This window comes from Maniola hyperantus, chromosome 28 (assembly GCF_902806685.2).
Source record: "Maniola hyperantus chromosome 28, iAphHyp1.2, whole genome shotgun sequence".
NCBI classification, from domain to species: Eukaryota; Metazoa; Arthropoda; class Insecta; order Lepidoptera; family Nymphalidae; genus Maniola; species Maniola hyperantus.
This window is the reverse complement of record NC_048563.1, coordinates 1,929,082-2,057,605: the sequence shown is the minus strand read 5'-3', so window position 1 is coordinate 2,057,605 and position 128,524 is coordinate 1,929,082. Positions and strand designations below refer to the sequence as shown.

Here is a 128,524-nt window from a genome sequence, read left to right as displayed (position 1 = left end):
GATTATTTACACAAATACTTAATAAACTCTCAAAAGTAAGCAAAGGTACGTACTATAGGAGCTAGATACTAGGTGCGTAGGTATATAATATGCTAGCGCCATCTAGTGGAGAGGTCTTGTAGTTAAAAAAGGCAGATTTGTCAGTGGCGCATCTATACCAGTATATTATGTATTATCTATGACAAATATTCAAACAAGAACAAAGGGGACACTTGACGGCAACGTTAGTTCCGATTTTCGCCATGCGCCAAGATAGCCTTATCGCACTGTCTGAACTGCTTTTCGCGGATAGGGTATTAGTTATAGTTTTGTGTACAACATAATTAGTTTAAAAAGTCGTTTCGAATGTATCAAAACTGAACTAAGTAAATTCAAGTTTAGTTCATTTATTTAATATCTAAATTACAATAGTGTCCAACAAAACAATGCGTTCGTTTGTCTGTATATTCGCTTATAATTTTTAAACTTCTTAGTCATCGTCATCATCATCAACCGATAGACATCCACTGCTGGACATAGGTCTCTTGTAGGGACTTCCACACGCCACGGTCTTGCGCAGCCTGGATCCAGCGGCTCCCTGCAACGCGTCTGATGTCGTCCGTCCACCTAGTGGGGGGTCTTCCAACGCTGCGTCTTCCGGTGCGAGGTCGCCATTCCAGCACCTTGGGACCCCAACTTCTTAGTAAATCTTCGTAATTCAAACACGTATTTCTTTATTTGTGACCGAAAACACAAACACCAATTTTCATGCAAATAACTTCAAAAATGATGGACATTCATACAAACTTCCATCCCCCATTTATCCCACTTAGGGGTGGGATTTCGAAAAACCCTTTCTTAGTGGATACCTACTTTTTACAAAAGAATATACTCTCAAAATTTCATGTCTCTAGGACCAGCGCTTTAGGCTGTGCATCTAAATATATAAAAAGAAAAGGTGACTGACTGATCTATCAACGCACAGCTGACACTACTGGACGGATCGGGCTGAAATTTGGCATGCAGATAGCTGTTATGACGTAGGCATCCGCTAAGAAAGGATTTTGGAAAATGCAACCTCTAAGGAGGTGAAATAGGGGTTTGAAATTTGTGTAGCCCGCGCGGACGAAATCACGAGCATAAGCTAGTCTATTAGAAAATAACAGTGTAAGTATATTTTAATTGTTTGTACTAAGCAAACTAAACTCAAATTTAAAAAAATGATTAGTTTTAGTAGGTACGTCCGAAACGACATAATATAGCAATACAGTTTCAAGTCTTATCAAACAATGGGGCCGATTCTCTTGTACACAATCTCTAAACTAAACTAAATTAACAGATCTAAATATAGTGCTATCCTTTTCCGCAAACAACATTATGAAAGGGATAGCAATAGATTTAGACGTGCTATTTTAGTTTAGTTTAGAGATTGTATACAACGGAATTAGCCACAATACAATACTTTAGTGCGTATAGTATTACAGCTGATTTTAGTTCAACAACTGTGGGACTTGTAGAAATAAGGGTGTGTACACATTGTGGCTAATTCCGTTGTACACAATCTCTAAACTTAACTAAAATGGCACGTCTAAATCTATTGCTATCCCTTTCATAATGTTGCTTGCAGGAAAGGATAGCACTAAATTTAGAACTTTTAATTTAGTTTAGTTTAGAGATTGTGTACAAAAGAATCGGCACCATTATTATACTTTAGTGCGTATAGTAGTACAGCTGATTTTAGTTCAACAACAACTGTAGGACTTGTAGAAATAAGGGTGTGTACACAATGATAACTTTTTTTTTTGCGATTTATTATTTTTAGGTCGCTTATAAAAAAATTACTTAAAATTCGATGTAATATTATTAGGTATTATTTTACGTGACATAAGTCCCGCAAATTGCAAATTCGTGACGTCATCACTATACTGAAGTTTCGAGCTGATGGTATATTTTTATTACGGCTGACGTCAAAATGACGTCATTTCGACGTTAATGAGACATGGTTCCAGCGCAATAGCAATTTGCGGGACTTATAATACAATAATAATAGTGGAGTGCCGCAAACGGGCTATTAAAAGTTGCTGAAAACAATTGCTTTTTCTATATGTCAACTATATAAGCAAAGTCTAAAACGATCAGTCAAGTGCGAGTCGGACTCGCACAGTAAGGGTTCCGTACCATCCATACAAGAAACAACTCTTTTTAATTTTATTAAAATTTTCATGGCGGCAATTTTGAAATTTTTAGCATTTGTTTTCATAGCAGCAATAGAAATATACATTCTGTGAAACAAGGTTTCAGGTTTCTACCACAAGAAACAGCTCGCACAGCGAAGTCATAGTAATAGGGTCCCGTTGGCACCCTACGGGTATGGAACCCTAACATTAAAAAGTAAAATCTTGTACGATGGTACGGAACACTCCGTGTGCGAGTCCGACTCGTATTGGACCAGTTTTTTCAGCACTTTGCTACATACAGTGCGACAAGGCTCTTTTGGCACTTGACAGGGGGGCGCTGTTGGAGAACAAAGGCTTAGAATATTCAAACAAGAACAAAGGGGACACTTGACGGCAACGTTAGTTCCGATTTTCGCCACACGCCAAGATAGCCTTGTCGCACTGTACCTACATTTCACTACATAGATAAAAATTTAAACAAATATAAACCGTTTACATTATGGTGACACGTTTAGCCCGTTTACATTACAAACAAACAAATAGTGGAGTTTAAAATAATTTCTCACTCAATGTGCTCAATTTAAGTATAATATCAACCATCAAAAACCCCTAGTATCAGATATAAGTTTCGAAAACGAAATTCGACATCGAGTTCGTTTAAACATATAACACGATCGAATTAACGGTGCACCCCAATTAAATGCATTCCTCCCGCTCTCTCGCTACGTCTCTCGTATCCATCTCTCTCGCTCGCCTACTTCAGATGCACAGTTAATTCGGCCGCGTTATAACTGTCATACCCCTTACAGTTAGCCCGCTTCTGTCCTAGGCTAAGATCTTCGACAGTGCTCAATTGAAACGAGACAAATGTATGTCAATGGTATGGCGCCGTCCCGTTTTAACAGTGTCTTAAGTCATAGCAAATCAAAGTGCGCTCTACAGATCTCAACCTTATGACTGCATCATCACTTACCATCGCCAGGTGAGATCGCAGGGCTAACTTGTAATGGAATAAAAAAAATCAGGACACTCGTGGCCCCTTTCCATTAATATGCGGTGGGATCCTAAATCCTTTCACATAAAACCTCGAGACAGCCATTAAAATCGATTGTACAGAATGTACAACTTTAAAACATGCGTCTTTGGGTTTATTTTACTTTGGCCCTTCTTATCATCCTACTAAAAGGCAGGTAAGTGTAAAATATATTTTTTGAATTACCCATCGCTAAATAACGTAGGAATTTATCAAAAAGAATATTATTTAGGGCCAAGGTTTTTAGTTACATAGCATTCCTTTATTCCATTAGCTTTTGAAAATTTCCACGTTTTTCACGATCACTCAAAAAATATTTCTATTAAGGCCGGCCGCTTACGACAGCCGCTCGAAAACTACGACAGTTTGCGATATGAGATAACTTGTACTAGGGGTAAAAGATCGAATAAATAAGATTAAAAATCACTCGTAATACAATTTTTTATATATTTTTGTGCATTTTAATTATAAATTTGCACGCACACATAATATTTTAGAGCGGTTGTGCACTGTTCCATTCCTAATTTGAAAAAATAAAATCATCATCATCATCCCATCGCAGGCTCACTACAGAGCACGGGTCTCCTCTCGGAATGAGAAGTGGTTTGGCTGTAGTCTACCACGCTGGCCAAGTGAGGATTGGCAGACTTCGCACACTCGACTCAGGCATGCAGGTTTCTTCTTTTGCTTGTTCTCAGGTGGAAGAAGCGCCGGAATAACCAGCTCTTAGCTTTAAGTTGTAATGTGTGGCACAATTGCATAAATAAACGTCTTTTCTTTCTTTCTTTCTTTCTTTCACGATGTTTTCTTTCACCATTAAACCAAGGGATATTTAATTACTTAAAACGCACATAACTCCGAAAAGTTAGAGGTGCGTGCCCGGGATCGAACCCCCGACCTCCGAACAGGAGACGGAAGTCTTAACCACTAAGCTATCACAGCTTCTTTTTAGTTTGAGCGAAGAAAATATTCTTGATCGGTATTTTTTGATTCGACCGGAGCAGTGCACAACCACTCTTATTTTTAAGTGTAAAAAAATATTTACATTGCTTTTTTTTAAATAAAATGGTAGTGATTCGAGTAAGTACGTTTTAAAATGGAATGAATTTTGGACGTTTTACTATATTATATATTTAAAAAAAAACAAAAACTGTCCAAAAAATAAAGATGATTCAAAATACTGTGTTATCTTATCAGGTATAGTTGATAATTCTTTTGTACACATCGGGGCCGATTCTCTTGTACACAATCTCTAAACTTAACTAAATTAACAGGTCTAAATCTAGTGTTATCCTTTTCCGCAAGCAACATTATGAAAAGGATAGCAATATATTTAGACGTGTCATTTTAGTTTAGTTTAGAGATTGTGTGCAAGAGAATCGGCCCCAATCTCTAAATTAAAATAAAATTACAGATCTATATCACTGCAATGGACATATACAAGTACGCTGGAAAAGGTGTGCCATACAAAATAAGTTATTTTTGTGCTAAATCGAAGCGCCCCACCGAGCGTACCGGGAATTAAAATTGACACTTTGTGTCAAATGGTCTTGCTTAGTGGCCTTTGGTAGTGCCACCACGGCACTATTTACTTCGCCAATGGCCCCGATTCTCTAGTCTCTCTCTAAACTAAATTTAGAGTATCTGCATCCTTTTCTTTTTACTAATGCTAAAAAAGGAACGGAACATGACTTTCACATTTAAAGACTCTAAATTTTAGTGCACAATACAAATTTAAACAGTAGGTTCGCGACTGTGCGCTAAAATCACGGGTTTTACCATCTAAAAATCAAATTTAGAAATGTCAAACTGCTTCTGTCCTTTTCATATTACAATAGTAAGAAGAGGGTGCGAATACTCTAAAATTAGGTTGTGCTTAGAATCGGTGCCATTGTCGCGTAGATTGAAGAAAACACAAAGGTTGCTCGGATTCAGAATTCTACTATTGAATTTTCCAAATACGCGGTACAATAGTCAGATGTCACTAACATTTAGTTTCGAGTACGCTCACATGGCGCTCACTGCTGCTATCAGCGCCAAAATGGCGAAAACTAAGTTGCTTCAAAAACAGGTCGGCAATCGCGAGTCCAGCGTACTTGTATTGAGGTCAGTGGACCTAAATATATTGCTATCCTTTTTACAATGCTCCCTGTGGAAAAGGACAGCTTTATACATGTCAATTTAATTTAAGAAATTGTGTACAACAGAATTATCCCTTTTCTTTCTGACTGACTGCACAATGCATACCTTATTACCTATAGAGTTAAGTGGAGGCGAGACGAAGTGTTTTTTTTTATTAAAAATTTAACTAAGCTTTTTTGTATTGAAGTGAAAACTTTTTTAGCCACACTAAGTGACTTTGGGATGGGTAAAAACTTCAAGGTCGCGTCACCGAAATGCTTATGTTAATAGTGCTTGAAGCTTGCCAACAGATCTAAAAAAACTTAGCTTAGTTTTAATTTAAAAAAAAAAATTAAAATGTTTATTTTTAATACATACTTTTTTTTAAATGACGAGCAAACGAGCAGGCGGGTCAGCTGATGTTAAGTGATTACCGCCGCCCATGAACATTTGCAGCACCAGAGGAACCACCAATGCGTTGCCGGCCTTTCAGGAATTTGTTGGTCCGCCCCTTGAATAACCCCAAGTTGTAATGTAGTGGGAATACTGTCGAAGGGAGTCGATTCCACAGTTTGCATGTGCGTGGAAAAAAGGATTTGGCACAACGGGTGGTCGAAGTGAACCAGACACCCAGGTGGTGAGGGTGAAATTGTCTGCGGCGGCATGCGGTGCGGTTGTAGAAAATGGACGGTGGAATGAGATCAAACAACTCTTCAGAGCGCTCCCCATTATAGTGGCGATAGAACACGCAACGAGAGCTTCCGTCTCTGCGGTGTTCCAAGCTTTCCAACGACTTTGCTACAGTTAATTTCCAAAAAAATATAAATAAAACGACTTTTGACAAAGTTTTGAGTTTTCCATATCAGCCGTCTCCACTTTTTTTTTTTTATTTAAATAATTACTTTGGTATAGCGGCAGCTTTCATTATACCAATTTCAACTGTATGTCAAAGTGAATAAAGTCGAATTTCAATTGTTATCGAAAATGACCATGCGTCTCTTTGTAGGTATGCATTGCGCCTTACGATTATTTTACTGTAGAATTTGTTAAAATTCATAGTAATCAGTACAAATTGAAATAATACTTATATTATTATATTTTTATTGCACAGAGTAAAAACAACATTAAAAATTATGTTTTAAAGATGCCGTACAGTACAGATGGCGACAGGTTAAAATAACTCTGAATAGTGGTGGGGGGATGTGTATGGGTACTGAGTCGCGAGAAGCGAAATGTTGACTGACGAACCAATAGCGCGGCGGGATATATACCCCGCTGTCGAGCTTTCGTACCAGCTAATAGATCGATAAATCACTGTGCAAGTTTAAGTTGAGAGTTCTACGTATAATAAGTCACCCACTGCGCAGGTTTAATTTTAGTGTTATATTTACCTGACGGCATCTGTAGTCGTGACGTCATCGATCTAGACTTCCAATAAATAAATGAGTTCTAAAATATGACACATTTATATACTATGCTAAAAGGCAAAGGGCGATAAAAGCCTCAATAGCTCAACGGGTAAAGGAGTGGACTGAAAACCGAAAGGTCGACGGTTCAAACCCCGCCCGTTGCACTATTATCGTACCTACTCCTTGCACAAGCTTGACGCTTAGTTGGAGAGGAAAGGGGAATATTAGTCATTTAACATGGCTAATATTATTTTTTTAAAAAAAACCTTAACTTTCCAAACAGGGAACCGAACCCGGCATCTTCCACCTCGCTTACCACTGCACCGGAGTGTAGTAGTAAAATGAACCTTAACTGCCTTGTTTTAAAGTTCAAGTTCATCCATACATCGCAATTTCAGAATTATAGGCAATCAAGGTTCATTTCACTCTGACGTTATGTATAAGTAACGCAAATTGCTAATGCGCGTGGCCGCCATTTTAGTGACGTCAGCACTAGACTGAAGTTTCGAGCTGATGGTATATTTTTACTTAAATATACGATGTTAATGAGACATGGTTCCAGCGCAATAGCAATTTGCGGGACTTATATCGACGTTCGAATTATATCGATATTGGCATGTAACATATTAATCCTACACCTCATTATTTTAAGTCCTTTACCACTTCTGCTACCTATTCTCCATTCTATGGTAGCGATGGGCGATTGTTGCAAAAACAATCGAAAGAATCGAACAATTAAACAATCGATTTATTCGTCTTCACAATCGAATCGAATAAGAATCGTCAATCGAATGTTCAATACGTTCGATTGATTTTTAAATTTCTTTTCGTTACGAATGCGGAGCACACGATCTGGAACGATTAAATCGAAATCTAAATGAATTACGCATTCGGTTTTCGATTCATTCGTCCCGGACCCCGCGCGCTATGTAACAATTGAACAATCGAAAAGAATCGATTTGTTCTAATTGTTATTCGATTGTTATCGAATACCGTGTATGTAAAAATAATAAAATATTATGCTTACAGATAAATATAACACTTTCTGCTTATGATAAAACGGCTTTGAGTAAAATTATTTGAATTATAACTTAGATCTGCAACTATTATACGTATAGATAGACATAGTATAGTCCGATTCAAAATCGCATGGAGTAAAATAGGTTAAAAATTGAAAAAATCAGCAGCATTGGGCGAGTTTCTGAAAACGATAGGTTTTTGTCTATAGCTTATTTAACAAGTCGATATAGCATATTATGCCATTGACTTATAAAATACTTCGTATGGACAGGGTTATTGAACAAACAAAATGGCACCGACTCATTGGTGGGTAAACGTTAATTATGCACCAATGCAACCTCAGTGACGTCTGGATTTCAAACGGGTAGTTCATTAGTATCTAAGAGGTGGCGCTGATTTATTTGGGTTCTAAACCGTGAAAAATTTTGTTCGCTTGACCATATCTTGTCATTTATATCGATGCATATGGCGCTCTCTCTTGCACAATTATATAGAAGTGAAAAGGACGCAATATCTTTTGTAAGGGTCCGTTTATATTGGGTGACCGATCAATTGACAAAAAACAAATGACAAAGTTTCATTTCCCAAACAAATTTTGGCAAAATTATGAATCGTTTTATGATCGTTATAAAACTTATGTTTCTACAAATAATTCACCTGATAAAACAAATTACCAGACAAATTGTCATTTCATAAAATATCATTTGACAAACAATTGATTTCTTTAAATATATATTCCCGTCGACGGGCCCCGGTCGACGAGAAGAGACCACCACTATGATGGGGGGTCTCTCTCATCCCCCCCGCTCGCACCATCAAGAGCGAGCGAAGCGAGCTCGGGACTTTGGGCACTCTGACTCGGAACGGTTAGGTTAGAAGGGGATGGCGGGGTCTGTAAGTGTTTTTAAATGATATTTTAACATTCAGCAAATTTGCAAAGTAAAACATTTGTGAATAGAATATTTGTCAAATGATCTTTTGAAAAATGATATGTTTGCGGTATACGTCGTTTGTGATTTGATTAGTTTTTCAAAAGTTTTTGGTGAACTGATAATTTGTCATACGTTTTTTGGCATTCATTAGTGAACCTTTATATTGCTTACTACCAAACAACTTAAATATTTCTAAATCCGCCCCTTGAATAACCCCATGTTTTAATCTAGTGGGAACACCGTCGAAGGGAGTTGATTCCACAGTTTGCAAATGCGTGGAAAAAAGTGAAACTTTCGAAGTGCACCAGACACCCAGGTCATCATCATCATCAACCCATCCCCGGCTCACTACAGAGCGCGGGTCTTCTCTCAGAGTGAGAAGGGGTTTGGCCATAGTCTACCCCGCTGGCCAAGTGGCCATGACTTCACACACCTTTGAGAACATTATGGAGAACTCTCAGGCATGCAGGTTTCCTCACGATGTTTTTCCTTCACCGTTAAAGCAAATGATAATTTAATTAATTAAAACGCACATAACTCCGAAAAGTTAGAGGTGCGTGCCCGGGATCGAACCCCCGACCTCCGATTAGAAGGCGGACGTCCTAACCACTAGGCTATCACAGCTTATACCCAGGTGATGAAGGTGAAATTGTTTGCGGTGGCGTGCGGTGCGGTAGTAGAAAAAGGAGGGTGGAATGAAATCAAACAACTCTTCAGAGCACTCCCCATTATAGAGGCGATAGAACACGCAAAGAGAGCTTACGTCTTTGCGGTGCTCCAGGCTTTTCAAGAACTTAACTACAGTTAATTTCCAAGAGGAACCACCAATGCGTTGCTGACTTTTCAGGGTTTTTTTTTTTTTTAAATTCAGATACAAGTTAGCCATTGACTGCAATCTCACCTGATGGTAAGTGATGATGCAGTCTAAGATGATAGCGGGCTAACCTGGAAGGGATATGGCAGTTTTTATTAAACCCGTACCCCTTTGGTTTCTACACGGCATCGTACCGGAACGCTAAATCGCTTGGCGGCACGGCTTTGCCGGTAGGGTGGTAACTAGCCACGGCCGAAGCCTCCCACCAGACAAGAATTGGTCCGCCCCTTGAATAACCCCATGTTGTAATTTAATGGAAACACCGCCGATGGGAGTTGATTCCACAGTTTGCACGTGTGCGTGGAAAACAAAAAGTGGAAAGTTTTTGACGACCTCCCTGGCGCAGTGGTGAGCGCTGTGGTCTTATTAGTGGGAGGTTCCGGGTTCGATTCCTGGCAGGGGTTTGGAATTTTATAATTTCTAAATTTCTGGTCTGGTCTGTTGGGAGGCTTCGGCCGTGGCTAGTTACCACCCTACCGGCAAAGCCGTGCCGCCAAGCGATTTAGCGTTCCCGTACGATGCCGTGTAGAAACCGTGTGTTTTTTCTACAACCGCACCGCGCGCCACCGTAAGGAATTTCACCCTCACCATCTGGGTGTCTGGTGCACTTCGACCGTCCGCTGCGCCAGATCCTTCTTTCCACGCACGTGCAAACTGTGGAACCAACTCCCATCGGCGGTGTTCCCACTAGATTATAACATGGGGTTATTCAAGGGGCGGACCAACAAATTCCTAAAAGGAAGGCAACGCATCGGCGGCTCCTCTGGTGCTGCAAATGTTCATGGGCGGCGGTAATCACTTAACATCAGGTGACCCGCCTGCTCGCTTGCTCGCTATATCTATTAAAAAAAAAAAAAAAAAAAAAAAAAAACCAAAGGGGTATGGGCTTAATACAAACTGCCATACCCCTTCCAGGTTAGCCCGCTATCATCTTAGACTGCATCATCACTTACCATCAGGTGAGATTGCAGTCAAGGGCTAACTTGTATCTGAATAAAAAATAAATAAAAAGAGTGGATGGTAAAAAACTCGGCCCAAGCCACCAGAAAGAAAAAGTCTCATGGTATAAGTCACGCAAATTGCTAAAGCGCGTGGCCATTTTACTGACGTCACCACTAGACTGAAGTTTCGAGCTGATGGTATATTTTTACTTAAATATACGTCACGTTACGTCAAAATGACGTAATATCGATGTTAACGAGACATAGTTCCAGCGCAATAGCAATTTGCGGGACTTAGATATGGTATTTTTTTACTCCATACAATTTTGAAAATCAGTTTAGTTTTATTATATTTTATAGGATGTATGAAGCACCTTCTCGTATGAAAAGAAATAACAATTTATTATTAATAGTTATATCATAGAGTAGAATATTTTGACAGCTTTGAACACTCACGCTGGCCATGTGCGGATTGGTGGACTTCACACACCTTTGAGAACATTATGGAGAACTTTCAGGCATGCAGGTTTCCCCACGATGTTTTCCTTCACCGTTAAAGCAAGTGATATTTAATTGAAAGTGATAATAACTTAAAACACACTCCTAAAGTTAGAAGTGCTAGCCCGGGATCGAACCCCAGACCTCCTGAATAGGAGGCGAACGTCCTAACCATGTGTTAATCAAGATTTTACAATTATTTATTTTTCTTTAATTAATTATTATAAATTTTCCTATCATGACTCGTTTCGAGGCTGTCAAAGATATAAAACTTTTAATCTATTCAACATATTATATTTTAGGTAGTTATTTGGTATAGGAAACAGTACGATTCAAAGCTTTGTGCTTTAACTTGTGTTACGTGTAACATGTAACGTGTAATTTATGTTACGCGTAACATGTAACTTATGTTACGCGTAAAATATAATTTATGTTACGCGTAACATGTAAATTATGTTACGCGTAACATGTAAATTATGTTACGTCTAACATGTAATTTATGTTACGCGTAACATGTAAATTATGTTACGCGTAACATGTAACTTATGTTACGCGTAAAATATAATTTATGTTACGCGTAACATGTAACTTATGTTACATTTAACATGGAGAAACATGTAACTTGTGGTAACATTTAACTCGAGTTACGTGTATAATAGAGAAGCTGTGTTAAGTGTAACCTGTAACTTGTGTTACGTGTAACATGCAACTTTTGTTACGCATAATATTTAAGCATGTTACCTGTAACATCAAACTGTGTAACATTTAGCTCGAGTTACGTGTATAATAAAGAAGCTGTGTTAAGTGTAACCTGTAACTTGTGTTATGCATAATATATATATTTTCTTATCTGTCTGCCCACTTGCGTCATATTCGTGCACAGCTCCTGATCTCTGTGAACAAAAAAATAAATTAAAAACTGATCAAGTGCGTGTTAGAACACGGTTCATGTACCGTTTTGTAGTTGACTACAGAACTCTACATGAACTCTCAGGCCTCATTTACGGAGACGCGGGCGTTGCACGTCGCGTGTGGCGTGGCGTCTCGCGGCGCGTTGTACGTTTTTTTTGTTTACGGTGAGGCGGCACTTAGGAATGCACGCGTAATCACAAACATATGGCAATATACGATGGTGTTCATAGAGATGCGATTGTCATTCTAAAAGCCGATTTACGTTACTTTCTGCCGAGTACTGTACTTACGACAAAACGTCAATTTCATATGTAAGGACCTAATAAAAGGGCTAATTTTTGCTAGCGTTCTAATTATACCTAGTACACGGCAGAAATCTACATCGACCTTTAGAAAGAGATAGCGGTTTTGTAGAGTACTATCTGTGTCGTTGAGACCGGCAAAACGTCCCATAGGGTCTACAAAGCTGAAATCTCATTCTAAAGGTCCGATGTACTTTATTTTCTGCCGCGTAACACTCCCTGTATACGTTTTCTGACTCCTGACCCATTCAATATTCCTTTACCCAGATCACCCCTCCTTAGGCCTCATTTACGGAGACGCGGGGCGTTGCGCGTCGCGTGTGGCGTGGCGTCTCGCGGCGCGTCGTGAAGCGACACTTGGCATCGCACGCGTAATCACAAACATATGGCAATATACGATGTTGTTCATAGAGATGCGAGGCGGAAAGAGTGGCGGTGCCCGCCGCTGTGTCCGCGGCGTTGCACGCGTCGGGCGCGTCTGCGTTGTACGATTTCCAAATAAAGACTGACAGAAGGTTCCGCTGCGGGCATCGCTTCATCTAGAATTGCCGCCGCGATGAACGCCGCGTGGGACGCGTCGATGCCATCCGCGGGCTCGGCCGCAAAAAACCCTTCATTTCAAACAAACGCGTATAAAACTGCTTCTCCGTAAACGCACTCATACAACGCTATATGTTTAAATTCAGTGCGGGCCGCGCCGCCCATCGCAACGCGCGACGCCCCGCGTCTCCGTAAACGAGGCCTCACTCGCCCCTCCCCTCTCTGTGCCTTCAACTTTACAGGTTTGACAATTGAAAATAAATACACGACTTGAGAACCCTCGATGGTTAATTATCTATATATATAAAAGGAGAAGGTGACTGACTGACTGATCTATCAACGCACAGCTCAAACTACTGGACGGATCGGGCTGAAATTTGGCATGCAGATAGCTATTATGACGTAGACATCCGCTAAGAAAGGATTTTTGAAAATTCAACTCCTAAGGGGGTTAAATAGGGGTTTGAAATTTTGTAGTCCACGCGGACGAAGTCGCGAGCATAAGCTAGTTAAGATATATGTGACTTACCTTAAATCCCCCCACCCCCCATTTCCTTTAGTCAGCTTCTTGTTATGCTTGGCACCGCCCGCAGTGATAGTGGCCGTCACTCGCGAAGGGTAGAAGTTGGACTTCGCGTCTTGAAGTAGTTTCTGTACTTTACTTATTACTGTAGACGCATTGCAGTTTGACTTCTTATGATGGAATCCACTGGAAAAATTTAACAAAAAACTATACCTACATAAAATGTAGGAGAACTAGAGTAACCGACATAGCTCAACGGGTTGCGAAGCTGAAGTGGCAATGGGCAGGGCACATAGTTCGTACAACCGATACACGCACATTATTTACTCATATACTGGACTGAAATTTTTTAGGCAACCCATATGCAATATATTTATTGACATATTAAATAGTCTTACGTATTTTATTTATTTTTATCAAAGAAGTAATTAAACTATTAATAAACTTAAATCTAAAAAAAAAAAACAACATTAAATTAAAACTAAAATAAATTAAATTAAATCTAAAACCTCGTCGAGACCACCGCAGCGAGGCATTGTACCCAAGATGCTGGGAGCATTACCCCTTTGGATGGCCAAACTAATTCTTTGACCAAGGTAGCTGCCAGCTCTCGGGTCCCCGGTTGACTCGATAACTCTTTTCGCAATTTCTTCAAAAAGAGCTCGAGCCCCCGGGCCCCACGGCCCCAAGGTCTCCACACCAAAAGGCACGAATACGAAGCTCCCATCGAGGTTTTCATATTTGCGCCTCTTGGCCTGTTCGGCGCTGATGGCCGCTGCACCCGCCATAGAGGAGGTCGCCTGAATGTGGGATGCAGCTAAAGTGTCTACACAAGTTGCATCCCAAACAAGCGACTTGCCCATCATGCAAGCATATTAAATTGAATATAAAATACGTTTCATCCATTAACCAGCTTGGTGAAGGTCGTTCTATAGCGGGATCTTAGACCAATAAGGCAGATATGCACGAGCACCTTACTCAAGTGGTTTGTATACGTACCATTCGCCAATATGGAAGACTCGTGGTCCTTTACACAATATAACCTTAAATTTCTCTCTTCCCGGTCGGTTTTGAGATAAATGCAGCAATGAATAGTCCCAGTTATAATCGTCGTACGCGCAGAACTGATCCTGGAGCTCCAGAATGTTCTCCCATACAGTTCTGTTGAAGACCATACCCATATTGTGCATGCTTGAATGCCAGGGTGTTATTTCTACCTATAAGTTAAAAAATATATATATATATATCTCTATGATAAGTAATCTTCTTCTAAATATATAGAATGAAAAGGTGACTGACTGACTGACTGACTGATCTATCAACACACAGCTCAAACTACTGTACAGATCGGGCTAAAATTTGGCATGCAAATAATGACGTAGGCATCCGCTAAGAAAGAATTTCTGAAAATTCAACCCCTAAGGGGGTGAAATAGGGGTTTGAAATTTGTGTAGTCCACGCGGACGAAGTCGTGAGCATAAGCTAGTTTATTATATAAGTCCCGCAAATTGCTAATGCGCGTGGCCGCCATTTTAGTAACGTCAGCACTAAACTGAAGTTTCGCGCTGATGGTATATTTTTATTTCGGCTGACGTCAAAATGACGTCATTTCTATGGTAATGAAACATGGTTCCAGCGCAATAGCAATTTGCGGGACTTATATTTGGTTGTAACCCGTGCCTGTAAAGAAACGAATCGTAACGAAGCGCTGCTAATAATTCCATCTCACTCTCACACAATACAAGTGTAAAATGTGTAAGCGAGAAGGTGATTAACGCCGTCATTTTCGATTCTTTCTTTATGGGCATATTATATGCATGCTGGAATGCTGTTTTTGTATTTTCAACAAAAAAAAAATTATAGTTGATAATATTAATTAATTTTATTTATGAATGAATTCAATCGTATTTAAGTATTTTATTCTGATATAAGTCTAGCGTGCAAAGTGCATGTTAAAGATGTATGATAAATTTTAAAATAACTAAAAAAAAGATGCAGACGAATTGAGAACTTCCTCCTTATTTTGAAGTCGGTTAAAAAAAGACTAATATTCACAAACTAAAAACGAATTCATTTTGATTTTTTAAACTATAGCATTCTAGATTAAATTATGTACAAAAGTAACTTTAAATAAGAAAAATAGTGCCAAAGACATACTTTACTAAACGACGCAGCGTGTTAAAAATATGTTTCCATCTATACATGCTTCATCTACTAAGCTACTGATGGAACATATTTTAAGATCATTTCATTTATTTATTAAAACAAAATTTAATAAAAAAAAATGATAAATTAGTGCTAATATTCTAGGTAAGCTGTATACAGGGCACATATAGCTGAGAATAATGCAAAAAAAAATGTAAGAATTTAAGTGAAAATATTTTTATCTACTTATACATGCTTTAGCTCTACGAAGTTACTGATGGAACATATTATAAATCATTTCATATTTTTATAAAATCAAAATTGATAATGCAAATTGTAAATTAGTGCTAATATTCTAGGTAAGCTGTATAAAGGGCACATGCAATATTATATAGCTGAGAATAATGCAAAAAAAAATCTAAGAATTTTAGTCAAAAGTAATTAAGATTAGTTTCGTCGATTTTGTTATTTATTTTTACTAAAGTTTAGAAAGAGGACTTTACTTTTTATCCTACAATTATTAAAAAAATCATGTCCACTAATATTAATAATAAATTCTCAATTTTTTACTCAAAACATTCCCGTAGCTGACTGACTGAATGACTGACAAAACACTGCCTAAATGGTGTAATTAGTAAGTTATTCGTACATATTATTTAAAAATATGTAACATATTTTTTAAATTCTACCTAATATATGTAATGAGAATATTCGATTAATTTCATACTTACGTATATTATTGCTATAATCGAATATTGGTACTGATTCTGAGCACAACTAAATTTTAGAGTATTCGCATCCTCTTCTTACAAATATAATATGAAAAGGACAGATATAGTTGAACAGTTTTAAATTTAATTTAGAGCTGTCAAACTTTGTGACTTTAGCTGCCAGTCGCGAGCCTATTGCACTAAAATTTAGTATTTAAATGTAAAATTCATATGCCGTCCTTTTTTAGCATTATTAAAAAGAAGAGGATGCAGACACTCAAAATTTAGTTTAGAGAAAGACAACAGAATCGGCGTCATTATTTCTGTATATTCGATCTATAATGGATATGAAACACAAAAAACAAAAAAATATTAGATTGATATTAGTACATTGAACATTTTATTTTACCAACCTTGAAACTCCTTTTTTTTCAAATTTCAAAAAAAAATATTGTTTCTTACCTAGTTTATTTGTGTACCTAATTTTAATTAAATGTAAGAAAACATTTCATACACATCCACCATGAAAACATTAAAAATAGCAAAAAGGGAGGGAGGTAATAGCATTCAGGAAAAAAGTTCGATACAAAATTTTGAAAAAAAAAAAACATCTTAGAACCTTTTGGGTGCTAGAATAGAAATTCGGGTACACTTGATAGTTCCATGTTTGGCCGTCGTGCTGTCTCTTTCTTCTCTCTTCACTGACCGCTCGCACTTGTTGTATGTAGCTCAGGGTAAGGTGTTTCTTTCTCTGTTGCGTAGGTGGTAAGGTTCAATTTTGCGTGTCTTTACACTCATTTCATTAAGTTGGTTTGATTTGAAGTTTCCGCAAAATCGGTTCAGTATTTTTTGATACTTACAAAGTTTGTATTGTTTGGGTTAATCCAAAAAATAAAACAAAAAAGCATGTGCTACAACTGCAGTACGACAAGGCTCTTTTGGCACTTGAATGACATTGACAGGGGGGCGTCTTTGAAGAACAAAGGCTACCAGCAAATAAAATATCCTCAATTCTAAGGAATATATTGAAAATGTCAGTGTCGAAAATTGAAAATACTAATTATTAGTTCCTGACCACAATTTAATTTTTTTGTGTGATGTATGGCGCTTCTTTTGCTTGTTCTCAGGTGGAAGAAGCGCCGGAACAACCAGCTCTTAGCTTTAAGTTGTGATGTGTGGCATAATTTGTATTAATAAACGTCTTTTCTTTCTTTCTTTCTTTTCTTTCTATGTAAGCCTAAATTCACGGTTTTCAGTTTTTTCCCAAATGTCAGCTATAAGATGTACCTAACTGCCAAGTTTCATGATTCTAGGTCAACGGGAAGTACCCTGTAGGTTTCTTGACAGACAGACGGACAGACAGACAGACAGACAAAAAAGTGATCCTATAAGGGTTCCGTTTTTCCATTTGAGGTACGGAACCCTAAAAACGATGAATTTCAGATTTTTTACTTCAACCGCATATAAGGGGACAGACACTTCAAAAAATGGCGGCGTTAGTTCCGATTTTCACCACGCGCCTAAAGAGCCTTGTCGCACTGTATGTATATTAAATATATTATTTTATAGAAAAATATATTCTTTTACTTGGTTATTTATATTTAGGTTCAGGGTGGAAATGTCAGGTGTGTACAGTCTATTATTTTCCAAACTGTATGATACTAGCTTATGCCCGTTGGTGACTCAAAATGGTAAGCGCCCACTGGTTTTTTTTGTCTCTATCATTTGTATGGGATTACATAACAGAGAGAGCGCTATATGAACTTCTCTTATATTGAGTTTATTACGTTGTCTGTAGCACACTGAACTTTTCTACCCTGTATTATAAAACAACTTCTATGTATATTTTATTCAGTGTATAATGAAAGGCACTGCGCAGTGTATAATATATATTATAAGAATAAAGAAGTATATAAAAAACTCAAAAATAAAAAGTGGATTGTGGTAAAAAATAGAAATAAAAATCCCATATTAGTTACGTAAACACACAAACAAAATATGAGTTAACCCCAAAAAAATTTCTTTAAATTCAGATACAAGTTAGCCCTTGAATACAATATCACCTCGTGGTAAGTGATGATGCAGTCAAAGATGGAAGCGGGCTAACCTGGAAGGGGTATGGCAGTTTTTATTAAACTCATGCCACATTCCCTCTCACTCACACCCCGTACTTGTGTAGTGTGTGAGTGGGACGGAATGATTACCACTCTTTTTTATTGGCACGAAATATATATTGAAAGGATCTGGAAGCCCATCGTATTAATGGAAAGGAACATGACCCTGAGCAATGAGGAATATGAGACCCATACCTTATCACTATTGCTATGGTACTGGTACGTCTTGAGGTAAGTGCCCAAGCACAGGATCTCACATTGCGGACAGGTTCTGTCCGCTGTGGTCCGCAGGAGGTTTAGCATGTGAAGGAAATCCTCCGCTACGTAGTGGTCCTCTTCTAGGAAGACTACCATGCCTGGAAAAAAAGGTATTATAGAAAACGGTTCAGATATTTTTTTTACAATTCTGAATTTTTTGGGATCTTTTAATCACTATGTTAAAAGAAGTAATGAAATCAAAAGACATGCCGATGAAAAACAAACAACAAGTATTTGATAGCTGCGTACTGCCTATACTAACCTATGGTAGCCAAACCTGGGCCCTGACACAAAAATTAGCAACCTGCCAGCGTGCAATGGAACGTAGTATGCTACATATAAGAAGAAAAGATAGAATAGCAAACGAAACATTAAGAAATAGAACTAACATAGTAGATATACAAGTACAAATTAGAAAACTAAAATGGAAATGGGCCGGACATGTTTGCAGACAAAACCAGGACAGATAGGCAAAAACAGTAACAGAATGGTATCCTAGAGTTAGGTGGAATGATGATTTTGTGAAAATTATGGGAGCAACATGATAGAGAAATGTGGAAACGACTGGAGGAGGCCTTCGTCCAAATGGGGCGTACTGAAAAATAAAAGTGGAAGAAGAATGTATATACCTAATAAAATATGAAAATTAGTAGTGATATACAGAATAGTATTGTGTACATATTAAAAAATGAAAATATATACAGAAAGAAAATTAATAATTAAAAAATAGCGATGACATAAATAATAGTAATGATATATAAATATAAATGTACATGTTAATAAGTATTATGTATAAGTTTTGTTTTTTTTGATTCTATTAAAATATGTATATACTGAATATTATGATAAAATGTAATTGCATGTAATGTTTCAGTAAATAAAGTCTATATTATTATTATTATTATTATAATCACTATGTCAGATCCATAATAACCTAATTACACTTCTCTCTATCCTAACTTAGTACATAATACTCTTTACGTTTCTATTATCCTTAAAGTAAATTCAAAAAGAGTTCTCGCGGCTGTGGAAAAAGGGCACCTTAATACCCACATCTGATAAATTAAGGCAAAACCGAGTCATCATTGCGGCTCGCATTTATGACGAGTGATATAATACAACGTTAGTTTTAGTATACGCAAAACCTGAAAGTAGTTTGTTCAGAATCAGTAACAGAATCGATTGCAATTATTTTTACTACAGGTTATATTTTAATCAAACAATACTTCAAAATCCTGCAAGTTTGGACACCGAGTTGAATGACCATGCACCAGCTGATTCGAGCCGCGCGAGCGAGAGCGCGCACGATCGACGCTAGCCGTCCCGTTCACTCACAGCCACTCGCTTGGGGTGACCATGTTTTTGCGAGGACAACGACTCAACACAACAAGCTTATAACTTCGTAAATTTTCATTAAATATTTTTGAAATCTAACGCGCTTCGCGTACCAGGAGGCGATCGATTGTAATATTTCTTACAGAAGACCAAAGTGATGTTTACCCCTTCATTAGGCGAACGAACCGTTTGTTTGTTTACATCTTGTCCGCGCATATATTGGCCGCACTTTAGATAGTGTCCCCGTGGAAGTTTGAATGCACGAGTCAGCCGCATCGGGGACTCATATCATTGTATAATCTAAATATATAAAAGAGAAATACCATTCACTCACTGACTAATCACGAAATCTCAGGAACTATAAAGCCTACAAACTTGGAATTTTGAAGGTAAGTTCCTTCTAGAACGTAGATGTCAGCTAAGAAACGGTTTTGAGAACATCCCCCCCTAAGGGGGTGAAAAGGGAGGATGGAAGGTTATATGAAAGTCCTATGTTTTTGAAGTTAGAGACATGAAAATCGACATTTAGGTTAATAGGTTTAAATAATAAAAACCTGTATAAGTCAAATTGGGAAATTCCCCCCTTAAGGGTGGTAAAATAGGGGGACAAGTTTTTATAGAAAAGTTTTAAATATTGTTATTTTGACTTGGAATTTGAAACGTAGATTCTTTCTAGGGGATAGGTATCAGATAAGAAAGGATTCAACTAAATTCCCCCCCTAAGGGGGTAAAAGGGGGGGTCGAAGTTTGTAAGGTGAGACTGAGTGAGTAGGTAAGTGAGGCCTTTTGCAGCGGGAAAATTTCTGATCTCATGAGAAACCAGAAATTTAACGCGGTATATGTTTTTGAATATTTACCAGATATTTTTGGTAATACCTGTATGGGCGGCGGTACACTGCAGCTGGTTGAATATCCTGTTGGCCTTCCACCACCAGTGGTGTTTGGTCTGTGTGTACTTCGCCTCGCGGTAGTGCCCGTGCAGATCCGGGTGTAGAGCGTTGTTGCATTTCAGCTTTATGGCTCTGGAACAAGAACGATTTATAGTTGGCCATTACGAACGTGCGAACTGGGTCGTAAATCTTTTTAGGGTTCCGTACCTCAAAAGAGCTTCAATAGCTCAACCGGTAAAAGAGTGGACTGAAAACCGAAAGGTCGACGGTTCAAACCGCGCCCGTTGCACTATTGTCGTACATACTCCTAGCACAAGCTTGACGCTTAGTTGGAGAGGAAAGGGGAATATTAGTCATTTAACATGGCTAATATTCTTATTAAAAATAAAAATAAAAGGAAAAACGGAACCCTTATAGGATCACTTTGTTGTCTGTCTGTCTGTCGGTCTGTCAAGAAACCTACAGGGTACCTCCTGTTGACCTCGAATCATGAAATTTGGCAGGTAGGTAAGTCTTGTAGCAGACATTCGGGGAAAAATCTGAAAACCGTGAATTTGTGGTTAGATCACACAAAAAAAATTAAATTGTAGTCATGAACTAATAATAAGTATTTTCAATTTTGAAGTAAGATAACTATATCAAGTGGGGTATCATATAAAAGGGCTTCACCTGTGCATTCTAAAACAGATTTTTATTTATTTTTATGCATCATTGCTCCTAATAAAAGCATATTATACAGTGGAAGACTATGTAAATGATAAAAAAGCTTGGATTTGACTCGCTCCAGCAATGCACGGGGCTGCAATGGCTTGCATAGTATGGTATCATAACATTTTAAATTGTAAAATTCAAATTAAAAAGAGCAACCGCTGAGTTTCTTGCTGGTTCTTCTCGGGAGGAACGGCATTCCCAACCAGTGGTAAATTAAAACTACCCGCCTATTCGAAAACGCTTGTAAAAAGTCTACTTGAATAAAAACATATCCTATTTTATTCTTTTGAGGTACGGAACCCTAAAAAATACTCACTGTTCCAACTTGACATCCCGGGGACAATCGTTGGGATCCATCCCGGGGAACTCCGTGGGGTGTGTTTGTACTGAGTATGGGAAGAAGATTTGCATCACCTGCGAAATATACCAATTTGAACTCTAAAGTGAAGGTAGTAAGGTTGCTTATCGATTGTATTGGGCTAAGAAAATCATAATCATCATGATCAACCCATCGCTGACTCACTACAGAGCACGGGTCTCCTCTCAGAGTGAGAAGGGTTTTGGCCATAGTCTACCACGCTGGCCATGTGCGGATTGGTAGACTTCACACACCTTTGAGAACATTATGGAGAACTCTCAGGCATGCAGGATTCCTCACGATGTTTCCCTTCTCCGTTAAAGCAAGTGATATTTTATTACTTAACGCAGCTAAGCGAATTTATAATAAAGCGAAAATAAACCATTTGACTTTGACTTTGACTTTAAACTGTAATAAACTATAAGGTTGCTTATCAGCTGTCTTGAAGACTGTGGTATGAGGAAGTCCCTTTAAGAGAGCTATGCCTGAATGATGGGGTTGGAAACAAAAGTTTAGTAAAGTCTATGGTCCTCAGACAGTGATAGGCCACCGAAGGAGACGGACTTGCTTACCTTAGTAAAGTCTATGCTCCTTACTAAACTGTTGATCTCTTCATCGTAATAGTCGTGAGAGAAGATAAGTAGCGTCTTGTCTATGTCTTTAGCTTGTGCGAGAGACACTATTAAATGTGTCGGTGATGCGGGTAGATAGAGAAATTAAACCTAAACCGTTGTCGTGCGGACAACTCAGTCGGTGATAGACCACCGAAGAAGACGGACGTGCTTACCTTAGTAAAGTCTATGCTCCTCACTAAACTGTTGATCTCTTCATCGTAATAGTCGTGAGAGAAGATAAGTAGCGTCTTGTCTATGTCTTTAGCTTGTGCGAGAGACACTATTAAATGTGTCGGTGATGCGGGTAGATAGAGAAATTAAACCTAAACCGTTGTCGTGCGGATAACTCAGTCGGTGATAGACCACCGAAGGAGACGGACGTGCTTACCTTAGTAAAGTCTATGCTCCGTACTAAACTGTTGATCTCTTCGTCGTAATAGTCGTGAGAGAAGATAAGTAGCGTCTTGTCTATGTCTTTAGCTTGTGCGAGAGACACTATTAAATGTGTCGGTGATGCGGGTAGATAGAGAAATTAAACCTAAACCGTTGTCGTGCGGATAACTCAGTCGGTGATAGACCACCGAAGGAGACGGACGTGCTTACCTTAGTAAAGTCTATGCTCCGTACTAAACTGTTGATCTCTTCGTCGTAATAGTCGTGAGAGAAGATAAGTAGCGTCTTGTCTATGTCTTTAGCTTGTGCGAGAGACACTATTAGATGTGTCGGTGATGCGGGTAGATAGAGAAATTAAACCTAACCCGTTGTCGTGCGAACAACTCAGTTATTGATAGACCACCGAAGGAGACGGACGTGCTTACCTTAGTGAAGTCTATGCTCCTCACTAAACTGTTGATCTCTTCGTCGTAATAGTCGTGAGAGAAGATAAGTAGCGTCTTGTCTATGTCTTTAGCTTGTGCGAGAGACACTATTAAATGTGTCGGTGATGCGGGTAGATAGAGAAATTAAACCTAAACCGTTGTCGTGCGGATAACTCAGTCGGTGATAGACCACCGAAGGAGACGGACGTGCTTACCTTAGTAAAGTCTATGCTCCGTACTAAACTGTTGATCTCTTCGTCGTAATAGTCGTGAGAGAAGATAAGTAGCGTCTTGTCTATGTCTTTAGCTTGTGCGAGAGACACTATTAGATGTGTCGGTGATGCGGGTAGATAGAGAAATTAAACCTAACCCGTTGTCGTGCGAACAACTCAGTTATTGATAGACCACCGAAGGAGACGGACGTGCTTACCTTAGTGAAGTCTATGCTCCTCACTAAACTGTTGATCTCTTCGTCGTAATAGTCGTGAGAGAAGATAAGTAGCGTCTTGTCTATGTCTTTAGCTTGTGCGAGAGACACTATCAGATGTCTGAGGTAGGTGAGGCGGGTATGGACCTGTGGAGAATATACAAAATTTAAAAAAGCACATGCCCGCGACTGCAACCACGTGGATTTAGGTTAATTCCGTGAGGACTATGATTGACGTAAAGGTAGTCAGCCCCTTCTTAGTCGAAATTCCACGGACTTCTACGAAGCGATTCGCTTCCCCGTTTTTTAAGGGTAATAGGGACTGCTATAGAATATGGAATGTCCTCTCGGCTTCTACCTTAGGCTGCATCATCACAGTGCATGATTGCATGCAAGCCCATTGTCCATAGTACGCGACAGGTCAAGATGGCAATTGGGGAGGGAACGCCCCGCACACCCGCACAGCCTCCGCGCTAACCCGGTGTGGGCGAGCGCGCGTGACGTGCAGGTGAGCGGGGCGCCCCCACGCCCCATACCCCGACTGCCATCTCGACCTGTCGCGGACTATAGTTGAAAAACCATTTTAAGAAAATGTGTCATTAAATGTCAGTTTTATCGTCTGTTATCTTTATCTCTATGTCTGTTATATTTTACAGTGTCAAAACAGGAGTTGTCATTTTACAAAATATTTTTGTGGAGTTTTTAGATTCGATTTAAGTTTTAGATAAAACGTATATTTTAGAATGTCCGAGGATGATTTTGAAATGGTGAGCAATAATTTTTAAATAGTTTAATAATTTGCCCACGGATTTGTAATAATTAATTTGGGCGGACGACATCAGACGAGTCGCAGGGAGCCGCTGGATGGCGGCGGCGCAAGACCGTGGCGTGTGGAAGTCCCTACAAGAGACCTATGTCCAGCAGTGGACGTCTATCGATTGATAATGATGATGAATAATTTGTCTTTTCTTTCTGAGTAGAATCGTGCTCAGTACCACTACTGAGCACGGGTCTACTCAGAATGAAAAGGTGATGGTGATGATGATGATGTCTATGGGTATAATTCCATTGGTTGGCCCCTCAGAACAAGGACTATTAGAAGTAGCCCTATTGTGACACTTACTGATAGAGCGAGATAGCTAAATGCATTTAAGCTCTTATTAGAACGTGACAAAATGATTATGTTTTGTCCTTATCACCGTGGCCTCTTTTTTTTTGTTTGCCAAAATGTATTTGTACGTGAGTATTTGGCAAACAACGTGAAGTGTAGAAGGAATGACATTTCACAAGTAAGAAAATCTGCTTGAGCGAGAGGGACTGAGGGGGCCACGCTAGATGAAAATCTGGACATATCTGTGGTTGGCCCTTTTCATTATTTTTTTCTAGGCAAAGAAAAAACCCGAAGAGCCGCCGCCACGTCGCCGCCCGAAGCGGATAGTAATACCGAAACGAGCCCCATCTATCGTCATACCGCCAAAACTGCCGGTTTTTATAACCCCAGACAAAACCACCTGCGTGGGGTGTCCCTGCTTTCCCAAGGCGGACCCTTATGATAAGAACAAGTAGGTATGATGAATATCTTTTTTTTTTTTTTAATTCAGATACAAGTTATCCCCAGCAATCTCACCTGGTGGTAAGTGATGATGCGGTCTAAGATGATAGCGGGCTAACCTGGAAGGGGTATGGCAGTTTTTTTTAAACCCATATCCCTTTGGTTTCTACACGGCATCGTACCGGAGCGCTAAATCGCTTGGCGGTACGGCTTTGCCGGTAGGGTGGTAACTAGCCACGGCCGAAGCCTCCCACCAGACCAGACCAGAAATTTAGAAATTATAAAATTCCAAACCCCTGCCAGGAATCGAACCCGGGACCTCCCACTATTAAGACCACAGCGCTCACCACTGCGCCAGGGAGGTCGTCAAAATCTGTTTTGGGCTTCCTCCCAGATCGAGGTGCGTTTGGAAAACTGCTTTGAAAATAGGACGCCATCTATGCATTGACTTATAATACTAGGTATAGATGAGGGCTCACAAACGAATTGAGATTGTTCAAGTGGCTTGGTTTTTGTAGTGGCTTTGCACAACACATACACATCTATGTCTCTTATTTCGAAATGTAGAAAAGAAAATATCAACAACAATTTCAGTTTATTATAAACCTTAACACTTGAGCATAAAGTTTAATAACGATTGCTAAATATTTCTATTTAAAACCTCTTGTCTCGACAGTAAATTTAAAATTTTCGCATTTTTGGAATGAGTACAAAAATATTTAAGTATTCTAAAATAAAACTTAACACCTAAGCAATAAGTCTAAAAATTTGAGTAACAAGTTCATACCGCGAGGTAGATCAGTACAGCGCCATCTATCGAATGATTAGTAAACTGCATTTGTATGACCAATTTTATCAAATATCCTTGTGTTACAGAAAGCTGAATCCATGTCAAATATCACCTGTAACCCTGTACGAACTGGCAGCAGTGGTGGTGGACAACCGGCCGTATCCAGATGCCTTCAACTGGTCTGAGGGTGATGTTGTTAGATGGATGGAAGCAGAAGTGGGGTTGCCACAATATAAGGCAAATCATTTATTCTAACACTAGATGATGCCCTTCTTCGCCCGGTTGTATTCAGTGGCCCTACCGCGGTTGTTTGACAGCTACAATGTCACGATCGCAATTATCTCTGATTGGTTAATGCTCGCTAACTATTGGCTACAATGCAGTGTTGCAAAAAGAATCGCACAAATTCAGCCAATCAGAACAATTGAGATTGTAATAATGATTGATGCAGGTTTTAGACAATCGCCCTACAGATTTAGTGCGCGCGTAGTGTGACAAGGACAAACAGATTAACACCTCGTCAGCATGTGCATGCTGCACAGGCCCGCTTTCCAATTAACTGGCATGCAAATTACTTTTTAAGTCTACTTCCACATGATATAATATATTTACACGCTTTATAAATAAACTAGATGATGCCCGCGACTTCGCCCGCTTGTATTCAGATTTTTTAAATTTCCCGTGGGAACTCTTTAATTTTCCGGGATAAAACGTAGCATATGTCCTTCCCCGGGATGCAAGCTATCTCTGTTCTAAATTTCGTCAAAATTTGTTGAACAGATGGTCCGGGAAAAGCTAGCATACAGACAGACAAACTTTCGCATTTAAAATATTAGTATGGACTAGCTTATGCTCGCGACTTCGTCCGCATGGAATCAGGTTTTTTAAAAATAAACTCTTTGATTCTCCGGGATAAAAATGTCACTCTCCAGGTCTTAATCTATACCCATGCAAAAAATCACGTCAATCCGTTGCACCGTTGCGACGTGATTGAAGGACAAACCAACACACTTTCGCATATAAATGCGAAAGTGTGTTGGTTTTACTTCTTATCATAAAATAAGGGTACTGATAAGAAGTAAAATCGTTTTTCCGTTTTCAGGAATGCATTTCAGATAATCACATAAACGGAAGGCGTTTGTTAATGCTGGAAGATCCATCGAAATTAGCTGAGTTGAATGTTAGACATTTTGAACACATACAGGTATGTAATGAGCTGATCACTTTACAGCTTATGTGTCAGTCTGTCTGTCTGTCAAGATACCTACAGGGTACTTCCCGTTGACCTAGAATCATGAAATTTGGCAAGTAGGTGGGTCTTATAGCTGACACTTGGGGAGAAATCTAAAAACCGTGAATTTGTGGTTAAATCACACAAAAAAAATTGTGGTCATGAACTAATAATTAAATAAATAAATAAAAATCTTTTTTATTCGTATAAACTTTTACAAGCACTTACGAAAGTCGGATGCATCTACCACTGGTTCGGAATGCCTTTCCTACCGAGAAGAACCAGCAAGAAACTCGGCGGTTGCCTTTTCAAATATTTGATATAGGTACAAGATTATGCCATGTATAAAATAGTATTTGCAGTCTTGTGCGTTGCTGGAACGAGCTGCAGGTCAAATCCACGCTCTTTTATCATTTAGATAATCTTCAATTGTGTAATATGCTTTTTTCAGGAGCATATTTTTAATAGATTTTTTAAACTTGTGCAAAGGTAAGTCCAAAATAGTTTGCGGGATTTTATTATAAAAGGTATTTTGTATATTTAGTATTTTCAACTTTCGGAGTAAGATAACTATATCAAGTAGGGTATCATATGAAAGAGCTTCACCTGGTCATAAAACAGATTTATATTTATTTGTATGCATAATAGTTTTTGATTTATCATGTAAAATGTCGACAAAAATACGACTGTAGTACGGAACCCTCATTGCGCGAGCCTGACTCGCACTTAGCCGGTTTTTTTATTTAAAAATAATACGTGGATAGTTACAAAAAATCCTATTGCGCGAGCCTGACTTGGCCGGGTATTTTTGTTATATTTCAGGCATACAATGAACCAAAAGCTTAATTTGCTGTAATCCGCTGAAATAGGTCGAATCTGTATGGTGCAGCATGCGAAATGCACCGCCCGCCCTCCCACTGCTAAACATGCAGGAAGAAGCAGCCACCAGGCAAGCAATACGCACCACCAGCACGCAGCACCACACAAATCCCAAACACACTCGACGCACGTTTCGCCCCGACACCGGAGCATCCTCAGGAGATGTATACCTTACAATGCACAATTGCAAAGAGAGAAAGAGTAAGAGAGACTTGCTTTGCAATTGTGAAAAAGAGAGAAAGAGAAAGAAAGACTTGCTTTGCAATTGTGCATTGTAAGGTCTACATCTCCTGAGGATACTCCTTTCTTGCTTCTTTCTGCATGTTTAGCAGTGGGAGGGCGGGCGGTGCATTTCGCATGCTGCATGTTGCACCATACAGATTCGACCTGTTTCAGCGGATTACAGCAAATTAAGCTTTTGGTTCATTGTATATCATGGACTTCTGCAAATAAATAAAAAAATAAATAATTCTTTATTTAATAAGGCAACAAAGACCCATATTTTGTTAGTACAAATAAGGCTTAAAAACTATGTTAGTATATTTTGTTAGTATAATGCTTAAAAACTATGTTAGTATAATCATCCTATTATTATTTTTGTTTTTACATCAGCTATCATAATAGGGCCAAAGTAACGCCTGCTTCTATACAATATTTCAGGCAATAACGTCGGCAGTACGTTGCGTATTTCACGTAGAGTACGTGCGTTTCGCACGCAGTATAGGCCTTCCGCCGCGGAAACCGCTCACGCACTGTACGTGGTTCAAATCTAGGACCGGACCCAGTTGGGGCATCAGGGAGAATTGGACCAGGTACAGTCATAATCATCATCATAACCTATAGACGTCCACTGATCCAACTGTAGCCTCAATAGCTCGAACAGGCGAAGGAGTGGACTGAAAACCGAAAATAGTTGACGGTTCAAACCCCGCCCGTTGCACTATTGTCGTACCTACTCCTAGCACAAGCCTGACGCTTAGTTGGAGAGGAAAGGGGAATATTAGTCGTTTAACATGGCTAATATTCTTTTTTTTTTTTAAACTCCCCAACTCCTAAGGGGGTTAAATAGGGATTTGGTACTTGTGAAGTCCATGCGAACGAAATCGCGGGAATAAGTTAGTTAAAACTAAATGTCAAATGAGCTCAGTGGCTATCATTCAGTGTAAATTGCCCCGTAAATAATCAAACATTATCAAGGGTTCCGTACCTCAAAAGGAAAAACGGAACCCTTATAGGATCTGTCTGTCTGTCGGTCTGTCAAGAAACCTACAGGGTACTTCCCGTTGACCTAGAATCATGAAATTTGGCAGGTAGGTAGATCTTATAGCTGACATTTGGGGAAAAATCTGAAAACCGTAAATTTGTGGTTACATCACACAAAAAAAATTAAATTGTGGTCATGAACTAATAATTAGTATTTTCAATTTTCCAAGTAAGATAACTATAATATCAAGTGGGGTATCATATGAAAGGTCTTCACCTGTGCATTCTAAAACAGATTTTTATTTATTTTTATGTATCCATGTGTTTTTGAATTATCCTGCAAAATGTCGAAAAAATAGCCTGTAGTACGGAACCCTCATTGCGCGAGCCTGACTCGCACTTGGCCGGTTTTGTTTGTCAAACATGCTTGAAGGTGTACACGGCTGCGTTTGTCAAAAAAAAAAAACGTTTGGCAAAGATAGCGTGTTTGACAAACACGTTAGACAGTTTACAGAGAACTTTAGATTCTGAGTGAACGACTCGGTAGGCTGATGGTTAATATGGTGATGATATCTCTATAAGGCGCAAGTCCGCCCTCACATGGAGTACTGCTCCCACCTTTGGGCTGGAGCACCCCAGTACCAACTCCTTCCATTTGATCGGATCCAAAGGCGGGCTGTTCGACTTGTGGACGATCCCAAACTAACCGAATCGTTGGAAAGCCTTGAGCACCGCAGAGACGTTAGCTCTCTATGTGTGTTCTATCGCCTGTATAATGGGGAGTGCTCTGAAGAGCTTTTTGACCTCATTCCACCCTCTTTTTTCTACAACCGCACCGCGCGCCACCGTAAGGAATTTCACCCTCACCATTTGGGTGTCTGGTGCACTTCGACCGTCCGCTGCGCCAGATCCTTCTTTCCACGCACGTGCAAACTGTGGAACCAACTCCCATCGGCGGTGTTCCCACTAGATTATAACATGGGGTTATTCAAGGGGCGGACCAACTAATTCCTAAAAGGCCGGCAACGCATCGGCGGCTCCTCTGGTGCTGCAAATGTTCATGGGCGGCGGTAATCACTTAACATCAGGTCGCCTGCTCGTTATATCTATTAAAAAAAAAAACGATCGGGAAGACATTTTCTATTTACTTTTCAGATGTGACATACTACGATGGATGAAGATAATAATGCCAGAACCTATTAAGTTGGACCATTGGGATCTAGTTTGGTGAGGGCTTCCTTTTTAGGGTTCCGTACCTCAAAAATGAATAAAGGAACCCTTATAGGATCACTTGGTTGTCTGTCTGTCGTGTCCGGTTGTTCCCATTGAGTCACACAGCACACTCCCGTGAGTAACACTGTGACTCAACGGGGACAAATTCCCAGTGTGACACAATAGGAATTTTATTTTCCCGTTGAGTCACAACCACATATTTTTCACGGTCAGTGAACGTGAGAAATATTATCTTTGAGCCACACTGTGCAACTTAATTTTTAAGCCACATAACGCCACTTAATTTTTAACCGACTTCCAAAAAGTACGTGGTTCTTAATTCAGCCCGTAATTTTTTTAAGTGGAGTTAGACCGATTTCTGCAAGGCTTCCCGATTTGCAAAATTTTTCCTTCAATCAACAGAAAATCCCGCGGAAAAAACAGTTCCCACGGGATTTTTAGAAACCTAAATCCAAGCGAGCAAGATCGCGGGCAGCAGCTAGTATTAGATAAGATTGTATGAATTAAATTTTTTACAGGTATCAAAAGCCAGATTTTCCAAAAGTGAAGTTTGCGCGTATTCCTAAACGTCTTATTTACGAGAGGGAACGCATACCGCACTACAGACCGCCTGCGGAGTCCGAAACATGTCGAGAATACTTGGTAACACAGAATTATCTATTCCCTCACTCTCACAAAATATATAAAAGAAAAACTTCGTCCGCGTAGACTTCACAAATTTCAAACCCCTAGTTCACCCCCTTAGGGGTTGAATTTTCAAAAATCCATTCTTAGCGGATGCCGACGCCATAATAGCTATCTGCATGCCAAATTTCAGCCCGATCCGTCCAGTAGTTTGAGCTGTGCGTTGATAGTCAGTCAGTCAGTCACCTATTCCTTTTATATATTTGGACTAGCTTATGCTCGCGACTTCGTCCGCGTGGACTACTCAAATTTAAAACCACTATTTTCCACCCCTTTGGGGGTTGAATTTTCAAAAATCCTTTCTTAGCGGATGCCTACATCATAATAGCTATCTGCATGCCAAATTTCAGCCCAAACCATCCAGTAGTTTGAGCTTTGCGTTGATAGATCAGTCAGTCAGTCACCTTTTCCTTTTATATATTTAGATTCAATCTTAACAACTTTACTTTTAGGCGCCGAGAAAATTCAAACTCCAAACTGACATACCAGACACTCAACAATACATTTGGATGTGCGCTCCTATTAAATCGAAGAGAGAAGAACAGAAGAAAGAAAAAGAAGAGAAAAAGAAGAAGAGAAGACTAACAGTGCCGAAAGATACCAGACTGATGCCAAAGAAGATTAGCTTGACAGGTCTCACTGGCAAGGACTTTATACTGGCAAGAAGGAAGGTAGCCACACCAAAATTTCTACCAACACCAAAACATCGTAAAATTTAATTTATAATAAATAAAAAATATATTTCGTATATATACGAGTATAATTATATTGAGAAAAAGCTTCATCATGATCAACTTATAGCCGGCTCACTACAGAGCACGAGTCTTCTCATAGTATGAGAACGGATTGGCCATAGTCCACTCTCTCGTACGTAGGTCTTATAGCATAATAGGAATAAATCCGAAAATAGTCAATTTGTGGTTACATCACAAAGAAAAAAATTAAAATGTGTTCATAAATAAATAATTTGCATTTTTAATTTTCAAAGTAAGATAACTATACCAAGTGGGGTATCATATGAAAGGGCTTTACCTGTATATTCTGAAACAGATTTCTATTTATTTTTATGCATCATAGTTTTTGATTTATCGTGCAAAATGTCGTTCCGCATCTCCAGAGAAAAAAGGAACCTTTATAGGATCACTTGGTTGTCTATCCGTCGTGTCGGGTTGTTCCCGTCACACAGCACACCACCGTAACACTGTGACTCAATGGGGGAAAAATCCCAGTGTGACTCAAGAGGTATTTTATTTTCCCGTTGAGTCACAACTGAACGTGAAAAAACTTGAGTCACACTGTGACATAACGGCAATTTTTTGTTTTAATATCCCGCATTTGGCTGGTTTTTTTAGACGTTTTTTTAACTCACTTGTATAGCAATAATGACGGTATCGTTTTGCACGGGCCCGAAGATGTCTTCGTTGTAAATAGTTTGCGCTTCGTTCACCCTCTGGATCGCTCGCAGGATGTCCGACACATTCTTGGGCCCATATCTCTCGGTTGAATTCGCTGAAAGTATAGAAAAATGCATCGATATAAATGACAAGATATGGTCAAGCTAACAAAATTTTTCACGGTTCTGAACCAAATAAATCAGGCCACCTCTTAGATACTAAAGAACGACCCGTTTGAAATCCAGACGTCACTGAGGTTGCATTGGTGTCGGTGCCATTTTGCTTGTTCAATGTAGCCTTAATGTGTTTATTACGAAGTCATATAACCCTGGTAACAGTGTTACTCAACGCGACAACTATTTTTAAAAAATCCCGTTGAGTCACAGTGTTACACACACAGGGAATGTGACTCAACGGGAATAACCCTATAATCAATGGAAAAATGATTTTTTTTTATCATAAGTCCCGCAAATTGCTAACACGCGTGGTTGCCATTTTAGTGATGTCAGCACTAGACTGAAGTTTCGAGCTGATGGTATATTTTTATTTCGGCTGACGTCAATATGACGTCATTTCGATGTTAATGAGACATGGTTCCAGGGCAATAGCAATTTGCAGGACTTATATACAAGCAATGGTAACGCGAGCATCAGCTAGTAACCCCATATTGTAATCTATTGAGAACACCGCCAAAGGGAGTTGGTTCCAGTTTTTAGAGCGTGGCAAAAAGGATCTGGCACAACGGGCTCAACCGGCTCAACGGGTCAAACTAACCTGTAGCATTCCTAGGGTGTACTGTCAAGTACTTGTGCAGTTCTGGTGGTACCAACGCCAGCACCTGTTCCGATGTGTCGTTGGTATTCATCAGCTCTTCTGAAATCAAGAGTTTCATCATTTTAGATATAGTCTCTTAGTCTCGGTCTTACCACACCCCCAACACTCCAAACAAGCGAACCGTTTTTTTTTGTGGTATCATATCAGTAATCATCAGTACTATCACCAGTGGCGTAGCTAGGTAACCAAGGGCCCTGGGGCAAATCAAAAAATGGGGCCCCACTGCTATCTAATCTGGTTAAGTAAAAATATTAAATATACAAATACATTCACAGAAAGAATTTAGGGGAATTCCTTAGTAACTTTCGAATTTCTCTCAATTGAGTTGCCATGATTAAAGTCAGGTTGCAACCTGTCATATTTATTTTGAAAATGGGAGAAATTTTCAAAAGTTTAGTTCGATCGAGATTTTCTGGTAAGGATTCGAGGGCCCCCTGAGCTTTAGGGCCCCGGGGCACTATCCCGCCTTGCCCCTAGGTAGCTACGCCACTGAATATCACCTGTCTTCGTTTTTGCCAGCGTTCTGGTTACACCCTGTATAGACTGTTAAACACAATTACCCTTCCTTTGCCGTCGTAGCCGGGTAAAACAATTGCAAATAAAAAAAACGTGTCAAAATACTCGAACGTGTGATTAAGAAAAACATAATAAATAAAAATAGGTATTTTACATTTTATTTACACAAAAACACATCGTATATAAATAGTTTTATTAATTAAAACGTCTCAAGTAATTAATTTTATCAATTAGTCTAATTAGCCTGCGTTCGTTCTTAAACTATTGATAAAATAAATTAAAAAATATATAAAAGGAAAAGGTGACTGACTGACTGATCTATCGACGCACAGCTCAAACTGCTGGACGTATCGGCATGTAGGCTATTATAAGACCCGCAAATTGCTATTACGCTGGAACCATGTCTCATTAACATCGGCGTGACGTCGGCCGAAATAAAAATATACCGTCGGCAAAAAAAAATTTAGAATAATTATAATAATGTATAAACCTTACAGTAATAGTAAAATTTATTATTAAGTACAATTTATTACTTATTTTTGATATGTGTATTAGTTTTATCAATACATATTTTTCTTTTAAAATACTTTATATTAAGTAGTAAATATTTGTGTATCTTTGTATTCAATGAGTACACGCTCTATGACCTTGGTTTTATTTTGAAGTACATAGTTGTAACATTTCTTTTAAAAGTTGCTTCGAAATAACCACGTCTCGACTGGTGTCAGAGCCCACAGGCATTTTTAAGCGATTGAGTGATATTCTGAAGTAAGTAATATTTTTGAATCCTCCTTCTCTTTTGCAAAATAATCGTCTGCTTTAATAATAATCTCACGGGCACGACTATAAATTGTTTTCCTACTCATATTTAACAAAAAAAAGGAAAAAAACAAATTAACAAAAAACTTAACAAACAAAAACGAAACAAAATGTGTGAATTTGCAATTATTCAAAACACGATACGCGTACTCTAGCGACAGTTTTGTCAACGGTACTGGTTGTGTCTAGTGCTGACGTCACTAAAATGGCAGCCACGCGCATTAGCAATTTTGTTTTTAATAAAGAATATTAGCCATGTTAAATGACTAATATTCCCCTTTCAGTTCACTCCTTTACCGGGTGAGCTATTGAGGCTCTAATTTGCGGGACTTATATGACACAGAGAATATAACTGCCACCACCAAAAAAATAAAAACAGACCGTACGGAATACAAATATATTTGCCAAAAACATATTAATTAAATATATTATTAAAAAGTTCCAAATCGTAACACGCACTTTGTTTTATACACAGGATGAAAATGATACAATAGGCTACTTGACTCATATCTAATTTCGTCCAATAAATGATTATTTATTATAGTATTTTGCTTAAGACAACGAAATATATCAATAACAATTATTAAAAACGCAGGATGGATATATAAATCGAATTTAAAAAAATACAATTTTTATTTTTATTTGAAACGCAGAAAACGCTGTCAGCCATGATGTGACGTCATTAAATATGTAAACAAAGAAATGTCATCCCTATGTCACGCGTGGACTAACGTAGTATCCATATATATAAAATTTAAAGTCCGTAAAAGTTTGTCAGGACTTTAAATTATCTACTTTTTTTACATTCTCGGATGATACAATAACGATAATTACTATATTTTTCATGTAAACTAAACTAGCGGCACGCTATGATGGCCGGTTTGACGTTTGTCCGCTCATGAAGTTCCGTATTAATTGATAACGACTTTGAAGGAAATAATTGTATTACTTTATTGACGATAGTGATGTGCAGAGATTCATAAATTTTATCGAATGTAGTTTTAGGTTTAGGACTCAAAATTTATTTATTAAATTGATTTCTTAAATGTATACAAGTGTAGAAAAATCAGTTTGCACCATTTAAGGGGTGAATGTACTTGTGAATATGAACAATTTTCACTATGTGGACAAACCTCTGAAATCGCAAAAAAATATCAATAAATTTTTAAAAATGGAATCTAATACGATCGTCACATAGGATCGCTGGCTAGCACAACTACTACCTCCGGCAAACTCGCGTCAATGCTCAATGCAAAACAAAGCAGTTTCGAATTGACGTTGCTTCGAAAAGTATAAACTGTCAGTGCAATGCGATTGTGATATAGTTTTGACCTGGCTTTGGATTTCAAATATTGATACTGCATTACTGTTGACCCTTGCTCGTTAATTTGGACTCTGTTCAAGCCCTTTGTTGTGGATTTCGTCGATATGACCGAACGTACGCAGAGAACTGTTCTAAATAGTCAGACACGTGAGTTCCTAATACGCCTTCGTAACTATTTCGATCGTGAAGCTCAAAATGGAGGGCCAATTTTACCTATAACGTCAGTGGTTGAACGCGTAGCTGATGCGCTTAATATTGGACAACGAACTGTTAGACGGATAACTAAAAAAAAATATGGCGAGACTGGCACAGAAGAAAATAAACTTCACACACCAAAAAAGAGAAAACGAGCAAAACCAGTCGTAGGCATCGATAGCTTTGATGCCGATGCTATCCGAAGACATGTTTACGGCTACTATTTACAGAAGGAGTATCCAACAAGAAAAAAGTTGGTGCATTCACTGAAGGAAGCTGGATTATTCTTCGGTGGGGAAAGTTCTTTAACGAAGATTTTGAAGACCATTGGATTTCGATACAAAAAATGTAACAAACGCAAAATATTGATGGAAAGATTTGATATAGCGATGGCAAGGTATACTTTTTTACGGCAAGTGAAAGAAATCAAAAATTGGCAAAATGTTGTGTTCTTGGATGAAACATGGCTTAATGCTAACCATACTGTAGGCCGTTCTTGGAACGATGACACAGCAGCATCTACTTCCAAAGTTCCTGTAGGAAAAGGATCGCGACTTATAATTTGTCACGCCGGAACCATCAACGGGTTTGTCGAAGGTTCTCTCATGGCTTTTGCGTCAAAAACCACTGGAGACTATCATGAAGACATGAATGGAGAAAAGTTTACTGAATGGTTTACCTCAATGTTGTGTAGCCTCCCTGAACCATCTATTATAATTATGGACAACGCCCCATACCACTCGATGCAAATTGACAAGCCACCTGCCCAATCCCAAAAGAAAGCTGATATCGTCGCATGGCTTCGTAAAAATGGCGTAGATGCAAACATGAATATGTTAAAAGCGGAATTAGTACGTCTTTTAAAAGAAAACAAACCAACCAAGATCCGATACGTCATTGACGAAATAGCATTAGAACATGGGCACAGAGTTATACGGTTACCGCCTTACCATTGTGAGTATAATGCGATTGAGTTGGTGTGGGCTCAAATTAAGGGATATGCTGCAAGACACAATACAGAACCCCCATTTACCACAAAAAAAATGCTAAAATTATTAGAAGAAGCTTGTGAACATGTGACTAAAGGAGACTGGGAAAAGGTTGTGAATAGAACTGTTAAATTAATAAGGGAAGATTATGAAAGAGATGTGAAAATAGATAATATTATAGAAAACGAACATATAATTATTAATGTATGTGATGATAGCAGTGACGACAGTGAAAATAGTAGTATGGACGAATCTGATTAATTATGGCCTTTTGTGGCACCTTTTTCGGTATCTTTTGTATTCATATGTTTCTTGTGTGCATATAAAGTATGTATATTCATTTTCGTTCAAATATTCAGTTCGTTCAAATAAATTAAATAAACATATACATTTTTGTTTTATTAAACCTATTTAATCAGGTACAAAAACAAAACTTAATTGTTTTTTGTTCGAGAATAAATTGACATTCCACATCACTATTGTAATGTGTCAAACCGGCCATCATAGCGTGCCGCTAGTGTAGTATAGAAGTCATATTTATTAAACTTTGGGAGGTTGTGCTGTTGTTTACAAATGCATGACGTCAGAGCACAGATAATCTATCGGCCAAACATGGCCGACAGTGTTTTCACCTGTCTAAGAAAAATATATTTTTAAATTAAAGTTTTACGGTTTTTAGGCCGCAAAAAAATATAGTGTTAATTTTTTTGATCTAATAGGACAAATATTAACCATTTAAGACCTACTTAATAAAAGGGTCAACTAGCCTATTCAGTATAATGCGTACATTTAGAGATCTCACTCGCCATTTTGACTCTATTGTGTCAACGTTCATGTCAAAAGTAGGATTTTAGTTCTTAATTTAGAGGTAAACCGTACTTTTGACTTGTCAGTTGACACATATATTTAAAATGGCGAGTGAGTTCTCTCATTTTGTACGCATTATACTGCCGGGTATAACGCGCAAAAAACTCCTCACGCGCCATTTTTTGTTTTAAATTTGATGTCAAAAGTACGATTTCAGTCCTTATTTTAAAGATTAACTTAACTTAAGTTAAGTAATTTTGACATGACAGTTGACCCATTAAGTTCATATGGCGCGTGAAGAAGTCATTTTTTACGGACTATACTGTAAGTGTGCGCATATATTTTTCTCGATATAAGAGATAAAAAACATGTATTTTAAAATTGTTAGCGTCCAAAAAGTAACAAATAATTATATGATGTAGAAAAAGACAAAAAAAAATCGACACAGATAAAGAAAAAACTTTTGGAAAAATTAAAAAAAACCTGTTATCGCCAATTCATTAATGCTTATCATATCACTGGTGTTAGGGTTATATTGTTGAATTGGTATGGCTGTTTTTGAATTAGTACCTGGAAAAATTTTGAAATTTTGAATTTTAAAAATTTTGAAACTTTTTCAATTTTGTGTCAGAACTCAGAACTCAAAATACCTGTAACACGAACTTCGAAAAACAACCCAAAATAAAATTGAGCATAAAGTTGGGTTCCTCAAAACAAAGTTATATTTTCAGTTGAATTGCTTCTCCGCCGTATCAACTAACTGCACATTTATCTTGGTCGACTGTAACTCGTTAGCTATTTGTCACGATAGTCGTGATAGTATTATCTTTCTATAATATAAAAATGAATCGCTGAATGTGTTGCTGATCGCAAATCTCGAGAACAACTGAACCGATTTCGCTAATTCTTTTTTTATAATATTCCTTGAAGTACGAGGATGGTTCTTACGGAGAGAAAAGTTTAAAAAATTGCCTGAAAAAGTCTAAAAACAACACTTTTCTATTAGGCTAAATGTTGACTGTTAGGCGGTACGAAGATCGCCGGGTCAGCTAGTTTAGCATAGTTTTTATGTGCCCATATTGTAAAAAAAACTAATTTTTCAATAACGTAGTTTAGATGTTGAAAGACGCATATTTTACTCTCTACGAGCGAGAGAGACAGAGATATAGTCCGTCTCGCCCGCACCCACAGATACTACCCACCCACCCACTATACCCACGATACCCACTATCCTTCGCCATGGCGCCGTTAGTCGCCGACAGCATGATTTGCACCCATAGACAGAACAGTCGCAATATAACCAGTATACGCAGAATAGACGCATACTTTACTCTCTACGAGTGAAAGACAGAGAGATAGTATGTCTCGCTCGCACCCACAGTAACTCACCACTATCCTTCTCCATGGCACCGTTGGTCGCCGACAGCATGATTTGCACCCATAGACAGAACAGCCCCAATATAACCAGTACACGCAGAATAGACGCATACTTTACTCTCTACGAGTGAAAGACAGAGAGATAGTGTGTCTCGCTCGCACCCACAGTAACTCACCACTATCCTTCTCCATGGCACCGTTGGTCGCCGACAGCATGATTTGCACCCATAGACAGAACAGTCGCAATATAACCCGTACACGCAGAATAGATGCATACTTTACTCTCTACGAGTGAAAGACAGAGAGATAGTGTGTCTCGCTCGCACCCACAGTAACTCACCACTATCCTTCTCCATGGCACCGTTGGTCGCCGACAGCATGATTTGCACCCATAGACAAGAACAGTCGCAATATAACCAGTACATGCAGAATAGACGCATACTTTACTCTCTACGAGTGAAAGACAGAGAGATAGTGTGTCTCGCTCGCACCCACAGTAACTCACCACTATCCTTCTCCATGGCACCGTTGGTCGCCGACAGCATGATTTGCACCCATAGACAGAACAGCCCCAATATAACCAGTACACGCAGAATAGACGCATACTTTACTCTCTACGAGTGAAAGACAGAGAGATAGTGTGTCTCGCTCGCACCCACAGTAACTCACCACTATCCTTCTCCATGGCACCGTTGGTCGCCGACAGCATGATTTGCACCCATAGACAGAACAGTCGCAATATAACCCGTACACGCAGAATAGACGCATACTTTACTCTCTACGAGTGAAAGACAGAGAGATAGTGTGTCTCGCTCGCACCCACAGTAACTCACCACTATCCTTCTCCATGGCACCGTTGGTCGCCGACAGCATGATTTGCACCCATAGACAAGAACAGTCGCAATATAACCAGTACATGCAGAATAGACGCATACTTTACTCTCTACGAGTGAAAGACAGAGAGATAGTGTGTCTCGCTCGCACCCACAGTAACTCACCACTATCCTTCTCCATGGCACCGTTGGTCGCCGACAGCATGATTTGCACCCATAGACAGAACAGCCCCAATATAACCAGTACACGCAGAATAGACGCATACTTTACTCTCTACGAGTGAAAGACAGAGAGATAGTGTGTCTCGCTCGCACCCACAGTAACTCACCACTATCCTTCTCCATGGCACCGTTGGTCGCCGACAGCATGATTTGCACCCATAGACAGAACAGTCGCAATATAACCCGTACACGCAGAATAGACGCATACTTTACTCTCTACGAGTGAAAGACAGAGAGATAGTGTGTCTCGCTCGCACCCACAGTAACTCACCACTATCCTTCTCCATGGCACCGTTGGTCGCCGACAGCATGATTTGCACCCATAGACAAGAACAGTCGCAATATAACCAGTACATGCAGAATAGACGCATACTTTACTCTCTACGAGTGAAAGACAGAGAGATAGTGTGTCTCGCTCGCACCCACAGTAACTCACCACTATCCTTCTCCATGGCACCGTTGGTCGCCGACAGCATGATTTGCACCCATAGACAGAACAGCCCCAATATAACCAGTACACGCAGAATAGACGCATACTTTACTCTCTACGAGTGAAAGACAGAGAGATAGTGTGTCTCGCTCGCACCCACAGTAACTCACCACTATCCTTCTCCATGGCACCGTTGGTCGCCGACAGCATGATTTGCACCCATAGACAAGAACAGTCGCAATATAACCCGTACACGCAGAATAGACGCATACTTTACTCTCTACGAGTGAAAGACAGAGAGATAGTGTGTCTCGCTCGCAACCCACAGTAACTCACCACTATCCTTCTCCATGGCACCGTTGGTCGCCGACAGCATGATTTGCACCCATAGACAGAACAGTCGCAATATAACCCGTACACGCAGAATAGACGCATACTTTACTCTCTACGAGTGAAAGACAGAGAGATAGTGTGTCTCGCTCGCACCCACAGTAACTCACCACTATCCTTCTCCATGGCACCGTTGGTCGCCGACAGCATGATTTGCACCCATAGACAGAACAGCCCCAATATAACCAGTACACGCAGAATAGACGCATATTTTAATCGGGGCATTGCGTCTATAGGGGGTTTCCCGGAAGCATTTTAACCACCTCCTCCGATAGACGGCGTTACGTGTTGCTTACTCTTGACGGTAGATGGCGTTGTTTCATTTTTTCCTCACGTTTTCTTTTTCTTTTCTTTATTGTGAGTACTGAAACAAAAGAAAACATATTGTTTTCAGTGCTTATCAAATAAATCTAAAAAGTCGATTGTGACTTGAATTTTTATTCTATCTCAAATATAAAATGAAAAGTTGACTGACTGACTGGCTGATCTATCAACGCATACGGATCGGGCTGAAATTCGGCATGCAGATACTACATAGATAGCTGTTATGACGTAGGCATTCGCAAAGAAAGGATTTTTGAAAATTCAACCCCTAAGGGGGTGAAATAGGGGTTTGAAATTTTTGTAGTCCACGCGGACGAAGTCGCGAGCATAACCTAGTCTGTTTTATATTTAGATAACATTGATTATATTATTATGTACTTAAATGATATAAATGCCCAAGTAAATGTATGGTATTAGCACACGAGTAGATATATAGACCAGAGGGGAAGCTTCATACTAGCGGCTGGCTGTAGGTTCACTCACTCTAGCGCAGCTCACGCACACCACGAGTCACGACGTGTCACGGACGCTCCGTTTGCCGCCAAACTGGGCGCACGGAGCGTCCTTGGCACGTCGTGGTGTGTGTGAGCTAGTGTGAAGCTTCCCCTCTGGTCTACAATATCTACTCGTGTGGTATTAGTAAGAACAAATAAAAATGATAATTTCGAACGAACCACTTAAGTCTCTTTAATACCCCCATTTGCGTTGTTATCTATGTCAGATAACGTAGTTTAATTGCTATATCAATTTATAAACAATATCTGTCCCGGCTGTACTCACGTGCTTAGTCGACGTTAGCCCGACTAGTTTCGAACCCATCCAGGGTCCTTTTTCAAGGGAGTCAGTTCGCGCACGCGCCGCAGTTTTGACTGCGGGCCGAGCGTGCCGATGCCCGTAGAGCCCGTTGTGAGGGTGGCGGCGGGGGGGGGGGGGGGGGGGGACGACCACGTGTGTACAGCTGGGACAGATATTATTTATAATGGAAATCACTCACGGTAGTTTAAACGCTAAAATATATCAATTTAATTTAATTTAAACACCTTTATTGCTTAACTAGCTGATGTCCGCGACTTCGTCCGCGTGGAATTAGGTTTTTTAAAAATCCCGGGAGCACTTTGATTTTCCGGGATAAAAAGTAGCCTATGTCACTCTCCAAGTCTTTAACTATACCCATGCAATAACTCACGTCAATCCGTTGCACCGTTACGACGTGATTGAAGGACAAACAACAAACCAATTAACCAGCAAACAAATACACTTTCGCATTTATAATAAGGGTACTGATTTCAGAAATTGATTTCATATCCGCATGACACAGTTCACGACAGTTAAGACATTTCTAGGGGCTTTTCTATGTCCAACAGTGGACGTCCACAGGTGATGACGAAGACACTGCTAACAAAACTTCGAGGCTTCGACGTCACTGGCAGGCGTCCTAATGCAGCCTTATTTTTCTATGATTTTGTACGGGAGCGGTGTGCAGGCTCGACCGTACCAAAGGGAGATCTCCCACCGAGCGGTTGGTTGTGCTCGGTAGCGCCAGCTGGGCCGAACGGTTGTATCTGGAAACTTCTATATATAGTCCAGATTGCAGAACACTCTGTTAGTGCGAGTACTGTCGGCGGTACATTTGTTCGGGACTATGTCATCTATTGAACAGCGCCATCTAGTCTCTACTGTGGCAACCGCCACAATTTAATATCACCACTAGCTGAACCGCCCCGGCTTCGCTCGGGTGGAGTTTAGAAAATTGAGGGGGAGGTTGAATTAATTTTTTCTCTCCGTAAGAACCATCCTCGCACTTCAAGGAATATTATAAAAAAAGAATTAGCGAAATCGGTTCAGCTGTTCTCGAGATTTGTGATGACCAACACATTTAGTGATTCATTTTTATATTATAGAAAGAGAAGATAGCCTAATATTTGGCATATCGTCGATTCAGGATTAAATCGAGAGTTCCCACACTCTAGTTCACTCTGATATGCGTGTAATTACTAAATTCCATTGTATAGTTTGCCGCGGGGTGCTTACTGCTTACGTATCTCGCGACAGGCTTGCGACAGGCGTAAATCTCGCGATCATTACTGTCAAACGTCACACGTAACAGCGGCTACAGAAAGACAGCAATAGACACAAAGCAAAATAAGAAAAAGAAAAGAGACAGCAAATGAACTGTCGCATTGCTACTGCTGTCGCGTTGCTGTCGCTACTGCAACGTTTTAGGTAATGACCCCGCCGGCGGTGTCACCTTGCGCGTAGTGTGACAAGGACAAACAGATTAACACCTCGTTAGCGTGTGCATGCTGCACAGGCCCGCTTTCCAACTAACTGGCATGCAAATTACTTTTTAAGTCTACTTATGATATATATTTACACGCTTTATAAACCAACTAGCTGATACCCGCGACTTCGTCCGCATAGATTTAGGTTTTTAAAAATACAAAAGTAGGATGTCACTCTTCAGGTCTTTAACTATATCCACGCAAAAAATCACGTCGTTGTGCCCCTCGCACCTCTCTACCCAACTTCTACACTCCTGTCCCTGCCCTGCCGGACTGCCACGGCCGTCGCCATTATTTTAATTTCGTGATATCTCCTAAGATATTATTCTAAATTTATTTTTATTAAAAATTTTGGTTTAAATTAAGCACTTGAGATGACGAACAATTTTATTTTGATATGGATTAATACTATAATAGTAAAAACACTTTCGAAAGTAAAGCTTTGTTTTATAAAACGCTGAGAAAACATTGATTGATATCGGACGACGACATTAATAGTCGATACTATGAGTTAAGACATTCTAATTTCTAAACTGACACGTGAGGAGGTATGTCGCAACAAACAAACACGCTAACATCAGCAAACAATGCGTAGGAATTTCAATAACCAAGTTGTTTGTATATTCACAGTTTGGCAATCGTATACAGTTGGTCAACGGGTTACGTTTCACTAATACCTCTAAGCATGATTAATGAAAACCCTTCTCACTCTGAGAGGAGACCCGTGCTCTGTAGTGAGCCGGCGCGGCGATGAGTTGAGACGATGATAGCTAACTAGAGAGAACTAGAGTGAGGAAACTATCGGTTTTGATCCTGAATCAACATCTGTCAAATATTAGGCTACTAGCTGATGCCCGCGACTTTGTACGCGTGGGTTTATGTTTTTAAAAATCCCGTGGGAACTCTTTGATTTTCCGGGATAAAAGTAGCCTATGTTCTTTTCCAGATCTTAAACTATACCCATGCAAAAAATCACGTCAATCCGTTGCTCCGTTGCAACGTGATTGAAGGACAAACCAACAAACAAACATACTTTCACATTTATAATAGGGGTAGTGATGTTCTATGGGTGACGTGAAATCAAGGAAAACTGGTCGTTTCGTAGCCTACCTAGCGTCAAATGTAGGTAGCATTTGACGCCTGCCAGCGTAGGAAAAGCCTCGACGTTTTGTTAGAAGTTCCCTAACTGTTCTGAACTGAGATCCGTGCTCAGTAGTGTGCCGGGATTGGTTTTGATGATGACAGCTAAGCCAGCCAGCAGTGTGAATTCTTTTACACTTCAGGTTGCGTTACAACTTCTAAAAGCCACATAAGCTCACATGAGGCGTTTGCACCGCAATATGCCTTTAGAAAGCCATTTCGGTTTTGTAGAGCGTTGTCTCTGTCACTCATACCTATATGACGGTTTGTCGGTCTCAACGACCGAGACAGTGCTCTACAAATCTGCTGTCTCCTTCTAAAGATCGATGTTTATCACCTTTGGCCGCATTCTGTACAGTACGGAGGCAGAAAGTTATGTACATTGGCCTTTGGAATGCGATTTCGCCTTTGTAGAGCGTTGTCTCTGTCACTCATACCTATATGACGTTTTGTCGGTCTCAATGATAGGGACAACGCTCTACAAATCTGCTATCTCCTTCTAAATGTCGATATACATTACTTTCTGCCGCATACTTCAGCTCGTAGGCCGCACCTCTGTTTCTTCCCCACTGTATGGTTTCTAAGCTGTGGCATAATATTGCGACATATAGATAGGTGTTAATTTCAACCTTCTATAGCTACATATATATGCAAAATGTATTTTAATTGTATGTAATGCGAATTCGAAACTTGTTACTTACATGTAATATACCTACCTATACAATTTTATGAATTAAGTTAGGATTTTTGGTAACTATCCACCTTTTTTAAAAAAAAATTACTTATAGTCTGCGATCGCAATCGGGGTATGAGGTCTTTCTGTCAAGAAACCTACAGGGTACTTCCCGTTGACCTAGAATCATGAAATTTGGCAGGTAGGTAGATCTTATAGCTGACATTTGGGGAAAAATCTGAAAACCGTGAATTTAGGCTTAGATCACACAAAAAAAATTAAATTGTGGTCATGAACTAATAATTAGTATTTTCAACTTTCGAAGTGAGTGACTATATCAAGTGGGGTATCATATGAAAGGTCTTCACCTGTACATTCTAAATCAGGTTTTTATTTATTTTTATGCATCATAGTTTTTGAATTATCGTGCAAAATGTCGAAAAAATACGACTGTAGTACGGAACACTCATTGCGCGAGCCTGACTCGCACTTGGCCGGTTTTTATACTCTAAAATATATTTTAAAATACTTACCCAAATAATCTGCTAAAGGCAAGTGAAGATACGTCGACTACAATACAGGCGCTATGACAATAAGATAATATTTTGAATTCGTTTATTATACTGTTACTTAGGTACAAGTATATAATATACATACTAGCTTATACTCGCGACTTCGTCCGCGTGGATTTTAGTTTTTAAAATTCTGGGAACTCTTTGTTTCCCTTTCCAGAATAACTAACATGCGCCCCGCGAGAAAATTTTGTCTACGCATTATCTCGTGTCTCTTCATACAAATAAGACGAGTAAATGCGTAGACAAAATCTTCTCGTGGTGCACATGTTAGCCTAATGGTCTTTAAAAACCGGCAAAGTGCGAGTAAGACTCGCGCACCGAGGGGTTCCGTACTCTGGTATGTTTTTCAACATTTTGCACGGTACATCAAAAACGAAAAAATGCGTGAAAATAAATAAAAATCTGAGGATGTGCAGGTAAAGAAAGCCCTCATAAAAGAAAGGTATCATAATGATACCCTACTTGGTATATGGTGATAAATTAAAACTAACTGACTATTCATAAGCACTTGTAAAAAGTTTACATGAATAAAAAAACATTCTATTCTGTTCTATACTTATGTTACTTTGAAAATTGAAAATACATTTTAATTTTTTGGTCTAACCACAAATTCCTGGTTTTCGGATTTATGCCTTACTATCTGGCAATCGGGGTATGAGGCGGGGGGACGCTCCGCACGCCACCGCGCTCGCCTGCATCGGTTTAGCGCGGACTATAGGTATGAGCATAGAGCAGAAACAAAGAGGAGATGTTGTATTAAGATTTCCCTATGAAATATCGAGTGACATTTTGCGGGGTGAGGGGTTGTGGAACGCCGCCCACTTCTCAATTTTCCATCTGCGGGTTAGTAGCAAAACTACTCGCTTAGCGACCTAACATCGATATATTGATGTCACTACATAGTTCAGCTATCTCACACTAGATGTCAATAATCTAGAACTATTTTAATAATTACGTATAAAATTACTTACAAATGAAATGTGATACCATTCATAGCATCAGAACGTCTGTCTGAATAACTTTGACACGATAAAACACAACACTTCATCCTTTTGTTCTTAAAAACGCGAAAACACACCGATAATACGAGTCTCAATATATGTGAACCTGACGAACGCAGACAGCATACTAACTAAGGCCCCGCCCACAGTGATGACGTCAGGACCTAGTTGAAAATCACAGTGCACAGTTGCTTAGGCCAACTCCTCTTTGTTTCTGCTCTATGGGTATGAGTGACAGAGACGACGCTCTACGAAGCCGAAATCTCTTTCTATAGTTCGATGTGCAATCATATCTCCTGCCGCCGTACACTGTAGTTTTGATTTTGAACGAAAAATCACATGGATCCGTTGGACTGTTGCAAACAACAGACAGACTTTCACGATTATTAGCTGTTTTAAATACAGAAATTTTCTTTAGTTTTCAGTTGATAGGGTGGGTAGCAAAAGCAATTAAATTTCCAATAAGTACTAAATTCATTACGATAATTAATTTAACATAATGTTGTAGATATATAACGAGAACATGTTTTAGTTTACTTACTTTTACATATGTCGTTTGTATTTAACTTGAAATTGATAATTTGGGTGTTATCCATACTTTATTACTATTGAAAAATTAAAAAGAGCAACCGCCGAGTTTCTTGCTGGTTCTTCTCGATAGGAACGGCATTCCGAACCAGTGGTAAATTAAAACTACCTGACTATTCATAAGTACTTGTAAAAAGTTAACATGAATAAAAAACATTTAAATGATAAATTATTTCTCATTGCTATTTATCGATCTCCCTCTTTTAAACAAATAGACAATTTTCTAAACAGTTTTGCTACGGTTCTTCATGATCTGAGACATAAATCTCTTGTTGTAGTGGGTGACATAAATATTAATATTACTGAAACAAGTAGTGATAATCGTTCCCATGAGTATCTTAATTTTATTAGTAGTTATGGTCTCCTTCCAACTCATTTTTTCCCAACTCATGATAAAAACTGCATCGACCATATATTATTAAAAACACAATTCAAAAATACTACACTAGTTTTGGATGCATCGGTTACTGATCACTCGCCAACAATTGTGTGTCTTGATATGAAAATCCCCTGGCAATACGTCTCAAAAAATCGACACATTATTGATTATATAGGCGTCAAAAAGAGCATCGATGAATATAATTTTAACAAAATAGCTGACATGCAAGATCCGAACTGTGCTGCAAATTTATTGGTTGATACTCTGGGTAGCATTATTAAGACAAACACAAAAATTGTTCATACATCACGGAAAAAAGCAGTAATAAAGCCCTGGATTACTCCTGGACTTTTAAAATGTATTAAACATCGGGACCGTTTGCACAAAAAACATAAGACTTCACCTGATAATGAAATCTTAAAAATAACGTATTATCGATACAAAAATTTTTGTAATAATCTTTTAAAACGACTAAAGAGAGACTATGAAAAGCTAGAATTTGAAAAAACTAAGAACAATTCAAAAGGTACTTGGCAGGTTATTAAGAAAGTTGCAAATATTACTTCTACATCGTCTCCTCCAAATGAACTACTACAACTTCAAATTGATCCAAAAACTTCTCTCAATTCTGTAAACAGATATTTTGTAGATGTGGGAAATAGTTTAGCGACACAAATACTCTCAAAACCGAACTTTTCCCAAATTGACAACACGGATGATTACCTTTCCCCTGTTAACTCTTTTGGGATCTTACCAGTAGATCAAAAAGAAATAGAAACAATTATAATGAGTCTTAAATTAAATAGTGCAGTTGGATATGATGGTATTCCAACTAAGGTTTTAAAATTAAGTTGTTCTACCTTAGCTCCAATTATCACTAAAATTTGTAATATCTCTTGGTCAAAAGGTATCTTTCCGAACTGTTTCAAGAAGGCATTAGTTACACCAGTACATAAAAATGGCGATAGAAGCAGTGTCAACAATTATAGACCTATATCTATGCTTACAGCACTTTCAAAGATATTTGAGAAGGCCTTAAATAAAAGATTAATCAACTACTTAGAAAATCAAAATATCTTATCTCCAAATCAATATGGTTTCAGGAAAAATAAATCTACGGAAGATGCTGCTCTTGACCTTACTGAAAGCATTACTAGATCACTAGACCGGAGATTAAAATGCATTGGTGTATTTCTGGATTTGTCCAAAGCCTTTGACACTGTTTCTATCCCCATACTACTGGGAAATTTAGATAAAATAGGAATCAGGGGAATAGCACTGGACATTTTCAAAGACTACTTGACAAACCGTACGCAGCAAGTTAAGGTAAATGAATACCTTAGCGACGACATGCCACTTTCCTATGGTGTTCCTCAGGGAAGCATTTTGGGCCCTACGCTATTCCTTATCTACATAAACAATCTCTGTCGCCTGTCTATTCCGAACTGCAAAATTATAACTTATGCAGATGATACCGTTTTATTAATTACAGGCAATACGTGGGAAAAAGCATTCGAAAATGCCGAGATTGCCTTAAAAAAAGTATCAGTTTGGTTGGCGTCTAATTTGCTTAGCTTAAATATTAGTAAAACTAAATTCCTCACTTTTTCACCCTCAGCTACCTCTCAACCTTCCGCCGATAAATGCGTACTGAAAGCGCATACATGCAATTCTTTTGTTAAGAACTCATTTTGTTCATGCCCTGTTGTAGAATATGCTACTAATATAAAATATCTTGGGCTACTTATAGATAATACTTTGTCTTGGAAATTGCACATATCTAATTTGACATCAAAAATAAGGAAATTGATATATATATTTAAAAATCTTAGGTCGTCAGCAAATAAGTGTACTATCTTTATGGTATATTCTGCAATAGTAAAATCGCTACTCATGTATTGCATATCGGTCTGGGGAGGTAGCAATAAAACATTGCTGTTACAGCTAGAGAGAGCACAAAGAGCTATTTTAAAAGTTATGACAAACAGACCTTTTAGATTCCCAACAATAGATCTATATAGAGATTGCAAGGTTCTTACGGTTCGCCAGCTCTATTTACTACAAATTATAATACGTAAACATAATTCCCTAAATTTCGATACAAACCTAGAAAAGAGAAGAATGGATCTAATATTTAAAACGGGTAGACATAAAAGTAAACTTGCAGGGAGACAATACTATATCATTAGTAGTAGAATTTATAATGAAATTAATAAAGCCTTAAATATTTATCCCTTAAATAAAAACGAATGCAAAAAAAAAGTTAAAGAATGGTTGCTCACACGAACATATTCGGAGACTGAAAAGCTGTTGGAAATTTTAATATAATATATTATATCAAATATATATTACAATATATTATTAAAATGTACATTATTATTTACAAAATAAATATATAATACACACACCCACACCCACACCCACACCCACACCCACACCCACACACACACACACACACACACACACACACACACACACACACACACACACACACACACACACATACATACACTCACTAATAGTTATAGTTCTAATAATTATAGTAAACATGTTAAATTTTATAATATCTACCTTACATGCAGATTCCTTTTCTTTTGTATATAAAATGAGCCATCAATTTTAAGGAGAGTGCTGTCGCCTAAAACACAGGTGTATACCTAGCTTAGGGACAGTCGATTTTTCTGTATACCTACCTACTTAACAAATTGGTTTTGTTATTATGTATTTTATGTATTAGTTCTCGTAAGTAAGTATGTTTAAGTGTACCTATGTTTGATCAATAAAAAAATATATATATATACATTCTATACTAATTTTATAAATGCGAAAGTGTGTCTGTCTGTCTGTCTGCTAGCTTTTCACGGACCATCCGTTCAACGGATTTTGATGAAATTTGGTACAGAGTTAGCTTGCATCCCGGGGAAGGACATATGCTACACTTTATCCCGGAAAATCATAGAGTTCCCACGGGATTTCAAAATCCACGCGGACGAAGTCGCGTATATTAAAGGAAAAGATGTCTGACTGACTGACTGATCTATCAACGCACAGCTCAAACCACTGGACGGATTGGGTTGACATTTGGTATGCAGATAGCTATTATGACGTAGGCATCCGCTAAGAAACGATTTTTGAAAATTCAACTCCTAAGGGGGTGAAATAGGGGTTTCAAATTTGTGTAGTCCACGCGGATGAAGTCACGAGCATAAGCTAATTAGTACCTATAGACCGCGTAAGGTCAACATGGAAATCGGGGTATGAGGCGGGGAGACGCCCGTCACACCCGCACGATTGCCATGTCGATTTGTCGCGAACTACATCTACTTATTAATCTCTACATAGTATAAAAAAAAGTCGCTTCCCGCTGTCTGTATGTATGAACGAGTAGATCTTTTAAACTACGCAACTGATTTTAATGCGGTTTTCGAAGAGAGGAAATAATCCTCTCATTTGAGAGTTTCCGAGGCAAATACACCTCAATGACACCACATTAGTATCTACATTGCACCCATGCGAAGCCGGGGCGGGTCGCTAGTATAATAATATATAGTATACTAGCTTATGCTCGCGACTTCGTCCGCGTGGACTACACAAATTTCAATCCCCTATTTCGCCCCCTTAGGGGTTGAATTTTCATAAATCCTTTCTTAGCGGATGCCTACGTCATAATAGCTATCTGCATGCCAAATTTCAGCCTGATCCGTCCAGTAGCTTGAGCTGTGCGTTGATAGATCAGTCAGTCACCTTTCCTTTTATATATAGATTAGTATGTAGTGGAAATAATAGAATAGTATGTTTTAAAGCGGGGACATCTAAGCGGTTAAGACATCAGCCTCCTAATCGGGAGGTCCCGGGTTCCCGTACACATAGTACTCAGTAGTGAGCCGGCGATGGGTTGACCATGAACTGATTCAGACATATGGGGGCAAGGATGAAAATCAAGCATGCATTCATTCAATGTCACGCGGCTAAAATAAGACCATTCAAACACAAAGAGATAAGAGATCGTGATAAATGGACTTTATTTGTGTGAATGCCCTAATAATTATTATTATCACTAGCTGATGCCCGCGACTTCGTCCGCGTGGATTTTCATTTTTCAAAATCCCGCGGGAACTCTTTGATTTTCCGGGATAAAAAAAGGGTAGCCTATGTCACTCTGCAGGTCTTTATCTATACCCATGCAAAAATCACGTCAATCCGTTGCACCGTTGCGACGTGATTGTGGTTAAAGAATTTTATTCTCAAAAGAAATCAGATATACAAATTTCACTTAATGAGAAATTATAGTAACAAAACTTAAACTAATTTTATCTTTCGGCACAGCGCGAGCGTGGTGGCAAGCAACAACACGATCGTAAAAATAGCGGGTAGTATAATGTATGGCAAAGTTCATACACTTTGCCGGCAGGGCAGGACTCAGATATTTATAATAACAAAAATTTTCAGTTTCTTTTTGAAAATGTTTATCTTACTAATATTTTTAATTTCTGTACGTATTGTTAGAATTTCGGGAATAATTATTATTCTTGTCACTTGCCAGTATACAACGTCATGAAACAACAGTGTAGCCACGTCAATATACCTTATTGAACATGTCGTTATACTGTTGTCAATATACGTTTCATGACAAGACGTATATTGACAAAAGTAATTATTATTGTCCGGAAGTGGATGTCATGAAAACTACAGTGTAGGCACGTCAATATACCTTATCAAATATGTCATTATCTTTTGTCAATATACGTTGCATAAAAAGACGTATATTGACAAAGGTAATTATTACTGTTTGGAAGTGGTAACAACTTGTATTTAATACAGATGTTTTGGATAACCAGAGGCAGTCTTTTGTCAATCATAGTTGTGTTCATACGTTAATTATGGTGCGATAGTGGGGCCGATTCTCTAGTACACAATCTCTAAACTAAACTAAATTAACAGGTCTAAATCTAGTGCTTTCCTTTTCCGCAAGCAACATTATGAAAGGGATAGCAATAGATTTAGACGTGATATTTTAGTTTAGTTTAGAGATTGTGTACAAAGGAATTAGCCACAGTGTTTAAGTTATGAAGTTGTTATATTGTGATTGTGTGATTATATGATTATGAGATGAGATGAGAAGTAAAAGCATACAAAGAATAAAATATGAGTTTAATGTGATTCTCGAGTATTATTGCAAGGAAATATCCCCTGAGCTTTCAGTATTTTATTAAACATTTGTGCTCCTTCAAAAGTTATATTCTTTTTACCGTTATTAGTGCGTGAACCTTTTAGAGAGATGTTATCAACGTTACGTACAAGTCGGCCTCCCAGTTCCCTTTTAGTTATGTCTAGCTTAGTAGTAGTAGTAGTAGTAGTAGTATTGTTTAGTTAGTCTGTCTTTGATATAATTTTTTTAATTAATATGCATGTATGTATAATAGCTTCGTATTCGTGCCTTTTGGTGTGGAGACCTTGGGGCCGTGGGGCCCGGGGGCTCGAGCTCTTTTTGAAGAAATTGCGAAAAGAGTTATCGAGTCAACCGGGGACCCGAGAGCTGGCAGCTACCTTGGTCAAAGAATTAGTTTGGCCATCCAAAGGGGTAATGCTGCCAGCATCTTGGGTACAATGCCTCGCTGCGGTGGTCTCGATGAGGTTTTAGATTTAATTTAATTTATTTTAGTTTTAATTTAATGTTGTTTTTTTTAGATTTAAGTTTATTAATAGTTTATCAAGTTTTTGTTTACTAAACCTGTATCATGTATGCATGTATTATAGTAATACATTTGTAGGATATTCATTAAATTAGTTTCCGCATAAATAATTTTTGTAGGGGTAAGGAAGTCATAATTATAAAGAATTTTTATTATTTTATTTTGGATCATTTGTAGACAATTTAAATTAGTTTTAGCCGCACTGCCCCAAATTTCTATCAAATAATCAGATTGAAGGACAAACCAACAAACAAACACACTTTCGCATTTACAATACGGGTACTGATTAATGCAAAGTATAGTAGTTACGCGACAGGTCAGGATGGCAATCGGAGTGAGGGCGCGCCGCACACGCGCACAGCTCCCAGGTTAACCCGGTGAGGGCGAGTGCGGGTGACGTGCGAGTGTGCGGGGCGTCCCCCCGCCTCCTACCCTGATTGCCATCTCAACCTGTCGCGTACTATACGTACGCTTGTGTACTGTATACTAATTTGATTCGTCAAAAAAAACCGGCCAAGTGCGAGTCAGGCTCGCGCAATGAGGGTTCCGTACTACACTCGTATTTTTTCGACATTTGGGACGATAATTCAAAAACTATGATGCATAAAAATAAACAAAAATCTGTTTTAGAATGTACAGGTGAAGACCTTTCATATGATACCCCACTTGATATAGTTATCTTACTTCGAAAGTTGAAAATACTAATTTTTAGTTCATGACAACAATTTAATTTTTTTGTGTGATCTAACCCTAAATTCACGGTTTTCAGATTTTTCCCCAACTGTCAGCTATTAGACCTACCTGCCTGCCAAATTTTATGATTCTAGGTCAACGGGAAGTACCCTGTAGGTTTCTTGACAGACAGACGGACAGACAGACAACAAAAGTGATCCTATAAGGGTTTTTTCTTATGAGGTACGGAACCCTAAAAAGTCGAAAAAAAAACGGGCCGAATTGAGAACCACCTTCTTTTTGGAAGTCGGTTAAAAATACGAACGTACGTTTGTATGACGGCCACTTCGAATCGTATTTTCACGAATCACGAAAAACGAATTTAATACGAATGAGCAAACGCCCTTAGGGCACTCATCCGTATTCGGTTCGTATCCGTCATACAGATACGTACTCGTTTCGTATTTTTACGGAATCCGTGACTTCACGGATTTGTGCACAAACGCCCTTAAACTGAAAATACGCGTTTTTCATGCTAATCGAAATTTTACTCTGCATGCCGAATTTCAGCCCGATCCGTCCAGAAGTATATAATCAGTCAGTGGCGTTGATAGATCAGTCAGCCAGCAGTCAGTCAGTCACCTTTTTCTTTTATATATTTAGACTAGCTGATGTCCGCGACATCTTCCGCGTGGATTAAGGTTCTTAGATTCCCGTGGGAAGTCTAAGATTTTCCGGGATAAAAAGTAGCTCATGTCACTCTCCAGGTCTTTAACTATACTATAAGCGCCGTGATAGCCTAGTTGTTAAGACCAGAGTTGTTGCGGATGCCAATATGTATTTCGACATCCGCAGATGCGGATGCGGATTATTAGAAGTTCTATACTTATTCCATCTACTATAAGGTTATAGTATGCGACAGGTCGAGATGGCAATCGCGGTATGAGGGGGGGCACATGGCACACCTGCACGTCACCCGCGCTATCCCGCACTGGGTAAGCGCGGGGGCTGAGCGGGGCGTCCCCACCCCAATTGCCATCTCGATCTGTCGCGTACTATAGGTACATTACGCAGCCTGAGCCTTGCGTAAAAGCGTGAGGCCTTTAGAATGACATTTCAGGTTTGTTGAGCGTTGTCTCTGTCACTCATACCCATAATATGACACTTTGTTGGTCTCGACCATAGAGCAGAAACAAAGAGGAGTTGGCCTAAGCAACTGTGCACTGTGATTTTCAACTAGGTCCTGACGTCATCACTGTGGGCGGGGCCTTAGTTAGTATGCTGTCTGCGTTCGTCAGGTTCACATATATTGAGACTCGTATTATCGGTGTGTTTTCGCGTTTTTAAGAACAAAAGGATGAAGTGTTGTGTTTTATCGTGTCAAAGTTATTCAGACAGACGTTCTGATGCTATGAATGGTATCACATTTCATTTGTAAGTAATTTTATACATAATTTCTACACTTATTGACATCTAGTGTGAGATAGCTGAACTATGTAGTGACATCAATATATCGATGTTAGGTCGCTAAGCGAGTAGTTTTGCTACTAACCCGCAGATGGAAAATTGAGAAGTGGGCGGCGTTCCACAACCCCTCACCCCGCAAAATGTCACTCGATATTTCATAGGGAAATCTTAATACAACATCTCCTCTTTGTTTCTGCTCTATGGTCTCGACGACCGAGACAATGCTCTACAAATCTGCTATCTCCTTCTAAAGATCGATGTTGTGCTGCTGTATCTGGCGGCCACAGGATTTGATAAGGAAGTGTGAAGTGGAGACAAACACAATAGATCGGAGACGGTCGCAGTGACTCAGGGATAGTAAGGACCTGTATAGCCCCAAAGAAGAAAGAAGAAGAAGAAAGATCGATGTTCATCACTTTTGGACGCGTACTGTAGGTAGATATATGCTATTAAAATCGATAAATCGTCATTTATATGTAGATGCAAATTATGAATTTAACCTTGGGGCTTGAACGTAATCATAAATTATACGTACCTACTCGGTAATTTGTAATTGTGTATTCAGCTGCTAAATGGGTTGTCTGAATTTACTTAGTCGAAAAACAATTTACCTACATGCTATAATTGACTAGCTATTATGACGTAGGCATCCGCTAAGAGGAGTTTTTGAAAATTCAACCCTTAATGGGGTGAAATCAATCAATCAGCCTGTTTGCGTCCACTGCTGGACATAGGCCTACCCTAGAGCGCGCCAGCACACACGATCCTCCGCCTTCCTCATCCACTCACTTCCCGCTACCTTCTTAAGGTCGTCAGTCCAGCGGGTTGGAGGTCGTCCCACACTGCGCTTGCTGATACGCGGTCTCCACTCCAGAACACGTCTGCCCCAGCGGCCATCGGTTCTGCGGCAGACGTGGCCTGCCCACTGCCACTTCAGCTGGCTAATTCGTTGAGCTATGTCAGTCACTTGGGTTCTCCGACGGGGTGAAATAGGGGTTTGAAATTTGTAAAGTCCACGCGGACGATGTCGCGGGCATCAGCTAGTCAATTATATGCACCTCTGGGCCTCTGATCTCCTCAGCAAATAACATTGCGTAAGTAGGTATTGGTTATATCTTGCAAGTGAAAGCTATGGGTGGGCACATCTTATGTCGTAATGGCTAAATTATAGTTTATCTACTTAATTTTACCTACTCATCATCGTCATTATTAACTGACTAAACCAAAAACCTTGCTCCTACATTTTTTTTAATAATTAGGTTTCCGTACCTCAAAAGGAAAAACGGAACCCTGAGGATCACTTTGTTGTCTGTCAGTCGGTCTGTCAAGAAACCTACAGGGTATTTCCCGTTGACCTAGAACCATGAAATTTGACAGGTAGGTAGTCCTCATAGCAGACATTAGGGAAAAAATCTAAAAAATTTGTGGTTACATCACACAAAAAAATTGTGGTCGTGAACTAATAATTAGTATTTTCAATTTTCGAAGTAAGATAACTATATCAAGTGGGGTATCATATGAAAGGTCTTCACCTGCGCATTCTAAAACAGATTTTTATTTATTTTTATGAAGCATAGTTTTTGATTTATCGTGAAAAATGTCGAAAAAATACGACTGCATTACGGAACCCCAGTGCGCGAGTCTGACTCGCACTTAGCTGGTGTTTTTCAGTGGAGATACGGAACCCTAAAAATTAACTTTTATAGGCTATTTTACAAGCCACTTTAGATAACTAGGTAATGGAAATGTATTCTAACGGAAAGTATCGCTTAGCAGTAACGTCATAGTCCAGTGAATATACATAGGTGGCGTCATATGACATGAATTCCAGACTAGTACACCTACCTATTCCAACTGGAATCCAGTTACAAGCATGCCTATTTATAAAATTGAAAACTAAAACCCGACTATGATCATTTTAATAAACGCTGGAATATTACAGTAAAATTAGATTTTCCGTCGCTTGGTATATTTTAATGTTAAAGTCTTGGAACAGTGCGTGTTGCCAGTGATAACATATGGATCCGAGACATGGTCGCTAACTATGGGCCTCATAAGAAAGCTCAGAGTCACTCAGCGGGCGATGGAGAGAGCTATGTGCGGAGTTTCTCTACGTGATCTAATCAGACATGAGGAGATCCGTAGGAGAAGGAGCAACCGACGTAGCTCAACGGGTTGCGAAATGTAAATGATAAACATTGAAAAATCTATTTAGATACCTAGTACCTACCTACTTTGTGATTTGCAAAATCCTTGATAATGATAACAATAATGGTTTATATAAGTAAGCAATAATTCAGCGATAAAAACAATTAAAGATTACCTATAGCTTAAGTACTTTTTAGGGTTCCGTACCTCAAAAGGAAAAAAGAAACCCTTATAGGATCACTTTGTCTGTCTGTCTGTCGTGTCTGACAAGAAAACCTATAGGGTACTTTCTGTTGACCTAGAATCATGGAATTTGGTAGGTAGGTGGGTCTTATAGCACAAGTAAATGAATAAATCCGAAAACCATGAATTTGTGGTTACATCACACAAAAAAATTAAATTGTAGTCATGAACTAATAATTAGTATTTTCAATTTTCGAAGTAAAATAACTATATCAAGTGGGGTATCATATGAAAGGTCTTTACCTGTACATTCTAAAACAGTTTTTTATTTACTTTTATGCATAACAGTTTTTGATTTATCGTGCAAAATGTCGAAAAAAATACGACTACTAGTAAGGAACACTTGGTGCGCGAGTCTGTCTCGCACTTGGCCGAGTTTTTTTTTTTAAACCGGCCAAGTGCGAGTCAGGCTCGCGCAACGAAGGTTCCGTATTACAGTCGTATTTTTTCGACATTTTGCACGATAATTCAAAAACTATGATGCATAAAAATAAATAAAAAACTGTTTTAGAATCCACAGGTAAAGACCTTTCATATATGATACCCCACTTGATATAGTTATTTTACTTCGAAAATTGAAAATACTAATTATTAGTTCATGACTACAATTTAATTTTTTTTGTGTGAAGTAACCACAAATTCACGGTTTTCAGATTTTTTCCCCGAATGTTTACTATAAGATTTACCCTACTTACCAAAGGAGACTGCCCACCAATGGTATCGCTATAGATATAGGTGTACACCGAAATGGTGAAATTAGTAATTCCTGTTTTTAATTTTAAAAAACATTTAAAATGTTACGAAATAAAAAAACAGCCGTATAATTAGAAACTGACCGAAATAAAAGTAGTTGTTTTGTTCATTTTCCTGACATTAGCAAAACATGTAGTGACGCGAATCAAGGAATCGATAAGCTTAGGTCGATTATGATGACGTCTTGCTTCGACTTCCGATTATTACTTTCATGCATCAATCCTTATTACAATCGCAATAATTGTTGTGATTGGCTGAATTTTTGGTATTGTTGTTGCAACAATGCAAATGCATTATAGGCAACAGTAAGCACGCCTCAACCAATCAGAAGTAATTGAGATCGTTACATTGTAGCGGACATTAATTAACAAAATCGAAACAAAATCGAGCCCCTGTCGTTATTACAATAGCAATAGAATTATTACAATAGTTCTGATTGGTTGAATTTATGGTATAGTCCGCGACAGGTTGAGATGGCAATGGGGGTATGAGGTGAGGGGACGCCCCGCACACCCACCCGCATTCGCACGCACCGATTAAACACGGGGGGTGTTAGTGCGTTCCCTTCCCGATTGTCATTTCAACCTGTCGCGTAGGTACTATATTCATATTGCAATGCATTGTAGCAAATAGTGAGCGTCAACAAATAGGTGATTGCGATCGCGACATTGTAGCTGTAATTTCACCGTAATCGAGAGGTGATCGAATGTCAAATCTAAATGGTGAATCTTCAAAAAAAGATCGATTTTTAGATCGATTCGAATCGAAATCTGAGGAACGGATTTAAAAAAATCGAGGTTCGGAATATTTATTTCGCAAAAATAAATCTTCGATTTTTTCGATACCTATATTTTAATTAAAAATCAAATTAGTTAGTACCAGTTATGAAAAAATACCTAATAGGGTATACATATTATATTGATATTCTTCCCAACACTTCTCGGTTTCTGGGTATCTGAATTTGATCAACTATAGTCGAATTTTTAATTTTGGACGTTTTTATGAAAAATAAATAGTGCAGGGGGCAAAAAGATATCAATGGTATGAATGACCAACTAACTTGGTAAACTAGCTACGGGTAACTTTAAAACGTGTCAAACATTGTGAGTCAATAGTTCAATGGAATTAAAGGTAGTTCTATGCTGTAAATTGTTTAATAACATCAAATAATTACTCAATAAAAAAACATATTTATGTACATAAATCATATTCTAAAACCCTTTTTTAAAATAATATTATACCAATGTTACCCATAATATATATGTACTTATTTTATTTTAGTAGTTATTTACTAGTTTTATATTGCTTCTTTTTTACTCTGTTTGCGTGAACTCAATCTAAAATAAAGAAGCAAAAATCGGAACGTAGATCGATTTTCTTGTCACAAAAATAGATTCTTTGAAAATCGATATCGGATCGATATGACATCCCTAATGTCAAATAAATTGTTTCTTTTTAATTCGTTCTCTGTGGTTGTTCATCTAAAGCACAGAACACTATTACTGCTGTTTAATTTTTTGTTTAATCACTATTTAATAATTAGACAAAGTGATCTAGGAATCTACAGACGCCTAGTTAGTTGTAGACATAGATATTAGATAATACACATTATTATGTTATGGAAAATCCATCAAGTCGGTGTGGTAATTTGTTCCTTCCGGGACTCTCCACTGCGACTTTTGGATCTTGGAATTCACCTGCACCAGTAGGTAAGTAATAAATAAATAATTATTTGGTTTATAAGAGTGTTAGGGCAGAGTGAACTAAAGTGAGGAAACTCTTGGCTTGATTCTGAATCGACGATATGTCAAATAATAGGTTAAGGTTATTCTTTTCAAAAAAAGAAGAAAGAAAGAAAAGAAAGGTGACGTGAAAACGGTAAAATCATGGAAAATACTACATTAGAGCTATTTGCGTGATGTCGAAGCCTCGACGTTTTATTAGAAGTAACCAACTGTCGTGAAATGTGGTTAGAACACCTTTTGAGAACATTACGGAGAACTCTCAAGCGTACAGGTTTCCTTACGATGTTTTCCTTCACCGTTAAAGAAAGTGATATTTAATTGCTTAAAACGCACATAACTAACAGTTGAGTTGTGTCTTTGTTTGTGTTGATTGTGTGAGTCGTTGTATCTTATCATTATTCACTTAATTAACTGATTAAAAACAATTAACTGATCAAAGAAGAATTGCAAATGCTTTTGAAATTATCTAATATTGTAAATATATGATTTGACAGATTTCACATGAACATGTCATTTGCATGGAGTGTTTTGGTTCATCACAAAAAGCTCTCCGAGCCGGGCTAGCACCTGCTGCTTTATTTGGACACAGAGTGCGAGTTATGCATGTGGCATATCTCTACGTCCTCGCACAGCCTTCAGACTCTGAGGAAAGAAATATTATTCTGCGTTGGATTTCTGCACACTTGGTATGTATAATAATGAAAAGTACTACTTACCCATTAGACAGCCTATACAGATGAAGTGGCATATGCAGATATGTTACCCGCTTAAATACCTGTATTTTACCAGTCATAGTACCTATACTATTATACATTCAATCTATACTGTATGAACTATTATCTGTACATGTTGCAATGTTTAACATATAGTTATGTATTCTGTATGTGTTATTTCGATTTGTAACTAGTAATTACTTAATCATCATCATGATCAACCCATCACCGGCTCGCTACAGAGCATGGGTCTCCTTACAGAGTGAGAAGGGCCATAGTCTCCCATGCTGGCCAAGTGGATTGATTGGCATACTTCACACATCTTTCAGGACAGTATAGTGAATGCATGCAGGTTTCCTCACGATGTTTTCCTTCACCTTTAAAGAAAGTGATATTTAATTGCTTAAAACACACATAACTTACACAAGTTAGAGGTGTGTATACCTATCTTATCATCATTCAATTCACTTAATTAACTGATTAAAAGCAATTTTTAACATATAGTTATGTATTCTGTATAGGTGACGCCTCGCTGTGGCATGACGCCGCGTGCATCGCTGCGGGCTTAGGTGTTCCACGTGAGCGCGAGCCCTTCTACACGTCACGGCTAGACGCGGTGCCTATATGTGTGCTACCAATGCCAGAGCGCAGCTAGCGGATACCCATAGTATGCGACAGGTCAAGATGGCAATCGGGGTATGAGGCTGGGGACGCTCCGCACAGCCGCACGTCACCCCGATTGTCATCTTGACCTGTCGCGTTCTATAGAATGCTGCCGCATCGTTGCCGACGTAGGACGAAAGCGTCAAGCTTGTGCCACCTGAGTAGGTACGACAGTAGTGCGACAGGTGGGGTTTGAACCGGCGACCCTTCGGATTTCAGTCCACACCTTTAACTGTTGAGCTATTGAGGCTTCTATAATATAGATTTCTTTAGAAATATATTTAATAAAGCGAAATATTTCAGTAAAACGTAAGTTAGCAACGAATTAACAGTTTCGAAAATTCTAATTTCGAAGGTCGTTCTTCACCATATTTCTGCGGAATCCGGAGGTTTAGATTTTTTTTAAATGTGTAATTAAATGTAATAAAACTATCCTAAAAATTAAGCTCTATTTTATTAGTGGACAACTTATTTGGTAGCGATACTGGGTCCCATAGTCACTTGGGCAATGGCCTTTCATCATTGTAGGTGAACGGGAAGTACCCTGTAGGTTTCTTGACAGACAGACAACAAAGTGATTCTATAAGAGTTCCGTTTTACCTTTTGAGGTACGGAACCCTAAAAACCACAAATTCACAGTTTTCGGATTTTTAGCTTACTTGTGCTATAAGACATAGCTACCTACCTGGCTTTCATCATTCTAGGTGCCCTATAGATTGCCTTGATAGGTTTTGACAAACAATAGAATAGACAGTTGTCTAAGTGATCCTATAAGGGTTCCTTTTTTCCTCTTGATGTACGGAACCCTAAAAGGAAGTCATCAATATATTTCTAGGAACCCTAAAAGGAAGTCATCAATATATTTCTATGTTATCAAATAAATAATCAGTGTCAATAGTGTATACAAGCATAACAATAGTGTTATCAGTACCCTTATTATAAATGCGAGAGTGTTTGTTTGTTGGTTTGTTGATTTGTTGGTTTGAACCAACCAACCATTGAAACTTCCTTCGCAATGGTATCAGTAGGAACACTTATTATAAATGCGAAAGTGTGTTTGCTTGTTGGTTTGTGGGTTTGTTGGTTTGTCCTTCAATCACGTCGCAACGGTGCAACGGATTGACGTGATTTTTTGCATGCGTATAGTTTAAGACCTGGAGAGTGACATAGGCTACTTTTTATCCCGGAAAATCAAAGGGTTCCCACGGGATTTTTAAAAACCTAAATCCACGCGTACGAAGTCGCGGGCATCAGCTAGTTTATCATAAATGCACTTGACTGTTATCTATTTGATAAAAATGTAGGTAGCTTTGATAACACCATACAATTACATTATATTAGTCACTATTAGCGATACCTATCTGCCCGGCTTTACATGGGTAGCTTATAGGATCACTTTGTTGTCTGTCTGTCAAGAAACCTACAGGGTACTTCCCGTTGACCTAGAACCATGAAATTTGACAGGTAGGTAGACCTTATAGCAGACATTAGGGAAAAAATCTAAAAAATTTGTGGTTACATCACACAAAAAAATTGTGGTCATGAACTAATAATTAGTATTTTTAATAATCAAAGTAAGATAACTATATCAAGTGGGGTACCATATGAAAGGGCTTCACCTGTGGATTCTAAAACAGATTTTTATTTATTTTTATGAATCATAGTTTTTGATTTATCGTGCAAAATGTCGAAAAAATACAACTGTACAATGGAACCCTCGGTGCGCGAGCTTGACTCGCACTTGGCCGGTTGTTCCTAGGGATCTCTAGTTTAAAAAAAAATAGCTATGTCACTCAGGTGTAATAGTGTAGCTTTCTGTTGGTGAAAGAATTTTCAAAATCGGTTCAGTATTTCCAGAGATTACCCCCTACAAACAAACTTACAAACTTTACCTCTTTTTAGTATAGATACATCTATTAACCACTACATGTCATGTTAATAGGAAAAAGCTCACTACATTACCGGGCAGGAAATATTGTACCTTAGTTGAGACTGACAAATAGGTATGTCACATAGGTATGAGTGACAGAGACAATGCTCTACGAAACCGAAATCCCTTTCTAAAGGTCGAGTACAATCTGCCGGCTACTGTACCTCCTCCTCCTGTGAGATCCTGAGGGTCTCCTGTCAGAGTGAGAAGGGTTTTTAGTTTTCGACTATAAAGTCGATATAAGTTTCGACTATAGGTAAATAGGAATGCTTGTAACTGGATTCTAGTTGGAATAGGTTAGTATAGGTCATCATCATCATCATCATGATCAACCCATCACCGGCTCACTACAGAGCACGGGTCTCCTCTCAGAGTGAGAAGGGTTGTGGCCATAGACTACCGCGCTTGCCATGTGTGTGAAGTCTACCAATGCGCATTGATAGACTTCACACACCTTTGAGAACATTATGGAGAACTCTCAGGCATGCAGGTTTTCTCACGATGTTTTCCTTCACTGTTAAAGCAAGTGATATTTAATAGTATTGGACTGTCGTAATAAAATGACGAAATTTTTGTACAATGGTAGTTTATGGGGCTAGAATTGAGGGGAGAATAGGTCTCCTCTTAGAATAAGAAGGATTTGGCCATAGTTCACCACGCTAGCCAAGTGTAGATTGGCAGACTTCACACACCTTTGAGAACATTATGGTGAACTCCCAGGCATTCTTCAGAATATTTAGTTGCTTAAAACGCACATAACTTCGTAGTCAGAGGTGCGTGCTCGGAATCGGACACCCGATCTCTCGAACGGAAGGCCGTGGTTTTAACCACTAAACTATCATGGCTCTTTGTATGTAAATAGGACGTATTTATGCAAAAAAGATACAACCCACATACTTTTTATATTCATATTTAAGTCTTGAATTAAGTTCAAGCTTTAAAATTGAATATCAAAAACTAACACTGTATGGGTTGAATCCTCTTTGCGTAATATTAGTATTGAAAATAATGAATCAATAATTATTTTACTATAGGTACTAACTGTAAACTTACCTATAAGATCGAAGGTCCCGTTTTCAACACATAAAATATACAAGAAACACGTTTATTACGTAAAGAAAACACTGTCTGAATACTAATTAGATCGTTTGATCACACGCCTTGTAATAAGCACTATAATATAAATAATAACACAGCAAAATATTATAATCCTTCGTATAGTTTAAAATACTGTATCGATTTAGTTCGTTTTTATAATAATTAACACTTAATTATAATCCTTTTAAGCACTATTATTATACCAATGCGCCTTTTAAACAAAGACCTAGTAAAACGCACAGTTATCACATGATTTTAATTTAAATAAACCGATTTGTTGACTTTAAATTATTACGCACTGCAAGTATTTCGCTAGCAAGTTGCGAGTTCAATGACAAAATGCAATGCGTTTTTAATTTTTATTGCAATTTTTTCCGAAGTGCGGTTTTTTTTCGCGAATATACCGTAGGTACACAGATCAGATACCGTAAATAACTGTGTTGCCATAAGCACATATTATTCATGTAGCTATATGTGATATCTATAGGGGCGCCACTTATTTAGTTTAATTCTTTTCGGTCGATCTATGCCATCTAAGCATTCTCGGTAAACTGACAGACAGGATTTTTTTGGGATTGGCTTGTGTATGTATAGGTACTTAAATAAGTTTTTGTGAGTCGGTCTATTTAATACCTATCTCAAGAACCCAGAGCCGTAACGCCTGTTGAAAAAAGTCCACTGAAAGTCTGAAACAAAGGTCTGAAACATTTATCCATATCTACTACCTATATTGCATTTATCCCTATTCAATTAATCCATAGAGTAAAGTAATACACTGAATTAATCTGTGCATGTGATTAAGCTTGAGTCTGTGGTTATTGTTTTTAATTTGAAAACTTTTCGATTTTTACCAAATTTTTACAAAATATTTTACTGTGGAACCCCGAATCTTTCCAAAATTGAGGAATATAATATATCGCAAAAGCGAAGACGAGATAAATTCACTAATTACTACAGCACAAGACACAAGTAACAAGTTGAATAGGTTAACATTACATTTTGTTAGTTTTATTTTTTATTATAATTATTTATTGTAATAGTGTGGCTAATTCCTTTGTACACAATCTCTAAACTAAACTAAAATATCACGTCTAAATCTATTGCTATCCCTTTCATAATGTTGCTTGCGGAAAAGGAAAGCACTAGATTTAGACCTGTTAATTTAGTTTAGTTTAGAGATTGTGTACTAGAGAATCGGCCTCAATTGTGTCTCTATTCGTTTGTACGCGCATTGAGTAATTCGAAGTTTCAAAGCAAATTCGGGTACGGCATCCTAAAAAGTGGGATAGTGCATTTATAATGTAAGTTGTAACTAAGGATTTGTTCCACAGATCCAACATGGAGGAATCCGAATTGGATTCATCGGAGTTAGGCACCCATAAATACTGGAAGGAAGCTTATACCAAGGAAATAAGTAACTTTGAAGACCACGGCGACCCGGGGGACATCTGGTTCGGAGAAGATAGCGCTTTTAGAGTCATTGACTGGATATGCAAGTGTGGTATTGATAAGGATACTGCAATAGTCGATTTAGGTAAGCTATTTCTTGTATGATCACCCAGGAGACATGTTAGATAAAGGAATTGTAGCCAGGAATCAAACGGGAGACTCTTAGTAGCACCTCTAGTATGATGTAACAGAAATAAATAATTTTTAGGGTTCCATACCTCAAAAGGAAAAACTGAACCCTTATAGGATCACTTTGTTGTCTGTCTGTCTGTCAAGAAACCTACAGGGCACTTCCCGTTGACCTAGAATAATGAAATTTGGCAGCAAGGTGAGTCTTATAGCTGGCATTAGGGGAAAAATCTGAAAACCGTGAATTTGTGGTTACATCACACAAAAAAAAATTAAATTGTAGTCATAAACTAATAATTAGTATTTTCAATATTCGAAGTAACATAATTATATCAAGTGGGGTATCATATGAAAGGGCTTCACCTGTGCATTCTGAAACGGATTTATTTTTATTTTTATGCATCATAGTTTTTGAATTATCGTGCAAAATGTCGAAAAAATACGACTGTAGTACGGAACCCTCGTTGGGCGAGCCTGACTCGCACTTTGCCGGTTTTTTTAGCCAAGTTTATTATGCAGACCAATGTTCCCCTTTCCCCTCCAACTAAGTGTAAAGCTTGAGCTAGGAGTAGGTACGACAATTTAGTGCAACGGGTGGGGTTTGAACCGTCTACCTTTCGGATTTCAGTCCGCTCCTTTAACTGTTGAGCTATTGAGGCTTTTGACTCCGAACCGGCAATCAGAATTCAGAACCTATGGAAACATTAAGTTTTTTTGTTCGCCTGTAAAATTAGTAAAGAATCGTCATCATCATCAACCGATAGACATCCACTGCTGGACATAGGTCTCTTGTAGGGACTTCCACACGCCACGGTCTTGCCCTGCCGCCATCCAGCGGCTCCCTGCGACTCGTCTAATGTCGTCCGTCCACCTAGTGGGGGGCTCTTCCAACCCGCGTCTTCCGGTGTGAGGTCACCATTCCAGCACCTTGTGACCCCAACGTCTACCGGTTGTACGAACTATGTGCCCTGCCCATTGCTACTTCAGCTTTGCAACCCGTTTAGCTATGTTGGTTACACTAGTTCTCCTACAGATCTCCTCATTTCTGATTAGATCACGTAGAGAAACTCCGCACATAGCTCTCTCCATCGCCCGCTGAGTGACTCTGAGCTTTTCTCTCCATCGCCCGCTGTAAAGAATAGATTAAGAAATTTTGTTTTTTTTTTATTTCAGGTTGTGGCAACGGTTACACACTGTCAGAACTGGCGAAAGAGGGTTTTACAAACCTACTGGGCGTAGATTATTGCACAGAGGCCATCACTTTAGCTGAGAAAGTTGCTAAGAGTGAATACCCTATGTTGAAATTTCAGGTAAGCATTCTTTTTTTGGGTTTATTGACGACCTTTCTGGCGCAGTGATAAGCGCTGTGGTCTTATTAGTGGGAGGTCCCGGGTTCGATTCCTGGCAGGGGTTGGAATTTTATAATTTCTAAATTTCTGGTCTGGTAGGAGGCTTTGGCCGTGGCCACCTACCGGCAAAGCCGTGCCGCCAAGTGATTTACCGTCCCGGTACGATGCTGTGTAGAAACCAAAAGGGGCATGGGTTTAATAAAAACCGCCATACCGTCTACCACGCTGGCCAAGTGCGGATTGTAAATACCTTACTCAGAATTTGGTAAAATAAATATGATTTCAACGTTTTTTTGCAGGTATTCGATATAATAACAGGCGATGTGAAACATCTAGGCAGTAAATTTGGTCTAGCTCACGACAAGGGCACCTATGATGCTGTGAGCCTGAATCCAGACAATGCGAAGGAAAATAGACGGAAATATATAGAACAAATAGTTAACTTGTTAACAGATACTGGTAAGTCTTGCTCTAATACTCAAGAGCCTCGATAGCTCAACGGGTAAAGGAGTGGACTGAAAACCGAAAGGTCCGCCCGTTGCACTATTGTCTTACCTACTCCTAGCACAAGCTTGACGCTTAGTTGGAGAGGAAAGGGGAATATTAGTCATTAACATGGCTAATATTCTTTAAAAAAAAAAAACTGGATGACATTCTCTCTCTATTGGCTGACATTCTCCCCCTCAATTTGTCTTCCATCATCACCCAATAGGGTCAGAGTGTGACTCGTTGGGAAGTGGGAAGTCATCAACTCATAGTTTAGGGTTCCGTACCTCAAAAGGAAAAACGGAACCCTTATAGGATCACTTTGTTGTCTGTCTGTCAAGAAACCTAGAGGGTACTTTCCGTTGACCTAGAATCATAAAATATGGCAGGAAGGTAGGTCTTATAGAAGACTTGCGGGTAAAAATCTGAAAACCGTGAATTTGTGGTTAAATCACACAATAAAAATTAAATTGTGGTCATAAACTAATAATTAGTATTTTCAATATTCGAAGTAAGATAATTATATCAAGTGTGGTATCATATGAAAGGGCTTCACCTGTGCATTCTAAAACGAACTTTTATTTATTTTTATGCATCATAGTTTTTAAATAATCGTGCAAAATGTCGAAAAAATACGACTGTAGTACAGAACCATCGTCGCGCGAGCCTGGCTCGCACTTGGCCGGTTTTTTCCCATTGAGTCACACAGTTACTATAGAACGCGTTAGGTCGAGATGGTAGTTGGGGTGTATGGAGATATATCCGTCCTCGGGATGCAAGCTATCTCTGTACCAAATTTCGTCAAAATCGGTAACAGATGGGTCGTGAAAAGCTAGCAGATAGACAGACAGACATCCTTTATAATATTAGGTATGGATAGTATGGATTATGTTTTATTTTTCAGGTCTATTCGTAATAACTTCGTGCAACTGGACGGACGCTGAGCTGATGAGGCATTTTGCGGAAAAAATGAAATTCAAGTGTGTGATACCAACACCACAGTTCAAATTCGGCGGGAAGGTTGGCAGCGTGGTGTCGTCTGTTGTCTTTGAAAAGATATAGATAATAATATAATATTATTATTATTTTTAATAGACTAAGCAGCCTTCGCTGATGCGTCTGCGAGTGCTTGGAGTTTTCCAAATGTTTGTCCAATCTATTCTTGAACTGGTTAACAGAACTTGACATAACCACATCCTTAGGCAATGTATTCCATATGTGAACAACTCTGTTGGTCAGAAAGTGTTTTAATGGATTTGACGATGGCAATTGATATTGTAGCTTCATATCACGTCCCCTAAATCTAGCATTGCTCCTTTTCAGATAATACTAATAAATTATTCTTTTGTAATCTATGGTTTTATTATAAGTAGCCATGAACAGTGCGACAAGGCTATCTTGGCGCGTGGCGAAAATCGGAACTAACGTTACCTTCAAGTGTCCCCTTTGTTCTTAGTTTGAATATTCTAGGCGTTTGTTCTCCAACAGCGCCCTCCTATCAATGTCATTGAAGTGCCAAGAGAACCTTGTCGCACTGTACAGATCTTATGGTGATATCCTGATATCAGACGGTTCATCTTTAGGTTCCCGTACCTCAAAAGGAACCCACAATATAGGATCACTTCGTTGTGTCATGAAATTTGGCGGGTAGGTAGGTCTTATAGTAGACATTCTGGGAATAATCTGAAAACCCTGAATTTTTGGTTACATCACACAAAAAAAACCGGCCAAGTGCGAGTCAGGCTCGCGCAATGAGGGTTCCGTACTACAGTCGTATTTTTTCGACATTTTGCACGATAATTCAAAAACTATGATGCATAAAAATAAATAAAAATCTGTTTTAGAATGTACAGGTGAAGACCTTTCATATGATACCCCACTTGATATAGTCACTTCGAAAGTTGAAAATACTAATTATTAGTTCATGACCACAATTTAATTTTTTTGTGTGATCTAACGCTAAATTCACAGTTTTCAGATTTTTCCCCAAATGTCAGCTATAAGATCTACCTACCTGCCAAATTTCATGATTCTAGGTCAACGGGAAGTGCCCTGTAGGTTTCTTGACAGACAGACAGACAGACAACAAAGTGATCCTATAAGGGTTCCGTTTTTCCTATTGTTAGCGACATTGCTTTGCCTACAGTTGAATTTAAAAAAAGAATTATGAGGAGAGGTAAAAAATGGCGGCAATAAGAGCGGGAGCTATTGATTTGAAGCAGGGAAAATTAGAATTTATAATTATGTCTTGAAGAAGTTAATAGTTTAGAACTAAGATTGAAGTTTATTAAGTATTGTCTAAATGGAATAAAGTCAGTTCCTATAAGTTGAGGATATTTTTATTAGTTCAGAAGTGGGATTACTCATCGCCCACAATTTTGTGAGTACCTATTTTTATTCGTTTATTAAAGTACCTATGTACTTTGAGTGTTAAATTGAGTTTTGATTTTGTCTCGACTAAAATGCAGAACATAGATATTATAATAATTTATATTTTAAAATATTCAAATGGACTTTAGGAAAAGTCCGGAATCATAAACAATAGAGTAGTATTATATTAGGGTATAGAGTTATCACTCGCGGAAAATATTATACGAAACCATCAAGGAAATCAGCGCTCCTAGTAGTTGGTGTACGAACTAATTTTCTTAGATATACCCATAACTATGGTTCTGTTGTTCTGCTATATATAGCCCTTATCCTACACCTATTGTTGTTATAATTTTTCGAGGTTATTTTGATACAAGTTTATCTCTTTCATTGTTGTTGCTTAATATTTAACATAGTAACAATGAAAGAGGTAAAACTTGTGTCTAAGTTGAGTGTGAACTATTTAAAACAAAAGTAATATCATCACAATATCTTTGTTTTATTAAACTTAATAAAGTATAACATAGCATTTTAAATTAAAAAAAAAACCAGTAACGTCGTGTCTAGTGTTTACTGTCCAAATTCTGGACGAATCCGAATGAAAAATGTAGTAAAACACACCGACCAAAAAAAAAAGGGTAAAAAAAAAAACTGGGTGAAACATAAAATAAAGGTTTATTTATTTACTTTTTTTAGTTTACGGCCCTGGATAACAGTCCTTTAAGGCCTTTATTTATTAACTACACTTCATTGACCACAGATCGATAATTTTTTTTACTGGTTTTACGGCTCTGGGTTCTAGCTCTTTTGAGCCTACCAATAACTTATAGGATAACAATATACTTAGTAGATAATCTATGGGATAACCTAACCCGGGAGAATCGGGAAGTGAGAAAAGTTGTATGATGTCAAACTAATTAATGTCGATTTATTATTTCATCAAAATGTAGAAATTTAATAATTTTAAAATGAATAGGGCATTAGGAGGCAATCAATCAGTTTATTGATTTATAAAATGTTTATAAGAATTTATATTACAGTCGAAATTATTAAAATAATACACTAGGTATATTTTGATTATTTTAACAAAAAAAAAATATATATGCGTATAACGAAACGTGTAACGATTCTAGAGAAAAAGTATGCCGGCATTAAAAATAATCTTTGGTATTGCTACTACAAATATTATTAGCTGTTGATGTACAAACTACCTATATCAGTTCATATTTCCATAGTTTTGCTCGAAGTAAAAAGCACCGTGACATAAACGTCGTTAACACTTTTCCCGATGATAAAACAGTTTAAAACACTCACTAACGCCTTGTGGTCCACGAACAACATATCAAATATACCTACACGTAAAATTCATTCTTTTTATCCATGATTTAAGCAAAATTTTTATTAAAAATGAAATGAAAACAAAATTAAGATCCACAGAGTAAACTAAAATGCTAGTTTGACGTTTCGCATTCTTTAATTTCTTTAGACATTGCAACCACAGACGAAAAATGTATGAATGTTAGGGACCGTACACATCGATAATTCGTTCAGAATCGGAAATTGATCGAGTTATTTAAATCAAATTATTTTAATATAAATAAATAAAATGTTTTTATTTCGACCAACAAGGATCATATTGGTGTTAGTAATTACACGAAACTTAAACCTAATTGTTAGTAATTATTAATATTAGTGTTAGTAATTACACGAAACTTAAACCTATTTGTTAGTAAAAAATCTATAACTATTTAAATTAGGACAGGATCGATTTGCCAGCACGTGAATCATACAACAGTGATTCAAGTACTGGCAGTCGATCCTGTCAGAAAATACCTTCAGGAGGCCATTGGGGCTGGACCGGACTCTACGCAACAGGGATGTGCACCGCTTTCGCATAGTAGTATAAAAACAGTCTACATGCGCCTCGGCGAACATCCCTGACGCGCTGCAGAATCTGGGCAGCCCCATCAGCATCCTGAATGCATTATTATATTGTACACGCAGGGCATTGTACTGCTTTTGCGTGTAATCGATCCACAGGCTGCTCGTGTAGAAGGAGGTGCAATATGCTCTGAAAAGAGCGATTTTGACGGCTACAGAACAACGAGCAAACCTGCGGACGATCATGTTCGCCCTAACAGACAACGCCCTGCGTTCTCTCTCTATATCTGCATCGTCTTTCAGGTCAGAGGATATAACATGCCCCAGGTATTTAAACTGCTCCACTCTCTTTAGTGGAGTCTCATACAGCTTTATAGGTGGTACAGTGGGAGGAAGTGTTTTTCCCCTGGCCTGAAAGACCATGCATTCACTCTTCTTGACATTGTAGGTCAAGCCGTGACTGTGGGCATAGGTCTCACAAATGCCCAACAGTTTCGTGATACCACAGACAGACGCACTCAGCAACACCATGTCGTCTGCATAACTAATGTTATTGAGACACGCTCCATCAATATGACATCCGACACGCGTACTGCTAAGTGCCTCTATCAGCGCATTGACGTAGAGGTTGAAAAGCTTAGGCGAGGTTAAGCCCCCCTGCCTCACGCCACACTCCAACCTATAAGGCCTAGAAAAGCTTTCCGACCATCGCACGCATATAGCATATAGCATTGTGTACAACAGAATCGGCCCCATTGTTTACGAACCATCAATAGATATATAAAGTTATTTTATATTGCGTTCTCGTAATAATGTTTACGGACTTATAAGTTTTGCAAGTACATAAAATGAAAATATAATTCTTTACATCAGAGTTAATTCATTCAAACGTCCACATTCCCAATATAGTTAGTTCAGCAATAGCGCATCACTAGAGGTCAAGTCAAAATAAAGTCACGTGATCAGTATCGCCATATTTGTTATCTTTTTGGATCAATCATAAATTGGAATGCAGCTGTATAGGTGTAGTATGCATATTTCGATTCGTTCCTCGAAAAGGCAAAGGTCGTAGATCATGCAGCCTGGTGAATCGTAGATGACTTAAAATATTTTAATTGTGATATAATTTTTTGTAAAATTAAAAAAAAAAATTACTAAACAGCACATTAAAAAAAAATCTGAAAAAATATTCTTAGGCCCGCCAGCCTGATTTTCTGCAATTTGCGTCATTACCCGACCGAACCGGTATAAATACAGCCGCTGCCACGTGATTTGCGCATTTTCTCTGGCAAATATCGAGCGGTAAGGTCGTTTTGGTGATCGGTGCAATTTGCAGTAAGTCTTTCCATTATTTTAATGTTTTATTTGATTTGATTACTTTGATGTTTTACTTTTAAAGTCATAAGAAGGTAAATCTCTGTTTGTTGATTCGATATTTCTGTTTTCATTCATTTGTGTTTAAAAGCATAACCTAATTGTAAATAAATCATTTATTTTGATAAAATGACTGTTATTTTTAATAAAATCCGCTTCTGGTTCCTAAAAATATATATTTGCGCAAAAAATTATGCGCGGGAATCGTAATAAAAAAATTAATCTTTTACTCTTGAAAGTTAAACGTTTTTAAAACACGACAATTAACAATAATAAATTATGTACCACCTTTTAATGGTGATTTTGTTGCTGCTTTGTTTTTATTTCTGTTTCAGCAAGAATCTGTAATGATGATCAAGATGTAAATGCGGTACAATTTAAAGATCATAGTTTGATAAAGAGATTGATGTCATACAAGAAACAAAATTTATAAGCTATTGAAATATGCAGAAGATATTACTTATAGCAAAATGTGCCATGTTATTGCCAGGACGTTGTGGATAATATGATGACGATCACGATAAGACAATGAGACTATTAGTTTGCGGCCATCAGGTTGGTGAGCGGGCCACCATGGCGTAAATGATATAATTAATTAAGATGATGATTAAGATGATGATTAAAATGATGATTAAAATGATGATTAAGATGATAAGAGAAAGAGACTATTAAGTTTGCGACCATAGGCTAGTGAGCGGGCTGCCATGGCGTAAATGATATAGTTAGTTAAAGATGACAATTAATAATAAGTGAGTATATCTCTTAAGTTACACTGCATTTACACATTTAAAGAACTCAGATACTGCTTAATTGTTTTTATTTTGTTCCTTTCAGGCATCATTGACGTAACGATCGTGGATATTTTACTGATGTCATGACGTTGTGGATATGATGACGATCACCATAAGAGAATGAGACTATTAGTTTGCGGCCATCAGGATGGTGAGCGGGCCACCATGGCGTAAATGATATAGTTAATTAAGATGATGATTAAGATGATGATTAAAATAATGATTAAAATGATGATTAAGATGATAAGAGAATGAGACTATTAAGTTTGCGACCATAGGCTAGTGAGCGGGCTGCCATGGCGTAAATGATATAGTTAGTTAAAGATGACAAGTAATATTAAGTGAGTATATCTCTTAAGTTACACTGCATATTTTACACATTTAAAGAACTCAGATACTGCTTAATTGTTTTTATTTTGTTCCTTTCAGGCATCATTGACGTAACGATCGTGGATATTTTACTGATGTCATGACGTTGTGGATATGATGACGATCACCATAAGAGAATGAGACTATTAGTTTGCGGCCATCAGGATGGTGAGCGGGCCACCATGGCGTAAATGATATAGTTAATTAAGATGATGATTAAAATAATGATTAAAATGATGATTAAGATGATAAGAGAATGAGACTATTAAGTTTGCGACCATAGGCTAGTGAGCGGGCTGCCATGGCGTAAATGATATAGTTAGTTAAAGATGTCAATTAATAATAAGTGAGTATATCTCTTAAGTTACACTGCATTTACAAATTTAAAGAACTCAGATACTGCTTAATTGTTTTTATTTTGTTCCTTTCAGGCATCATTGACGTAACGATCGTGGATATTTTACTGATGTCATGACGTTGTGGATATGATGACGATCACCATAAGAGAATGAGACTATTAGTTTGCGGCCATCAGGATGGTGAGCGGGCCACCATGGCGTAAATGATATAGTTAATTAAGATGATGATTAAGATGATGATTAAAATAATGATTAAAATGATGATTAAGATGATAAGAGAATGAGACTATTAAGTTTGCGACCATAGGCTAGTGAGCGGGCTGCCATGGCGTAAATGATATAGTTAGTTAAAGATGACAAGTAATAATAAGTGAGTATATCTCTTAAGTTACACTGCATTTACACATTTAAAGAACTCAGATACTGCTTAATTGTTTTTATTTTGTTCCTTTCAGGCATCATTGACGTAACGATCGTGGATATTTTACTGATGTCATGACGTTGTGGATATGATGACGATCACCATAAGAGAATGAGACTATTAGTTTGCGGCCATCAGGATGGTGAGCGGGCCACCATGGCGTAAATGATATAGTTAATTAAGATGATGATTAAAATAATGATTAAAATGATGATTAAGATGATAAGAGAATGAGACTATTAAGTTTGCGACCATAGGCTAGTGAGCGGGCTGCCATGGCGTAAATGATATAGTTAGTTAAAGATGACAATTAATAATAAGTGAGTATATCTCTTAAGTTACACTGCATTTACACATTTAAAGAACTCAGATACAGCTTAATTGTTTTTATTTTGTTCCTTTCAGGCATCATTGACGTAACGATCGTGGATATTTTACTGATGTCATGACGTTGTGGATATGATGACGATCACCATAAGAGAATGAGACTATTAGTTTGCGGCCATCAGGATGGTGAGCGGGCCACCATGGCGTAAATGATATAATTAATTAAGATGATGATTAAGATGATAAGAGAATGACCATAGGCTAGTGAGCGGGCTGTCATGGCGTAAATGATATAGTTAATTAAGGTGACAAGTAATAATAAGCATTATTGACGAACGATCATGGATGTTTTACTGATGTCATGACGTTGGGGATATGATGACGATCATAATAAGAGACTGAGACTATTAGTTTGCGGCCATTAGGCATCATTGACAATGATCATGAATATTAAACTGATGTCTATGTCTGTCTGATGTGTGAATGAGGACATTCTAAGAAAAGGATGGCCGAAACGAAATAATTGTTCGAATGTAACAATCATCCAAAGAAGTGGTTTGGTTTAAACAAAGATGGTGATTATGAGATTAAGATATAAGTATGAGTTTGATCAAATGAGAACCCCTGCCAAGAAAAGATGAAATTCTTCGAATGCAACAATCAACCAAAGAAGCGGTTTAGTTTAAGCAAAGGTGATGATTATGAGATTAAGATAAAACTATGAGTTTGATGGAATGAGAACCCTTGTCAAGAAAAGACGAAATTCTTCGAATGCAACAATCAACCAAAGAAATAGTTTGGTTGAAGTAAAGATGGTGATTATGAAATTAATATTAAACTATGAGTTTGATGAAATAAGAACCCCTGACAAGTTCGAATGTAACAATCATCCAAAGAAGTGGTTTGGTTAAACAAAGATGGTGATTATGAGATTAAGATATAAGTATGAGGTTGATGAAATGAGAACCCCTGCCAAGAAAAGATGAAATTCTTCGAATGCAACAATCAACCAAAAAAGCGGTTTAGTTTAAGCAAAGGTGATGATTATGAGATTAAGATAAAACTATGAGTTTGATGGAATGAGAACGCTTGTCAAGAAAAGATTAAATACTTCGAATGCAACAATCAACCAAAGAAATAGTTTGGTTTAAGTAATTATGTTTAGTTGATTATGAAATTAATATAAAGTTTGATAAAATAAGAAACCCTGACAAGAAAAGATGAAATTTTTCGAATTCAACCAAAGAAGTGGTTTGATTAATGAAAAGTTAGTGATCATGAAATCAAGATAAAACTATGAGTTTGATAGAATGAGAATCTCTTTCAATTGAGCCTGAATGTCTGAGGACAGACATGAAGTCAGAATGGCCGATTGTTAGCGACATTGCTTTGCCTACAGTTGAATTTAAAAAAAGAATTATGAGGAGAGGTAAAAAATGGCGGCAATAAGAGCGGGAGCTATTGATTTGAAGCAGGGAAAATTAGAATTTATAATTATGTCTTGAAGAAGTTAATAGTTTAGAACTAAGATTGAAGTTTATTAAGTATTGTCTAAATGGAATAAAGTCAGTTCCTATAAGTTGAGGATATTTTTATTACTTTTGAGGTACGGAACCCTAAAAACGTACGGAAATTTAGCGTGGTGCGCGCTTGCTCTTAAACATGGCTATACCGAAACAAACAAACTAAAAAATCTTCAGAACAATCTTTTTCTAAAAAAATTAAACAATTCATTAAATGAAACTATACAATATACATACTTGCTTATTTAATATTTAGTTCGCATGCAAAGTAAAATTAAAAAAGTTACAAAAGTTAACAATAAATTAATTAATTCTAGTATCATACCTACCTTCCCTTTTTATTCTTAAAAACCCGTCCTCAGTAGTGGCCCGTCGATGGGTTGACCACACAGACCACCACCTATAGACGCCTAATAGCGACACCCCCGATCGCCAAGCTTAGCATAAAAGTCGGCCCACGCCCGTTCCCTACCCTCATTCCGCACATTGTCTTGATTACGTGACTTTTGAGACCACCAATCACAACAAAGCATTCTCCCCTGTCCCCCGCCGACATTTTACGATTTTGTTTTCATGCAGAACCTTGTATATGCGTACTCTTGACTCACTTGAGGTTCTCTGTGGTTGACCATAATCGTGTAATGTACTCTGTGACCATAATCTTATCTATGTTTACTAATCACATACTAAAAGTCCCACAAATTGCTAATGCGCGTGGCCGCCATTTTAATGACGTCAGCACTTGACTAAAGTTTCGAGCGGATGGTATATTTTTATTTCGGCTGACGTCATTTCGATGTTAATGAGACATGGTTCCAGCGCAATAGCAATTTGCCGGACTATTATTAGTTCTCTCTGTCTGTCTGTTACCTATTCACAGCCCATCTGTTATACCAATTTTGAAATATGGTACAGAGATAGCTTGCATCCTGGGTACAGACATAGGCTTCGAACCCAAAAACCCAAGAGTTCCCACAGGGTTTTTAAACCTAAATCCACACTAAGACCCAGGGGTCATCGAGTTTAGGCTCCTATATATAAAAAGAAATTGTAAAAAATAAATTCGAAACAAAAATTTAATAACATACTTAGCATCTAGATACTTAGTACAAATATTTTTATCATATTTCTAAAAAACTCTAATACTAATACTTTTTCTAGGGTTCCGTACCCAAAGGGTGCCAACAGGACCCTATTACTAAGCCACCACTGTCCGTCCGTCTGTCTGTCAGCGGTCTGTATTTCCTGAACTGCAATGGGTAGAGAGTTGACACAGACTGCTGCTAACGCTATGTAAACAATTCCTAATAAAAATTTCAAAATGGCTACCATTAAAATTAATAAAGTGTTGTATCTCGAACGACGGTACGGAACCCTTCGTGTGCGAATCCGACACGCGCTTGACCAATTTTTTTTCTAATTCTAGATTAATTTAAATATAGGCAAATAAAAAAATGCAAAATTCGGAATTACAAATTTAAATTCAAAAGATATCATCTCTAACTACTTTGTAGGAATGCCCTTTTTTAGTTTTTAAAAGTATTACATCTTTAAAGTATTTATAATCATTATTTTGTACCTATACTCTTATAACAAGTGATAATTAAAAAAAATCAAAAACAACTGCCATGTCCAAAAACTAATAAACATTCATATTTGAAAATTAGCTGATGCCCGCGACTTCGTCCGCGTGGAATTAGTTTTTTAAAATTCGGAATTTTCTATCCCTATCTATGTGAAATGAAATGAAATTAATCGTGCCCATTATCTACAATTTCCCAGAGATTTAAGAGTTTCCACAGGATTTTTAAAAAGCTAAATCCACGCGCATGAACTCGCGGGCATCAGCTATACCCTATCCGCGAAAAGAAGTTATTATAGTGCACTCTCTGTCACGTAATTTCATGCAAATGATAGAGACAAAAACCTCAGTGGGCGTTAAACATTTTGAGATACCAACCAATCACAAACGAAACTATGTTTTCGAATGTTTCTTGAAAACATGTTTGTGACACTCTGTGCCCAGGCTGGCCTAAAAGCCAATAATTAGGAACTGAATTGATTGAACATGTTTGTGATTGGTTGGTGACTGGAAATGGTTAACAACCACTGAGTTTTTTGTCGCTATCATTTGCATGGGATTACATAACAGAGAGAGCCCTATATAGAACCTGACAGGTCGAATCGGGTCATGGGGAGGGGGGATGCCCCGCACACCCGCACCTCAAATACTTTAGATAACAAAATTAGAAATGAACTAACTAGATTTAATTTAAAATATAAGCTAAAATCCTATTATATTAACAAATTGTAATGATCCCCATTTGTATAAAATGTAATGTAATAAATAAGTGTTTCTATAAACAATTTACATTGTTTATAGAAGCACTATTATTATGTATTAAGAAGTAGACGGATAGACACACTTTTCAAACCTTCGTGGTTTTTTGCTGTGTCTAAATTGGATTTCTTAAACATTCTTTATGTTGGTAATTTAAAAAAAAAAGTTGCCATTTTGACCTGTCGCATACTATACTAACTTCTCTCTATATTTCCACCTTAAACCTAGTAATTTGGTAACATCCTAAACATGCAATCTTCACTAATTTGCTAAGTCTTTAGACTGATCACAAATCACACTGAATAAAATAAACCTTAAAGCCCAAAACTACTTAGCGATATGCAATTGTTTAACTAAATGCATTAAACTACAACATTTGACGTACAATAACGTATTAATGATTAACAGAATTATAGACAGGCAGTACAAGGTTATATACATATTGATAGTGGTGTCAAATACCACTAGCATTGAAGGCTAGATGCGTTCACAGTATCTATCGTTGCCATTCGTGTTTTGGTAAACGAGGAGTCCCAATATCACGGCAACAAAAGTTAAGAGTAACGTAAGAAATTGGTACAGTTTAACAGTATCAATTTGACGGTGCAACATTTCATAGCTCATTTGGAGATTGTTCAATGCATTCGCAATCGATTCTGGCTTTTCTTGATTAACAACTTCCAAATTGCCATTTTTCGGTAAATCTTTAACTGGGAACTGGCATTTGAGTCTGTATTCATCGACTTTGCTGCCAGAGGAATTTGCCCATATGTCACTCAGTTCCTTTTGTGACAAATCCGTTTTAGGAATCTGCACGGACATGACTAAGAACATGTCTTTCATTACGTTACGGAGTTGGAAGCCAGGTTGGACAACGATGAGTATCGTTTGAGTTTGACCTTTAGTTAGTACACCAGAACTTGGTCGTACACGGAATTTCTCGGGCGACGTTGTTCTAATTTTAAACGATATGGCACCATCGTCCATGTTAGTTATCACAAACTGGCCAGTTACCTCTTCGTTCTCGTTCTTAAAGATTATCATGTTATTTGGATTTAAACGCAGCATTTCTCCTGGTGAGTGATCCCCTTGTTCTGCAAACGTTACTTTCTTTGGAGTACTACTTTTGCCTTCCGGAACAAATTCAAATTCGTAATTATCTTGGCCGCCCCAACACGTTAACGCTTGATCTGGTGTAACAAACTCGTGTAATGACTCTTGAGATACAAACTTCATTTTCTCAACAGCTCGTGCTGGTAGTAACGTTTTAACTATTTTAAACGCCGCAGACAGAACCCATGGCATGTTATAAATTAGTATATAGTTTAAAAAACTCGGATAGTAACTCTTAAATAGTGATATTACGTACTTAATCAATTCCATGTCCAAGTTATTTAAACCGCATCCATCTAAATCGAAAAATAATGTTATTTTGTTTCCATTTTCCTCGCGTTCAATACGATCGAACAAGTATATGATTACTTTTTTCAGTTCTTCGAAGTCTTTGGCACCTTTCACGTGTTTTTTTAACTTGGCTATCAGAAGTAGGCATCCGTCGATATCACGTCCGTGAGGAAAGAAGGTACCTTCAAGTATGTAATCCATTTTGATGTTGTTCTCGTTTATTTCATTGGCGGATACAGATTTCCGCCAATTGAATATCTCCCACAGCAAGTCTGCAGCCTGTTTCGGGTCATTTTCACAGTGCTTCATCACGCGTTTCAAATATTTCTCGTCCTTAACCCGATCCAAGTCCAAAGTATGGAACCCATGGTCAGGGTTTTCTCTTAGTTTCACTGTTATCAAATTCCGTAGATCGGCTGTCGTCATTTTTGTACGTCTATCACAACTCACTCTATGAATTAACGGCGGACCTTTAAAACCACATGAATAAACAGCGGAAATATTAATTTAATGATTTTTAGGGTACCTACAACCTACTAAGCACTTTTGTTGACGGTTATTGTCATTTTTGTTTTGACATTTCCGGCGATGGCGTGTGAGAGGACGTTTCTCACAGTGTTTCCACTCATAATTTTGGTTTTACCAAGTTTCTATAGAAATTCTCCCCAATTCCAATTGGTCAAAATACCTTGATTTCTTCTTCTTTTCTTGTCTATGGCTCTTTGTACTGCGGTTTTGTGGTCCGCAATAATTCTGCCAATGTCAATTCATACCTTGATTTATAATAGGCCAAATTACCATATTGATGTGCCTCCGGAAAACATACAGCATTTATGTATGAAGAAGCAATTATGTACTCACCGCATATATGCGCGCTTCATCCATAAACATGTATATTCCTATGCAATAATGTAGTTTACCTTACCGGATATAGGGGCGCTAGTGTCTCACCCAGCAAGGCAGTGAGCCGCTGCCATCTTGGATGTCATAGCGTTGTGTACTTTCGCCGCGTGCGCGTCGAATCTAAAATTATATCGTTAATTCCGTCTTCCTTTGCAAAAAAAATTATTTTCAATAAGTGCAATAAATGTGATAATACGGTGATCATGATATATATTTTCTTATTATTTCGTAATATTACCGTGGGGACATTTTGGTTGGACCCCACGTGCGCGAACAATGTCGATAGGCTACGTAAGCTAATCGATCTGGTGTTTCGCGCTTATTGGTGCCTGAGAGGGCTCTTGAAAAAGGGGATACCTCGACATCCAGCAGCGATTCAAGCAACGAGCAGGATTGAGAGTGACTCCCGAGAGAAACGGCGAGAAATTACCAGGTAACGATCGATCCTCGGATCGATGCGTTATACAACCAGGTGAGTTTTCTTACATATCTTATAATGCATTTACCATATTGTGTATCTAATGCAAATGAGATGCTAATTGAGAAACCAAATTAAACAAATGGCGATTTGGTTGACGAACGTGTCGACACCGACACCGAAATCTAAATCTGGATCTAGGTTTCTTTAATACAAATTTTGGCGAGGAAAAGTCCCAATGGTTACCTATAATCGGTTATTGAATCTATTTATTTTATGGACAAAGTTAATTGAGTGCAATTTAAATTTTACGCCAGTGAATCGAATGATAACATTTTATCTCGCCCACGTGGCGAGATGTTGGTTATAACAAGACATTGGTTAAATTGCTCATTTAAAGGGGTTTCGTAAACTGAAAATAACGGAGAACTGTACTCACTAAACAATAGCTAACACTTATTTGGCCCCACTGAGGACATCATGGCCGTTACCACCAATGCTTTATTATACCAAACAGAACTCAGTTAAGAATCCAGATACCCCCTTTAATAAATGACTGAAACATTCAGATGATAAAGTCGCCCTTTGGTCTAAGTATCTCCTGCATTTTTATTCTTTTGAATATAATGATTAGCAATAAAGATGGTTAAATAAATAAATAACATTCAGCAAATCATCTTTGTCTTAAAAATTATCAGAACAAACTTTACAAATTGTTTGGGTAACAGGCGAATGTATAGCATAATATATTATGTAAGGCGCAGGAGATGAATATCAGACAGAATTTTCATGGAGATGTTTATTTTAAATACTCTAAGGAAATTTTGGATACGGTATTTGCATATGTCAAAAGTGAATGGTTTCTCAGTGATGGCTGAATGGAGGGTCTTCCACTGGAAGCCTCTCGGACCTCACATATCTGATATGTGAGGTCCGCACCCTTTGTTAGTTTTGGGTGTGATAACCATTTTAAATTATTGATTAAGCTGGAAAAGTACGTCAAATCATTGTGACGTCACATGCCAGTGTTTCATGGGGCCTCGCGTGCTGAGCGTGTGTTTTAACGCTTTATAGGATACTGATTTGACTAGTTGTCAAATACCGGATTGGCTTTTAACAATAGTGACGAGGTTCTTTTTGGATAAAGCAACACTCACTGCGTTTATGCAATCCCCTGGTGGCCCATATTTATAAATATTACAGCTATAAATGCCTACAATCGAAAAACCTATCCAACACAATATGTTACAGGTTATGTAATGACATTCTAATATCGTTGGCAAGCTTTTGGTGCAAACAGTTTTTGTAAATGTCAATTACGGTATTTCGAATACCCTAATACAAGAAACTACCCCCGGTAATGCCCACAAAACAAATAATGCAACATGCAACCTGGTCACCTGTCACGACTTAAATGACACAAGAATTACTGGACCAAAACTAGTAGAAGTGGTTCACAAGGAAATGCCCAGTTTTATCTCCGAGCTTTTTCTGCGGAAGGAAAACGTTGGATCGATGCGTCTGATTTTCGACCCTCGAGAACGAAACAAATTTGTGAAACAAAACTATCCCGTCTGATTTGTCATACCGGTTCGTAGCTTTCTACAACAAAAGTTGGACAACCTGTCTAATTTTTGGGTCTGGCGGCAGCGCCCCACCTGTAACATGCTCGGTTGCGGAAACCTTGCATGCGAAGGAATGTCGAGTGCTAGTCTACCTAGACGACTTCCTTCTGGTCAATCAAGACCAATCCAAGTTATGTCTTCAGGCTGCGGAAGCCGTGAGGCACTTGGAACTTCTGGGCTGGCAATTCTGGTCAACTAAGACCAATCCAGGTTATTCCTTCACGCTGCGGAAGCGTGAGGTCCTTGGAACTTCGGGGCAGGGGGATCAATTACCAAAAGCCAACGTCCATACCATGTTGAAGACACCGGTTCTCGTCCGATCACCGAAGTTAAGCAACATCGGGATCAATTACTAAAAGTCAATTCTAACACTCACACAAGACCTACAATACCTGGGTATTCGTTGGCAGACTATAAGAAAATTCAATGTTCTTGCCCATAATAAAGAGTAAAAAACTATCAACGAGACCTTTGAGAGAATTATTACTGAAAATATCTGAAATCACTCTTCACGAAATGCAACGGTTGCTAGGACAGTCAGACTTCGCCAGTTTAGTAACTCCCAGAAGCAGACTACATTCTGATCAGATCCAAATACGCCTCAAACGTTTCGATAATATGTTTTAGACTGCTGAATCCACAATCGTGGAACAGGGAATGACATGGCGGCGCGGAACCACATGTCTCAGGCTGCCAATATGTACACCTAAAACCTGCCATCCACTGCTTGGCGAATAATGCCTCTGATTGGCTTTTAGTGCCCAATTAAACGGGAAATTAATGCCAGAAACTTGGTGAGTGCATCAAAAATGATAGCACAGCAATAGAAGGAACTTTATGCAGTTATAGTGGCAATTGAAGACAGCACAAGAACTCTGTAAAAATCGCAAGTCTTAGTTCAATCGAACACTCATTCGTTCACTCACTCGTTCGTTCTAACGTTCATTTTAATGAACAAAGTCGTGGGTTTTACTGATTCTAACAATCGAACTCCCGCACATAACAGATTACATTATTGGCTCAAGGCTGTCACGAGGAAAACCTCCCACAGAGTGTCATCTTTTCCCTCAAGCGCCGTCCGAGATCGATTTGGTTGCAGCACAACAGATTACTGTAGTAGGGAATAAAGATGGTGTGATGTCTTTATCGACTGCAAAGATTGATCAGCAAGTTATAGATGCTTTCAACAGGTCATTGAGACATCAATTTAGCATGGGTGTTTTCTTCTCCAAACTAATTGCCAAAAGTACTGACTTACTTGAACAAGTGCAGCTGGGGTGTACTTAAATGTGGCACGTGAAAGACCTTTGGGCTTCAAGATTTGAAAGCAGAGCTCAAATGAACTATAGAACCTATCAGGGACTCTGATAGATGTCACGACATTACAGTGTCCACCAGACATTTACACGGAAGCTGAAAAAATTGAGGATGGGTGCCCAAATAAAGGAGTAGTCTATACGAGAAGTAAAGAACAGGTGCTTGTTGGAAGCAATTTTTGTCCTACCTACCTACCAGACATCAAAAATGGTTAAACTGGTGCGAAACCTGGTGGCGGTTAACTTTCTATGATCCACATGTGGACACTAGGCAATTATTGACGTGGCTAAACTCAAAATTACTAAACCATTTATCATACAGGACCTTAAGGTAGAGCTCAAGCGCTAACTACAGAAGCTCTCATTTAAGCACACACTTCCCGAGATATCTAGACGAACCTATATGGACAATTGTTGCCCTGGAACGAAGGGTTGACAACTGAAAGTCTGTGTCACCGGGAAAAATATATTATATACTTTATTTGGCCCAAAGACTGACACTCACTCTTAACATAAATACGGATGGACACTTTCAAAACATAATAGTATAACAGAAAACATAATTCTCTATTAATGTACTAGTATACTACAGTAGTACTACATGTATGTCTTTGACACAGGAAAATAGGTCAAGCAGAATGAAGTTAAGAATTTAAATATATTGTAATCTTTTTATCACCAACTGTAATGAAACTGAAGCCGCATCACGTACTGTAATAGATCACTGGAACAGTTCAGTTCTTAAGCAATGTGGCAGCATTCCTGTATCCCCAGGGATTCATCAGTGGATCAACAGTAGTTTCTTTGGGGACAGATAACCAATCAATGGACGATATACTCGTATCTCGTGGTAACTAGAGATTACCAGACACTCTTGTTGAAATCATTATTGCCCGGAGGAGATCTCAAAATAACTGAAGCTTATTTTTCAATATAATCATTATATGGTCCGGTTTGAGTTTTAGTAATCCTTATCAAAATTACAGACATAAATCATTTAAATTGTTTGTCTTTTAGACATTATATTTTAACTTATTAACCCTGGTTAGAAATAACAATAACTTTAATAGGTGACAATGAATGAAGGGGACGTGGTTATATGATCTAACTTAACGATTAATATTTTTGTTATTCAATTGACAGATTAACTCCCTTTGATTCATCATAGCGTTGTGGGTAATACATTTCACCAGCAGATAACAAACACGTCTTCATACATAAATGCTGTATGTTTTCCGGAGGCACATCAATATGACGGTTTTACATTACAATAAAACCGATATTATGTGCCGAGAGGGAAAACATACAGCATTGCAGGAACTTCTTCCTGGTGAAGACTATGACATCCAAGATGGCAGCGGCTCACTGCCTTGCTGGGTGAGACACTAGCGCCCCTATATCCGGTAAGGTAAACTACATTATTGCATAGGAATATACATGTTTATGGATGAAGCGCGCATATATGCGGTGAGTACATAATTGCTTCTTCATACATAAATGCTGTATGTTTTCCCTCTCGGCACATAATATCGGTTTTATTGTAATGTAAAACCGTCATAATATTATAAATGAACTATAAACTATAAAGCTTCAAGCCGGCTAATAATAGTCATTTTGCCCTAAAATAGGGCGAAATCTCTAAAGTGGATAAACTGATTTTTAAAAGTCCATAGATCATAAAGTTACAGATTCACAATATTCATAATGGCTGTTCTAGACGTCCCGACTCCTGATTTGTTGGTCACCAACCAACAGAACACTTTGTAAACTATACTGAATAGCATTTCATTATTTTGAAACCTTTAGTTTAGACTGTATTGTGGTTTTTTTCATCTAGTCGGCGACAGGTCGAGATGGCAACGCCCCGCACAGCCTCCGCGCTAACCATTGATGTTGGAATCCCCCTCTACTAACCGTGCGGGCAAGCGCCGGTGACGTGCAGGTGTGCGGCTCATACCCCGATTGCCATCTCAACCTGTCGCGTACTATTCTATTAGTTTTGATAGGTACTAATTTCAATAACACAATATTTTTTAGGGTTCCGTACCGCAAAAGGAACAAAGGAACCCTTATAGGATCACTTTGTTGTCTGTCTGTTAAAAAAAATTAAAATGTGTTCATGAACAAATATTGCTATTTTCAACTTTTTACTACTTTAGATTACTATACCAAGTGTGTATCATATGAAAGGGTTTACTTGTGCATTCAAAAACAGATTTATTTTTAGGCAATAGTTTTTGATTTATCGTGCAAAATGTCGATAAAATACGATTGTAGTCGGTTTTTATTTAATAAAATTCTGCGAATTTATATTTCTTAGACCTGCCTACTGGTTCGCTAACTTAAACTAGCGGCACGCTATGATGGCCGGTTTGACGTTTGTCCGCTCATGAAGTTCCGTATTAATTGATAACGACTTTGAAGGAAATAATTGTATTACTTTATTGACGATAGTGATGTGCAGAGATTCATAAATTTTATCGAATGTAGTTTTAGGTTTAGGACTCAAAATTTATTTATTAAATTGATTTCTTAAATGTATACAAGTGTAGAAAAATCAGTTTGCACCATTTAAGGGGTGAATGTACTTGTGAATATGAACAATTTTCACTATGTGGACAAACCTCTGAAATCGCAAAAAAATATCAATAAATTTTTAAAAATGGAATCTAATACGATCGTCACATAGGATCGCTGGCTAGCACAACTACTACCTCCGGCAAACTCGCGTCAATGCTCAATGCAAAACAAAGCAGTTTCGAATTGACGTTGCTTCGAAAAGTATAAACTGTCAGTGCAATGCGATTGTGATATAGTTTTGACCTGGCTTTGGATTTCAAATATTGATACTGCATTACTGTTGACCCTTGCTCGTTAATTTGGACTCTGTTCAAGCCCTTTGTTGTGGATTTCGTCGATATGACCGAACGTACGCAGAGAACTGTTCTAAATAGTCAGACACGTGAGTTCCTAATACGCCTTCGTAACTATTTCGATCGTGAAGCTCAAAATGGAGGGCCAATTTTACCTATAACGTCAGTGGTTGAACGCGTAGCTGATGCGCTTAATATTGGACAACGAACTGTTAGACGGATAACTAAAAAAAAATATGGCGAGACTGGCACAGAAGAAAATAAACTTCACACACCAAAAAAGAGAAAACGAGCAAAACCAGTCGTAGGCATCGATAGCTTTGATGCCGATGCTATCCGAAGACATGTTTACGGCTACTATTTACAGAAGGAGTATCCAACAAGAAAAAAGTTGGTGCATTCACTGAAGGAAGCTGGATTATTCTTCGGTGGGGAAAGTTCTTTAACGAAGATTTTGAAGACCATTGGATTTCGATACAAAAAATGTAACAAACGCAAAATATTGATGGAAAGATTTGATATAGCGATGGCAAGGTATACTTTTTTACGGCAAGTGAAAGAAATCAAAAATTGGCAAAATGTTGTGTTCTTGGATGAAACATGGCTTAATGCTAACCATACTGTAGGCCGTTCTTGGAACGATGACACAGCAGCATCTACTTCCAAAGTTCCTGTAGGAAAAGGATCGCGACTTATAATTTGTCACGCCGGAACCATCAACGGGTTTGTCGAAGGTTCTCTCATGGCTTTTGCGTCAAAAACCACTGGAGACTATCATGAAGACATGAATGGAGAAAAGTTTACTGAATGGTTTACCTCAATGTTGTGTAGCCTCCCTGAACCATCTATTATAATTATGGACAACGCCCCATACCACTCGATGCAAATTGACAAGCCACCTGCCCAATCCCAAAAGAAAGCTGATATCGTCGCATGGCTTCGTAAAAATGGCGTAGATGCAAACATGAATATGTTAAAAGCGGAATTAGTACGTCTTTTAAAAGAAAACAAACCAACCAAGATCCGATACGTCATTGACGAAATAGCATTAGAACATGGGCACAGAGTTATACGGTTACCGCCTTACCATTGTGAGTATAATGCGATTGAGTTGGTGTGGGCTCAAATTAAGGGATATGCTGCAAGACACAATACAGAACCCCCATTTACCACAAAAAAAATGCTAAAATTATTAGAAGAAGCTTGTGAACATGTGACTAAAGGAGACTGGGAAAAGGTTGTGAATAGAACTGTTAAATTAATAAGGGAAGATTATGAAAGAGATGTGAAAATAGATAATATTATAGAAAACGAACATATAATTATTAATGTATGTGATGATAGCAGTGACGACAGTGAAAATAGTAGTATGGACGAATCTGATTAATTATGGCCTTTTGTGGCACCTTTTTCGGTATCTTTTGTATTCATATGTTTCTTGTGTGCATATAAAGTATGTATATTCATTTTCGTTCAAATATTCAGTTCGTTCAAATAAATTAAATAAACATATACATTTTTGTTTTATTAAACCTATTTAATCAGGTACAAAAACAAAACTTAATTGTTTTTTGTTCGAGAATAAATTGACATTCCACATCACTATTGTAATGTGTCAAACCGGCCATCATAGCGTGCCGCTAGTGTAGGCTGAATTCTCTTTGTTCAGACTTAAGATAAAACGAGACAGTCTTATGTGACAGATATAGCTCTGTCTCGTTTTAACTGTCTTAAGTCTATTGAAAGTCAGAGTGGGCTCTATAGATCTCATCCTTAATGTCTATCATTGTATGATAGCAACTGATAGCAGAGAATAAAAATGGAAAAATACATGCAAATTTTTATTTACTCATAGCACGCGATAGTTCGAGATAACAATCGGGGTATGAGGCAGGGGGGCTCCCACCCTGATTGCCATCTCGACCTGTCGCATACTATAGGTACTTCTAGGTAGTCACTCATAGTAATTTTTTGACATGATTTATTTATTCTAACATTAACAGTAAAGTACAAGAAAATAAAATATTAAGGTACTAAAAAAACTTTGGAAAAAATCAACAATGTAAACTTACAACAATTTTGATAAAAATTTACTTACAGTACACGGCCAAAAGTGAAAAGAATATTAGCCATGTTAAATGACTAATATTCCCCTTTCCTCTCCAACTAAGCGTCAAGCTTGTGCTAGGAGTAGGTACGACAATAGTGCAACGGGCGGGGTTTGTACCGTCGACCTTTCGGTTTTCAGTTGAGCTATTGAGGCTAGGCTCTAAATATTATAGGCTTTATAAGGAGACAGCAGATTTGTAGAGCACTGTCTCGTTCGTTGAGACCGACAAAGCGTCATATGGGTATGAGTGACAGTAGGTAGTAGTAGTAGTGAGGTATAGTCACTCTACAGAGATGAAATGTCATTCTAAAAGCAGATGTTCATCACTTTCGGTCGTGTACTGTAACTACGTACAAATATCCTTTTTTTTTTTTTTTTTTTTTTATTTTTTTTTTTACTTTAACACTTTATATTCTTATATGCATAGTATATAAAAATTAGAGCTACAAAACTCAAAAATAGTGTACAAAATTGATAAATTTTCATTGTTTCCATTTTTTTCATCAAGTTTTTGTGACTCTCCTGTAGATTAACTAGTTTGTACTCTACAGAATTGGTATCACGGATTTTTGTATCTGAATTCGTTAAATTTCCTCTAGGATCTATGGATGAACACTTTAGTCTATACTCATTAGCCTGAGTGGCACTGCTTTTCCATAGATCACCCAAATCTTTCTGTGACATATTCGAATTTGGAACTTTTATGGAAACAACTAGAAATCTATCCTTTTCCACAGATGATATAAGAAAACCTGAGTTAACGATGATGTTTATAGTCTGTGATGCTTTACTCGTCAATGTACCCAAGCTTGGACGTACGATATATTTTTCTGGTGCAGTCGTTCTAATTTTAAATGCAACACAGCTTTCTTCCATGTTAGTTATCGTTAGCTGTGTTGAAATTATTTCGTTATTGTTCCTAAAGTTTAGCATTTTGGCCGGATTCATAAGTAACATCTCTTCTGGGTGGCATTCTTCTGAGAAGCTCACATGTTTCAATTGTTTATCTACATTTACACGATTTTCGGGAGTAAACTCGAATATGTAGTTATCTTTCCCGCCCCAGCTTGCTAAAGCCTGTTCAGGAGCTACTAGGTCTTTCAATTTGTCTTTACTGACCATTCGGAGTCTCTCGACCGCTGCAGCTGGTAATATTCCCTTAACAATCTTAAAACCTGCCGTTAGCATCCACGGTAACTGAAAAACTATGACATAGTTTATCATATTGGGATAGTAACTTTTTAACAATGTAACCATATACATTATGATCTCTATATCCATGTTGTTGAGACCACAGCCATCCATGTCAAAGAAGAGACTTATTTTTTTTGCCATCTTCCTCTCTTTCGATTCTTTCCAACCAATAGATTATTAGTTTTTTGACATGATCAACATCTTTTTGACTTTTAATATAAAGTTTTGCTTTCATAATAAAAATTAAACAGCTATCTATGTCCCGACCGTGAGGGAAGAAGACACCTGAAAAGAAAGAGAAAGAAAATGATAGCATATAATATTTACATTGGAATTCATAGTCAGATACAGACTTTTGTAGGTTACCATTCAGACATGTAATATTCAACCTTTATACAATGTGTTAAGGTTGAATATGACACATGTTGTCTGAATAGCCCCCTAAAGAAGCCTCTATATTGACTAGTAGCTTATGCTCTCGACTTCGTCCGCGTGGACTACACAGATTACGAACCCCTATTTCACCCCCTTAGGTGTTGAATTTTCAAAAATCATTTCTTAGCAGATGCCTTCATTATATTAGCTATCTGTATGCTAAATTTCAGCCCGATCCGTCCAGTAGTTTGAGCTGTGCATAGATAGATCAGTCAGTCAGCATTTCCTTTTATATATTATTATATAAGATAGAAGAAAGATAAAGTTTGAGCAAATAGATAGCTTCTCACGGCTCAACCGTTCAACCGATTTTGACGAAATTTGGTACAGAGATAGCTTGCATCCTGGGGAAGGACATAAGCTTTTTATCCCAGAAAATTGAAGAGTTCCCACAGGATTTTTAAAAACCTAAATCCACGCGGACTAAGTCGCGGGCATTATCTAGTGTTTTATAGATACAAAAAATAAGTCACTAACAATTTTCCTCACTATCAACCCATTGTCGGCTCACTACTGAGGATGGGTCTTCTCTCAGAATGAGAAGGGTCTGTACTTTACCACACTGGCCAAATGCAGATTGCAAGACTTCACACACCTTTGGAAAACTTAAATATTATGCAGGTTCACTTTCCACACGTTGGGGCCGATTCTCTTGAACACAATCTCTAAACTAAACTAACTTAACAGGTCTATCTCTAGTGCTATCCTTTTCCGCGAGCAATATTATGAAAGGGATAGCAATAGATTTAGATGTGCCATTTTAGTTTAGTGAGGATATTGTGTGCAACGGAATTAGCCACATTGTTCTCCTTGAACATTTTAAATCAAGTGATATTTAAAACGCACATAGCTCCGAAAAGTTAGAGGTGTGTGCCCAAGCATGCACTTCTAAATTTTCAGAATGTCACTTGCTTTAACAGTGAAGAAAAACATTGTGAGGAAACCTGCATTCCTGAGAGTTCGCTATAATATTTCAAAGGTGTGTGAAGCCTGTCAATCCGGACCGGATAGATTGATCATGATGACGATGATGAAATAAATATGAACCTTCTTTCAAGTAGTCGATGTTAACAGTTTCATGCGTGATTTCATTGGCTCCTATAGTTTTTCTCCACACCATAATTTCGTAAAGCATTTCAACTGCATGTTGTACATTATTTTGACAATGTTCTAGAACTCTATATAAGTATCTATCACTTCTAACTCTTTCTAGATCGCGGATATCAAAATCTCCCGGCGGGTCGGGTATGCCGTCTTTAATTTTCGCTTCAAACAGCATACGTATTTCGGCGATTTTCGCCATTTTTAAACACTAGTTTAGAATTCTTGCCTTTTAGAAAAACTTGTGCCTTCGATTTAAGCGTGTTTAATTGATTTTAAATCTAATTTATATCAAATTTCTAAAGTTTAAGATAACGAAAAACCACTTTAAAATTCAAATAAAAAAAACTTAATAAAAACGTCAATGTCAAACGAACAATTTCAAAATTACATGACCATAGAGATAAAATAGAAAGAAGAAGAAGAAGAAGAAAGAAAACTAGTTTATTCATCTTATGCCTAAGGTAGGTACAAACAAACTTAAAATTACACTAGCGGCACGCTATGATGGCCGGTTTGACACATTACAATAGTGATGTGGAATGTCAATTTATTCTCGAACAAAAAACAATTAAGTTTTGTTTTTGTACCTGATTAAATAGGTTTAATAAAACAAAAATGTATATGTTTATTTAATTTATTTGAACGAACTGAATATTTGAACGAAAATGAATATACATACTTTATATGCACACAAGAAACATATGAATACAAAAGATACCGAAAAAGGTGCCACAAAAGGCCATAATTAATCAGATTCGTCCATACTACTATTTTCACTGTCGTCACTGCTATCATCACATACATTAATAATTATATGTTCGTTTTCTATAATATTATCTATTTTCACATCTCTTTCATAATCTTCCCTTATTAATTTAACAGTTCTATTCACAACCTTTTCCCAGTCTCCTTTAGTCACATGTTCACAAGCTTCTTCTAATAATTTTAGCATTTTTTTTGTGGTAAATGGGGGTTCTGTATTGTGTCTTGCAGCATATCCCTTAATTTGAGCCCACACCAACTCAATCGCATTATACTCACAATGGTAAGGCGGTAACCGTATAACTCTGTGCCCATGTTCTAATGCTATTTCGTCAATGACGTATCGGATCTTGGTTGGTTTGTTTTCTTTTAAAAGACGTACTAATTCCGCTTTTAACATATTCATGTTTGCATCTACGCCATTTTTACGAAGCCATGCGACGATATCAGCTTTCTTTTGGGATTGGGCAGGTGGCTTGTCAATTTGCATCGAGTGGTATGGGGCGTTGTCCATAATTATAATAGATGGTTCAGGGAGGCTACACAACATTGAGGTAAACCATTCAGTAAACTTTTCTCCATTCATGTCTTCATGATAGTCTCCAGTGGTTTTTGACGCAAAAGCCATGAGAGAACCTTCGACAAACCCGTTGATGGTTCCGGCGTGACAAATTATAAGTCGCGATCCTTTTCCTACAGGAACTTTGGAAGTAGATGCTGCTGTGTCATCGTTCCAAGAACGGCCTACAGTATGGTTAGCATTAAGCCATGTTTCATCCAAGAACACAACATTTTGCCAATTTTTGATTTCTTTCACTTGCCGTAAAAAAGTATACCTTGCCATCGCTATATCAAATCTTTCCATCAATATTTTGCGTTTGTTACATTTTTTGTATCGAAATCCAATGGTCTTCAAAATCTTCGTTAAAGAACTTTCCCCACCGAAGAATAATCCAGCTTCCTTCAGTGAATGCACCAACTTTTTTCTTGTTGGATACTCCTTCTGTAAATAGTAGCCGTAAACATGTCTTCGGATAGCATCGGCATCAAAGCTATCGATGCCTACGACTGGTTTTGCTCGTTTTCTCTTTTTTGGTGTGTGAAGTTTATTTTCTTCTGTGCCAGTCTCGCCATATTTTTTTTTAGTTATCCGTCTAACAGTTCGTTGTCCAATATTAAGCGCATCAGCTACGCGTTCAACCACTGACGTTATAGGTAAAATTGGCCCTCCATTTTGAGCTTCACGATCGAAATAGTTACGAAGGCGTATTAGGAACTCACGTGTCTGACTATTTAGAACAGTTCTCTGCGTACGTTCGGTCATATCGACGAAATCCACAACAAAGGGCTTGAACAGAGTCCAAATTAACGAGCAAGGGTCAACAGTAATGCAGTATCAATATTTGAAATCCAAAGCCAGGTCAAAACTATATCACAATCGCATTGCACTGACAGTTTATACTTTTCGAAGCAACGTCAATTCGAAACTGCTTTGTTTTGCATTGAGCATTGACGCGAGTTTGCCGGAGGTAGTAGTTGTGCTAGCCAGCGATCCTATGTGACGATCGTATTAGATTCCATTTTTAAAAATTTATTGATATTTTTTTGCGATTTCAGAGGTTTGTCCACATAGTGAAAATTGTTCATATTCACAAGTACATTCACCCCTTAAATGGTGCAAACTGATTTTTCTACACTTGTATACATTTAAGAAATCAATTTAATAAATAAATTTTGAGTCCTAAACCTAAAACTACATTCGATAAAATTTATGAATCTCTGCACATCACTATCGTCAATAAAGTAATACAATTATTTCCTTCAAAGTCGTTATCAATTAATACGGAACTTCATGAGCGGACAAACGTCAAACCGGCCATCATAGCGTGCCGCTAGTTTAATGGTTAGTAGGTAGTAGTTAGTAGATAATAAGAAGTATTTAATAATTAATTTAATCTAAAATTAGTTCTTGCACCCACTTGGCACAAGATGAAATGGCCCCAGCTCAGCATTAATGCTGCAGGTTTTAAGAATAAAACCTGAGCGCTGGTATTCTGCTGGGACCAACAAGAGTGACGTGCACGAGCTTAACAGTCCTCACCAACATCTGTGATTGACAGGATGAGTTCGATTGAACGGAGCTAAAAAATAGTCATTGTGTGTATGGCGTGTATGAGTATTTGTAAGAGTATGGCGTGTAATTAAAAATCTTAAAACTTGCCGTTTTATATAAAGGTAATAGAAAGGCAAAGAAATAAATACAAATAAAAGCATAATTAACATGTATGATATGTATGGTATTGACATGAGTTATCTGCCGAGATAGGTACGGGCAAAGTGTTACTTAAAATTATGTGTGTAGGTACCTAAATGTAGCAAATAGCAGCTTCAAGCGACCTAACTAAACAACCTTGAACTAATTAGAGTTTTTTGATCGTTTAGGAGTCTCTTCTTTAGATTATTCTTAAACGCAGGAACTGAACTTAAATTTCTCAGAGGAGGAGGAATATTATTCCAGCATTTTGTGGCCAGATATCGAAAACTTCCACGAAAAGCTGCTGATCTATGACGTGGCCAGGTGAGCCTTTTTAGTGGTCTTCGAGCATTGAAAGCTGGTAAATGCCAAGATAACTTATTATAGAGATAGTCCGGCGTTTTGTTCTTGATAACACCGAACAGTAGAGTGCTGAAATGCAGTTGAATACGCGACCTCATATTGAGCATATTAGCATTATTTAAATAAGGAGTCACATGGGTACGAGGAGGTATATAGTAACAGAATCTAGCACATGCATTCTGGACTCTTTGAATAAGTCGCATGGACCGTTGAAGTAAGCATGGGCCGTAAACACTAATGCAATAATTCAACTTGGATAGAATAAGTGCCTCGCACAGCTTAGTTCTCAGATCAGTATCGATATATTCTCTTATGTTGTACAAAATTCTAAGTCGATAGAAGCAGTTTCGGGCCACTTCTTGTACATACTTTTCAAAATGAAGTTTCGCATCCATGGTGAGTCCCAAATTTCGTGCTTCGTAAACCCGTTCTATGGAGGCTCCATTTATATTAATTTTGACCGTGTTGAAACCAACATCTAACACTTGCTTTTTGGTTCCTAGTATGAGAAATTTCGACTTTGTAGGATTTAAAACTAATGAGTTTTTCGATGACCATTGATTAATTCGCTCTAAGTCACTGTTAATTAATTCTAAAGCACAGTTAACATCCTTAGGTAAGAAAGACGTGTAGATCTGTAGATCATCTGCATAAAGATGATATTTACAGTGTTCAATATTTTTGACTATATCTGCCGAATAAAGAATAAAAAGAAGTGGTCCTAAAATAGAGCCCTGAGGAACTCCTCTGTTCACTGGTTGAACCACGGAGTTAAGGTATGAGCCGTCCGCTTGCCGCAAAGAAACTAGTTGTTGTCTGTTAATTAGATAACTATGGAACCAATTTATACTATTTATATCGAACCCGTAATAAGAAAGCTTGGATAGGAGAAGTGTTATATTTATAGAGTCGAATGCTCTAGAGAAGTCCAAAAGAGTTATAATAGTGGCCATGCCAGAGTCTTGGGCGGCTAAAATGTTGTCAATAACATCGAGCAAGGCAGTGGATGTGCTGCGACCCTATAGCAGTGTTGTACGATGGTTGTACGGCAGGAACGATATGAAAATAGGCGGTGACCACGGGCGGTGACTATTTTCAACATATCGATATTTGACTACATAATATATATTGATATTATCAAAGGACAGTTTCGCGGTTATATTCAACGCCTCAGGACTATTAGAAGTAGCCCTATTGTGACACTTATTGTTAGAGCGAGATAGCTAAATGCATTAAGCTCTTATTAGAACGTGAAAAAATGATTATGTTTTGTCCTTATCACCGTAGCCACTTTTTTTGTTTGCCAAAATGTATTTGTACGGGAGATTTTGGCAAACAACGTGAAGTGAGGTTATGTTGACTCAAGTATTGTAAATAAATAATTGATTCGTTTAGTTGTTTTTTGTTTTTGAAGTTATTGTGCAATGGTGGGTTGCAGTATACTAGGCTACAATAGCCGGAGCAAACGTAAAATAGACGGAATAACATCTCACAAGTAAGTACCTCTGCTTGAGCGAGAGGGACTGAGGGGGCCACGCTAGTTGCATATCTGGCAATATCTGTGTTCAACGCGCTCTAGAAAACACTTTTCAGGTCGCAGCAGCTATGTGTTTTTAATTTCTGCTTCTCTATATTTTTACATTGAGCTCATATAAGCAGAGTAAAGAGAAAGCATAAAACTAGTAAATAATAACATAATTAAATAAAATAAGTTACTGTTAAGTCTAGGTACTGAACACCAATTAAAATTTTGACATAAGTTAATGTCGAAACGTGTTGTTTAATTATATATAAGACTATAATATCAATATAGTTAGTCGAATATTAATATGTTGAAAATAGTCACCGCCTATTTTCATATCGTTCCGTTCATGCCGTACAACACTACTATTTTATCTCTATGGTGACTATGGTCATGTGTCATTTGTTTAAATTTTTTATTGTTTGAATTTTGAAGTAATTTGAAAATTGTAGTGGTTTTTATTTTCGTTATCTAAAAGTTTAGAAAATGGATATAAATTAGATTGAAAATCAATTAAACACGCTTAAATCAAACGCGCATCGCAGGCACGAGTGTTTCTACGCGTAAGAATACTAAACCAGTGTTAAAAAATGGCAAAAATCGCCGAAATACCTATGCTTTTTGAAGTGAAAATTAAGGATAGTATACCCGACCCACCGGGAGATTTTGATATCCGAGATCTAGAGAGAGTCAAGAGTGATAAATACTTACACAGAGTGCTAGAACACTGTCACAATAATTTACAACTTGCAGTTGATATGCTATACGAAATTATGGTATGGAGAAAAAATATAGGAGCCAATGAATCACGCATGAAACTGTTAACATCGACTACTTGAAAGATGGTTCATATTTTTATATTTATTTCATTATCAGCATCATGATCAATCTATCGCTGTCCTTTACTGAACACGGGTCTTACTCAGAATGAGAGGGTTTAGGGTATATAATATAATCTGCTGGCTAAGTGCCGATTGACAGACTTCACACACCTTTGAAATACTATGGCAAAGTCTCAGGCATGCAGGTTTCCTCACGATGTTTTCCTTCACTTTTAAAGCAAGTGATATTTAATTGTTTCATCATCATCATCAGTCTGTGGACATATGCCTTCCCTTAAGAGCGCCACCACACCCGGTCCTCAGCCTTTCTCACCTAGCTACTTCCCGCCAGCCTCTTTACATCGTTGGGCCAACGTGCTGGAGGGCGTCCCACACTACGCATTGTAAGTCACTAAATTCAGTGACTTACAATATATTATCAGCCTTTAGAATGACATTTCTGCTTTGTAGAAGTCTCTATCACTCATACCTATAATATGACGTTTTGGCGGTCTCAACAACAGAGACCAGACAATGCTCTACAAATCCGCTAAAGGTTGATGTACATTATTTTTTGCTACATGCTCTAATATAATATTATGCTATTGTTTTCTCTTTCTTTTCAGTTGTCTTCTTCCCTCACGTTCGAGATATAGATCGCTGCTTTACTATTTAATATGAAAACAAAACTTTATATTATAAGTCAGAAATATGCTGAACAAGTCAAAAAAGCAATAATTTATTGGTTGGATAGAATTGAAAGAGAGGAAGATGGCAAAAAAATAACTCTCTTCTTCGACATGGACGGCTGTGGTCTCAACAACATGGATATAGAGATTATAACGTATATGGTTACCTTGTTATAAAGTTACTACCTGAATATGATAAACTACGTCATAGTTTTTCAGTTACCATGGATGCTACGCGGGTTTTAAGTGAGGTTTAGACTAGCAAGAACTTCTTGCAAGTTATTTCGCAAGTACTTGCAGAACTGTTTACACTACGAGCAATATTGTACATGTACATACATTTGTGACTTGCGGCAAGTCCAGCAAGTTACAAAACTTACGGAAGTGAGCTTGACGTGATTGTTTACACGGTAGAAATAGCTTGCGGAAGTCAACTTCTGCAAGTTTTGTTGCTAATCTAAACCTCTCTTTAAGATTGTCAAGGGAACATTACCAGCTGCAGTGGTCAAAAGACTCCGAATGGTCAGTACAGACAAGTTGAAAGACCTAGTAGCACCTAAACAGGCTTTAGTACTAACTACATATATTCGAGTTTACTCCCGAAATTTGTGTAAATGTAGATAAACAGTTGAAGCATGTGAGCTTCTCAGAATAATGCCAACCCAGAAGAGATGTTATTTTTGAATCCGGCCAAAGTGTTATACTTTAGGAACGATAACGAAATAATTTCAGCACAGCTAACGATAACTAACATGGAAGAAAGCTGTGTGCGATTAAAATTAGAACCACTGCACCTGAAAAATATATTGTATCTATTGTGGGCTTGGGTACATTGACGAGTAAAGCACAGAGGCAGATTATCCCTAAGGCAAACTAGGCACGTGCCTAGGGGCGCGAGGTTACGAAGGGGCGCGCGATCATGTAGAGTTCCCTTACCTGGCCTTCTTCATCATCCCTACTGAGTAATATTATCTTGGAGTGACCGAAACTGCCTCTTCTGTAATATAGCAAAGTGTCATGACGTGATGTTCTTCGTTCACATAAATAGTATAATCACCATCAACCAGCTATGCAATGAGACGATTCCTCGTTCTTTCGAAGTTAGTTAGTAATTTTTTTTAATATGGCTGTTAGAGAGGCGTCTATCTATCGTTAGGTGCTTGCCTAGGGCGCTCTCGACATTTAATCCGCCTCTGGTAAAGCATCACAAACTATAAGCATCATCGTTAACTTATATGTATGTTTTAACATCTATTTATGCAACTGTTGTATAATAAGGGGTATTAAAACACGAATGTGGGTTTATCAAATGAGTGTTTTAATACCTAATTATCAACAGTTGCATAAGGGATTTTATCTACACTAGGGCGTTTGTGCACTCATCAGTATTTGGTTCGCATCCGTGATTCTTCGAAGTATTTTTTTCCACGGATTCGTAAGATCACGGATGAGTGCCCAAACGTGCATAATATTAGAATATAATAAAAGAAAAAGCTGGCTGACTGACTGATTGACCGACTACCGACTGATCGAGTGGCTGACTGACTGACTAACTATTTGACTGACTGACTGACGAATGTGGCTGTCTGTTGAGTAAACCATTTGCGGAGAAGGGATCGAGAAAAAAAACAAAGGGAGTGTTTTAATGAAATTCAAGATGTTATTGGAGGAAACCTGCATGCCTGATGAGGGTTCGCCATAATATTCTCAAAGGTGTGTGAAGTCTGTCAATTCACACTTAGCTTAGCACAGCGTGCGTGTCGGATTATACCCTAAACCCTTCTTATTCTGAGGAGACTCGTGCTCAGTAATGGCCAGCAATAGATTGATCATGATGACGATGATGAAATTGATATGAAAAAATATGAACCTTCTTTCAAGTAGTCGATATTTACAGTTTCATGCGTGATTTCATTGACTCCTATATTTTTCTCCATACCATAATTTCGTATAGAATATCAACTGCAAGTTGTACATTATTGTGACAGTGTTCTAGCACTCTGTGTAAATATTTATCACTCTTGACTCTCTCTAGATCTCGGATATCAAATCTCCCCGTGGGTCGGGTATACTATCCTTAATTTTCGCTTCAAAAAGCATACGTATTTCGGCGATATTTACCATTTTTAAACACTAGTTTAGTATTCTTTCTTACGCGTAGAAGCACTCATGCCTTCGATGCGCGTTTGATTTAAGCGCGTTCAATTGATTTTCAATCTAATTTATATCCAATTTCTAAAGTTTTAGATAACGAAAATAAAAACCACTTCAATTTTTAAACTACTTCGAAATTCAAATCAAAAAACCAAAGAGTATAATATAATCACTACGATTTAAGAGACTAACTTTCGTACAAACCGAAAATGTATCACTGGATTGCATGCTTCAATACCAACTAACACCACTGACAGAAAGACAGTACTGCTAACATAACCAAACAAATAGCTCTACTAGGGACTAGGGATCTTCCTAACTACGCGAGTCTGACTCGCATTTGGGCGGTTTTTTTTGTTTTTTTTACTTTAAAACAGAAGTTCATATTAACAATATATTTTTTATCGATTATCTTCGATTTCATACAACTATTAACCTAAATAACTACACCTTGGACATCAGACTTATTTTATCTTATCGACATTCGATAACATTCAATCTCTATTGCAGTGTAGCTGATGATAGCTCTATCTACTATAGTCGACGCACTTGACCACAAGTGTTGTTTTTTTTTTTAAATTCACTATAGGCGCACGCTTGACCACGATCACACCTGATGGAAAGTGATGATGTGGCCTAAGATGGGACGCGTTTGCCTAGAAGATGCCATTCACTCTTGTTTTAAAGATACCCGGATTATAATTGACAGGAAACACTGATCTAGGAAGAGTATTCCAAACCATAGCCATGCGTATAAGGAATGATGACGCAAAGCGTTTCGTACGCGAAGATAGAATGTTGACGACATAGGGGTGGAAACTCGCCCGGTGTCTTGCGGTACGGTGGTAGAAAGGTGAGGGGGGGGGACAAGATCGAACAGCTCCTGAGCACACTCTCCGAAATATATCTTGTAAAACACCGATAGGCCGGCAACTGTATTATTTTTTATTCAATATAATTATTTCAATTGTATTAATTCCATTTCCAAATATAATTAAAGTATATCATCTGGTGACAAAAGGGCTGGCTCATTTTTTGCGCAACGGATCAGCCTGGCTGTCCAGCGCGCAAATGTAGCCAGTATTCTTGACATCATTCCACGCGGGCATGATTTGTATGGTAATTAGATAAGGCTAGCTTTAAGTTTTATTGTAATAATTAATTAAATTACCTACCTATATATTTTAACTAGCTTATGCTCGCGACTTCGTCCGCGTGGACTACAAAAATTTCAAACCTCTATTTTACCCCCTTAGGGGTTGAAATTTCAAAAATCCTTTCTTAGCGGATGCCTACGTCATAATAGCTATCTGCATGCCAAATTTCAGCCCGATCCATCCAGTAGTTTGAGCTGTGCGTTGATAGATCAGTCAGTCAGTCAGTCACCTTTTCCTTTTATATATTTAGATTTTGTGAAATAAATCTTTTTTTTTTTAAAGTTTCCCCTATTACAGTATGCACTTTAGTTAAACTTAAATGTCTTCAGGTTTTTAGTTACAAAAAAAACAGTTGAATAGTTAACAAAACAATTTTATTATAATAATTATAATATCTTACAAAACAAAATAAATAATATTTGTACCCAAACAAAGAATAATAATGTGAGTAATACATTTTGAGCTTAAAAATATATAAGGAAGTTTGGCTAATTATGTTACTACATAATCTCTAAACTAAATTGACAGGTCTAAATCTAATGCTATCCTTTTCTGCAGGGAACAATATGAAAGTGATAGCAATACATTAAGAGCTGCCATTTTAGTCTATTAAGGCCCAATATCACCACACAGAATAAACTTTATAGTCAAGATAAAATCATAAGTTACTCTAACTTTTACATTTTACCAAATACAAAAATGGAGGCCCATTACCAGTCAAGTATCGAAAATTAATTATCTATTTATATATTTTATTTTATATTAATCAAATAAATAATTAATTCCATATAATAATTCTTCAGTCCTTTATTCTTTCTATCACAATCTCGACACAACATACTCGGGCTGAAAAATAAATAATAATTATTTATTTTTGTTATTTTTAGGGTTTCGTACCTCAAAAGGTAAAACGGAACCATTATAGGATCACTTTGTTGTCTGTCTGTCAAGAAACCTACAGGGTACTTCCCGTTGACCTAGAATCATGAAATTTGGTAGGTAGGTAGATCTTATAGCTGATGTTTAGGGAAAAATCTGAAAACCGTGAGTTTAGGCTTACATTACACACAAAAAAATTAAATTGTGGTCATGAATTACTAATAATTAGCATTTTAAATTAATTATAAGTAAGATAACTGTATCAAGTGGGGTATCATACGAAAGGTCTTCACCTGTGAAATCTAAAACAGATTTTTATTTATTTCTATGTATCATAGTTTTTGAATTATCCTGCAAAATGTCGAAAAAATATGACTGTAGTACGGAACCCTCGTGACTCGTTTTTTTTTTTAAAGAATATTAGCCATGTTACTCATGAATAGAATAGAATAGAATAGAATGTTTTTTATTCATGTAAACTTTTTACAAGTGTTTATGAATAGTCAGGTAGTTGCGACATTATTGAAGGACAAACCAATAAACTTACAAACCAACAAACAAACACTTTCGCATTTATAATATGGCTAGTGATATATAAAGAAATTTGATCCGAAATATTGATTGTAACTTAAGTTTCTTAGGTTGAGATCTATACAGCGCATTTCTTTGCTCAGACTTAAGGACTTAAGATTGAGTTAAAATGAGACAGATTTATGTGAGCGATATAGCCCTGTCTCGTTTTAACTCTGTTTTAAGTCTAAGCTAAGTCAGAGTGCGATCAGTTATAGATCTCACCCTAAGTAGAGATTAGACTTACCGAAACAAACCAGTAGGAGTCTTTCTTGAATACCATCCTCCCAATCATGCCCATCTTGGACTCCGGTGCTATGGCGTGCAGGTGTAAATGCTTGACGCTTCGGAACGGAGGCCAGTGGTAGCCGAATCTCGCATCCTCTACTGACAAATTGTTTTTGGATAGAAGTTCTTTGGCAGTTGTCAGCAGTTTCTCAACTAAAAATTTAAAACAAGTTATGGATGTTGTATAGAAGCAGGCGTTACTTTGCGGAAGTCCATGATATACAATGAACCAAAAGCTTAATTTGCTGTAATCCTCTGAAACAGGTCGAATCTGTATGATGCAACATGCAGCAAGTGAAATACACCGCCCGCCCTCCCACTGCTAAACATGCAGGTGGCTGCTTCTTCCTGCATGTTTAGCAGTGGGAGGGCGGGCGGTGCCACCATATAGATTCGACCTGTTTCAGCGGATTACAGCAAATTAAACTTTTGGTTCATTGTAGAAGTTATGGAATTTATTCACACCCGTTTTTTTTGACCCTGAGATTTTTTTTCTTAAAAAAAAGAAAATTCATCATCATCATCATGATCAACCCATCGCCAGCTCACTACAGAGCACGGGTCTCCTCTTGCCTCGGCCATGTGCGGATTGGTAGACTTCACACACAGGTTTCCTCACGATATTTTCCTTCACTGTTAAAGCAAGTGATATTTAATTAATTAAAACGCACATAACTCTGAAAAGTTAGAGGTGCGTGCCCGGGATCAAAACCCCGACCTCTGATTAGATGTCCTAACCACTAGGCTATCACAGTTAATTTCTGACCAATATTCCCCTTTCCCCTCCAATTAAACGTAAAGCTTGATTGAAGGTTTTTACCTGGTTGTCAGGATGCACACTCAAGCATTTAGATTAGCCATGTTTATCATGACTGACTAATATTCCACTTCCTCCCCAACTAAGCGTAAAGCTAGTGCTAGAAGAATGTACAACAGTGCAATGGGTGGGTTTGAGCCGCCGACTTTGGGTCTGGATTTTACTGTAAGACGCTATCACGGAATAGATAAGGTACATACCCAAGCCCTTATCAGCTGACGTCAAACTTTTTGCATCCTCGATATGCCTCTTGGGTATTATCAATACGTGATAATCACTTGCCGGTTTGATATCGCGAAAAACGCATACATCGTCGTCCTCAAATAGAATCTCGGTGTTTTCCAATTTGTTGGCTATATTACAGAATATACATGTAGATTTCTCAGTCCTAGGCGTTTCAGAACTCATTTTATCACTCATTTTTTCAATTTTACGGACACTCTCCTCAATTTTGTTTGGGTTTTTGAAACTTGTCAATGTCACTGTCAAAAGTTAAGGTACAGTTTTTTTTTCGAACAAATTTTTTTCCAGGCAAAGGTTGTTGCGTTTCCAGCAGTGTATTACTTTACTCTATGGTTTACAGCCATGTCTTAAAATAAAAGATGGCGTTCATTCGGGGACAAAGTTCAATTTTATTTTTATCTCGGTATGTTATGCTCGCTCTCGTGCGAATCGTAGCGCGAATGACTATCATACTTGCGCTTTTTCGCGCCATTAGGCACCTACCTATCTCTTTCTTTCTTATCGCGATTCTCGCACAAGTGAAGAGTAGACATTAGTACAGTCGGTACAAAATGACTCCTCACGCGCCGTTTTAACTCTGTGGGTCATTTCAAAAGTACGGGTATATAGTATTATTATTATTATTATTATATATATATACTAGTTACTACTTGGTTACTACAGTGCAACAAGGCTCTCTTTCTCATTTGCTTAGAATAAGGCACGAATCTATACATCTGTGGAATAAGGACATATCTGTGCTTATTTAAGCATTAAGCTTGTCTATGGCAAGAATGCGTTCAAAATAAGAATGGATAGGTACATTCATTTTCCAACTAGTTTAATCTACCACTGCCACTGGTTCGTTTATTTTAAAGATAATTTTGCATTCGAATTTTAAACCCTGTCGAAGTCCCGCAAATTGCTAATGCGCTTTAGTGACGTCTGCACTAGACTGAAGTTTCGAGCTGATGGTATATTTTTATCTCGGCTGATGTCAAAATGAAGTCATTTCGATGTTAATGAAACATGGTTCCAGCGCAATAGCAATATGCGGGACTTATAAGTACCTAGTGATCCTTACGAAAATTGTAATAGGTACCTACCTACTTAATGTGAATTAGGTTGGTCGGAAAAAATCGTCACGTCTGAAAGCTGCATATAACATAGTTCCTCTCAAGTTAACCGTGCGAAGCCGGGGCGGGTAGCTAGTCCATATTAATATTATAAATGTGAAGGTGTGTTTGTCCGTCTGTCTGTCTGATAGCTTTTCACGGCTTGTTTGACGAAATTTGGTACAGAGATAGCTTGCATTCCGGGGAAGGACATAGGCTACTTTTTATCCCGGAAAATCAAACAGTTCCCACGGGATTCTTAAAAACCTAAATCCACGCGGATGAAGTCGCGAGCGCCATCTGGTAAGAAATAAAACAAAGCAAACTACTTCTTAGTGTGGCACGTGTAAATAATTTGAGGGTGTAAATTTAGGGTGTTATAATTCGATTTACACCCTATTAGCGCCCTCTAGGTCGCACGTGGCGAACCCCTCATTATAGGGTGTTATATTATTGCACCCTCGGGATGATCAAAAGCGGTCTTATTGTATAGTAATCGAATTGACATTGACTTTTATTATCAACAAACTTAGCGTGGTGTTGTGACAGCGCATCTTAATCTTAATGTCAGGAATGACTGACCTCAGACTGACTGACTGATCTATCAACGCACAGCTCAAACTACTGGACGGATCGGGCTGAAAATTGGCAGGCAGATAGCTATTATGACGTAGACATTTGCTACGAAAGGATTTTTGAAAATACATCCCCTAAGGGGGTAAAATAGGGGTTTGAAATTTGTGTAGTCCACGCGGACGAAGTCGCGGGAATATGCCAGTAGGTATAATTATACTAGCAGTTGCCCGCGAATTCGTCCGTATTATCAGCATGAGCAATCCATTGAGAGCCAACACTAAGTACGGGTCTTCACTTAGAATGAGAAAGGTTAAGGCTATAGTCTACCACGCTGGCCCAGTGCGGTTTGGCAGACTTTACACACCTATGAGAACATTATGGAGAACTCTTAGGCATGCAGGTTGCCTATTTCAAAAATATTTTTCGCACTTTTCATGCTCGTATTTCTTTATGCTGGCTGTAAACTGACTAAAACTGTTTTAGCGTTTAGAGTACCGTGAGTGATTTTCATTATAGACAAGGGCATCAGTCGTGGGACGGGACACCATTAGCTCCGCTTGCCTGGATTTCGGTGACGGTTCCAGCGATGAAGATCAGCAAGAACTGTCGGGAGACGATCGGCAGTTGTCACCCTCACAACGGGCTCTACACGGGCAGTCACAACCGCGGCGCGTGCACGAACTGACTCCCTTGAAAAAGGACCCCTGATGGGTTCGAAACTAGTCGGGCTAACGTCGACTAAGCGCGTGAGTACAGCCGGGACAGATATTGTTTATAATGACTATTAAAACTGCTTTTCATTGTAAACATTTTATTTAAAATTTATAAGAAGTTTATTTTTCCTTTTGTAGAAATAAATAAATGACTTTATTTTCATTTCCAGAATAATCCGCGTCTTTCAGAACCGCCTCCTGTGAACAAAAAAGAAAAGAAAAATAAATGCAATGTATCAAAAATAATAATTAATCTAAATATATAAAGTAAAAGGAGCCTCATTAGCTCAACCGGTAAAGGAGTGGACTGAAAACCGAAAGGTCGCCGGTTCAAACCCCGCCCGTTGCACTATTGTCGTACCTACTCCTAGCACAAACCTGACGCTTAGTTGGAGAGGAAAGGGGAATATTAGTCATTTAACATGGCTAATATTCTTTAAAAAAAAAAAAAGGTGACTGATAGACTGACTGACTGATCTATCAACGCACAGTTTAAACTACTAGATGGATTAGGCTGAAATTCGGCATGCAGATAGCTATTATGACGTAGGCATCCGCTAATAAAGGATTTTTGAAAATTCAAGCCCCAAGGGGGTGAAATAGTGGTTTGAAATTTATGTAGTCTACGCGGACGAAGTCGCAAGCATAAGCTAGCACACACATTTTAGCACTTCAGAAGTGTCTCTCGCGCAAACTATTCAGTTTAGAAAAAAATGATATGAGAAACTTCAATATCATTTTTGAAGACTATCCATAGATACCCCACACGTATGTGTTTGATGAAAAAAATTTTTGAGTTTCATTTTTAAGTATGGGGAACCCCAAAATTTATTGTTTTTTTTTCTATTTTTGTGTAAAAATCTTAATGCGGTTCACAGAATACATCTACCTACCAAGTTTCAACAGTATAGCTGTTGTAGTATCGGAAAAAAGTGGCTGTGACATACATCCAGACATACAGACAGAAAGACATGACGAATCTATAAGGGTTCCGTTTTATGCCATTCGGCTACGAAACCCTAAAAATACGAAGTCCATTAAAAATTTAAATAAATTTCTTACCGAATAGATTTCCAAAAGAAGGGAACCCGTTGGCTTGAGGAGCACCACCCACGCCGCGGTTCCTTCCACTGAAGACGCTGGCAATGTCACTGAGGGTGTTAGCAGCTGTGCCGAGCGTAGCACCAGCGACACCAACACCAGCACCAATTGTATTAGTAACGAGCTTAGCAGCAGCTGTGACTAGCCCACCAGTGACATCATTTACAGTGTTGGCCAAATTATTGGGTACAGCACCGGGTAAACCGGGTGAACCACTGTTGACTCCAGGAGCACCGGGTGAACCACTGGGTGAACCGTTGTTGACTCCAGGAGCACCGGGTGAACCGCTGGGTGAACCATTGTTGACTCCAGGAGCACCGGGTGAACCACTGGGTGAACCGTTGTTGACTCCAGGAGCACCGGGTGAACCACTGGGTGAACCGTTGTTGACTCCAGGAGCACCGGGTGAACCGTTGTTGACTCCAGGAGCACCGGGTGAACCACTGGGTGAACCGTTGTTGACTCCAGGAGCACCGGGTGAACCACTGGGTGAACCGTTGTTGACTCCAGGCGCACCGGGTGAACCGCCGGGTGATCCGTTGTTGACTCCAGGAGCACCGGGTGAACCACTGGGTGAACCGTTGTTGACTCCACCAGCAGCACCGGGTAAACTGTTGGCTCCAGTGACAGCGGGTGAACCGTTGGGTGCAGTGACACCGGGTAAACCGTTGGTTCCAGTGACACCGGGTAAACTGTTGGCTACAGTAGCACCAGGTAAACTAGCAGCATTAGTGGCAGTCGATGGTAAGCCTCCAAGCGCGCCATCTATTGCTGAAAAAAAATATCCTAGAGGTTTGAAAATTATCCCAGAATATTTAAAATTCTTCATTAGGTATATTGACTATTGGTCTACTTTTTAGGGTTCCGTAGTAAACAAGGAACCCTTATAGTTTCCCCATGTCCGTCTGTCTGTCCGTCCGTCCGTCCTCGGTTAATCTCAGAGACTATTAGTGCTAGAAATATGTAATTTGGCGTGGCTATAAATATTAATCACGCCGACAAAGTGGTGAAATAAAATTTTGATAAATTTTTTTTTAGGGTAGCTCCCCTACATGTAAAGTGGGGATGAATTTTTTTTTTCTCGTCTACCCCTTAGTGTAGGGTATCGTTGACTAGGTCTTTTAAAACTACTGTGGGTGTGTTTGTGTTTTAAAGTGCTAATTTTTATTAGAGTCTAGTGTCCCCCCCCCCTCTATCAGCCAAATGGTAGTATATAGGAACGTGAAAAAATTCACAGCAGTAGTATATATTATGATCAATTTTGAAGGAAAACTATCATGGCTAAGTGGAGTTACAACAGTAGGGCGATTGTCTAAAACCTGCATCAATCATTATTACAATCTCAATTGTTCTGATTGGCTGAATTTGTGCGATTCTTGTTGCAACAATGCATTGTGGCCAATAGTGCGCGAGCATTAACCAATCAGTGGCCCTACCGCGGTTGTTTGACAGCTACAATGTCACGATCGCAATCATCTCTGATTGGTTAATGCTCGCTCACTATTGGCCACAATGCATTGTTGCAACAAGAATCGCACAAATTCAGCCACAACCGCGGTAGGGCCACTGTTTTTCGAGGATTGTGACTACGGAACCATACACTGCGCGTGGCCCGCCACGCACTTGGCCGGTTTTTTTGAAACTGTGGCCGACCGCACTTTGGATGTATTTTCGTACTTAAGTTTGACTTATGTACGTCTCATGAGAAGTTGTATAGTCGATAGTACTACTTAGCCACGGCTTTAAAACTATTAATATTATATGTCAAAAACCACATCTCCCATGGCTGCCATCATCATGAGGCATCCAGTTCCAGACTTATACAATGGATTGATTGTTATTTATATCTGGCGGGAATGGACTATGAGTCATATTTAATTGTTAACTATTTGAATCAACATATTTTGTGTCATGTTTAACATCTAACTGGTTTAATTGTTACGTTAATGATTTGTGACGTCACAGGAAGTGTCATTTAGTTCAATCACTTTGCAATTTGTAAAATACCGGAAGTTAAATAGTACCAACCTTTAAAATATATCAGTTTTGCTGTCCTGTAAAATTAGTATAAAAAGCGTAGGTTTAATAAAAATGGCGGTCAATTGTGAGAATTAAGTCTAAGGCGCAAGTTATGCTTAAAAATACAGTGAAGTGAAACTGGAAACTGACTATTATTGAAGACCATCCCTATACTTCTGGAACATTTAATATCACCATGTAGGTATAATAATTATGTGAAGTGACTTACGTTGCGGGTATGCCTCTGTCGCCGTAAGGCTCTGAAAAAGGAACATTCATATTATTAACTAGCTTATCCCCGCGACTTCGTTCGCGTGGACAACACAAATTTCCCCCCCCCCCCCCCAATTTTTGAATTTTCAAAAATCCGCAATAGCTCAACCGGTATAGGAGTGGACTGAAAACCGAAAGGTCGACGGTTCAAACCCCGCCCGTTGCACTATTGTCGTACCTGCTCCTAGCACAAGCCTGACGCTTAGTTGGAGAGGAAAGGGGAATATTAGTCATTTAACGTGGCTAATATTCTTTAAAAAAAAGATTTTCTGTTAAAGAAAGAAAGATTATTTCTCACCAAGAGTGCTAAACAAGCTGTCAGTAGGAACTTCATGTTGTTGGCGTCTGTGGTACAGTAATGATGGTTTTTTATTCAATTTTCATATTTATAGTGTACAATAACAATAGTTTGAAACAATCTGTTTAAACATTACTGTTTCAACATTAAACAGTTGAGGACCGTCTACGTAGTTTGTTATTAGGACACGGTCGCACTAGGTCACGCTGGAATGTGGCCCAGAACGAAGTCCCTGGTTGACCAGGGTGATTCGCTAACTCAGTTTCTAACACTGAGTGATAGCCACCGAGCTCATTTTTAGGGTTCCGTACCTCAAAAGGAAAAACGGAACCTTTATAGGATCACTTTGTTGTCTGTCTGTCTGTCTGTCAAGAAACCTACAGGGTACTTCCCGTTGACCTAGAATCATGAAATTTGGCAGGCAGTAGATCTTATAGCTGACATTTGGGGAAAAATCTGAAAAACGTGAATTTAGGGTTAGATCACACAAAAAAAATTAAATTGTGGCCGTGAACTAATAATTAGTATTTTCAACTTTCGCAGTGAGATAACTATATCAAGTGGGGTATTATATGAAAGGTCTTTAACTATATATTCTAAAACAGATTTTTATTTATTTTTATGCATCATAGTTTTTGAATTATCGTGTAAAATGCTCATTGCGCGAGCCTGACTTGCACTTGGCCGGTTTTTTAATCTGTAGAAGGTTTTCTACGAAAAAATATTTTAATATCACCCAGCGAAGCAGCAATGTAGAACCAACCAACCTCGGTGGCTATGATTTAGTGTTAGACACTGAGTTAGAGAATCACCTAGCTGGTTTGGTTATTGGACTGTATTCATTACCTACTGTTTAAACAGTGGAGAACCCGTGGGGGACCGTGTAGGTACGTAGTTTGTTATTAGGGCACGGTCGCACTAGGTCACACTGGAATGTGGCTCAGAACGAAGGGTTGACCTGGTTTGGTTATTGGACAGTGAAGGACCCGTAGGGGACCATGTAGGTATGCAATTTGTTATTAGAGCACGGTCGCACTAAGTCACACTGGAATGTGGCTCAGAACGAAGTCCCCCCCCCCCGATTGTGTAAGAAAAACGTATTCATCGTTATCGTAACCGTCAAAAAATTCTGCCCTTTGATTGGTTGATTCGCTGTTTACATTTTATCACAGCCAATCAAAGGACAGAATTTGTTGACGATTACGATAACGATGAATACGTTTTTCTTACACAATTTGGGGGCTAGGTGTCCAGGTTTGGTTATTGGACAGTGGAAAGACCCATGGTGAACCATGTAGGTACGCAGTTTGTTATTAGGGCACGGTTGCACTAGGTCACACTGGAATGTGGTTAAGAACGACGTCCTGTGACCTGGTTTTGGTTATTGGACTGTATTCATTATTGTTAAAACAGTGGAGAGATGTTAAAACAGAACGAAGTCGGTTGACATTGGACAGCGAAGGACCCGTAGGGGACCGTGTAGGTGGTGTAGGTACGCAGTTTGGTATTAGGGCACGGTCGCACTAGGTCACATTAGAATGTGGCCCAGAACGAAATCTGATCGAAACTCCACGCAGACTTGTCTATCCTAGGACCTCCACCAGTCTCGTAAGCGGGAAGTCTCAGGGTCGATTCCCGGCATGGCAATTTGGGTAAAATGTACAGGTAAAACCCTTTTATATGATACCCCACTTGGTATAATAATCTTACTTTGAAAGTTGAAAATAGCAATATTCGTTCATGAACACATTTTAATTTTTTTCTTGTGATTTAACCACAAATTCACGGTTTTAAAATTTTCCCCCTCATGTCTGCTATAAGACCTACCTACCTGCCAAATTTCATGATTCTAGGTCAACGGGAAGTACCCTTGCAGTGGCGTGCAGCTCATAGAGGCATAAACGCACTGCTTACCCTCATTGTAATAAATCAATGCTTATTTTTCATTATAACCTGCCGTAAAATAAGTTTATACCTAAATGCATACCCTGGCTTGAACTCCTGTGCACGCCACTGCCTCTATGTATACTATCTCTATGACCCTGTAGGTTTCTTGACAGACCAACGGACAGATAGACAGACAGACAACAAAGTGATCCGTTTTTCCTTTTGAGGTACGGAACCCTACAAATGACTCCTTTGCACTGGATGTCCGGTGAAGGTGAAATAAATAATATTGTTTATGACAAAATAGTTTTTATTTCAGGAATGGGATAAGTATCTGTATTTTCACAAGTTTTGTTTTTATGATTTATAGTAAAAAACTTTGTAGGTAAAAAACAATTTTTATTTTCCACGAATGCTGCGGACTCCTGGCGAACCGCCGCCCCCTGCGAAAGAAAGAAAATAGTAAATACAAAAAAAAACTTGGTGCGCTCCAGGGGGATGGTGAAAATAATATATGAGCCTCAATAGCTCAACCGGTATAGGAGTGGACTGAAAACCGAAAGGTCGACGGTTCAAACCCCGCCCGTTGCACTATTGTCGTACCTACTCCTAGCACAAGCCTGACGCTTAATTGGAGAGGAAAGGGGAATATTAGTCATTTAATATGGCTAATATTCTTTAAAAATATATATATATATAGGGTGTAACGAGAACGCTGGCAAAAACGAAGACCGGTAATAGTACCTACCTACTGATGATTATATGGGTATTAACTTTTATAATAAAATCCCGCAAACTATTTTGGACTTACCTTTGCACAAGTTTAAAAAATCTATAAAAAATATGCTCCTGAAAAAAGTATATTACACAATTGAAGATTATCTAAATGATAAAAGAGCGTGGATTTGACCTGCAGCTCGTTCCAGCAACGCACAAGACTGGCAAATACTATTTTATACATGGCATAATCTTGTACCTATATCAAATATTTGATAAGAGCAACCGCCGAGTTTCTTGCTGGTTCTTCTCGGTAGGAAAGGCATTCCGAACCAGTGGTAGATGCATCCGACTATTCGAAAGTACTTGTAAAAGTTTATTCGAATAAAAAAGATTTTATTTTTTATTTTTTATTAATAATAAAAGTAATAATATTATGATACCACAAATAAAAAATATTTACAAAAATCCTATATTTTGTAAAATTTCACAATATATTGCAAGTAAAACATCTGATTGACGCTAGAGGTCAACGAACGTTGCGTAAGTAGGCCACTCGGAGTCAATGCTGCGTCGTAGGTAAGGCATTGACCCGAGTTTTGCACGCTATACATTGCGGGTTTGAAAAGTACTAAATCACTAAAACTACAAAATGAGGCAAATGGTTATTGGTATTGGATTGTGTTTAGGTAGTATAACAATAGCGCTAAGTTTTTGCTAGCGTTCTGGTTACATCCTCTATGTGTAATGGTGTATGTGCAATAAATATCTAAATATATAAAAGGAAAAACTTATAACTTAAACTATAAAAGGAAAAGGTGACTGACTGACTGACTTACTGACTGATCTATCAACGCACAGCTCAAACCACTGGACGGATCGGGCTGAAATTTGGCATGCAGATAGCTATTATGACGTAGGCATCCGCTAAGAAAGGATTTTTGAAAATTCAACCCCTAAGGGGGTAAAATATGGGTTTGAAATTTGTGTAGTCCACGCGGACGAAGTCGCGGGCATAAGCTAGTTTTAAATAAAGTAAATAATAATAAAAAATGATCAAGTTTTTAACACCGGAATTCAAAGTCAATTTAGGGGCTTCTTTATAGGACGACTAGCTTATGCTCGCGACTTCGTCCGCGTGGACTACAAAATTTCAAAACCCTATTTCACCCCCTTAGGAGTTGAATTTTCAAAAATCCTTTCTTAGCGGATGCCTACGTCATAATAGCTATCTGCATGCCAAATTTCAGCCCGATCCGTCCAGTAGTTTGAGCTGTGCGTTGATAGATCAGTCAGTCAGTCAGTCAGTCACCTTTCCCTTTTATATATATAGATTGGGGTGAGATGTGTCATACACAACCTTAATGCATTGCAATTGCATATAGGTTGAATATGACACATGATCGTTTGGTTTCCACCTTCCTTTTTCTACAATCGCACCGCACGTCACCGTAAGCAATTTCAAGGTGCACCTCGACCGCCCGTTGTGCCAGATCCTTTTTTCCACGCAAATGTGGAATCAACTCCCTTTACCGGTGTTCCCACTAGATTACAACATGGGGTTATTCAAGGGGCGGACCAACAAATTCCAGAAAGGTCAGCAACGCATTGACGGTTCCTCTGGTACTGCAAATGGGCGGCGGCGGTAATCACTTAACATCAGGTGACCCGCCTGCTCGTTTGCTCTCTATTCTTATTTTTTTTATCGTTCTCTGTCCATCATCAGCTCCCCCCCCCCCCCCCCCCCCCCGATCTCTTGTTTTGTGATGCAACCACAAACCTACCCAAAAAAAATCTTTCATGATTCTAGGTCAACGGGAAGTAGTACCTACCCTATAGGTTTTGGTTCCTTGAAGGTTCTTGACAGACAGACGGATAGGCGGCAAAGTGATGGGGTGCCAGCCAGGTAACCTCCCAGTGTGGCTGGGTGCTGCTGGTCCCTCATAGATGCATCGGGCATCCGAGGGGAAAAGTAGTATTCGGGCCGGTGCACCCTGGTAACATGGCTAATAATCTCTCTTCGGGGATATTGTTGGCTATGGCTAATGACCTGGCAGGGGGTTTCTCCGCGTGTCCCTCTGACTAGCAGAGGGCACAGCGGACGAGGCGGAGGATGGGACGCGGGCGACGTGCGCGGAGTGTGCAGTTGTCGCTCGTTGGGTCCCCGGGTCGGGAGGCGCACGCACTTAGTCGGTGCGGTGAGGGGACCTCGTGAGCGGGGTCCCCGGTGGAGGGTCCGCCTAAGCGGACGTCGCTGGCTGGGTCGCGGTGGTTTGCTTCGGCGTTCCCGTGTCCCAGTCGCCAGGCGACGCGCAGGAGTGCCGCTGGGTTTTAGTGGGTATTCCGGCCGCCTCTCGGCCGGCGACTCCCATTAGCTAGCTGGTTGGGTAGCTGGCTGGCTCCCAGTGGCGTAAATGAATTTCCCAGCATTAAGAAAAGGCAGCAAAGTGATCCTATAAGGGTTCCTTTTTCCTCTGGAGATGCGGAACCCTAAATGAGGAAAAACTTACCACGACCACCAGCAACGCCACCAATAATGTTAGTAGCACCACCGACTCCACCAAGATTACCAGTAACACCACCAAGATTACCAGTAACACCACCAATTGTACCAGTAACAGCACCAAGAGGAAGACCAAGACCTGTTGAACAGAAGCAGGCGTTACTTTTTTATTCATTATAGACACACACTTGATGGAAAGTGATAATGTGACCTAAGATGGGATGAATTTTTAAACGCATCCCTTTTATAAAAAAAAAAAAATACGACTGTAATACGGAACCCTCTGAAATGGCTACGGCCAAACCAATAAAATTTTACCGTATATTTAAATTATAGGTAGGTAGTTATATAATATGAGTAGGTATAGTCCGCGACAGGTTGAGATGGCAGTCGGGGTATGAGCATACCCGCATACCCGCACGTCACCCGCGCTCGACCATACCGGGTTAGCGCAGGGGGTGTGCGGGGCGTTCCCTCCCCGATTGCCATCTCAGCCTGTCGTGGACTATATGTAGGTACATAGAGTTCAGCCTACTTGAGTAACTTTCTTCTCTTCATTTATTTGTTATGTTAACGTAAGAAAGAAATATGGGCACAAGAAAGACGGGAAAAAATTTGTCATAGTTACCTCGAAGGTAAGCCATGGCCGCCATAAGGCTCTGTAAAAAAAAATTGTCACACTTACCTCGAAGGTAAGCCATGGCCGCCATAAGGCTCTGTAAAAAAAATTGTCACACTTACCTAGAGGGTAAGCCATGGCCGCCGTAAGGCTCTGTAAAAAAAATGTCACACTTACCTCGAAGGTAAGCCATGGCCGCCGTAAGGCTCTGTAAAAAAAAATTGTCACACTTACCTCGAGGGTAAGCCATGGCCGCCATAAGGCTCTGTAAAAAAAAATTGTCACACTTACCTAGAGGGTAAGCCATGGCCGCCATAAGGCTCTGTAAAAAGAAAATTGTCACACTTACCTAGAGGGTAAGCCATGGCCGCCATAAGGCTCTGTAAAAAGAAAATTGTCACACTTACCTAGAGGGTAAGCCATGGCCGCCATAAGGCTCTGTAAAAAAAAAACAATAAAATTAAACATTTAAATCATCCCCCACAAGTCAAGTTTTTTTAAAATTACTTATTGATTAAAACATATCTTTATTTATTTTGATGCTAAATAATTTTTGATTTACCGTACAAAATGACGAAAAAATACGACTGTAGTACGGAACCCTCGACCCTTGGTGCGCGAGTCTGACTCGCACTTGGCCACTAGTACTAAAAAGAAAAAGACGCAGATACTCTAAATTTAGTTTAGAGAAAGACAACGGAATCGGTGCCAATCTATACTATTATATAAAGAGGTAATGTCGTTAAGTTTGTTTGTAGGGGGTAATCTTTGGAACTACTGAACCGATTTTAAAAATTCTTTCACCAGTAGAAAGCTACATTATTCCTGAGTGACATAGGCTATATGGGATCTTAAAAAACCTAAATGTAGTGTAGAAATAAAAGAACTACTCACTAAGAGCGCTAAACAAGCTGCCAGAAGGAACTTCATGTTTTGCAGTTAATGTAACTGTATTGACGTATTCAATTTTATTTCCGCTTTTATACCTACCTCATTAAAAAAGGGGGTTATCTTTGAGATACATAAGTACCTAAGTAATTAGTAGAACTTATTAAAACTGCAATATAATTTACATAATATGATAATCAGAGTGAAGCAGTATTACCTATCATTACTATTGAGTATTTTATATATTATATTTATTTATATTTTACATAATATAATATTATGCATATTTATATTTTAGCGTTTAAACTATCGTGAGTGATTTCCATTATATACTAGTATATTTCTACGGCTATCCTCACGTATCCAGCCGATGTTAGCCCGACTAGTTTCGAACCCATCCGGGGTCCTTTATCAAGGGGGTCAGTTGGCGCACGCGTCGCGTTTACGTCGCGGGGGGAATAATTTATATTTCAAGCATAAGACAAGTAGCCTTAAATAAATTTTTATTTAAGGCTACTTGGTTTTTATTTAAGGTTTATTCGCTGGAATATGGGTACAAAGTAGTTCTTACATTAATTGTGTCACCTAACACATTCTACTAGTATGCAAATTTTTTAGTGAATTCTATGATATTAAAATTATTCTGGTTTCATTACATGACAAAATGAAAATTTTAAACATAATTTAATCAGATAAAACAAAATAAATTCCATGTCATTTCTTACTAATGTAATACGAAAAGGACAGAACCAGTTTGACAGGTTTAAATTTAATTTAAAACTATCAAACCTTGTGACTTTTTAGTGAATTCTATGATATTAAAATTATTCTGGTTTCATTACATGACGAAATGAAAATTTTAAACATAATTTAATCAGATAAAACAAAATAAATTCCATGTCATTTCTTACTACCTAATGTAATACGAAAAGGACAAAACCAGTTTGACAGGTTTAAATTTAATTTAAAACTATCAAACCTTGTGACTTTAGCTGCCAGTCGCGAGCCTATTGTTTAAAGTACCTAGCGTGCACTAAAATTTAGAGTCTTATTCATGTTCTGTCCTATTTTAGCAATATTAAAAAGAAACAGATGCAGATACTTGTCTCTTTTATTTTAGACTTAAGAGAAAGAACAGAATCAGCGCCAATTTGTTAAAATTCAAATAAAATATACAGTAATAACTCAATATAAACTTCTCATAGTTATAGGTACTAACTATTATGAAAAACTACAACTATAAAACAATCGGCAGCTTAGTACTTATTTTTTTGTTTTCCACGAATGTTGCTGATTCCTGGCAAACTGTCGCCACCTACGAAAGACAAAAAGAATTATTGTACCTAAATACAAAAAAAAATTAGTGTGCTATATGGGGGATGATGAAAACAATAATTAAAACCTGTGCTAAGGTTGCCTGTAAGAGATTGCTTAAGCAATAAGGCCGCCCTTGCACTCTTTGTATACCTACTTTGGTACCTTCAAGTCAAGAGTGAATAGGCATATAAATTAAAAAAAAAGTTTCTTCTGTATTGTTTTCCTGTGTATATGTATGTGCAAAATAAATAATAATAAAATATCAAGTTTTTAACACCGGAATATATAGTCAATTTAGGGGCTTCTTAAGGAAGATTTAGATGAGATGTGTTATAAACAACCTTAATGCATTACATAAAGGTAATATGTCACGTGTCGTTTGAATTCCACCCTCCATTTTTTACAACCGCACCGCACGCCACCGCAAGCAATTTCACCCTCAGCACCTGGGTGCCTGGTGCAATTCGACCGTCCGTAGTGCCAAATCCTTTTCCCCACGCACATTCAAACTGTGGAATCAACTCCCATCGGCGGTGTTCCCATTAGATTACAACATGGGGTTATTCAAGGGGCGGACCAACAAATTCCTGAAAGGCCGGCGACGCATTGACGGTTTCTCTGGTACCGCAAATGTTCATGGTTGGCGATAATCACTTAACATCAGGTGACCCGCCTGTTCGTTTGCTCGCTATTCTTTTTTTTTATAAATCGTCCTTTGTCCATCATCAGCTCACCTACTCGACCTTCAGGGAGGCAGGTGGCAACCTGCCTCCCCCAACTCCCCCGCCGATCCCCCCACCTCCTCCCCATCTTCCCCGATCTCTTTCTGTGATGTGATGCAACCACAAATTCACGGTTTTCGAACTTTCCCTTTACTTGTGCTATAGATGTAGGTCAAGGAGAAGTAGGTACCCTATAGGTTTTTGATTCCCTTGAGGAGTCTGGACAGATGGACAGACGGACAGACAGCGAAGTCATCCTAGATATAGGTTTTTTTTTCTCTGGAGATGCGGAACCCTAAAAATTAGGTAAAACTTACCAAGACCACTACCACCAGTAACGTCACCAACAGTTTTAGTAGCACAACCGAACCCACCAAAAATACCAGGAAGACCACCAAGTGCACCAGTAAAACCACCAAGAGAAAGACCACCAAAACCTGTTGAAGCAAGCGTTACTTTTTTATTCATTGTAGACATACACTTGATGGTAAGTGATGATGTGACCTAAGATGGGATGAGTTTTTAAACGAATACCTTTTATCAAAAAAAAAATACGACTGTAATACGGAACCCTCGGTGCGCAAGTCTGACTCGCACTTGGGCGGTTTTTTATTTTTATTTCGAAATGGATACTTAGCTATGGCTCAAACTGCCGTACTCAGAGTCCCTAATCGTTACTTAAGATTAAGTAAAAACGAGACAGATTTATGTGAGAGATAAATAGCTCTGTATCGTTTTAACTAAACTTAAGTAACGATTAAGCTACTCTGAGTACGGCAGTAAAACCGATAAAATTTCACCGTGTATATAAAATACTAGCAGTTGCCCGCGACTTCATCCGCGTAAAATTTCTGGTTTCTCATGAGATCTGAAATTTTCCCGCTGCAAAAGGCCTCACTTACTCAGTCACACTCAGTCTCACCTTAAGGCACGGAACCCAGAATACCTAAATGCCAATTTTCATATCTCTAACTTCAAAAACATAGGATTTTCAAATAACATTTCAACCTCCATTTCACCCCCTTAGGGGGAGAATTTAGTTAGATCCTTTCTGATAAGAAAGAACGTAGGTTCTTTTTAGGGGGTAAATTTCAAGTATGATACCTACCCCCTAGAAAGCACCTACGTTTCAAATTTCAAGTAAAAATAACAATAGTTAAAACTTTTCTATAAAAACTTTTCCCCCCTATTTTACCACCCTTCAGGGGGGAATTTCCCAAATTGGCTTTTACAGTTTTTTATTAATTTAAGCTAGTAACCTAAATGTCCTTAGGGGAGGAATTTTCAAAACCGTTTCTCAGCTGACACCTACGTTCTAGAAAGAACCTACCTTCCAAATTTCAAGTTTGTAGGCTTTATAGTTATAGGATTTCGTGATTAGTCAGTCAGTCAGTGAGTGAGTGGTATTTCGCTTTTAATTATATTTAGAAGAAGATAGGTAGGTAGTTATATATTATGAGTAGGTATAGTCCGCGACAGGTTGAGATGGCAATGGGGGTATGAGCATGCCCGCATATACGCACGTCACCCGCGCTCGTTAGTGCGGGGACTGTGCAGGTGTGCGGGGCGTTTCCTCCCCGATTGCCATCTCGACCTGTCGCGTACTGTATGTAGGTATATTCAGCCTACTTGAGTAACTTTCTTCTCATTATTTTTTTGTTATGTTAACCCTTTTCTTGACTTCGTAACACCCGTGATACATCATATTTAAAAAAATGCTGTTGCTTCAAAACGTGATTTATCGTAACTTGAACTATGATCAGAATTTAATTAAGAATAAGATAAAAATACAAACCCGAATCTTATGCTTCATTTGGGTTAATTATTGCAAAAATGGCGTCACGCAAGTACGTTGGGTTTCGACTACACGTGAATTTTCGTTTATTATTTTAATATTTATGCATATTTTTTAGAGTATTGGTATACATTGACTAAAGGAAGTATCAATAGTTATCTTGTGATAAGATTTTTAGAGATACTGAGCCGTGTTTCTTTTTTATTGATCATTAAACTGCGATGTATCATATGTAATACGTTGCCAAGTCAATAGTAATCTGGAGTTCAATTTCATTGTAACAAATATGATACATTACAAACTTGGGGAAAATATTTTTGCTAAGATTTAAACATACACGTGTGGAATTTTATGGTGAAAGACAGCACCTCTTATTTAATAATAATGGTATGGCTTAGCTTTTTGCTAATTTTATATTTTTTATGCAAAACTGGCAATCCTTTTTCAAGATTTGTAATATATTTGCACTAATTCAAACCACAAGTGCATGTTCTGATGATAATTCTGAGAGAAATGTTGAAGAGCGCACTTCAAAAATTACAAGAGCCTAGAAAAGAAAATCAGGTTTTTTTAAAAAGAAAATTTCGTGTTAGAAAAGGAAAACTAAAAATTTTAACATTCAAGTCGGAGGAAAACAAAGAGTTCACTCACTAGGTTCTTGGATCTTTTTTTCCAAATAACCCCGAAAACCTGTCATGGCCATTTCAATTTTTTTTCTAATCATATTATTGAACACATTGTTCCACACACAAATATGTATTCCACACAATATACAGGCAAATAAATGCGTTAATGTGTCCTTACAGAAGTTTGAGATAATGTGGCGATTGAACTAATGATAGGAATTATCAGATTGGATCGAATAAGAATAAAAATTTGAGGATTTCTATTGTAGGAAACATTATGCCGCTAAAAGTATCAACTAATTAGAAGGTATTTTCATTTAGTTGATAATGATAATGGATACAGATATCATAAAATAAGACCAGCACTAGATATGGTAAGAGCAAATTGCTTAAAATATGAAAAAGAATAAAAGTTTAGTATCTACGAAATGATAAAGGTAAAAAGCCAGATCCTGCAAACAATATACGAAAAGAAAACCATCAAAATGTGGGTTTAAGAGGTATACACGTGCTGTATAACCGTATTTTTTATTTGTATCTAGTTTGGCAATGTATCATATATGATACATGTATTTTCCAAAAAACTACAAGCATTGGATTTTTCATTTTATTTTTCCCTACTTATTTATGTAAATTTAAAGCAAAGTATGCCAAAATTATAACAAAAACAATACTTTTTTTCTCTTGCCAAGTTAAGGGTTAACGTAAGAAAGAAATATATTATGGGCACAAGAAAGACGGGAAAAAATCTGTCACACTTACCTAGAGGGTAAGCCATGGCCGCCATAAGGCTCTGTAAAAAAAAACAATAATTAACCATTTAAATCATCCCCCACAAGTCAAGTTTTTTTTAATTACTTATTCATTACTATTCTATATTTATTTATTTATCTAAATATAAAAAAGTAAAAGGTGACTGACAAATCTATCAACGCACAGCTCAAACTACTGGACGGATCGGGCTGAAATTTGGCCTGTAGATAGCTATTATGACGTAAGCATCCGCTAAGAAAGGATTTTTCGAAATTAGCCATGTTAAATGACTAATATTTGACAATAGTGCAACGAGCGCGGTTTGAACCGTCGATCTTTCGGTTTTCAGTCCACTCCTTTACCGGTTGAGCTGCTGAGGCTCTAATTCTACTACCAAGGGGGTTGAAATAGGGGATGAAAGTTTGTATGAAAGTCTGACATTTTTCACGTTATTTACATGAAAATTGGTATTTGGGTTTTCGGTGACAAATGAAGAAATATGTATTTAAAGGTTTTTGGAAATACAACCCCCACCTCGATTTTCTAAATTCCACCCGAGCGAAGCCGAGGTGGGTCAGCTAGTGTAGAAATAAAAGAACTACTCAGCAAGAGGCCTAAACTAGCTGCCAGAAGGAACTTCATGTTTTGCAGGTAATGTACCTGACAACCTGTATTGACGTATTTAATTTTATTTCCGCTTTTATACACGTACCTCCCTCCTTAAAAAAGGGGGTTATCTTTGAGATACATATGTACCTAAGTAATTAGTAGAACTTATTAAAATTGCAATATAATTCGCATAATGTGATAAATCTATCATCCAAACAAAATACCCTATAGTGCGCGACAAGTTGAGATAGCAATCGGGGTGTGAAGCGGGGGGATGCCCCGCACACCCGCACGTCACCCGCGCTCGCCCGCACCGGGTTAGCGCGGGGGCTGTGCGCGTGATGTCCGATACATTTTTATGTTATACTAGCTGATTCCTGCGACTTCGTCCGCGTGGATTTACGTTTTTTAAAATCCCGCGGGAACTCTTTGATTTTTCGGGATTGTTGTCGTTGCTTGGTACCTACAATATGAATTCACTATGAACACTTTCTGAATCTTGATAACTCAGGGGGCCAGTAACCCTGCAGCATCAGGATTAAGGAGTTGAATCCAGAATTTTTTATGTGACCACGACGTAAACTTTTTTTGTTGATTTAAAAAAAACATTGCTAATCGGCCCAGAAACCTCGAAAAAATCGATGTAGAAAATAGAACCACCTCCTTTTTGACAGTCGGTTAAAAACCGATGACCTTGAAATATTTACGGAACAATCTTTAAAATATCCCCTTTCTAACAAAAAAAGAATGAATGAAATCGGACTACGCGTTAATGAATTACAACTCAGTATACATTTTAACTTTCGTCCCCTCTCCTACGGGAACCATGCTGAATTTCGGGATAAAAAGTATCCTATATTCTTCCTCATAGTATGGCCTCAAATCGTACCAAGTTTCATTGGAATCCATTCAGTAGTTTCAGCGTGATGCGCGGCCGTGATACAGACAGACAGACAGACAGACAGACAGACAGACAGACAGACAGACAAAAATGAAAAAAATTACAGTTTTGAGTTCAGTATCGATTATAGAGTGCCCTCGAAAAAAAATATTCAAAAAATCTTCAATGTACAGAATTCGACCTGTTACAGTTTTATTATAAGTATATTGATTGATTAGGTTTAGGTTTAAAGACGTTTATTCTCATAAAGACAAAGTCACTTACATCGAACTTAATTCTAAGAATAAAGTTTACAAATATTCGCCATTTAGGTACCTACTCATTCAATGCATTTGTCGAAGTGATTCGCATTACTCATAATATGTGAGCATCTAATTCAGTTTCAAATGCATTGAATGAGTGTACATTTTTTATGTGTGCAGGTATTTGGTTATAAAGTTTAGCTCCTTCATAGGTTAGGGTTTTTCTGCCATAATTTGTTCTAGTTTTGGGTAGGATAAGGTACCTGGCTCGACGAGTTTTAGTTTTATAGTACTTGTAATTTTTTAACTTATCATATAAATAGATCCTCCAATTTAACGTAGTAGGTACGTAATTTGAAATAGCTTAGTGTCGCTACTTCGAAAGGCGTAAGTAGGTACCTGAAAGTAAAAGGTACCTCAATTTTAAAATAAGAATTTAAATTTTGAGAACCACTGACTATTCCTATGGAAAATCGACATCGGTGAATTCCGAATTCTTCATGATTCGGAATTAGCCTAGTCGGTTAATTCCGAAATAAGCAAAAAATATTGAGCTAGAGTATTCTGACCCTACTCGGTAGTGAACTAAAACGAAAATCTATCGGATTAAAAAACAAACAGACAGCTAACTTACCAGATTTTTTAATTATGGATATTCGGGTAATTCCGAAAATCCAAAAATGCGGGAAATAGTACCCGTTCACAAAAACGTCGCGGTGGAGACGCATTACTCTTTCGCAGCAATCAGAGTGAACTGAAGCGGGGTAGCAGATTAATATGACGGCTAGGTGAAAGTTGCCAGAGCAAAAAATATAGCCGCATTTGGTAGAAATTTGCGACTATCGGAATATCCCAAAAATTCAAAACTCAAATTTCTTTATTGCGAATATGGGTAAACAGTGCAGATATTACAAAACAAAAAGGTACAGCCAAATTCTGCCTATTAGCATGCAATATGTTATGACTTATGATATACCTAACAACGTGTACATAGTTTTGATAAAATTAGTTAAATTAATTACTTAGTCACAAAAAAATACAAATTTAAATGATAATGTTACAAATGTCAAAAATTAAAATATAACTTAAATTTCTCTACAAGGTAATCATTAATCGAGTAATATGTCTTCTCTAACAATAGTTTTTTTAATTTTATCTTAAATAAAGGAAGTTCTGGCGTCTCAATTATATATTTGGGCAAGTGATTATACAAGAGTGACCCAGTGGCAAAAAAACTTTTGGAGAAATGAGCGGTTCTACTAGGAGGGTGCCGCAGTTTAAGCACATGCCTTTTACTATTGAGGTTTTCATATAAATTCAAGTTTTGTTTAATAAAAATGATAGTCACATAAATATATATACATGGCATGGTCAAAATATTATATTTCTTAAAATAGGGTTTACAACTAAACCAATTTTCGTAATTAGCCGAATGCACCTTAATTATCATACGTATGTGAATTTATATTGCCATTTTAATAATATTACATAGGTACACGCGACGTGTTCTCATTATTATGATAACCTCATTTTTAGCGAGCGAGTCTCATTTTTAGTCAAGCGAAATACCACTCGCTCACTGACTGACTGACTGACTGACTGACTAATCACGAAATCTCAGGAACTATAAAGCCTACAAACTTGAAATTTGGAAGGTAGGTTCTTTCTAGGACGCAGGTGTCAGCTAAGAAACGGTTTTGAAAAATTCCCTCCCCCTAAGGGTGTGAAAGGGGGGTCGAAGGTTGTATGAAAGTCATATGTTTTTGAAGTTAGAGACATGAAAATCGACATTAGGTTATCAGCTTTAAATAATAAAAATCTGTACTGTCAATTTAGGAAATTGCCCCCTTAAGGGTGGTAAAATAGGGGGGAAAAGTTTTTATAGAAAGTTTTAACTATTGTTATTTTTACTTGTAATTTGAAACGTAAGTTCTTTCTAGGGAGTAGGTATCATATAAGAAAGGATCTAACTAAATTCCCCCCCTTAGGGGTTGAAATGGGGGTTGAAAGGTTATATGAAAATCCTATGTTTTTGAAGTTAGAGATATGAAAATTGGCATTTAGGTATTCTGGGTTCCGTGCCTTAAGGTGAGACTGAGTGAGTAGGTAAGTGAGACCTTTTGCAGCGGGAAAATTTCAGATCTCGTGAGAAACCAGAAATTTTACGCGGACGAAGTCGCGAGCAACTGCTAGTTGTTATATAATATTGTTATTTTATTAGAACTGTAATATATTCACACAATACGAGTATTCATAATCATCATCATGATCAACCCATCGCCGGCTCACTACCACATAGACATAGTCTACCACGCTGGCCATGTGCAGATTGGTAGACTTCACACACCTTTGAGAACATTATGGAGAACTC

The 128,524-nt window shown here is 38.2% G+C and overlaps 6 protein-coding genes, 1 long non-coding RNA gene and 1 pseudogene across 9 annotated transcripts; 3 read left to right on the top strand and 5 right to left on the bottom strand.

The window, feature by feature from the left end:
- Nucleotides 1-10,435: 10,435 nt before the first annotated feature.
- On the bottom strand, nt 10,436-65,844 carry Mgat2 (alpha-1,6-mannosyl-glycoprotein 2-beta-N-acetylglucosaminyltransferase). Its single transcript, XM_034983117.2, has 12 exons — nt 65,386-65,844; nt 41,454-41,707; nt 33,382-33,480; nt 32,583-32,722; nt 23,645-23,788; nt 21,741-21,838; nt 20,700-20,845; nt 18,426-18,586; nt 16,736-16,867; nt 14,261-14,478; nt 13,268-13,447; nt 10,436-11,877 (listed from the first exon to the last, which is right to left on the bottom strand). Exons 2-12 carry the CDS (start codon nt 41,566-41,568, stop codon nt 11,808-11,810), a joined length of 1,503 nt encoding a protein of 500 aa, XP_034839008.1. The 5' UTR covers nt 41,569-41,707; nt 65,386-65,844; the 3' UTR covers nt 10,436-11,807.
- LOC138404461 (uncharacterized) lies at nt 60,751-62,837 on the top strand. Its single transcript, XR_011238389.1, has 3 exons — nt 60,751-60,990; nt 61,521-61,712; nt 62,261-62,837. It is a non-coding gene; the product is annotated as an uncharacterized lncRNA (long non-coding RNA).
- Nucleotides 65,845-66,202: 358 nt separating the features above from the next.
- Nucleotides 66,203-70,194, top strand: LOC117995103 (EEF1A lysine methyltransferase 2). 3 transcript variants are annotated; one of them, XM_069508444.1, is made up of 6 exons: nt 66,203-66,469; nt 66,635-66,693; nt 66,762-66,964; nt 68,182-68,318; nt 68,657-68,816; nt 69,748-70,194. In XM_069508444.1, the coding sequence occupies exons 3-6, from the start codon at nt 66,769-66,771 to the stop codon at nt 69,903-69,905; spliced, it is 651 nt and encodes a 216-aa protein (XP_069364545.1). In that variant the 5' UTR covers nt 66,203-66,469; nt 66,635-66,693; nt 66,762-66,768; the 3' UTR covers nt 69,906-70,194. The 3 variants fall into 3 exon arrangements, with proteins under 3 accessions (XP_069364545.1, XP_069364543.1, XP_069364544.1); XM_069508442.1 differs by lacking the exon at nt 66,635-66,693 and having other exon boundaries at nt 66,204-66,415; XM_069508443.1 differs by lacking the exon at nt 66,635-66,693 and having other exon boundaries at nt 66,204-66,431.
- A 9,126-nt stretch (nt 70,195-79,320) lies between these two features.
- On the bottom strand, nt 79,321-82,559 carry LOC117995096 (motile sperm domain-containing protein 2-like). Its single transcript, XM_034983094.2, has one exon. The coding sequence runs from the start codon at nt 82,427-82,429 to the stop codon at nt 81,077-81,079; it is 1,353 nt and encodes a 450-aa protein (XP_034838985.1). The 5' UTR covers nt 82,430-82,559; the 3' UTR covers nt 79,321-81,076.
- Nucleotides 82,560-91,529: 8,970 nt separating this feature from the next.
- On the bottom strand, nt 91,530-94,364 carry LOC117994918 (motile sperm domain-containing protein 2-like; annotated as a pseudogene).
- Nucleotides 94,365-99,291: 4,927 nt separating this feature from the next.
- On the top strand, nt 99,292-104,215 carry LOC138404453 (motile sperm domain-containing protein 2-like). The gene is given in 4 exon segments (XM_069508449.1): nt 99,292-99,686; nt 99,689-99,727; nt 100,330-100,367; nt 100,369-104,215. Coding segments are annotated over 4 exon segments (561 nt in total). The 5' UTR covers nt 99,292-99,472; the 3' UTR covers nt 100,639-104,215.
- On the bottom strand, nt 104,061-106,728 carry LOC117995107 (adenosine 5'-monophosphoramidase HINT3-like). The gene is made up of 3 exons (XM_034983114.2): nt 106,458-106,728; nt 105,400-105,593; nt 104,061-104,549 (listed from the first exon to the last, which is right to left on the bottom strand). The coding sequence occupies exons 1-3, from the start codon at nt 106,675-106,677 to the stop codon at nt 104,523-104,525; spliced, it is 441 nt and encodes a 146-aa protein (XP_034839005.1). The 5' UTR covers nt 106,678-106,728; the 3' UTR covers nt 104,061-104,522.
- Nucleotides 106,729-109,928: 3,200 nt separating this feature from the next.
- Nucleotides 109,929-124,576, bottom strand: LOC138404374 (pro-resilin-like). The gene is made up of 6 exons (XM_069508100.1): nt 124,411-124,576; nt 121,545-121,664; nt 120,452-120,503; nt 118,708-118,736; nt 117,689-117,820; nt 109,929-110,755 (listed from the first exon to the last, which is right to left on the bottom strand). Exons 1-6 carry the CDS (start codon nt 124,466-124,468, stop codon nt 109,929-109,931), a joined length of 1,218 nt encoding a protein of 405 aa, XP_069364201.1. The 5' UTR covers nt 124,469-124,576.
- Between the last annotated feature and the right edge of the window lie 3,948 nt (nt 124,577-128,524).

Coding starts and splice junctions, on each gene's coding strand:
- Mgat2 (XM_034983117.2), bottom strand. CDS start 41,568: ATGCCCCGATTAAAATATGCGTCTATTCTGCGTGTACTGGTTATATTG. Junction 23,789..32,582: donor CCGTCATTATTGCTATACAA/GTGAGTTAAAAA, acceptor TATTCTCCACAG/GTCCATACCCGCCTCACCTA. Junction 11,878..13,267: donor GGGGGGTGGGGGGATTTAAG/GTAAGTCACATA, acceptor TTTTGTTCACAG/AGATCAGGAGCTGTGCACGA.
- LOC138404374 (XM_069508100.1), bottom strand. CDS start 124,468: ATGGTTAATTATTGTTTTTTTTTACAGAGCCTTATGGCGGCCATGGCT. Junction 118,737..120,451: donor CGTGGAAAACAAAAAAATAA/GTACTAAGCTGC, acceptor TTTTTTACAGAG/CCTTATGGCGGCCATGGCTT. Junction 117,821..118,707: donor GGCCATGGCTTACCCTCTAG/GTAAGTGTGACA, acceptor TCTGTTCAACAG/GTCTTGGTCTTCCTCTTGGT.
- LOC117995107 (XM_034983114.2), bottom strand. CDS start 106,677: ATGAGTGATAAAATGAGTTCTGAAACGCCTAGGACTGAGAAATCTACA. Junction 105,594..106,457: donor GTCAGCTGATAAGGGCTTGG/GTATGTACCTTA, acceptor TTAAATTTTTAG/TTGAGAAACTGCTGACAACT. Junction 104,550..105,399: donor ACTCCTACTGGTTTGTTTCG/GTAAGTCTAATC, acceptor TTTATTTTTCAG/CCCGAGTATGTTGTGTCGAG.
- LOC117995103 (XM_069508444.1), top strand. CDS start 66,769: ATGGAGGAATCCGAATTGGATTCATCGGAGTTAGGCACCCATAAATAC. Junction 66,965..68,181: donor TACTGCAATAGTCGATTTAG/GTAAGCTATTTC, acceptor TTTTTATTTCAG/GTTGTGGCAACGGTTACACA. Junction 68,319..68,656: donor ACCCTATGTTGAAATTTCAG/GTAAGCATTCTT, acceptor GTTTTTTTGCAG/GTATTCGATATAATAACAGG.
- LOC117995096 (XM_034983094.2), bottom strand. CDS start 82,429: ATGACGACAGCCGATCTACGGAATTTGATAACAGTGAAACTAAGAGAA.